This window comes from Anastrepha obliqua, chromosome 6, assembly GCF_027943255.1.
Source record: "Anastrepha obliqua isolate idAnaObli1 chromosome 6, idAnaObli1_1.0, whole genome shotgun sequence".
Lineage (NCBI taxonomy): Eukaryota > Metazoa > Arthropoda > Insecta > Diptera > Tephritidae > Anastrepha > Anastrepha obliqua.
Genome location: NC_072897.1, coordinates 50581026 through 50725204, shown reverse-complemented (window position 1 = coordinate 50725204; position 144179 = coordinate 50581026). Strand labels below are relative to the sequence as shown.

Below are 144179 nucleotides of genomic sequence, written 5' to 3'. Positions count from 1 at the left end.
ACTTTAGTAAGTAAAGATAAGTATTCAGTTTTATGTCGTGTTGCGTTGAAAGTGAAAGCGTTATTCAGTTCAACTTATTTGTGTGAATCTTCTTTTTCCAATATGAAATTTATTAAAAATAAATACCGCAATCGGCTTACAGATATACATTTGGATAACTGTATTCGAATGACTGTATCAAATTATACTGCAAATATTAAAAAAATTATCGATGAGTCAGAATGTCAACCTTCTCATTAAATGTGCTATTTTTATCTGCCCATATTTTATTTATATAATAATGTATTTTACTATTACTGTTTTGTTGTTTTTTTAAGTAGCTTGTGATTTGCCATTATGACTGCAAAAAATTTTGTTACGATTGATAGGTGTGAACGTGGATGTAGTTATGCATAAGTATAAGCAGAGAATGTTAATGCAATGAGAAGGTGCAAATGTTACTGTGAGCTTTTTCTGGTACAATTGAGATTTGAAAGATTTGAAGTAAGGAAATTTAGCACACCGAGTCAATTACATTAAAAAAAAATCGAATTTAAAAAAAAAAACAAATTAATAAAAAAAGGTTTGCGCCGGGAATTGAAATCGAGTCTAACATGTGGCGAGGAAAAATAGGCGGTGCGTTTATTTCTTCGACTGCTTATTTTTTTACCATTTTGTTTCTTTTGAAATGATAAGCGGATACATAAAATTTATTACAAATTTTTTTACGATTAGATTAAAAAAAAAAAATTTAAAAACGAAAAAAAAAGAATTTCCGCCGAGAATTGATGGCGAGTCACGTGGGGAGGATAAATACGCAGAGCGTTTATTTCTGCGCCTGCGTTGTGAACAAAAGGTTTGTGATGTCTACGTAGATATGTATGCGCGCGACGCGAATAAGTTTTAATAAATTCTGAAAGTAATTCATGAAGTTTTTCATAAATGATGGTATATGACAATATACATTATATGTATGTATGTACATGTCAATAGGAGGTATTTGCATTCAGAAAATAAAACGGCTTAAGATAAATCAACACTTATTTTATATTGTATGTCAATTTATAGTTTATGTATTCGACAGCATTTACCTACATATGTATGTATGTACATTTGTATATGAAAAATAATAATGCACAAGCGTAAGAACATCATCTTCCTTTCATACATATGTACATATGCATGTATTCCCAATAACCTTGACTTATGTACATATGTACACATGCCACAGCACATCACATTCTTACAAGAAATCAAATACACATACGCACTAGTGAACGAGTTTCTTCCTAACAAGTGCAAAAACAATTCTGCTCTATGTATGTATATATACCCACTTTATGTCCTAGCATATATACATACATATATACTTACTTGCCTTCTAAACTTCCTACAAAATAATTGTATTCATATGTTACTACATCCATGCACGTTCATACATTCAAGCATACATATATGCGCGAGCACAGCGCTCCCTTCTTGATTCCGTGTACTTTTGTCTTTCACCAGTCGATATTCCTAATATCAAAAACACAATACTTTGATAGACGCAAATGCAACAGGAAGCGCAACGCGAGGGCCGCTTTACCACCACACATTCTAAAATGTTCTAGAACACAACAAAAACACATACCTCACATGCGCATGTCGCCCGAAGCTAAAATCTAAACCTAGCGACTACAAAAACAAAATACATTCGTAGACGCAGTCGCAGCGGCAATGATTCTATCAGCGACGGCGCTGAACAATTTAGAACAAAAACAAAAAGTTCATTCATAAGTTCGAGCTCATATTTCAATTTCATTCATAAAACGAGTCGCCCATATGCCAATTTTCGCGACCATTCCAAAATAGTCAATATTGGAATATTTCGCGTGGAATTATTTGCCAATATTTGATAAATCTTGAATTTTTGTCATGTCGAGTGACCGCGGCTCCGTATGTATGTATGCACCCTTATATGTATGTAAATATGTCTTCTAACTGTTCGACAGTCGCGAGTTAATGCGACTGAGATTCCTTGAACAATTCCAGCGAATCACATATTTCTGTCCGCAAAGCCGCATATATGTACCCTATGATCAAAAAGTACCGGGAATGTTTAAACAAAACATAACAGAGTTAAATGTCAGGCAAATTTATATTATCTCCTTCAAAATGTGACCCGTCTGAAGCAACACACATGTGCATCTCTCAAAGGCTTCAAAACGGATAAATAATATTCTTTATTGACTGCCTGGACCGATGGAAGGTACTCATGGTGGACTACGCCTTGGCAATCGAAGAAAACAGTCAACATCACCTTCCCGGTTCTTTTTGCTCATAGGGTATATGTACATATCCCATCTTTTCAATGACAGGCAAGAAGACAGTCGCAGTTGTTGTTTTTTATATGCATACATTTTGTGTTCCTTGAAGGTTTGTATATTTTTATATATGTACATATGCCTGTATACGCGTTTGACTTTCTGGATGCATCCATGGATATTACAAAATTTTCTCATCAATATGTGTATGTAAGTAGTTCAGATTTGACTGAAGAGATTAAATATAGGAATGCATATTCATATGATTGCCTTTATGGCTGTTTTACATATAAATCAATTCAAAAGAAGTATGAATAATGTTATATAGAAAATAAATTTCTAAATAACAGGTACTAGAAAAACCTGAATACACTATTTTAAATCAATTCTAATTAAACCAAATACAAAAAATTAAATAAAAATATCGAACAAAGAAAAGTGTGTACAGGACTTGAACCTGAGTCAAATATGGGACGACGTACTGCATACACAACACTTTTTTCACGATTGTGCTAATCTATAAATAATAATGAAATTTTCTAAATCACTCATTTATTCGATTCGCAGTTTTATATGCATATACTCTTCGTTAGTTGAAAGTTTGTATGCGTAATTATATGAATATGTATGTGTGTATGTGCATTTGGCTTTCTGGACGGATATTAGAATGATATTTTCTCATCAATATAATTTGGATTTGATGAAAGAGATTAAATACATATTTTCTGTTTTGATTGATTTATATAAAAATCAGGTCATATCCAGTATGAACTATTTTATACCGAAAAAAAATTTCCATTTATAAAATACAAAAAAAACAGTATTTTAAAGAAATTTTAATTAAAATAAACTCAAAAATTTTACCAAATTTCATGGTTTGAATTGTAAAAAAAAATGTGCAAGAAAAAAAATATGACTTCAGGACTTGAAACTGAATTAAATACGTGCCAAAAAACAGCACGAATAATTCAGCCGACTTAAGCTTCTGCACCGCAAATTAACTGCCGAGCGGCCTTCTTAATCGCAAATTTATTGGCTTCGCTGTGGGCATGAAATAAGTCGATTCCCTTAGTAGTGTGACAAAAAATCTTATGAAATTCCTCAGTAGTTTGGTAAACGCAGAAAAAATCTGAATTCCTGTCCTAGCGTGGTAAGTAAATATAGAAACCCTCCACTCGCGTCACTCGCGTTGTAAATATCTGCAATTCCCCACTAGTGAGAAAAGTTGAATTTGAAATTACCTTAGTATGAATCTACAAATTAGTACTCGAAAAACGCTCATTTAACATATGCTCCTTCTCATTGCATTAACATTCTCTGCCTATATATTTGAATTTTTCCAAATCATCCAAAATTATATACATATGTATGTTATGTCTGTCTGTCTGGTGTCTGTAAAACTTTGTTGAATCAGAGAATGTTAATGCAATGAGAAGAAGCATATGTTAAATGAGCTTTCTTCGAGTACTAATTTGTAGATTCATACTAAGGTAATTTCAAATTCAACTTTTCTCACTAGTGGGGAATTGCAGATATTTACCCCCGAGTGGAGGGTTTCTATATTTACTTACCACGCTAGGACAGGAATTCAGATATTTTCTGCGTTTACCAAACTACTGAGGAAGTTCATAAGATTTTTCGGCACACTACTAAGCAAATCATCGACTTATTTCATGCCCACAGCGAAGTGAATAAATTTGCGATTAAGAAGGCCGCGCGGTAGTTAATTTGTGGTGCAGAAGCTAAAGTCGGCTGAATTATTCGTTTTGTTTTTTGGCACGTATTTAATTCAGGTTCAAGTCCTGAAGTCATTTTTTTTTTCATGCACATTTTTTTTTTACAATTCAAACCAGGAAAGTTTGGTAAAATTGTTGAGTTTATTTTAATTAAAATTTCTTTAAAATACTGTTTTTTTTGTATTTCATAAATGGAAATTTCTTTTCGGTATAAAATAGTTCATACTGGATATGACCTGATTTTTATATGAATCAATCAAAACAGAAAATATGTACATATGTATTTAATCTCTTTCATCAAATCCAAATTATATTGATGAGAAAATATCATTCTAATATCCGTCCAGAAAGCCAAATGCACATACACACATACATATTCATATAATTACGCATACAAACTTTCAACTAATGCAGAATATGTGCATATAAAACTGCGAATCGAATAAATGAGTGATTTAGAAAAGTTTATTACTAATTAAAGTTTAGCGCGATCGTGAAAAACGTGTTGTATATGCTCTACATCGTCCCATATTTGACTCAGGTTCAAATCCTGTACACACTTTCCTTTGTTCGATACTTTTATTTAATTTTTTGTATTTGGTTTAATTAGAATTGATTTAAAATAGTGTACTCAGGTTTTTCTAATACCTGTTATTTAGAAATTTATTTTCTATATAACATTATTCATACTTCTTTTGAATTGATTTATATGTAAAACAGCCATAAAGGCAATCATATGAATATGCATTCCTATATTTAATCTCTTCAGTCAAATCTGAACTACTTACATACACATATTGATGAGAAAATTTTGTAATATCCATGGATGCATCCAGAAAGTCAAACGCGTATACAGGCATATGTACATATATAAATATATACAAACCTTCAAGGAACACAAAATGTATGCATATAAAAAACAACAACTGCGACTGTCTTCTTGCCTGTCATTGAAAAGATGGGATATGTACATATACCCTATGAGCAAAAAGAACCGGGAAGGTGATGTTGACTGTTTTCTTCGATTGCCAAGGCGTAGTCCACCATGAGTACCTTCCATCGGTCCAGGCAGTCAATAAAGAATATTATTTATCCGTTTTGAAGCCTTTGAGAGATGCACATGTGTGTTGCTTCAGACGGGTCACATTTTGAAGGAGATAATATAAATTTGCCTGACATTTAACTCTGTTATGTTTTGTTTAAACATTCCCGGTACTTTTTGATCATAGGGTACATATATGCGGCTTTGCGGACAGAAATATGTGATTCGCTGGAATTGTTCAAGGAATCTCAGTCGCATTAACTCGCGACTGTCGAACAGTTAGAAGACATATTTACATACATATAAGGGTGCATACATACATACGGAGCCGCGGTCACTCGACATGACAAAAATTCAAGATTTATCAAATATTGGCAAATAATTCCACGCGAAATATTCCAATATTGACTATTTTGGAATGGTCGCGAAAATTGGCATATGGGCGACTCGTTTTATGAATGAAATTGAAATATGAGCTCGAACTTATGAATGAACTTTTTGTTTTTGTTCTAAATTGTTCAGCGCCGTCGCTGATAGAATCATTGCCGCTGCGACTGCGTCTACGAATGTATTTTGTTTTTGTAGTCGCTAGGTTTAGATTTTAGCTTCGGGCGACATGCGCATGTGAGGTATGTGTTTTTGTTGTGTTCTAGAACATTTTAGAATGTGTGGTGGTAAAGCGGCCCTCGCGTTGCGCTTCCTGTTGCATTTGCGTCTATCAAAGTATTGTGTTTTTGATATTAGGAATATCGACTGGTGAAAGACAAAAGTACACGGAATCAAGAAGGGAGCGCTGTGCTCGCGCATATATGTATGCTTGAATGTATGAACGTGCATGGATGTAGTAACATATGAATACAATTATTTTGTAGGAAGTTTAGAAGGCAAGTAAGTATATATGTATGTATATATGCTAGGACATAAAGTGGGTATATATACATACATAGAGCAGAATTGTTTTTGCACTTGTTAGGAAGAAACTCGTTCACTAGTGCGTATGTGTATTTGATTTCTTGTAAGAATGTGATGTGCTGTGGCATGTGTACATATGTACATAAGTCAAGGTTATTGGGAATACATGCATATGTACATATGTATGAAAGGAAGATGATGTTCTTACGCTTGTGCATTATTATTTTTCATATACAAATGTACATACATACATATGTAGGTAAATGCTGTCGAATACATAAACTATAAATTGACATACAATATAAAATAAGTGTTGATTTATCTTAAGCCGTTTTATTTTCTGAATTCAAATACCTCCTATTGACATGTACATACATACATATAATGTATATTGTCATATACCATCATTTATGTACATATAGAGTATACGTTCATTTATGAATGTATGTAATGAAAAACTTCATGAATTACTTTCAGAATTTATTAAAACTTATTCGCGTCGCGCGCATACATATCTACGTAGACATCACAAACCTTTTGTTCACAACGCAGGCGCAGGAATAAACGCTCTGCGTATTTATCCTCCCCACGTGACTCGCCATCAATTCTCGGCGGAAATTATTTTTTTTTCGTTTTTAATTTTTTTTTTTTTAATGTAATCGTAAAAAAATTTGTAATAAATTTTATGTATCCGGTTATCATTTCAAAAGAAACAAAATGGTAAAAAAATAAGCAGTCGAAGAAATAAACGCACCGCCTATTTTTCCTCGCCAGAGAATGTTAATACAATGAGAAGGAGCAAATGTTAAATGAGCTTTTTTCGAGTACTAATATGTAGATTCATACTAAGGTAATTTCAAATTCAACTTTGCTCACTAGTGGGGAAATGCAGATATTTACAACGCGAGTGACGCGAGTGGAGGGTTTCTATATTTACTTACCACGCTAGGACAGGAATTCAGATTTTTTCTGCGTTTACCAAACTACTGAGGAATTTCATAAGATTTTTCGGCACACTACTAAGGAAATCGACTTATTTCATGCCCACAGCGAAGTGAATAAATTTGCGATTAAGAAGGCCGCGCGGTAGTTAATTTGTGGTGCAGAAGCTAAAGTCGGCTGAATTATTCGTTTTGTTTTTTGGCACGTATTTAATTCAGGTTCAAGTCCTGAAGTCATATTTTTTTTCTTGCACATTTTTTTTACAATTCAAACCAGGAAGGTTTGGTAACATTTTTGAGTTTATTTTAATTAAAATTTCTTTAAAATACTGTTTTTTTGTATTTCATAAATGGAAATTTTTTTTCGGTATAAAATAGTTCATACTGGATATGACCTGATTTTTATATAAATCAATCAAAACAGAAAATATGTACATATGTATTTAATCTCTTTCATCAAATCCAAATTATATTGATGAGAAAATATCATTCTAATATCCGTCCAGAAAGCCAAACGCGCATACACACATACATATGCATATAATTACGCATACAAACTTTCAACTAACGCAGAATATGTGGATATAAAACTGCGAATCGAATAAATGAGTGATTTAGAAAATTTCATAATTATAGATTAGCGCAATCGTGAAAGACGTGTTGTGTATGCGGTGCATAGTCTCATGTTTGACTCAGGTTCAAGTCCTGTACACACTTTTCTTTGTTCGATATTTTTATTTAATTTTTTGTATTTGGTTTAATTAGAATTGATTTAAAATAGTGTATTCAGGTTTTTCTAATACCTGTTATTTAGAAATTTATTTTCTATATAACATTATTCATACTTCTTTTGAATTGATTTATATGTAAAACAACCATAAAGGCAATCATATGAATATGCATTCCTATATTTAATCTCTTCAGTCAAATCTGAACTACTTACATACACATATTCATGAGAAAATATTGTAATATCCATGGATGCATCCAGAAAGCCAAACGCGCATACACGCATATGTATATAAATATTTATAAACTAGTATGTAACCCCCGAAAATCGGATGGGCTTTTTTCCCACGGAAAGTAAACAACATATGTGACACTTTTATATATTAAAAGTTATGATGATTAGAAAAGTGTATATTTTTATTCATATGTAATACCTGTGTAAGAACTTATGCATGCCTATAACATTTTTAAAATTTTGTTCAGTTAATTGAGTAATTTTCTTTTTTAAATTACTTCATTATAAACTACATTCAACGTGAAGTTTTCGTTATTGCCCATTTGAACGCATATATTTTCCCAGGATCTAACCCGGCTTAACGCAACATAAAGTTGGCCGTGGGCAAAGCAATCCTCCTTTAAATGAAGCGCCACCCTTGATAATGTTTGCCCCTGGGCCTTATTTATAGTTATGGCGAAGGCTATTATAATTGGAAATTGGCGACGCTTCAACGTGAAGGGAAGTGTGGTTTCGCTCGGCTGCAAATTTATACGAGGCAATAGAAATCGCCTTCCCTGAGCCTCTCCGCATAACACTTCCGCGTGCAAGCAATTCGAATGCATTTCTTTTACGATAAGTCGTGTGCCATTCACCAATCCTTCTGCTGGGCTTAAATTGCGAATCAACATTATCACTGTTCCAATTTTCAATTGAAGCTTATGCGGCGGAGTTCCACTAAAATTGAGGGAGTGTAAAAATTCCACTGGGAATCTTACCTGATCTTGTGAATCTTGTGAAACAATCGTATCAGCGCTGAGATATGTGCGCTCTTGACCAGGTAGCATATCGACTATACTCGAGTTTATGATGGCACATTGATCATTTTTTGGACATAATATGGCTCGGTCTTTTAAATTATCAATTTCTATTATTCCATTATTTGGTTGGAAAACCCAGTCAATGAGGTTTCCGTTTTTTAAAAGAATTTGATCAGGAATTTTTACTCTTGATGCATTGTCTTGCCCTTCGCCGTGTCCTATGCGCAAAAGAAAATTACAATAGTCGGATTCTTGAATACGCATATTGATTGTGAGCTTAAATGATTTAAAAAATTTCCACAAAGAGCAACGTTTTAAACAATTATCAACTATGCCAGTTCGCGTACTTCTCGGTACCACAGGCAAAACTTGCCTAAAGTCTCCACCCAGAATAATAATTTTCCCACCAAAAGGCGTCTCATTTTGGTGAATATCGCGCAAAAGACGATCTAAACACAACAGAGCTCTGCCAGGTACCATGCTAGCTTCATCCCAAATAATAGCTTTTGCTGCCTTTAATGCCTGACCAACTTTAGTGTTTGGTTTTACCAAAGAAACTGACGATTCAGTCAACGGTATGGGAAATTTAAAAACGCTGTGAGCAGTTCGCCCGCCTGGCAACAAAATTGAAGCTATACCTGTCCAAGCTACGGTAATCACTGTTTCTCCAATACCACGAATATAGTGAGTAAGAGTTTTATATAGAAATGTTTTTCCAGAGCCACCAGGTCCATCAATAAAAACAGCTTTAACAGATATGCCCTCATCATTTAGCATTGTACATACTTCGTCAAAAATGTGTTTTTGTTCTCGATTAAGCTGATCTTTTAATGTTTGTGCGCATATCAAATCGACTTCAATGTCAGTTGTTAAAGTTGTAAGGTTGTCTGCAAAAGAAACTTCCGGCAAACCAAAATGTTTTAAAGAAGTATTGTGGGAAAGTAAAATTTGATTAATTTCCCGCAACGCCAATATTTCACTTTCTACTACATTATTATCTCTTACAAAATCTTCAATAAAATATTCTTTAAATGTTGTCCAAAGTTCAAGGGGCGAAGTAGGTTCTCCAAACACGCAAATCATGGCAAAAATACGTCTTAACTGTGAGGGCATTTTGAAGGTAGAAACTTCTGTTAAAACAGCAACCCATTCCGAGTTATCCACTAATAGCTTTCGTTTGACGGCCGATTCCCAAAAAGAAGAGAGGAGCTCATTACCAACTGTCAATAAATCATTGTATGATTTAGGATCCTTTATGGAAACTAACAGTAAACGTAATGCAAATCGTTCTCGATCCTTTGGATCGACCGTATAAATTCTGCCTATTGCGTTGGCTAAATTTTTTCTTCTCTGCCACGAACGTGAGCCTTGCTGAAAAGTGTAATGTTCAGGAATTTCTTGATAAGTCAATGTATTAGCAAAAGTATCTATTGTATTCAGCTTAAAGTACGCAGTAAGTGTAGTGTCTCGGAATTCCGTAATCGCTTCTGCTATAATAGCACTGTCTTCACGAAAGTAAATATTTTGTAAATTTGGAAGGTGTACCGCAAGAGGTTTTACTGTGTGTGATTTTTCCTGCATTGGAAATTCAAAAAGTCTCCAACACGCTTCTGGTGCGCTTACATACCTAGCATCTACAAAAGTCGTTATCTCATCAAAATTAATGCAGTTACTAACAGGTTGTTCAATGATCTGAATACTTGCACAATCATATCCTTTATAGATATATTTATGTAGGTACTTAACACTTTTGATTGAAGAACATATTTCAATATTGATGTGAGCGGCGTATTTTTTTGTTAAGTATTTATTATATGGTACGATCCATCGATTATCTAATTCAATTTGGTTTTGATTGACTCGAACTAAAACTTTGCTCCCGTCATCGCGGCGACGATACTGGGGATACCCATTGACATCTTGCAAAGTAACTTCTTGAAATAGTTTTGGATATTTTTTTGTGCATTCTCCAGATTCAGACATGCAAGGCGATGAAGGATTAAGTGGGCCACATGGACCATGCACCATACATTTTAAAACAATTTCATGAAGTTCAGGCTCAGTTTCTTTATTCGGAATTTCAGCACAAACAGCCAAGTCTATAATAGAAGCATCAATAATGGTATCTGCATCATGAAGAGCAACCAAAATATGTGCATGCGGTAGACCTCTTTTTTGAAGTTCTATTACGTATAGAAAATATTTCACCCTTCCAAATACATGCTTTTTTGAAATATCATTTAAAAGATCTTTTAGTTTTTGCTTAAAAACTTGCGCTATTAACTCAGGACGCATTTGGGGTACTTGATACTGTTCAATGTTTTGAGTTATCTCAGGCCATTTTGGATTAGAGGTAAAAGTTATGAAAAGTGACGGCTTTCCATGTTTTCTAACAATAGCCATGGCATCTTGGTAATGCATATTCATATTGCGAGGTGAGCCTGGAAAACTGGAAGGCAGAACGACAATGCGACCAGGGCGTGTATTTTCTAGTTCTGCTTGATGCATAGCATAATCGTGTAAGCCAGCATATGTTTCAAGTCGAAGCTGATGTTGGTGATTACGCAAAAACGCCAACCTTGCACCCTCTATTCTAACGTACTGATGAACTAAATATTGTTGCCAAAGTTTACCTGAAGCATGAAGTAAGCTGAAACCTTCTCGAATCGCCATTCGATATCCAACGAATTGCAACTGTGTGACCCTGAACCTGCGACTTGTTCTGTATTCTTGCTCATGTAGTAGTGCTTCGTCGTATCCTGGCTCACCATAGGGAAATAAAAGAGGGTAAACCAAGGGATCGCATAATCTATGTAAAGTTGAAATCGTGGTGCAATACTGTGTTTCTGAGCTGTGAGAAAATACTCTTAAATCACGGCTTGCCGGTGGTTCACCATCCTCAGTTGTGAAAACGGCTGCAATTTCTGAGCAGTTAGGCAAATTATAACGCCGATTCGCATGACTACTGAAGAAAATCATGCTCACTTTGTGCGGAACTCGATTTGCCTGTCGTGCTCTCTATTCCTCCTCGCGTTCAACTTGTGCCATAAATTTATACTGACGGGCTAAGGGATTCACGGTTGATATCATCTCGTGTAGGCATTTCATCAAGGAACTATCGCAATTTGCATTCCTTTGTAGTCGAATGTCAGTGGCTTGGTCAGTATCAAGTATATAAAGCTGTGCGTATAATGAGTTTGAATCATTATTAGCATGAAGAGGACCCACTCGATGGTAAATTGATCCATGTATCCGAAAACAATAAGGGCCACGTCCTGGTGGCTCTACAATTTTAGCTTCAAAAGATGCAAAAGCGAATGAGCTATTTATTTGTCTTATATTCTCTAAGTAATGGGACCGGAAAGAGTTCAAATTATTTTCAAAAACCCTTTCCAAAAAATCAGGTACGCGAGGTATAGGTATCTGCACTTTCCCACCGTGGCAGCATGTAAGGAATTGATTTCTTCCCTATAAAAAATTTTTCTTTATCAAGTTTACCAAAGTTTTTCAATAATGGAAAGTTACCTTTTCACATTTAAAATGTTTAGCATTGCAATGCAAACATATACTGGTTAAACCACCAAGCGTGTTATATTCTGCATTAAATGCTGGATCTAGAGCTTTTTTGTATGTACTTGTGCTTGCATGAATACGGACCTAAAAACATGAAATCGTTTAAAACATATATTATATGAAGCGGAAGCAAAGAGATGTAAGTTTTCAACAAAAACCGATTTAAGCGCACAACCACTTTGTTAAAACTCTATCTTATTTGAAGGATAGACATGTACTCTTTTCTAGTACGACACATCGCGTGCCAAATGCCAAAAGGGCGTTTACAGCAAGTAGATGGATCCATGCCAAAAGCGTATCAAATAAAAAACTAATTTGTCTCTCTCTCTTCATTTTTTAAAACTATTTAAAATTTTGAGTTTTGCAAAAAGGATCAAGCGGACACAAAATTTTTAAATACATACATACGTTTATATATTGTAGATCAATTGTACCATATATGAACGAAAACAAAAGTGGATGCTTCTACCAATCATATCCAATACGTGACGTTTCAAACATTTATCACTTACTTACCTGCTCTATTCCTCCACTTAAAGTAGGAACTCTTCTACGAACTCTTCTTGGGCGTCCTCTAGGCATATTTTAAAATTAAATATGTATGTATGTACTTTTTTCTCAAAATAAATTCTATTTTGCGTCTGCCCAAAACTCTTACTAATTTGCACTGTTACCGTTGTTTTAAGTGAACTGACAAATTTCAAGTAAATTGTCAATTTATACCACATCATGGCAATACCATCACAACAAAATTTTGAAAAAAATTCGCAGCAACCGTTGGGACTATGTCCATGAATACATATGTATTTATTAGTAAGGATAACAAAACAAAACAATAATTGAGAATCCAAATGTATACAATGCTGTGCTCATTAGAAAGAGAGCTAAACAAAGCAAACGTACTCATATATACATATGCGTTTGTGTGTCATCCCGCTTTACATAGACATCGCTGTTAATATGTAATATGAAAATTTTGATAACTTTACACGCAAATATTTCATGAACAAATTAACCAATTTTAATTTTTATAATTTTCCGGAAATATGCTCATCAAAACCTTTCTTTTGATATATAATATATTTCATATCTGTACATATTGTAGTTAAGTCAGAATAAGCGCCATGTTTTAAAATAATAAAATAATACTATAGAACAAGATAGAAGAAGAATATTATTGCGATCACAACAAAATTCTGAAAAAAATTCGCAGCAACCGTTGGGACTATGTTCATGAATACATATGTATTTATTAGTAAGGATAACAAAGCAAAACAATTATTGAGAATCCAAATGTATACAATGCTGTGCTCATTAGAAAGGGAGCTAAACAAAGCAAATGTACTCATATACATATATGCGTATATTTGTGTGTCAACCCGCTTTGCATAGACATCGCTGTTATCAATATGAAAATTTTGATAACTTTACACGCAAATATTTCATGAAGTAATTAACCAATTTTAATTTTTATAATTTTCCGGAAATATGCTCATCAAAACCTCTCTTTTGATATATATTTCATATCTGTACGTGTAGTAGTTTAGTCAGAATAAGCGCCATATTTTAAAATAATACTATAGATATATACAAAACTTCAACGAACACAAAATGTATGCATACAAAAAACAACAACTGCGACCGTCTTCTTGTCCGTCAGTGAAAAGATGGGATATGTATACCCCATGGGCAAAGAGAACCGGGAAGGTGATGTTGACTGTTTTCTTCGATTGCCAAGGCGTAGTGCACCATGAGTACCTTCCATCGGGCCAGGCAGTCAATAAAGAATATTATTCATCCGTTTTGAAACCTTTGAGAGATGCTGTATGTTGCAAACGTCCGGAAATGTGAGCAAACAATTCTTGGATTTTGCGAGATGATAACGTGCCATCGCACCGATCAAAAAGATCAAAGAGAATACGACGAAGGAGCTGAAGGCCATGTCGGCCTACCGGGGATGTTTGGAGGACTGGGTTAAACGTTGACACATGTGTGTTGCTTCAGACGCGTCATATTTTGAAGGAGATAATATAAATTTGCTGAAATTTAACTCCGTTATGTTTTATTTAAACATTCCCGGTACTTTTTGATCATAGGGTACATATATGCGGCTTTGCGAACAGAAATGTGTGATTCGCTGGATTTGTTCAAGGAATCTAATACTAAGTTTCCACCGCAGCCGGAGTTTTGGTTCTCTGCCGCTATCGTGTTCTTAGCGCAAACACGAAACAAAACACCTGTCAAATCCCATACAAAATTAAAACACAACTCCATACCTAAACCCACTTTTCAAAGCGTGTTTTGTTGGGTTTGCGTCTAATTTAATTATTAAGTGGTGGCAATGTTGCTCATTTTCCTCATTTATTATTGCATTCTTATCGAAACATGGCAACAATGATTGCAATTTGTCAATATGACATTTGATTGACGCACCGGCTATCCATTTGGTGAATCTTGCTCAAACGACTGTTATATATATCAAACAACAGGTAAAAAACCGAGTGTTAAGCGAATAGAGGCTACTGGTGATGCGCCAATTCCGCAATATGGGCCGGGAATAGTTTTACACGAACATTATTTATATACGGTTGGGGGAACAACTGGCTATGATTACTCTTGTGAAGTGCATCGCTTAAATTTGCGCACACAAGTGTGGGAATGCGTATATATCTGTCGTCCAGATATACGCGAAGATCCAGAGGGTCGTTATCGTCACGAAGTTGTCTACGATGGGCAATACATATATGTGCTGGGTGGTGGTACATCGAATTTAGTGTATGATTTACAACGCATCCCTGCATTTAATTTAATTACATACCGATGGGAATATTTCGTCACATTACCCGATCGAACATCACAAACAAATCTAACAATCGAGCGACAAAATTCCGGATATCCAAACCCACGAAAGTGCTTTTCCTGCGTACAGCACACGAAATCAAATGGTGAGGTCGAAGCATTTATTACGGGAGGCTTGCAGGTGCGTAATAATTAAATTTAGTAGGTATTATTAAATTATATTTGAAGTTGGATATCCCTTTTCCATTTGCAGGCCGATCAAGTATATTTTTCAGATATATGGAGATTAAATTTTACTACTAAGCAATGGACACTTATAAAAACAGCCTCTCTACCAAAAGCTTTGTACTTCCATGCCGCAGCGCACAGTCAAAATGGTTGTATGTATATATTCGGTGGTATTGAATATGATGAAAAACGTATACGACGGTGCAATGTGGATGACCATACCATTATTAAGTGAAATTTGCTGGGAGGCAGTGTTACATTACAGACCAAATCTCAAATTGAATGGCCACTCACAGCTGCTTAAAATGGGCATACCATTGCGCTTTGCACAGAGATTGTGGCATTCTTCAAAAGCCAAATGATTATACAATAAATGAAGAGATATATGGTATGGTATGTCATGTAACGAGCAATAAGAAGCGACAATTTTTATGTTTCATTCTAGACATAAAAGCATAATTATTGTTTGCTAACCATTTAGGAATGACATAGTTTCATATGAAAGAAATGGAACCAAAAGAATAAACATAATAAAATAAGACATTAATAATGAGTAAAAATGAAAAAATCTAATTAATATCAAAATAAGAGTAATTATTTTTATACGCTACATATGTGTACGAGCAGTAGTGGCGATTTTTTTTACAATATGTTTCATACACTGTCAATGGATGCTCAGATCACGAATTCTAGAAAATTGTATCATAAGAGTGGAAGCAGGATCAAGTGGCCAATCGGGCAACCAGATGAACACCAAATTTAAAAGGATAATAGTCTGACGTCTGATTTAAAGTTCGTATCCATGAGTCTATGCATAATTAAATTCGCTTTTTCCAGATTAACGATATAAACAAATTATTTTCAATAAAGAAAAGATACCAAGTTTTTAAATCAAGGCGGCAGTAATGTGCTAAATAGAGATTGACCTCGAATGCCTGCAGTTTTTTTCTGCTTAAAAATTAATATGTGAAATGATATTTAAGTTTTAATGAATTGTGCCTTTTAAAGTTGCACTAACTGCCTACTACTATCTTTTTTCAAAAATGAATAAAATGTTATTTTATAAAATTATGTATTACAAATTTTATTGTTCTGGTGAAAAGTTGTTTTTCAGATTTAAACCAATTGGACTCTTTGTAGGATATGGCTTCATTAAATGCTGAGAGAGACGAAAAGCAGAGTCCCCTATAATATGGACTGGTATTTTTGTGGATCCATACAGCAAGCTCAATTCATCAAGAAGTGCACAACTTTGCAACTCGCGCTTTAGCGATGATTTTTCAAAAATTCCGGAGTCGTTGCATCTTCCAGGACTGCCGCAATGTATATAAGCAAATCTATATTTTGCGTCTACCAAAGCCAATAGTACTACGGAATACCACCCTTTGTAGTCGTAGTAATCAATGGCTTCTTCCTTTCTTGGATGAATTTCAATATGACATCCATCTGTATAATAAAGATGCTTTTGATTAAACGTTATTTTTATCGCATTACTTATAAACCTACCTATTGCTCCAATACATTGTGGATAGCCCATTGCATTAAAATCTGCGACTCCATTCTCAATTTGCGCCCTTGTCAGTGGAAAATTTTTCAAATATATTGGAGCCAAAGATGTCCCAACTTCCTTGCAAAACTCGATGAGTATTTTGCAAACAGTTGCTTTGCCTACTCCAAACAAATGTCCAATTCTTATTTCACAATGTCAACAAAAGACAGTTCAAACACAGTTTCTCCCAAACTTTCGGTGGAAACAGTTGACAGTTCTCCCAAACACAACTCCTGCAAACACGGTGTTTGCTTTTGGTGGAAACGTAATATAAGTCGCATTAACTCGCGACTGTCGAACAGTTAGAAGACATATTTACATACATATAAGAGTGCATACATACATACGGAGCCGCGGTCACTCGACATGACAAAAATTCAAGATTTATCAAATATTGGCAAATAATTCCACGCGAAATATTCCAATATTGACTATTTTCGAATGGTCGCAAAATTGAAATATGAGCTCGAACTTATTGGCCTCGGGACACGGTCCAGCATGCTTGACTGAGCTTTGTGTGTGTTAGTGCAGTCGGGTGTCGTCGTGTCACACATACTTGTTGTCGCCTTTTGAATGATGAAAATCAAAAATTTTAGATATTAGTGTCAATCAGCCGACACGCACACATATAAGGTACTTGTCAAACAATGCTTGACCGTCACCAGAGGCCATATGAATGAACTTTTTGTTTTTGTTCTAAATTGTTCAGCGCCGTCGCTTATAGAATCATGGCCGCTGCGACTGCGTCTACGAATGTATTTTGTTTTTGTAGTCGCTAGGCTTAGATTTAAGCTTCGGGCGACATGCGCATGTGAGGTATGTGTTTTTGTTGTGTTCTAGAACATTTTAGAATGTGTGGTGGTAAAGCGGCCCTCGCGTTGCGCTTGCTGTTGCATTTGCGTCTATCAAAGTATTGTGTTTTTGATATTAGGAATATCGACTGGTGAAAGACAAAAGTACACGGAATCAAGAAGGGAGCGCTGTGCTCGCGCATATATGTATGCTTGAATGTATGAACGTGCATGGATGTAGTAACATATGAATACAATTATTTTGTAGGAAGTTTAGGAGGCAAGTAGGTATATGTGTATGTATGGATGTATATATGCTAGGGCATAAAGTGGGTATATATACATACATAGAGCAGAATTGTTTTTGCACTTGTTAGAAAGAAGCTCGTTCACTAGTGCGTATGTGTATTTGATTTCTTGTAAGAATGTGATGTGCTGTGACATGTGTACATATGTACATAAGTCAAGGTTATTGGGCATACATGCATATGTACTAGGGGTGGGACTATTCGAATAAAAATTATTCGAATATTAAAATCTTTTATTCGAGAGGTATTCGTAATTCGAATAATATTTATTCGAATTTTTTATTCGTTTATTCGAATACCTCACTATTCGAATACCTTACTATTCGAATACCTTACTATTCGAATACCTTACTATTCGAATACATCACTATTCGAATACCTTACTATTCGAATACCTTACTATTCGAATACATCACTATTCGAATACTTCACTATTCGAATATTTTTGGTAAATATTTATTTAGATTAGCGGACTACTAATCGGTTTATGTACAAGTGCATGCACCATGAGAAGGGCCAATGTAATTTTTATATTTTTAAAAGCATTTTCTCCCTGATGTAAATGAATATATAGTGAGGTATTCGAATAGTAAGGTATTCGAATAGTAAGGTGTTCGAATAGGGGAGGTATTCGAATAGTAAACTATTCGAATAGTGAGGTATTAGAATAGTAAGGTATTCGAATAATGAACTATTCGAATTATTTGAAACGAATAGTATTATTCGTTTTATTCGAATAATGTTTATTCGAATATTATTCGAAAATAATCCCACCCCTAATATGTACATATGTGGGTATGAAAGGAAGATGATGGTCTTACGCTTGTGCATTATTGTTTTTCATATACAAATGTGTATACATACATACATACATATGTATGTAAATGCTGTCGAATACATTAACTATAAAGTGACATACAATATAAAATAAGTGTTGATTTATCTTAAACCGTTTTATTTTCTGAATGCAAATACCTCCTATTGACATGTACATATATACATATTATGTATATTGTCATATACCATCATTTATGTACATACATATAGAGTATACGTTCATTTATGAATGTATGTAATGAAAAACTTCATGAATTACTTTCAGTATTTATTAAAACTTATTCGCGTCGCGCGCATACATATCTACGTAGACATCACAAACCTTTTGTTCACAACGCAGGCGCAGAAATAAACGCTCTGCGTATTTATCCTCCCCACGTGACTCGCCATCAATTCTCGGCGCAAATTTTTTTTTTTTCGTTTTTAAAATTTTTTTTTAATGTAATTGTAAAAAAAGTTGTAATAAATTTTATGTATCCGCTTATCATTTCAAAAGTAACAAAATGGTAAAAAAAGATGCAGTTGAAGAAATAAACGCACCGCCTATTTTTCCTCGCCACATGTTAGACTCGATTTCAATTCCCGGCGCAAACTTTTTTTTACTATTTTTTTTTTTTAATTCGTTTTTTTTTAATGTAATTGAAAAAAAAATTATGTAATAAATTTTACGTATTCGCTTATTATTTCAAAAATACGAAAATAGTAAAAATTTAATTGGTTTAATGTCGAGGTGAGAAATGTGTTGTGTGTTGAGGTGAAAGATGTGTGGTGTTTCTAATTTTTGTGTGGGCAAAAGTCAGTGAGGTGTCTATAAACTCGGTGTTCTAAATTTCCTTACTTCAAATCTTTCAAATCTCAATTGTACTAAAAAAAGCTCACAGTAACATTTGCACCTTCTCATTGCATTAACATTCTCTGCTATAAGTCATAAGTTTATTATATATAGAACGTATATTAGTAAAATAAATGCATGTATTGTAAGTCGAATATAGCTGTGTATTAAATAATATGTTGGCTTGTGCAAGTAGCTCGGTGTTTATTTCAAAATCTTGAAAGTAGCTCAACACATTGAAAAGGTTGGCGACCACTGGACTACAAGAACAAAATGCATTCATAGGAGCAGCTGTAGCGGCCATGATTATTTACCCGCGACGGCGCTGAACAGTTTCAAATATTATAAAGCACAACAAATGCAAATTCATTTAGAAGTTCGAGCTCATATTTCTACGAGCAAAGTACTTTCATTCATAAAACGAGCCAATTCTCGACCATTCGAAAATAGTCAATATTGGAATATTTCGCGTAGAATTATTTGCCAATATTTGGTAAATCTTGAATTTTTGTCCAATCGAGTGGCCGCAGCTCCATACATATGTATGCATTAATATATGTATGTAAATATGTCTTTCTAAATGCTCGACAGCCGCAGCTGCTGTGCGTCAAGTGCGCGTATGTGTATACAGTAAATTGCAGAAAACTACATAAGTCGCTTGTAAAAAAGTGCTGTGTCGGACATTTCAATACTAGGAGTAAATTTCGAAACAATTATTTTATGTTAACTGATAGTATGCAAATAGTTAATTAGTATATTCCTTTACGTACATATGTATGTATGTAGCTCTTCAATTGATAAAAAGGGCACAAAAACATATGCATATATCTGCAAGGTTAGAAACTTATTCTGAAATCAGAGTAATTGAAGGTTACTGTACATATTTGAAGGTTACTGTACATACAATTCTGTGCCTATGAATGTGCGCTGGATTTCTTGTGAAGTTTTATGGGATCGTAAATTTTTTTTTTTGCTGTGGCTAGTGCACATACATACACACATCATGTATATGTATGTACATATATGTGCATATGAATATAAATTCACATATTTGTATTTGGATATGTCATCTTCTTGTGTGCCTGAATCATTTCTCTGCGAGGATTATTAATTTGATATGCTTGAAGAATTTAAAATAAAACCAATTGTATCATCATCATCCTTACCGAATTTATAATTAGTGACTACAAGTTGTTAATAATGCCAGTTGTTTTAAGATGTTTATTATTAATTTATTATTATATTATAAATGAATGAAAAAATGTATGGTAATATTTTTTTATTTTATTTTATTATTTGTATGAGCTACGAAAAATATTTTATTTAATATTTTGCAAAAAGCTAACCGTACCACATCATCTGAAGGCGACACACTTCGAATACCCTGTCTTCAGGATTCACCAGTCTCAAATCGGTTTCATCCGTGAAATTTTTAGACCTTATCAGGGCTTCGGAATGCAATTTTAAGTCTCCTGTGTTTTCATCATAATGTGGACGCATTTGTCGCATTTTAGCTTACACGGTAATTTTTGGTAAATACCATAGCTAGTGTAATAACGCTGCACCTGTACCTCACCTATAGGTATTTGGTTCTTCGGCAAAATTCTCGTCTGATACCTCTATATTTTCTAAAACGAGTTGCTCACTTAGCGGTTCCCCTACTTCTTCCTCCAGATGATGATCCTAAGTCCCTAAATTCCAGTCTAAATTAATATCATCATCATCTTCGCAATTATTACCTTTGTTTTCGAACCGCTGTCATAAAATTTTCATAGATATCAATCGCGCTACTATGTACTACACTTCGTGTGCTGTGGGATGAGTATTAATGCCCTGACTAGCTCGGACCCGATAAAAGAAATTTTCTAGACAGTCTTGGTTTAACTTTCCAAGGAAAATAAATTTTAAATTTTGATGCTGTTGAAAAAGCTCCTCGCACAATTCCAGCATAGATTTTATTGTAGTACGGAAGCCTTGGATACATTTTCACGGAGCGGCATGAAAAATACTCTCTACTAAAGCATTCACCAACAGCTTTCATTTGATACCCATATTGTACATACACGTCGGAAGGTTACCCGGGTCCACGTTTTGACCTATATCTTGAGACCCTATCTACCAATAGGTATTCAAACTATACGGAAATCATCTTCAATACCTACTTAACAATGTGTGTAAGTTTGGTTTAATTCGGTTTAAAGACACGGCGGGTCCACGTTTTGGCATATATTTCGAGACCCTAGTCATCAATAGGTATGAAAATTAGCCCGTATTAAAGCACTTATCAACAGCTTTCATTTGATATCCATATTGTACAAACACATTCTAGGGCCCACGTTTTGGTCTCTATCTCGAGACCCTAGTCACGGAGCGGATGGAAATACTCTGAACTAAAGCATTCACCAACAGCTTTCATTTGATACCCATATTGTACATACACATCCGAAGGTTACCCGGGTCCACGTTTTGACCTATATCTCGAGACCCTGTCTACCAATAGGTATCCAAACTATACGGAAACCATCTTTAATACCTCCTTAACAATGTGTGTAAGTTTGGTTTAATTCGGTGCAAAGACACGGCGGGTCCACGTTTTGGCATATATTTCCAGACCCTAGTCATCAATAGGTATGAAAATTACCCCATATTAAAGCACTTATCAACAGCTTTCATTTGATATCCATATTGTACAAACACATTCTAGGGTCCACGTTTTGGTCTCTATCTCGAGACCCTATGTACCAATAGGTATCCAAACTATACGGAAACCATCTTCAATACCTCCTTAAAAATGTGTGTAAGTTTGGTTTAATTCGGTGCAAAGACACGGCGGGTCCACGTTTTGGCATATATTTCCAGACCCTAGTCATCAATAGGTATGAAAATTACCCCGTATTGAAGCACTTATCAACAGCTTCCATTTGATACCCATATTGTACATACACGTCCGAAGGTTACCCGGGTCCACGTTTTGACCTATACCTCGAGACCCTCGTCATCAATAGGTATGAAAATTACCCCGTATTGAAGCACTTATCAACAGCTTCCATTTGATACCCATATTGTACATACACGTCCGAAGGTTACCCGGGTCCACGTTTTGACCTATATCTCGAGACCCCAGTCACGGAGCGGCATACAAAATACTCTGTACTAAAGCATTCACGAACAGCTTCAATTTGATATCCATATTGTACAAACACATTCTAGGGTCCACGTTTTGGTCTCTATCTCGAGACCCTAGTCACGGAGCGGCATGAAAAATACTCTGGACTAAAGCATTCACCAACAGCTTCCATTTGATACCCATATTGTACATACACATCCGAAGGTTACCCGGGTCCACGTTTTGACCTATATCTCTAGCCCTATTTCCAAAATAAAATATAATCCATGTTACTCGTGGAGGATATAGCTTTCGAATGGTGAAAGAATTTTTAAAATCGGTCCAGTAGTTTTTGAGCCTCTTCATTACAAACAAACAAAGTTTTCCTCTTTATAATATTAGTATAGACAACATATCTTATAAGGTATATGGTAAATATTAATTACCATACATTTTTTCCTTCATATATAATAAAAAAATTAATAATAATAACATTAAAACAACAGGTATTATTAACAAACTTGGTTTTATTTTAAATTCTTCAAGTGAATCAAATTAATAATAATCAATAAGAAGGCATATGCAAATACAAATACGTGAATTTATATATGTACATATGCGCATATACATACATATATACGCTCACTTAAGTAGGAGAGAGCAAGATGTCGAACGTTGCCGTTCGTTTGCTTTGTCGTTCGTTCCGTGCTTTCGCTTGCAGTTCATTCAATGCAATAAGCAAGGTAACGGCAATGAGCAAGGTAACTACATATGAGCAAGGTAACACTAATAAGTAAGGTAACACTAATGAGCAAGGTAACACTAATGAGCAAGCTAACGACACATTTTTTCGTGCGTGCAGCCTGTTAAATCGAATTATAAGACGTTATCACGTCAATAATAAAATGCATATGCGTTCTGGCCGGACATTTTGCTAGCAATTTTGCTTAAATTGTTAATGGCATTGGCATCGAAACCAGGAACAACATACTTGATAGGGCGCCAACGCAAAAGAGATGATTTGTGTGGTAAACAAAAACCTAGATCGTCACGCATAAAAGAATATGCTTTAGTTGACATATACAATAGTTTAAATTTTGTGCCAATGCCTTTTCGTCCTCATTATACCAACCTTTTTTGGTACTGACGATCATTTTTGCAAAAGTTATAGCATCGCTGCTACAACTTTCTTCCGCAATTATTGCACGTTTCAACAACTCAGAATATTTATTTTTTAGGTCATTATTTTCTTTTTCAAGCTCTTCAATACGTTTATTTAATTTGACCGCGTTGCTCTGATAATAGCGAGCAGACTGAGCAAACCGTTCGCGAGTGGTTTCTAAGTCCACGCAGATCTGATTGCCATAACTAGCCTGCCTGTTTTCCTCTAATATCGAATATTTCTCAAACTCTTCCAGAGTTAAATCTTCTTCTACTTACTTAACTACCCTACTATAAGTTGCAGTAACGGGCGGGCAAACCCAATCAGAGCCAGCACTAGGCGAGCGACTTCTATGGGTTCAAAATGGCGTTGGCAAATAAAAACCCTGTCAGTGCTCCTTGCAAGCCAAGGCCCAATTCTTACGGGTCTCTTCGTACCTAGGAAACGCAAAAAGTATAGCTTTATCCTTAGGCACGCACCTCTCGATACAGCAGCTCCTTTTTTTCTTTTTTTCGGTCCACTTGTTCGGTGGAACATGATCATAGCCTAATTAAAATTTTTATTTTTTTTTTACAAAATTTAAATTGAGGTATATTTAGTGTAATCATATACAAAGATACATAAAAATAGAAACTAGAGTGTTCATGAACCACTCCCTAACATCTCAACCAAGTTTCATTAAATAAATCATTATACTTGGCCTAAAATTGCCCAAATTCAAAAGTTTTTTATAAATAAATAAAAGAATGAGAAAGTGCGCAACTTGTTTTAAATAAATAAATCCCTTCCCTGCTTTCTATTTCACGTATATTAAGCTTTTCAATAGGCACGAAGTATTGAAAACGACATCCAAGCATACGATTATCAGCTTATGTATGTACAGTGAACCAAAAAAGAAACTGGGACACTAATATTTCAAAAATTATTCACAGATTTTTAAGAAATAATAATATTGACGGTAACTGCGTTTATTTTTTCTTCACTGTACATACATACATATATGGAGACATAATAATAAATTAATTTACTTACCCAAGTTTAGAGTTGGAACCGCTCCATTCTTAAGATACTTTGGTCCCAAGGCATCTTCCTCAAAATGTTGAATGCATACAAATGAATTATGATGCATTGGTTTTTGCATTGAGGGTGAGATCCGCAAATTCTCCTTCCACAAATTTGATAATTCCCGATTTTTGGGAAATGCAAGACCTCCAACGTTTTGTTCACTCTTACACTCCCGACCATGACATTGTGAAGCTTTAGGCATTTTTTTGTTTTATTATCAGTTATTTATAATTTCAAAATGTTTACTTCACCACTCACGTGCACTCACAATTGCCTTTCTTTTCGAATTAAAATTCAAACCAAAGGTCAACTGGTTACAAGCAATCATAAGAGCTTTTCAATATTTGGCGAAATTTTCATATATGTACATACATACATTTATCTAATCAAAATCAAATCTAATGCAATCATACATTTTTTCCAATGTTTGGCGCAATTTTCATAAATATAAACCTAATATACATATGTCCTTTGCTAATATATGTATATAAGCATGCATACATAAAACTTCGCGCAATTTTCATAACCTAACTACATACATACATATGTCCTATGCTAGTATATGTATATGTAGATGAAGCGACGCTTGGAGTGTTCGAGAGAAAGATTCTGCGTAAGATTTTTGGACCTTTGCACGTTGGCAACGGCGAATATCGCAGACGATGGAATGATGGCTGTATGAGCTTTACGACGACATAGACATAGCGCAGCGAATAAAGATCCAGCGGCTACGTTGGCTGGGTCATGTCGTCCGAATGGATACAAACGCTCCGGCTTTGAAAGTATTCGATGCGGTACCAGCTGGTGGTAGCAGAAGAAGAGGGCGGCCTCCTCTGCGTTGGAAAGATCAGGTGGAGAAGGACTTGGTTTCACTTGGTGTGTCCAACTACTTAGCGCCGCACACTGGGGATTTTTGTACAGAGATGCGGAAAAAAGTATACATCCCAAAAAATATTTACATTTTTAGTACTAACGAAGTTGTATATATTTGTGTATGAAAAGAACATGTCTAAAAACTATTTTAAAAAAAAAAATTAGAAAAAAATTTTTTTTTTTTTAATTCATAAATTTTAATTTTTTTTTTTTTATTAATATAAGCCAGCAAATATTTACACACAGGATACATGTAAGTTCATAATTCTGAATTACCCTCAAAATGTCAAAACAAAATTAAAAGTGTTTCGTTATCATTATGCACACACTAGAAAGCGTTTAGTTATTATCATTGCCAAAAAATAATCAGTGGCGCCTGGTGGCGCCTGGTGGCGCCTGGTGGCACCTGCAATTGATTAAAACTGAAAGAGACGTTATTAAGCAACACGTTGATACTAGTTTCTGACCGTAGGTAAATGTAGCTCAACTTGCAGATCCAAGAATATGAAGGAATATGATTTCTTTTTTCGTAAAATTAATTATAAATAGATAATCAAATGCTTTACAGCCTTTGTTCTTCCGGCTAAAATATATAAAAATATCGTACCCTAAATGAAAAATAAAAAATTGGAAGTCGGCTCAAGCAAAAAGAAAAAAAACCATCTTGGGCTTTGAAGTTTTTTCTTGGTCAGTTCAATACTATAAAAAAATTATACTTTTGACATATCTATAAAAAAAAACTGTAAGTCGGAGTTTAGTAATTCTTTTTGATTTTATTGTTGGTTCTATTCTGAAATTTAAAAATACCATTAAACATTGCGTAGGTGGTATGTTGCAAATTTGACTTTTTTCCGCAAAATCCCCAGTGTGCGCCGGTTAGCACGAGAAAGAAACGACTGGCGCGCTTTGTTAAACTCGGCCAAAATCGCGTAAGCGGTTATAGCGCCAATTAAGAAGAAGAAGAAGTATATGTATATAAACATGCGTACATATATACATACAATTACGCGCAATTTTCATAACCTAATTACATACATATGTCCTATGCTAATATATGTATATAAACATGCATGCATACAATTACGCGCAATTTTCATAAAAAAACCAAAAAGAGCAAATCTGTAAACATGCATACAAATCATATGGACATATCAAATGAAGAAATCTATTCTGTACGCAAGCAAATGTAAGCTAATGTAAACTACATTTTTTCACACTTGCGTATCACTCTCTCCCTCTCATTTCTCTCTGCCAGCCATATTAACTAATTTCCTACTGTTAACTTATGGTGAAGTAATTTCTGAGTTTAATTTCTTACCCGTGTTTTGTTAGAGCCCAAAATGAGGAACGGGCCAGGACTGCACCTTCTCTATGAATTAACGTTCTCTGCGTTTACCGTACGCCTGCTCAGTGCTTCGACAAACACTTCACTTGCTTGTGTCACATTCTTTTTGTGTATACGAGCAAATCATCGTTGCTCACCTCTACAACCCGTCGCGATGCCCCTCCTCCACCAGCTTCCAACATCAATATGCACGTTTGCCTAAGTCTGAGTGATTGTGACTGTATCTTATTGCTAAAATTAAATTTTTGGCATCTAATACTGAAAACAGTGAACACCGTAAGCAGTCCCTTACCGCAGCCCCTAACCAGCACAAAAACTCATCCCCTGAGAACAACTGCGTTCTTTTAATTACATATTTACACAATACACGGCTTGTGTGTGTATGTGTTTGGTTGTATTTGCAAATAGTTCATTTATCTATAATTAACATAACTCAACAGTGTTTTTAAGTTATTTTAATCAAAATTATAATTTTTCTAAGTTTATTTTGTAAATGCTTCGAAATGTACTGCTTGGCAACACTGTGTGCTGAGAGAGCAATCAGCTGACAGGGTATTACGGGAACTTTTAAATATCGTGAAATAAAACGTACGATACGAAAGGAAGGAACTTTTCATTTACATGGGGTTCTCATTAGTTTGATCGTAACAGCTGACAGGGGACTGCGTTTACGGCGTTCACTGTTTTCAGCATAACTCTTTGGCAAACGGGCATATTGATGCGGTCGGTCGGGAGAAAAGAAGAGGAAGGCGAGCCGTTGTAACAATTTCGAGACTCGAGTAACATTGCCTTTGCTCGTATACACAACAAGAAATCGACTTGAAGTACATGCGAATGTGCCGATTTGTCTTTGCCTAAGAACTAGCAAGCGTACGTTAAATGTATTATGATAGATACATACATACATTTGTCTGTACGCAGTAATGCACCGTATTTGATGATATTGCAAAATTTTGATTTTCCTATTTTTTATTAATATTTGATAATATTCTATAGGGGTTTCCAATAACAGGCGCTATCAAGAGATGATTAACGATTTTTTATCGCCGGAATTGGATGGTATTGGTCTGGACAACGTTTATTTTCAACAAGACGGCGCTACGTGCCACACAAGCAACGAAACCATTGATCTTTTACGGGAAAAGTTTCCGGACCGTGTTATCTCTCGAAGAGGTAATCACAATTGGCCACCGAGATCTTATGATTTAACACCCCTTTTTTCATTGGGGCCACGTGAAAGAGAAGGTCTACGCAAACAGCCCAGGGTCGATTCAAGACCTCAAAGATGGAATTCGTGAGGCATCGAGGTCATAGAGGAAAATTTCATGAAAAGGATTTTGTCCTGTAAGCGTGGTCGTGGTGGTCATTTGCCTGATGTTATTTTCCACTATTAACGGTACAGCTTCCTCTTTATAATGAAATCAAAATCCGATCATTTATAGCATTATAAAATAGCATTTTTCTTTGAATATCAAAATAACACCTCTGTTTGGAAAACCCTGTACAAGTAGATATTCTTGGAGTATGTGAAACTTGGTGGCCAGATGAGGGCGAATTTATATAAGACAAAATGAAAATTTATTATTCAGGAAATCAGAACAGGAATCACAGAGTCGGTGTTGGAATAATTCTAAAGATTGCAACAATGTTAACAAAAAAAAAAAAATTTACCTAAAACCATTAAACATCAATATTTTACAATTTTATGCATCAACAGCCGATAAATGTGAAGCAGAAATCTTTGTACACAGAAGTAGAGGAACTACTACACCAGATAATTATGGTAGAGGGCATTATTAGCAACTTCGGTATTCGAGACATAAACGAAAGGGGCGACAGGTGAATCAAGAACATAACATTAACGTTCTCTGTTGATGCGGTCGTTCGGTTGAAAAGAAAAGAAGGGGCGAGCTATAGAGGCGAGCAACAATGCTTTGCTCGCATACACAAAAGGAATGCGGCACGAAGCAAGTGTGTTGTCCACTTGTCTTTGCCAAAGCGCTGACCAAGCGTACGGTAACGTATGTACATACATATATACATTCATGCATACATTTGTATGTAGGCACTACTGTACATATGTATCATATTTGATGCTATGGCAAAATTTTGATTTGCCTATTTTTAATTTTTGTAGGATCTTTATATAAAATATTTTATATAAACCATCAGCGTTAATATCCTATAACACTTTGTATATCTATGCACAATAAGCATGTAATCAAATATCCTTACATCAGTTATAAATACAGTAGATATTCCAAAAATTGCACTTAGAAAAACAAACTACTTTCAAAGACGCAGAAGCAGCGTTCCAAAATGTTCTTTAATACAACAAAAACATTCTAATACATCAACAGCATTCATTAACGCCAGCGCTTATTTCTAAAAGCAAACCTCGATGATTTATAAAACGAGCCCAGCACATCTTCCCTCACGCGGGGAAGACAAAACTATTTGGTGAACCGTCAATTTTTGTCGTGGCAAGTGCCGGCATCTTCGTATATACATACATACATACAACGTTAATGTATAGAGAAGTCTCACGAGCTACGAATAGTGTGAATTGTCGAAAATGAAGTCTAACCACCGACGGAGTGTGGTGAAACTTTTAACAGAGCTGATTACAGCGAATTCTCTCTTTAACATATTGGCTCTGCACAGTTTTTGGCTTCTGTAGGAAATCAAATTGACGATTAGCCGACGACATTTTACAACAAATGTGCTTGATAAACGAAAATTCATTCAATTTATGTTTTCAAACAAACTTACTAAATGATTATTAATGAATGATAGGGAGTAGTAATGCAATAATTAGGGAGTAAATACCCGGCCGCCGTAGCCGCATGGATTGGTGCGTGACTACCATTCGGAATTCACAGAGAGAACGTAGGTTCGAATCTCGGTGAAACACCAAATTAAAAAAAAAAAAAAAACTTTTTGCTAATAGCGGTCGCCCCTCGACAGGCAATGGCAAACCTTCGAGTGTATTGCTGCCATGAAACAACTCCTCATAAAAATATCTGCCGTTCGGAGTCGGCTTGAAACTGCAGGTCCCTCCATTTGTGAAACAACATCAAGACGCACACCACAAATAGGAGGAGGAGCTCGGCCAAACACCAAAAATATATATAACTAGCAAACCCGGCCCCCTTCGCTGGGCACACTAAAATAGAATAGATATGGTTTAGAACAGAAAATATATGGTTTTCATATTATTTATTTCTTTATTCTTTATTCAAACGCTTTAGCATAAACAATATTTTTTGTTTTTCTATTTGTTTTTGAGTAAATATAAAATATAAATTGAAAATCAGGAAAAAAGAAGATTGTTTTTAAATTTCAAATCAACGCATATGAATAAACAATCGTCTTTTTTCCTGATCATCCATGAATTTTTCGTTTCAATTTATATGTTTTATTAAGCATTGGAGCTTTTTTAACCATTATCCATTTATATTTAAAAAAAAAAAACGAAAAAAATTGTTTTTTCCACGAACACATAATTTCATTCGGATTTCACATTAAATTCTCAAATTTCGTAAGAAATTATTCACTGTTCCAAAATCCACTCCAAAAAAATTCACAAACAATTTTTACATGTTGCACTTACGTTTTTTCCTTATGGCATCCAAATCAGAAAGAAATATTGACACATTGTAACTAACACTGTCAATTTGACAGTTCAGTTCCGCCCCAAGCGTTAAAAAAGTAAGCGACATTATGGCTGGCTCAAAAGAACGCTGTACCCGTTGCCACTGCTCCGAATTACAACCAAACTTTACGAAACCCATTTTCAATACTTACTTAACAATGTGCATAAGTTTGGTTTAATTCGGTGCAAAGACACGGCGGGTCCACGTTTTGGCATATATTTCGAGACCCTAGTCATCAATAGGTATGAAAATTACCCCGTATTAAAGCACTTATCAACAGCTTTCATTTGATACCTATATTGTACATACACAACCAAAGGTTACCCGGGTCCACGTTTTGACCTATATCTCGAGACCCCAGTCACGTAACGGCATGAAAAATACTCTGTACTAAGGCATTCACCAACAGCTTCAATTTGATATCCATATTGTACAAACACATTCTAGGCTCCACGTTTTGGTCTCTATCTCGAGACCCTAGTCACGGAGCGGCATGAAAAATACTCTGAACTTAGGCATTCACCAACAGCTTCCATTTGATACCCATATTGTACATACACGTCCGAAGATTACCCGGGTCCACGTTTTGACCTATATCTCCAGACCCTATCTACCAATAGGTATTCAAACTATATGGAAATCATCTTCAATACCTACTTAACAATGTGTGTAAGTTTGGTTTAATTCGGTTCAAAGACACGGCGGGTCCACGTTTCGGCATATATTTCGAGACCCTAGTCATCAATAAGTATGAAAATTACCCCGTATTAAAGCACTTATCAACAGCTTTCATTTGATATCCATATTGTACAAACACATTCTAGGGTCCACGTTTTGGTCTCTATCTCGAGACCCTAGTCACGGAGCGGATGGAAATACTCTGAACTAAAGCATTCACCAACAGCTTCCATTTGATACCCATATTGTACATACACATCCGAAGGTTACCCGGGTCCACGTTTTGACCTATATCTCGAGACCCTATCTACCAATAGGTATCCAAACTATACGAAAACCATCTTCAATGCCTCCTTAACAATGTGTGTAAGTTTGGTTTAATTCGGTGCAAAGACACGGCGGGCCCACGTTTTGGCATATATTTCCAGACCCTAGTCATCAATAGGTATGAAAATTACACCATATTGAAGCACTTATCAACAGCTTCCATTTGATACCCATATTGTACATACACGTCCGAAGGTAACCCGGGTCCACGTTTTGACCTATATCTCGAGACCCTAGTCATCAATAGGTATGAAAATTACCCCGTATTAAAGCACTTATCAACAGCTTTCATTTGATATCCGTATTGTACAAACACATTCTAGGGTCCACGTTTTGGTCTCTATCTCGAGACCCTAGTCACGGAGCGGATGGAAATACTCTGAACTAAAGCATTCACCAACAGCTTCCATTTGATACCCATATTGTACATACACATCCAAAGGTTACCCGGGTCCACGTTTTGACCTATATCTCGAGACCCCAGTCACGGAGCGGCATGAAAAATACTCTGTACTAAAGCATTCACCAACAGCTTCCATTTGATACCCATATTGTACATACACATTCTAGGGTCCACGTTTTGGTCTCTATCTCGAGACCCTAGTCACGGAGCGGCATGAAAAATACTCTGAACTAAAGCATTCACCAACAGCTCCATTTGATACCCATATTGTACATACACATCCGAAGGTTACCCGGGTCCACGTTTTGACCTATATCTCGAGCCCTATCCACCAATAGGTATCCAAACTATACGGAAACCATCTTCAATACCTTCTTAACTATGTGTGTAAGTTTGGTTTAATTCGGTGCAGACACGGCCGGTTAGCGAACACACACAAAAAGTTGACTTTATCTATACTAATATTATAAAGAGGAAAACTTTGTTTGTTTGTTTGTTTGTTTGTTTGTTTGTTTGTAACGAATAGGCTCAAAAACTACTGAACCGATTTTAAAAATTCTTTCACCATTCGAAAACTACATTATCCAAGAGTAACATGGATTACATTTTATTTTGGAAAAAAATAGGGTTCCGTAAGATATTTGGATTTTTCGGACACAAACTGAAAAAAATCTTATATATAAAACTAGCAAACCCGGCCCCCTTCGCTGGGCACACTAAAATAGAATAGATATGGTTTAGAACAGAAAATATATGGTTTTCATATTATTTATTTCTTTATTCTTTATTCAAACGCTTTAGCATAAACAATATTTTTTGTTTTTCTATTTGTTTTTGAGTAAATATAAAATATAAATTGAAAATCAGGAAAAAAGAAGATTGTTTTTAAATTTCAAATCAACGCATATGAATAAACAATCGTCTTTTTTCCTGATCATCCATGAATTTTTCGTTTCAATTTATATGTTTTATTAAGCATTGGAGCTTTTTTAACCATTATCCATTTATATTTAAAAAAAAAAAACGAAAAAAATTGTTTTTTCCACGAACACATAATTTCATTCGGATTTCACATTAAATTCTCAAATTTCGTAAGAAATTATTCACTGTTCCAAAATCCACTCCAAAAAAATTCACAAACAATTTTTACATGTTGCACTTACGTTTTTTCCTTATGGCATCCAAATCAGAAAGAAATATTGACACATTGTAACTAACACTGTCAATTTGACAGTTCAGTTCCGCCCCAAGCGTTAAAAAAGTAAGCGACATTATGGCTGGCTCAAAAGAACGCTGTACCCGTTGCCACTGCTCCGAATTACAACCAAACTTTACGAAACCCATTTTCAATACTTACTTAACAATGTGCATAAGTTTGGTTTAATTCGGTGCAAAGACACGGCGGGTCCACGTTTTGGCATATATTTCGAGACCCTAGTCATCAATAGGTATGAAAATTACCCCGTATTAAAGCACTTATCAACAGCTTTCATTTGATACCTATATTGTACATACACAACCAAAGGCTACCCGGGTCCACGTTTTGACCTATATCTCGAGACCCCAGTCACGTAACGGCATGAAAAATACTCTGTACTAAGGCATTCACCAACAGCTTCAATTTGATATCCATATTGTACAAACACATTCTAGGCTCCACGTTTTGGTCTCTATCTCGAGACCCTAGTCACGGAGCGGCATGAAAAATACTCTGAACTTAAGCATTCACCAACAGCTTCCATTTGATACCCATATTGTACATACACGTCCGAAGATTACCCGGGTCCACGTTTTGACCTATATCTCCAGATCCTATCTACCAATAGGTATTCAAACTATACGGAAATCATCTTCAATACCTACTTAACAATGTGTGTAAGTTTGGTTTAATTCGGTTCAAAGACACGGCGGGTCCACGTTTCGGCATATATTTCGAGACCCTAGTCATCAATAAGTATGAAAATTACCCCGTATTAAAGCACTTATCAACAGCTTTCATTTGATACCTATATTGTACATACACAACCAAAGGTTACCCGGGTCCACGTTTTGACCTATATCTCGAGACCCTATCTACCAATAGGTATCCAAACTATACGAAAACCATCTTCAATGCCTCCTTAACAATGTGTGTAAGTTTGGTTTAATTCGGTGCAAAGACACGGCGGGCCCACGTTTTGGCATATATTTCCAGACCCTAGTCATCAATAGGTATGAAAATTACACCATATTGAAGCACTTATCAACAGCTTCCATTTGATACCCATATTGTACATACACGTCCGAAGGTAACCCGGGTCCACGTTTTGACCTATATCTCGAGACCCTAGTCATCAATAGGTATGAAAATTACCCCGTATTAAAGCACTTATCAACAGCTTTCATTTGATATCCGTATTGTACAAACACATTCTAGGGTCCACGTTTTGGTCTCTATCTCGAGACCCTAGTCACGGAGCGGATGGAAATACTCTGAACTAAAGCATTCACCAACAGCTTCCATTTGATACCCATATTGTACATACACATCCGAAGGTTACCCGGGTCCACGTTTTGACCTATATCTCGAGACCCTATCTACCAATAGGTATCCAAACTATACGAAAACCATCTTCAATGCATCCTTAACAATGTGTGTAAGTTTGGTTTAATTCGGTGCAAAGACACGGCGGGCCCACGTTTTGGCATATATTTCCAGACCCTAGTCATCAATAGGTATGAAAATTACACCATATTGAAGCACTTATCAACAGCTTCCATTTGATACCCATATTGTACATACACGTCCGAAGGTAACCCGGGTCCACGTTTTGACCTATATCTCGAGACCCTAGTCATCAATAGGTATGAAAATTACCCCGTATTAAAGCACTTATCAACAGCTTTCATTTGATATCCGTATTGTACAAACACATTCTAGGGTCCACGTTTTGGTCTCTATCTCGAGACCCTAGTCACGGAGCGGATGGAAATACTCTGAACTAAAGCATTCACCAACAGCTTCCATTTGATACCCATATTGTACATACACATCCAAAGGTTACCCGGGTCCACGTTTTGACCTATATCTCGAGACCCCAGTCACGGAGCGGCATGAAAAATACTCTGTACTAAAGCATTCACCAACAGCTTCCATTTGATACCCATATTGTACATACACATTCTAGGGTCCACGTTTTGGTCTCTATCTCGAGACCCTAGTCACGGAGCGGCATGAAAAATACTCTGAACTAAAGCATTCACCAACAGCTTCCATTTGATACCCATATTGTACATACACATCCGAAGGTTACCCGGGTCCACGTTTTGACCTATATCTCGAGCCCTATCCACCAATAGGTATCCAAACTATACGGAAACCATCTTCAATACCTTCTTAACTATGTGTGTAAGTTTGGTTTAATTCGGTGCAGACACGGCCGGTTAGCGAACACACACAAAAAGTTGACTTTATCTATACTAATATTATAAAGAGGAAAACTTTGTTTGTTTGTTTGTTTGTTTGTTTGTTTGTTTGTTTGTAACGAATAGGCTCAAAAACTACTGAACCGATTTTAAAAATTCTTTCACCATTCGAAAACTACATTATCCAAGAGTAACATGGATTACATTTTATTTTGGAAAAAAATAGGGTTCCGTAAGATATTTGGATTTTTCGGACACAAACTGAAAAAAATCTTATATCTATACTAATATTATAAAGAGGAAAACTTTGTTTGTTTGTTTGTTTGTAACGAATAGGCTCAAAAACTACTGGACCGATTTTAAAAATTCTTTCACCATTCGAAAACTACATTATCCAAGAGTAACATGGATTACATTTTATTTTGGAAAAAATTAGGGTTCCGTAAGATATTTGGATTTTTCGGACACAAACTGAAAAAAATCTTATATATAAAATAAAGTCAACTTTTTGTGTGTGTTCGCTAACCGGCCGTGTCTGCACCGAATTAAACCAAACTTACATACATAGTTAAGAAGGTATTGAAGATGGTTTCCGTATAGTTTGGATACCTATTGGTGGATAGGGCTCGAGATATAGGTCAAAACGTGGACCCGGGTAACCTTCGGATGTGTATGTACAATATCGGTATCAAATGGAAGCTGTTGGTGAATGCTTTAGTTCAGAGTATTTTTCATGCCGCTCCGTGACTAGGGTCTCGAGATAGAGACCAAAACGTGGACCCTAGCATGTGTATGTACAATATGGGTATCAAATGGAAGCTGTTGGTGAATACTTTAGTACAGAGTATTTTTCATGCCGCTCCGTGACTGGGGTCTCGAGATATAGGTCAAAAGGTGGACCCGGGTAACCTTCGGACGTGTATGTACAATATGGGTATCAAATGGAAGCTGCTGATAAGTGCTTCAATACGGTGTAATTTTCATACCTATTGATGACTAGGGTCTGGAAATATATGCCAAAACGTGGACCCGCCGTGTCTTTGCACCGAATTAAACCAAACTTACACACATTGTTAAGGAGGCATTGAAGATGGTTTGCGTATAGTTTGGATACCTATTGGTAGATAGGGTCTCGAGATATAGGTCAAAACGTGGACCCGGGTAACCTTCGGATGTGTATGTACAATATGGGTATCAAATGGAAGCTGTTGGTGAATGCTTTAGTTCAGAGTATTTCCATCCGCTCCCTGACTAGGGTCTCGAGATAGAGACCAAAACGTGGACCCTAGAATGTGTTTGTACAATATGGATATCAAATGAAAGCTGTTGATAAGTGCTTTAATACGGGGTAATTTTCATACTTATTGATGACTAGGGTCTCGAAATATATGCCGAAACGTGGACCCGCCGTGTCTTTGAACCGAATTAAACCAAACTTACACACATTGTTAAGTAGGTATTGAAGATGATTTCCGTATAGTTTGAATACCTATTGGTAGATAGGATCTGGAGATATAGGTCAAAACGTGGACCCGGGTAATCTTCGGACGTGTATGTACAATATGGGTATCAAATGGAAGCTGTTGGTGAATGCTTAAGTTCAGAGTGTTTTTCATGCCGCTCCGTGACTAGGGTCTCGAGATAGAGACCAAAACGTGGAGCCTAGAATGTGTTTGTACAATATGGATATCAAATTGAAGCTGTTGGTGAATGCCTTAGTACAGAGTATTTTTCATGCCTTTACGTGACTGGGGTCTCGAGATATAGGTCAAAACGTGGACCCGGGTAGCCTTTGGTTGTGTATGTACAATATAGGTATCAAATGAAAGCTGTTGATAAGTGCTTTAATACGGGGTAATTTTCATACCTATTGATGACTAGGGTCTCGAAATATATGCCAAAACGTGGACCCGCCGTGTCTTTGCACCGAATTAAACCAAACTTATGCACATTGTTAAGTAAGTATTGAAAATGGGTTTCGTAAAGTTTGGTTGTAATTCGGAGCAGTGGCAACGGGTACAGCGTTCTTTTGAGCCAGCCATAATGTCGCTTACTTTTTTAACGCTTGGGGCGGAACTGAACTGTCAAATTGACAGTGTTAGTTACAATGTGTCAATATTTCTTTCTGATTTGGATGCCATAAGGAAAAAACGTAAGTGCAACATGTAAAAATTGTTTGTGAATTTTTTTGGAGTGGATTTTGGAACAGTGAATAATTTCTTACGAAATTTGAGAATTTAATGTGAAATCCGAATGAAATTATGTGTTCGTGGAAAAAACAATTTTTTTCGTTTTTTTTTTTTAAATATAAATGGATAATGGTTAAAAAAGCTCCAATGCTTAATAAAACATATAAATTGAAACGAAAAATTCATGGATGATCAGGAAAAAAGACGATTGTTTATTCATATGCGTTGATTTGAAATTTAAAAACAATCTTCTTTTTTCCTGATTTTCAATTTATATTTTATATTTACTCAAAAACAAACAGAAAAACAAAAAATATTGTTTATGCTAAAGCGTTTGAATAAAGAATAAAGAAATAAATAATATGAAAACCATATATTTTCTGTTCTAAACCATATCTATTCTATTTTAGTGTGCCCAGCGAAGGGGGCCGGGTTTGCTAGTTTTATATATAAGATTTTTTTCAGTTTGTGTCCGAAAAATCCAAATATCTTACGGAACCCTATTTTTTTCCAAAATAAAATGTAATCCATGTTACTCTTGGGTAATGTAGTTTTCGAATGGTGAAAGAATTTTTAAAATCGGTTCAGTAGTTTTTGAGCCTATTCGTTACAAACAAACAAACAAACAAACAAACAAAGTTTTCCTCTTTATAATATTAGTATAGATATCCTAATGATCAAGTTCGTGCCTAACAAATGTTAAAACAATTATCTTTTGCATATGCATGTACATATTTGTATGTGCGTATGTACACTTGATGCCCTAGCCTATGTACGTACATATATGTATATGTTTTGACATATCTACATATACATACATAGAACAAATGCCTTAATGCCTTCAAACAAATCAATAAATTATTTATTCATATGCAAATTCAAATATGTGAATTTTTTGTACATATAGTATGCTATATAATGGCAACTAGAATCATGGCCTAGCCTTTGTATGTACATATTTGTGTTCTGAACTTCCAGCAAGAGAATGCTTAGTAGCATAGACATGTACATACATATAACCGGACACACATGCCACTCACTTTATTTCTCTAAATGCGTTTGTCGTTCAAAGCTAAAATGCTATGCCTAGCGACTACAAGAACAAAATGCATTCATAGGCGCAGCCGTAGCGGTCATCATTCTAGTTGCCATGGTACAGCCCAAAATAGTCGCGGCGGCGCTGAACAGTTTCAACAAATACTCATCATCAAAAAATTCATTGATAAATTCGAGCTCATGTTTCTACGAGCAAAGTACTTTCATTCATAAAACGAGCCGCCCATATGTCAATTTTCTCGACCATTCGAAAATAGTCAATATTGGCATATATCGCGTAGAAATATTTGCCAATATTTGGTAAGTCTTGAATTTTTCTCAAATCGAGTGCCCGCGGCTCCGTAAATATGTATGCATCAATATATGTATGTAAATATGTGTTCTAAATGCTCGACAACCGCAGTTGCTATGCATCAAGTGCGCGCATGAGCATAGAGTAAGTTGTAGAATACAACATAATCAGTTTATAAAAAAGTTCTGTGTCGGACATTTCAATACTAGGACAAAAATTTCGAAACAATTATTTTATGTTAACTGATAGTATGCAAATAGTTAATTAGTATATTACTTTACGTATGTAGTTCTTCAATTGATAAAAAGTGCATGAAAACATAAGCATATATCTGCAAGGTTAGAAACTTACTCTGACATGAGAGTATTTGAAGGTTACTGTACACATTTGAAGGTTACTGTATATACAATGCGGTGCCTATGAATGTGCGCTGGATTTCTTGAGAAGTCTTACCGTAATATTTTTGGCTAGTGCACATAGATATGTTACATAGCATATATGTATATATGTGCATATGTATATAAATCCAAATATTTAAATTTGCATATGCCATCTTTCTGTGTGCCTGGTAATAAATCAATTCTCTATGAAGGATTTGATTTGGTTGAAGGGCCAACAAAGTTTTACAGAAGAATCCTTAGGCAGACATAATATAGGAATATAGTTTTGGATAGTTTGCTCTTTCTAAGTCACTACTGAACTTAGCATATGTATACCTAAGATAAAGTGTCTGTAGCTAGCCCTACAGCGTTAGCATTCTTTCTTCCTTCATACAAACGAATTTTACTCAACTGCTGTTTAATTTGACCAGTTGAGTATATTTCTGTTAACTTTTGGTGAAAAATATGTCTATAGTGAACTCCGCGTGCAAAACGAGTACCCCTCAAAATTCCATGCGTTCCTGTCATTGAGACTTCTCTATACATTAACGTTCTCTGTACATATGTATGCATATCCACAGTCGTAGCGTAGAAGCATACACTAATGATGTAAACAAAAGCCGCCGTCATTCCCATGGCAGCCGGTTCTACGTTGCCGGAATGACTCGGGATTTTCCCGATCAAGGGCTGCAGTCCCAGTAAACTAACCTGGTTTAGTGAACAGTATATCACCTCCGTATGGCTATAACGTGTACCGACATGATAGAACCAAATGGGTTGAGCACCTGAAGACCTGCAGTTTCACCACTAATATGAGTAAGCTCAGGTCCACCGTTAAAGCCCTATCGACCCGACGAAACACAACGACGAGGTGGTCATCACCTTCAACGGTTGCACTTCGTCGGGCCCGAAGAGATGCGCGAGCTATTTTAGCCGACCTTTTACACTGCATCCTCCGCCCGACAGAACCAAGCGTCGTACCACCAGACGGCTGCACAAACTGACGAACGACAGTGCGCCATTTACTTTCTCCAGTGATGAGGTTCAGAGGGCCGTCAACAAATCAAAATCATCTAAAGCCCTTGGTCCTGACGGACTGAACACGCTGATGCTGAAGCACCTGGGACCATTGGGAGTAGGATTTCTCACAAGGGTCTTCAATCTGTCTTTGGTCAATCTCATTATCCCTAACAAGTGGAAAGCAGGGAGAGTGGTCCCACTACTGAAACTTGGTAAATACGCCAACCAAGGGGAATCTTATCGGCGGATAACTCTCCTTTCCCCAGTAGTGAAGACACTTGAAGCCCGTTTACTCCCTTTCTTCACGAAACACCTGACCCCAGCCCCACATCCGCATGGTTACCGACGAGTGCATAGCACCACCACTACACTCACCGTCATAAATGCCTAGATAAACTGCGGGTTTAACCAAAACCGCCATTGTGAGAGGACTGCCCTTGTAGCGTTGGACTTAAAGAAGGCTTTCGACACTGGCAGCCACGCTACTAGATGATATTTAACAGTCGACAATCCCGCCAGGGCTGAAGAGGTGGTCCGCCAATTATCTGAGCGGTCGTCACTCGTCAGTGATTTTTCGTGACCAAGCTTCTAAACAGAGGAAGATCAAGCAAGATGTTCCGCAGGGTAGTGTCCTTTCACCCTTGCTGTTCAACTTCTATATCTCGAACTTCTATTACTCGGGAGGAATTGCAGTGCACTGCAAAAAATGAAAAAATGAATAAAATTTTAATTGCATATGTTTACGATCCTAACAAAAGTATTGGTCTTGATACACCTTTTGTTGACCTGTCTGAATTTGTCTTAAATTACGAAACTATCCTGTTGTGTGGTGATTTTAATGTTAACCTTTTAAAAAATGAGCCTAGTAGTAGTAAACTATTCGACCAGTTGGCAACAGCAGGACTTTGTGTTGTTAACGGAATTACACCAACGAGATATTCAAATAACTCCCAACCTAGCCTTCTTGATTATTTTATAACATGTGATTTGTCACATTTTCTTAAATTCGACCAAGCTGACTTTATCTCTAACCATGACTTAATATTTTGTACTTTAGATGTTGTGATGAATCGTCCAAGTTTCGTTGCCACCTACGAGTATCGTGATTTTAAATCGTTGAATGTTAATTCTTTGTATTCAGACATGGGTTCTATAAATTGGAATGAATGTTGCTTTCTTATTACTGTTGATAATAAACTTGACTTCCTCAACCGTAGCCTATCCTCCTTATTTAAGATGCATGTTCCGCTTTGTTCTGTAAATGTTTTAAATAGTTTGTGTTCTTGGTACAACTCGAAAGTTTGAGCTGCCATTAGAAAGCGCAACAAGTAAAGAGTTATTTTTTTAGAGCTATAAGAAAGTTCTTCAAACAAACGCAAGCCAAATTCAGAAAAATGCATGAAATTTTTATTTAAGTCGATAATGTCGATAAAGTCGATTTAATGTTTGAAGATTATTTCATGCAAGTGTTGACCGCGATTGCGCTTCAAATGGTCCATCCGCTTAGTCCAATTTTGGCATAATCTTTCAAATGTTTCGGCCGGTATCTCACATATAAATGCTTTAATGTTGTCTTCCAATGCGTTAATTGAAGCCGGCTTATCTTAATAGACATGAGCTTTAACATAGCCCCACAAAAAATCATCTACAGGCGTTATATCGCACGATCTGGGTGGCCAATTAACAGGTCCCGAACGTGAAATAAAATGTTCACCGAACTCGCCTCTCAACAAGTCCATTGTTACGCGTGCTGAGTGGCTTTTGGTACCGTCTTGCTGAAACCACATGTAATTTAAGTCAAGCTCTTGCATTTTGGTCCAAAAAAAGTTGGATATCATTTCACGGTAGCGCTCACCATTCACAGTTACGTTACGATTCGCAGCATCTTTGAAGAAGTACGGTCAAATGATACCTCCAGCCCATAAACCGCACCAAACTGTGACCTTTTCTTAATACATTGGTAGCTCTTGCAATTCTTCTGGCTGATCTTCACTCCACAATCGACAATTCTGCTTATTTACGTACCCGTTGATCCAAAATTGAGCTTCGTCGCTAAACACAATTTTTCGATAAAAAAGTGGATCTTAAACTTTCTGAACAGAACACGCATTTTTATAATAAAATTCAATGATTTGCAAGCGTTGTTCGTTTGTAAGACGATTCATGGTTAAATTATAGACCAAACTGAAGATGTTTGACAGTGAAACAAAACACGAAACGTGCGTCAGCTGTTTAAATCTACTGTTTGAAGAGATAATAGCTAAAAAACCACCCTTTAGTATGCTAAGTGGAGAAAAAACTTGACGGATACTTCTTGGCGCCGGTACAAGGAAACCTGAAATGAAACCACTGCAATAATAAAACAAGCGAAACGTTGGTACATTTACTCAAAACTTGATAAGTCACTTCCAACAAGAGAACTGTGGCGCAACCTAAAAAAATTTAAAATTCATGGCAAGGAAAGTCCCGAATGAGAGAGTGACCTTGATGAACTTAATGACTACTTTATTAGTGTTGGTAAGAAAAAAAATTGTTCTCCTATTTTAAAAGAGTCCTCACCTTGTGCTACTCTAAGATTTATGACACTTAGTGAGGTAGATGTCCTGAAAGCTTTATCAAAGTCTAATGCTGTAGGCGATAATGTCATCTCGCTAAAGTTCGTCCGTATATTCATCCAATATAAAGGGTGGTTAAATCTTAAGGGCCGATATTGAATGCAAGCCACACCTAAACGTCACGTTCTTTTCTGTATTTCATTCGATCTTTTTCAATCTTAAACATATTCAATTTGAACCATGGAAAGGTACACAATCGAGCAACGCATTAAAGTTATTCAGTCTTATTATGAAAACGGGCGTTTAAATCAAAATGCATATCGCGCACTTCATCTTCAGTGATTACGCACATTTTCACCTCAGTAGATTCGTCAATAAGCAGAATTGCCACATTTGGGCGAATGATAATCCAAGAGTGATTGCCAGAAAACCAATGCACCCACAAAGAGTGACTGTTTGGTCCGGTTTATGGACCGGCGGCATCATTGGGCCGTATTTTTTCCAAAATGAGGCCAGACAGTTACTGTGAATAGTGTTCGCTATCGTGAGATGATATCGAACTTTTTATCACCCGAATTGGAAGATATGGATATGGACGATATGTGGTTTCAACAGGACGGTGCCACTTATCACACAGCTAACGAAACAATGGCTCTTTTTAGCGAAAAATTTGATGGCAAAATAATCTCACGTCGCGGCGATCTCAATTGGCCGCCAAGATCATGTGATTTGGCACCGTTGGACTTCTTTCTTTGGGGTTATTTGAAAGAAAAGGTGTACGTCGATAAGCTAGCAAGAATTCAAGAGCTAAAGGATGAGATAATTCGGCACATTAACGGCATATAACCTCAATTATGCTTCAGCGTCATAGAAAATTTGGACCATTGGATGGAGGTATGCCGCCGAGGCCGTGGCAGCTATTTGGCCGATATTTTGTTCCATACGTAATTGAGCCATACCAGTACTATCCTTATATAGAGATATTCGAATAATTTCCTACAAAAATTGTTTTTTATTCAAAATCAACACCGGCCCTTGAAACTTAACCACCCTTTATAATAGGGCCCCTTACCCATATAATAAACCATTGCTTGACTACTTCACGTTTCCCAGCAGTATGGAAAAAGGCTATAGTATTCGCAGTCGCAAAAAAGACAAATGCTATTTATGCTGACTATAGACCTATCAACATACTGCCCACATTTTCCAAAGTTTGCGAAAACTTGATGGCCACGCAAATTTCATCATTTTTACGGAACAATCGTGTACTATTTCCACTGCAAACTGGCTTCAAACAAAGTCACAGTTGCTCGACTGCAATGGTTAAAATACTGGACGACATTAGAATTAGTTTTGACAACGGAGACTTGAATTTACTTTGTTTACTTGACTTTTCTAAAGCATTTGACTCAGTGAATCACAAATTGTTATGTTTGAAGCTTAAACACAATTTCGGCTTCAAAGACAGTGCGGTAAAGCTCATGGCCAGCTACCTTGGTGACAGAACGCAGAAGGTCAAGACCAGTAAATTAACATCTCAGTCTAGATACGTACACACTGGTGTTTCGCAAGGGTCTATCCTTGGTCCACTTTTATTCAGTATTTTTGTCAATGATGTTTTTAACGCTTGTCAGTATGTGAATGTCCATATGTATGCTGATGATATACAATTGTAATTGTCCAGTCGTATTGGTCTCGTTGAAGATTAATGTTTCAAAATAAACAGTGATTTGTCTGCTATTTCTGTATGGGCTAATGAAAACTCTTTATGTCTGAACGCGTCAAAGTCATATGTCTTACCTATATGTAATATGTAGTGTTGTGCATGTTAACAATATCCCTAAATTGTGGATAGGTACAAGTTCCCTTGCCTTTATGGATAAGGAAAAAAAATTTGGGTTTATTCTTAACACAGAACATACCTGTGCTGACCATATAAATGGGGTTGTGGGGAATATTTATGCTACATTGCGTAAGCTGAGAGTCTCTGCAACATTCATGGCAGAGAAAACGAGGCGCAAATTAGTTCTCCAGCTAATTATGCCTCTCATTACCTACTCCGAGGCGGTATACAGCCATCTCGACTCCACATCTTGCCATAAACTTAATGTGGCATTTAATAACGTCACGCGCTATGTATGTATATGGGATTGGCAGATATGGCCATATCTCTGCCTGGCGATCAAGGTTACTGGGCTGTTGCCTTAATAGTTATTTCTCTGCTAGAAATTGCATATTTTTGTGCAAACTTACATTATTCAAGTCCCCTCTCTATCTGACAGAGAAGTAGTTGATACCAGTAAGGTCTCGCAAACACAACAAATTCATCGTTCCAAAATTTAATTTCCTAGCATCATCTAGATTTTTTTTCATTAACGCTGTTAAAGTGTGGAACTCATTACCCGACATTGTAAAGGCTGGACTTATTCAGGGCAGAAGCCTATAATTACTTTAAAAGTGTTTGATTGCATTAAATTAGGGCATTAAATTTCTCTCTACATTCTCTAATTACTACTTTGTTTTTTCTTTTATAAATCCTTCTTTTCTTTTCCTACTGCTTCTTTTCTTCTTATTATTATAGTTAGGTTAAATATATTGGATTGATTTGTAAATGAACTGGTGTAAAATTTAGATTAAGAAACTTGTATGTTACAAATATTCCAGTTGCTTATAATATTATTATTATAATATACATATTACTATTAAAAGACCTTAGTCTTACTATGTACTATTTATACAAACAAACAAAACATTTAAGGTAATTGGCCGGCCGGTTCTAAACTTTGCTGCGCCTGTCTGGTCGCCTGGGACCAGTGACACGCAGTGGATAAAGCTCCAGACATGCCAAAACACTGTCATTCGGACAGCAACGGGTTGCCTCGTGATGTTCCCAATACAACATCTTCATGACGAGGCCCATATTATTAATGTGAAGGAGCATAACAAATTGCTCAGAAAGCAGTTTCTGTTAGGGTGCTACCGCAGGTTTCACCCTTGCAGACACCTGCTTGAGCCATAGCCGCCTCCCAGGCACGAAAGGAGACATCTACTAAACTACGCCGACGCGATCCAGGACAAAACTAACAGACATCTACTGGACCAGACAGTGTTCAGACATACTTTAAACGACATTCACCGGAAGACTGTTACCTCCTTCATAAGCTCCCGTCCACCGAATGCCGTAATCGGAGTCGAATCACCCCCTTTAGCAGACGAAGAGCTCTAGCTCCCTCGTGAGACCCGCGTAACACTGGCACAATTACGTTCTGGATATTGTTAGGATATATATATATATATATTAGGGTGGTCCAAAAATTAATTATTTCATAATTGGTTGTTATTCCCTGACCAATTATGAAGAGAAACTGAGTTATGCTATTTTTTTCCCATGCAAAATACATGGGATATTTCAAAGCCCCGGCGGCACCATTAAATATGGTCTGATTAAAAAAAAAAAATACGGGTATTTTTATTTTTCATTCTTTACTATTTTGGGGGGCGGCAGCATACAAATTTTTTTTGGACCACCCCAATATATATATATGTATGTATGTACATATTTCTGTGCACCCGGCGCAGAACTTGCTTGGCTGTATCGTACAGTATTTTTTTCGCGGACACAAATAAAATATTTTATTTTGGGAAATATAGACGTATTTTGATTGTTGAAATGCATCAGAAGGAAACAATTTTTATCAAAATTCATTATTGCCCTCTGCTTATATTGAGCCTTTACTGTTTGAAATTCAAATTAAATACTATCTTTGAAATTCAAATTAAATACTATCTAATAAGAAAACATTACTTGGTCCATCGAACTTTTTCGACGGCCCAGGAGCAGTGCCTTCGCAGAAGCATTAGGACGAAAAAGCTTAATAATGGAATCCTACGTTCTTTACACTCACCAGTAAATCAGCTAGTTGTAGATAAAACACATTTATTAATTATCAGTATATATCGGTGATATTCTGAATCGTCAAATCAATATCACTCATTAACATTTCTTTTATATTTTTGCTTCTTAATGCTTTTTTGACATATATTTTCTTTATTAATTTATAAATTATATAAAAAGACAATGACACTATCAATACAGTGGTAAGTGACCACCAAATCGGTTGAATTTCCTGTTTTATTTTATTTAATACATTCGAATTTTCAAATTTTAAGTATTCATTTGTAGATTCAACATACTCAGTTATTTCAAAGTTATTAATATAATTAATTTTTACATAATTCCAAATTTTTTCATCAATATTTTCATATGTAACATTATCAATTGTCACACGAATTAAATAACCACGAGTTGCATTAACATCTGACAGCACTCTACAGACAGAAGAAAACGAAAAGTCAACGCAGCAAGTCGAAAGAGGGAGATTATTGTTCTCACGTCGCGAGTACAGCCGCTATTTCAAAGAAATGTATTATTACAAATATTAAATTTGTAAAATTTGTATTATCGTAATTTTTGTTAATTGATTCAAACTAAAAGTAAAAATAAAAGTGAATTACAGAAGTAACTTTGTATAACCTGACAGTTCAGAAGTGGAATTCGCCTATTTGCCTACACGTTCGCGGATATAGAGGTGCAGTTTTATAATCGGTTTATAATGCATGAAAATTGTGTGCATTAATGTCTGAATGCATTTGCAAACAAAATAAAAGCTGTGCTAAGCATTTTGTTGGTGAAGAAAACGTTTTCCGAAAACGTACGTTTAACTTTATGTTCATAACCTCACATTTGGTGAGACTTCTTTGAGCAACGGAGCTCCAGTTGGCAAACGTGGTGTCGCTGAGCTCAACGGCTTAAATTCAGATTTGTGGTTTTGTTGCTTGCGAAGTTCGGTTTTTTTTACTTTGTCGTTCATCGAACGCATAATAGTGTATAATCGAAACAAAAAGCAAAATGTCGCAAACACTTAAAGAACTTAAGAAGAAGTGCAAAGAAGCTGGGTTGCCTACGTCTGGCACGAAAAGCCAACTACTTAAACGGTTACAACCGAATAGCGAAGACGCAAGTGAGAGTGAAGAGGACCGAGAAGCGACAATGATACAGCGAGTAGCATTATTCGAAAAATCAATTGATTGCTTAATAAGTATGGAAGCTAGTGCAAGAACAAATACTAATGCGCCACGTACTTCGTGCCAACAGCATTTTCAGCCGACGTTGTCGTCATCGCCGGTCGGTATGGCAAATATGCAACAATATACGACAACAACAACTAGTGCGAATTTTAAGCCAGCCATTTTTAGGAGTGGTAATTACAATCTACCTAACGATCCAGTAGGAAATGCATATTCTCATTCGACATATTATAGTGTTAAAGACATAGTAGAGTTATTGCCGGAATTCAACCCAACGAGCGAAACGTCGCTCAATTCGATACAATTTGTTAAGCGTGTTGAAATGTTAAAAAGTGCCTACGAATGGCATGAAAGCGCAATTATATTTGCAGTGCAACAGAAAATGCGGGGATCTGCAAAATTGTGGATCGATTCGCAACCGTGCGCATTTGTAAACTGGGCTCAATTCGTCCAACAGTTTTTAATCGACTTTCCGTGTTTTTCTAATGAAGCTGATATACATATAAAACTTTCAAAAACAAAACGTCAACTATCCGAGTCACCGGTCGAATATTATTATAAAATGTTAGCACTCGGGAATAAAGGTGGGTTAGCAGAATCGGGTATCGCGCGACATATTGTCAACGGTATAAACGATAATGATTTAAAACGCAAAATATCAAATCAATATTCACGGTGCCAAGATTTATTAAAGGACATAATGAGCTATGGTATGTATAATGACATATATCAAAACGCGAGTAAGCCGAAGAACGCACCATCTGCTATAAAACCAAATGCGTTAAATGAAAAAAATATCTCCGTTTCGCCTAACAAACAAAATTCAACAAACGGTGTTAAGTGTTTTAACTGCGGCAAAATCGGCCATTTTGCTATTAAGTGTCCTGATCCACAGAAAAAACCCAGATGTGCAAATTGTCAACGCACAACACACAAAACCGAAGAGTGTCTTAATCAAAAGAAAGCAAACGTCAATAATATTTTAGACTCAAAAGCGCGAAAAGCTGAAAACGTAAATGATGGTATATCTAAACAAATTTGTGTAAACGGGAATGCTACAAAAGCTTTTGTTGACCCTGGTAGTACACGTACACTTGTGCGCGAATCGTTTGCTGATAAAATAGGTGCGCATAAAAATGAATTAACAGTGCTGAGAGGTTTCGGTGGTGGAGAATACGTTTCTACTCGCAAATTTAATGTTTTGTTAGTAATTGATGGTCAAAAGTTTGATGCAAATATGGTTATCGTAAGCGACGGGTTAATATGTGAAAACGTACTCCTCGGCAAGGATGTACTTTGTAATTCAAACAATCGTGTTATAATCGAAAATACTGACTGCCGCGTTGAACAAGTTCGTAAAATAAATGTACCCGAAGGTTTGAATGAAAATGAAAATAAACAATTTGAAATGTTAATGGGAAATTTTGGTGATTTGTTCGCTGATGATATCGCTAATATCGGAAAGTGCGGGGTATCGAAAATGAATATAGTTCTAAATAACGACAAACCTATACAACTAAAACCTTATCGTGTTCCTTTTTCAAAACGATCGATTATCACGCAAATAATTACCGAGTTATTACAGAATGATGTAATTCGTCCCAGTGAATCACCGTATTCCTCCACAATAGTTCTAGTCGAGAAAAAGAATAAAAAACATCGACTTTGTGTAGACTACCGTTGTCTCAATAAAATGACAGTGAAACAACCATTCCCCATGCCGAACATGGAGGAGCAATTCCCGCAACTAGCCGGAAATAAATATTTCACTACTCTTGATCTTCGTTTGGGCTATCACCAAATTGAGATTGAAGAGTCGTCAAAACATTATACCGCGTTTGTAACATCGGACGGACATTTCGAATTTAATCGAATGCCTTTCGGGCTCATAAACGCGCCAGCCACTTTTCAGTGCATAATGAACAAAATCGCGTCGGGTATGAATGCGGGTGAAGTGCTTGTATACTTGGATGATATTGTAATCCCAAGTAAAACTATTAGTGATGGACTTCTACGATTAGAACGTTTTTTCAAACTTTTGAAAGAAGCCGGACTTACTTTGCGTCCCGATAAGTGTAAATTTCTGGCAACGCGAATCGAATATCTCGGGCACACCGTAGACGAAAGAGGTGTAACACCAGGATTGCATAACGTAGCTGCTATCCGGAATTTTCAACCACCGACCACTGTAACAGAAGTAAGAAGATTTTTAGGGCTTACCGGATTTTTTAGAAAATTCGTACGTGATTATTCTATTATTTCCAAACCCCTTACCACGCTGTTAACGAAAGCTAATGAGTCAAAATTTTCATTGGGTTCTGAACAGCAACGTGCTTTTGGAAAACCTAATTAACATCCTTACCCATGAAACAGTTCTGGTTTTATACGACTACAACGCTAAACATGAAGTACACACTGATGCTAGCAGCATTGGTTTAGCAGGTGTACTTTTGCAGTCTGCAGATGGATCTGAATGGCATCCGGTTTTCTACTATAGTCGCCATTGTACAGATACAGAAAGTCGATACCATAGCTATGAGCTTGAAGTTCTTGCTATCGTAGAGACCCTAGAACGTTTCCGTATTTATTTGATTGGTAAACATTTTAGACTTATCACTGATTGTTCCGCAGTTGCTCATATAAAAGAAAACAAAGAAATGAAACCTAAGATTGCACGTTGGTGGCTGAAATTGCTTGAGTACGACTTCGAATGCATACATCGACAAGGTAGCCGCTTGCAGCACGTCGATGCTTTGAGTCGGATGCCAGATCAACCTGCGCAAGACGTTGAGCCTGCTGGCATGGTCATGAATATAACTGATAATATAAACGATTGGCTACTTACAATGCAACTGCAAGATGAAAAACTTCGACAAAATATTAACATTTTAAATGGGACTAACAACTCACCTCTAGAAAGAGCGGCAAAAGCTGAATATGAACTACGCAACCACCGCCAATACAATAAAACACCTAATGGCCCTAAATTCGTGGTACCAAAGAGTGTGCGCTGGCGTGTAATACATTTTTGTCACGATCAAGCTGGGCATACTGCTCTAGAAAAAACACTTGAGCGTATTTCCCAGACCTACTGGTTTCCGCAGATGAGGAGACATGTCAAAAGCTACATCGCAGCGTGTGTCAAATGCTGTTACCAAACACAACGAACCGGTAGGAAAGAAGGAACTCTTCATATCGATACAATTAAACCTTTGCCCTTTCATCGCATTCATTTGGATCACATGGGTCCATTTGTACGTAGCAAACGAGGAAACTGTTATGTACTTGCTATATCCGACGCTTTCAGTAAATTTTTGGTAGTAAAAGCAGTTCGAGATACAAAGACTATCCATGTTGTTAAAGCGCTAAATGAAATTACATCGTATGTTGGTCTTCCGTCTCAGATTGTAACCGACAGAGGAACGTCTTTCACTTCGAAAATTTTTGAAAATTTCTGTAATCAACATAATATCCAACACACTAAAACAGCAAATCGAACACCGCGTGCAAATGGCCAAGTTGAACGGGCAAATCAAAGTATTTTACAATATCTACGAACGGCCACCGATAATCCAAAAGATTGGGATCTCATGTTACGAGATCTTCAATGGTCAGTAAATTCCCGACGAAATACAACGACGGGTTTTAGTCCTAATGAACTCGTTTTTGATTTCAACTTGCGTGATGTAGTAACCAATCAATTGCTTGCTGCGGTTCATGATGATTTAGATGACGAAATCGCGACGTTAACTACCACAGAAAAACGAAATGAAGCTATCGTAAATATTGCTAATGAACGGGAAAAATGGAAAAAGCACTTCGATCAACGACACCAAAAACCAAGAATATATGCAGAAGAAGATCTCATAGTTATTGAGAATGAACCAGCTTCGACGGGTGAATCACGCAAACTTGAACCCAAATATCGCGGTCCATATATCGTACGAAAAGTTTTGGGAAATGACCGCTACCTAATCGAAAATATTCCCGGTCTACAAATATCAAACAAGAAGTTTTCGTCAGTATACGCTTCCGATAAAATTAAGCCTTGGTGCAGAAGCAGTCCTGAGCTTGACTTAGATGATGAAATCGAGGGCGATTTAGGTCAGGAAAGGTCGAGCTGTCACACGAATTAAATAACCACGAGTTGCATTAACATCTGGCAGCACTCTACAGACAGAAAAGACAGAAGAAAACGAAAAGTCAACGCAGCAAGTCGAAAGAGGGAGATTATTGTTCTCACGTCGCGAGTACAGCCGCTATTTCAAAGAAATGTATTATTACAAATATTAAATTTGTAAAATTTGTATTATCGTAATTTTTGTTAATTGATTCAAACTAAAAGTGAATTACAGAAGTAACTTTGTATAACCTGACTCAATTATAGTATAATTCTTAAAAACTATTAAATAAACTCCATCTAATGTGCGTTCATCAATTACATGCGTTCCAGAAACTAATATGGCCCCCTGTTTTATTTCTTCTATTTCTTTATTTTTCTCTTTTAATTTTTTGCATTTGGTTCTTGCTTTATTCAAAATTTTCGACAAACAAGATTTCCTCTCTTCAATTTTACAGTATGTATTTTTTATTTCTTCTTTACATTCTTTTACATTTACATAATCATTTCCACACTTCGCTATTTTATCCTCAATTATCAATTTACCATCTCTCTGCGCTGTAGCCCGAACTTCATAAAATTTACAATCATACAATACCTTTGGATATTTTATATATATTACAATTAATTCTTTATTTTGAATTACTTTAAACTGTGAATCATCTATTAAATCTGTAATCGATATTCGTCCGTGTTCATGTCGTGTTATATTTCTTATCTCATCAATGTGCAGAATAGCTGGATTCAAAATTCCTACCTTTGCCAAAGTTATAGTTTGTATTAAATTCTGTAATTCATTAATGATATAACTATTCCTACGCTTACTCATCATTCTGTAAATATTAAGATTTAATATTATCCTTGTGAATTATTCTGTCACGTTTCTGAATTATTATTTTATTTCCCCTATCTTCTTTTACTTTTTGTCTCCTATATTTTGGTTTTAATTTATTCCTTTCACCTATAACTTTCTCATATACTGTCGGACATGGAGTTTAATTTTTTTCTTTTCGTCTTTTATTATGTACTTTCAACATAACTTCCTGTGCCGATTTTAATTTATCTTTTATATTTTCATGTGGTTTTTTATTGTAAAGCACCTCATACGGTTTTTCTTTAATTGTCGAATGAATAGTTTTATTGTATTGCTGAGCTGCTCTAATAATGGATTCTAAATCACTTATTAAATTCAATTCCTCCTTTAAACATCTTCCTATTTCAATGAGAGTAGAATGCACTCTTTCTACCTGACCATTAGTTACTGAATGTCTTGGATCGCAATAATATATTTCAATATTACATCTATTAGCAAATGATCTAAATTCAGCCGATGCAAAACTTGGTTCATTGTCCACTGTAATTCTCTTTACTTTCGGAAATACCTATAAAGCTTCCAAAATCTTTTCGATTAAATTTGTCTTATCTTCAATATGCTTAACTATCAAGAACTTAGAATAAGAGTCAATCAAAGTTAAAAATTTGAGTTTTTGAGCGTAAAAAATGTCAATATGAACTTGTTCACCTTCTTTCTCTGGAATTGGTGCCCTTCCAATTGGTACCTTTTTGGGTTGTCTATCGTATTTATTCTTATTACATATCTGACAATTTCTAACATATTGCTTGAATTGCTTCACCATTTGGGGCCAATAGTATTGATCCCTGATCTGTGCCAAATTTTCCCTATAATTTCTATGTGCTCTACCATGTGTTTGCTCTATAATATTACCCTGGTCCTCTCTATTCGTGACATCAATTGGAAAATACTTCACACGGAAAAATTTCGTTACCGGAAAAGTATCCATCTATACGGTTTTTATTTCATATGCCACTTCCGGAGTACAAAATATTCCTGTAACCAATTTTGGATTTAATTGTTCAGAAAGAACAGGTATTATATTTTCTGGTTTATCATATTCTATTAAAAATCTAGTGTCACCGAAGATTAAAACTCTTTCTTGGGTAGTAATTTTTCCACCTTGATTTATTAATATTTGCTATTTAAAATGATTCAATGGCTTGTTAGTTTCCCTAATTGAAATTTCATCACTACTCTCGGCTGAATGCTGTGTATTCGCAAATGAATCCTCCGATTCTGAAATTTCATTATTCGATTCTGTTAAATTATTTAACTGCTGTCTCGATAGTGCATCTGCTACAACATTTGTTACTCCGGGTTTATAGATTATTCTTGGCGAAAATTCTTCAATAAATGCCCTCCATCTTTTCATTTTAACATTAGAGTTTCTTTAAGATATCGCAAATGATAGCGGTTGGTGGTCCGTATAAATCTCTAAATCTTTTACAGCATAAAGGTAATGTCGCAATGTTTTCAATGCCCAAACAATAGCATAAGGCTCCTTTTCGTTAGTTGCATAATTCTGCTCGGTTGAATTCAAAGTCCTTGAAATAAATGTTATGGGTTTTCCTCGTTGTGATAATACAGCTCCCACAGCTACATTTGAAGCGTCGGTATTTAAAATTAATTTTTCATTAAAATCAGGTTGCGTTAATTCAATGCATTGGCATAATACATCCTTTAACCTTTCACAAGCGGCTATACCTTCTTGGTCAATATCAATCCTTGTCTTTTTTGATACATGCTGCGATACTCCTCCATTTTTTCCTTTTAAGTGCTTTGTCAGTGGCTGTTTTAATAACCTTATGAGATACTACGTATCCCAGAAATTCAACTTCTGTTTCTATAAACCTTGATTTTTCAAGAGAGAGAGATTTTTCCCTTAATCTTTCAACTATTTGTTTTAACTGCTGAATATGTTCTGTCAATGTCTTCGAAAATATTATAATATCATCAATATACACTTGGCAAAATTTACCGATATATTCACGTAAAATATCATTCATTGCTCTCTGAAATATACTAGGGTCATTCCTTAGCCCAAATGGCATCCGTAAGTACTCATATTTCCCGTTATTAACTGAGAAAGCCGTTTTTTCAATATCACCTTCCTGCATTAAAATCTGATGAAATCCTGACTCTAAATCAATTGTTGAAAAATATTTGGATTCCCCCAAATTCGAAAGTATCACCTCAGGATTAGGCATGGGGTATCTATCTGATATTGTTTTTTCATTTAATTTTTTAAAATCTATGACCAACCTTAGTTTAGGACTTCCATCCTCGTTCATTCCCTTTTTCGGAACAACCCAAACAGGAGAATTATAAGGACTTTTGCTATTCCTTATTATACCCTTCCTTAGTAAATTTCCAATTTCCTCATTAACAAAATCATTTACAGACACAGGATACGGATACTGCTTCGACCATATGGGTTTGTCATCCTCAGTTCTAATTTCCGCTTTTATGTCTGTCCTAAAAGGCAAATCCATGTCAATGTTCTTATGTGTTTCCTTTATAATTCTAATAATATCCTCTCTCAATAGAGGAATATTAAAACCTTCACTTTCACCAATATCTTTTTTATATTTCTTAGAAAATTTATTCCTCATTTCCAAATTTTCAACTTCAAAATTATTTAACATATTGCTGGAATGATCTTCAGCGGGCGCTTTAGAGGTTTCTTCCTCCAAAGTTATTATAATTCTTTATTTGTTTTATGCTGGTATGACTCATCAGCTGGCGTCATAAGACAATTTTGTCCCATGATAACTTTTGTATTTCCAAAGCATTCCTTCTTTGAATTTTCATTTTTTTCTTTTATATTGCCGGTATTACCTTCGGCGGGCGCTTTAGGACTTCCGTGTCCCAAAGATTTTAATATCGTTCCTGATTTTCCTATACAACTATCCTCATTGTTACTTAAAAACCGTAATTTTTCTGAATATTCGTTCCCATAATTAATTTCCTCCTTTTCCATATCAATCTCAGCTCTAATCTTCTTCAAGAAATTAACTCCTATCAAGAAATCACTTTCTAAATTATCTATTTCATAAAATCTTTCCATACATCCCAATAGATGTACGTTATGAAACAAATCAATGACGGTCGAACCATGAATAGTCCTTACCCTCTTCTTAATTGCTAATTCCTGTCCATTGTCATACACTCCCTTTCTAATATAACAACTAGTAGCACCGGTATCTATTAGTATCCTCATTACTTTTCCGGTTTGCAGATCTGTCCGGAATATGTAGGGCAGGTGGAAGTTTGACCTAAAAAATGATTTTCACTAATATTATTGATTCTCTGAGCCTTTGCAGGTGGTTGACCACTAAAGTTTGTATTATCATTTCTTTTTATCGGTGGAGTAAACCTATTTCCAGAGAAAGCATTACCCTGTTGTGATCTTGCAAACATCCCTCGTTGCACCACAGGAGCATTACAAGATGAAATATCCGTGGGTTCTGGCTTTGGGAAATTTACATTTGTATTCTGTCTTACTTGTGGATATCTCAAATTATTTTGGAACACCATTTTATTATCACCTCTAAAATTATTTTGATAATTTCCATTAACATTATTTCCCTGGTTTCGAACTCTAGAAAAGTGCAATGCAAATTCTGATCGCATTTGGTTTGATTGAAGCTCCTGAGCTTTAGCCAAAGCGTTTGGTAAATCGACTGGAGCCAATGTGAAAAGTATCTGGTTAAGTGGAGGACGTAAACCGGTAATAAATGTCCTCAAAGCAGTTTCACGATTCTTAATATTAAGTTGGTTTGTTATTTCTGAATTAGTAGCATGCGTCATTATGGTCTTATTAATTAGTAAAGTTAATTTACGGTTTACTTCATTATAATAATCTATTAGGGACTTTGATCCTTCTCTTAAAATACTCATCTCTTGATCAATTACATGAATTGGTCGTCTGTTAGCATATGCAAAGTCCAATCTAGCAAATATGGCCTCTAAATTCAATACAGCCCCATGATTAGTCAAAATATCGTTCGCATCTCCTACAATTTTATTTCTTAATATAGTTAGTGCGCCAAAGTATCTTCTGCTACCTTCAATATACAAACTCATAGAATTTTTTGCAGCCTCTCTCCAACTAACATATGATTTACCTGAAAACACGGGCAAAGATCGAATTATATCCAAGCTTTCATTACACATTAATACATCGTCAATAGTCTGAGTCCGATACTCAGTTACCTGAGAAGCTGTGGTCAGAGCCCTAATTTGGTTATTGAGTTGACCTATTTCAATACGTAAGTTTGCGGTGTGAGTAGCTATTAATCTAGCTATATCTTCCGCAGATAAATTATTCACTGCCATTCTTGCAAATCTAACTATTATATCGTCCAGTGTATAAAAAATTTTTTTTAAGGTCCTTTCCTCACCTTTTGCACTTATTCTCTTGATAAATCTTTCACTCAATTACACTTTTTCACTATCTTCTTATTTAAATATGGGCACTTAGACTCTTTGTGATTATTGCCACAGTAACTGCAATAATACAGACGCACGTATTTAGGGGTACTTGAACTATTTCCCATTTACCTTATTTCTACGGGTTTTTTTCTTATTATTATGATAAATTAACTTACATTAATATACTCCAGATTCTGGTGTCGTCCTTTGCTGGTACTTAGATTCTTTGATTGTTGCTTTCTGTTTCTTTCACAGCTATTTCACTGCCGTTTCCTTTCTTACTGCTTTGTAGTCCTGTGAGAATTTTCTTCTGCTTTGTGGTCCTGCGAGATTTTTCTACTGCTTTGTGGTCCTGCGCGAATTTTCTTCTGCTTTGTGGTCCTGCGAGATTTTTCTACTGCTTTGTGGTCCTGCGCGAATTTTCTTCTGCTTTGTGGTCCTGCGAGATTTTTCTACTGCTTTGTGGTCCTGCGAGAATTTTCTTCTGCTTTGTGGTCCTGCGAGAATTTTCTACTGCTTCAATTTTGTTTTTAAAAAAAATTTCTCGAAAATTTTTATTTTTTTTCGGCCAATTCATGGGGTACTTTTTTTCAAAATATATCGTGTTATTTGTTTTTTCGCCCGATTCGTGGGGTACTTATTGTATTATCACCGACCGTATGCCCTCTCGCACGAGGTATTTGCTTACGGTTGATGCTCCTGGCAGGATCGCCAATTAAAGTTATAACGCGGGTGAGCGTTAAAAAAATAAAACAACACGATTGCTTCCAAAGTCAAACTTGAAGTGATTCTTTTATTCTTACGTTATTTCTTTTATACCAAATTTTTGCTTACTCTATACTTAACAAATAATTGTTTGTGTTTACAATAAATCTTTCACTACTGGATGAGCTTATTTCATCATCCTCTAATTTGTGCTTATGCTAGCTTTAAAAGTACTTGACAAATAATTGTTTATGTTTATAAATTTGTGCTTATGCTAGCTTTAAAAAGTACTTGACAAATAATTGTTTATGTTTATAAATTTGTGCTTATGCTAGCTTTAAGAAGTATTGCTTATTGTAATTCTATCCTTAACAAATAATTGTTTATATTTACAGTAAATATTTCACTATTGGATGAGCTTATTTCATCATCCAATTAGTGCTTATGCTAGCTTTAAGAAGTATTGCTTACTCTAACTTTTTGTATATATTTGCCGTTATGCGGCTTACCAGAGTAGGGTATTAACTTGCATATACATACATACATACGATATGCACCGGCGCGCACTCGCCCCAGCAAAAATATCACTACAGTAGGTTCTGTTTTTATGCGGCTTTTTTTTATGCGGTTTTGAAATAGTGCGGTTTTTTTTTAAATTACAAAATGCATGTCGACCTATGGGGAATTGTACATATAAACAAGATTCTAAACCAGTTAAGCAAAAACTCATCACAGATTGCATCAGAAATGCTAACCCTACAAGTATGGAAGATATATAAAGATATAATTTTCAAAGATACAATATTTTGTTTATGCGATTTTATTTAATTATTTCAGATTCATGCGGTCTATGGAACGTATCTATAGTAATAATATGGGACTAGTGCCCTTTTTTATGCGATTATTTCAGATTTATGCGGTTTTAGCATTTGAAACGTATCTATAGTTTTACTATAGAACTAGTAGCTTTTTTTATGCTGTTTTTTCTTTATGCTGTTTCTTGCGGAACGTATCTACCGCATAAAAACAGAACCTACTGTATTTGCCAAATTCGAAACAATTCTACAATATATGACAACGTTAGCAATATACATCTATACATGTGTGTATGTACATACATATATATATATATGTATATATTGACAGCAATAGTGTCACAGAATTAGTTGAGTTTCAGAGGGCTTTAGATTTAAGAACCGTCAACGGTCAATATAAGTGAAGATTTTATCCGCGAATCGTGCGAAAGTGTAGTGATTCGTTTGGCAAAAGTGCATAAAAACAAAAAAAAATTAAAAAGCTTAAAGGACGATTTGAAGCATTTAAAAAAATTGCCCGCGATCCACGAAACAGCTGTTTTAGTGTTCAGCAATTCAACGATCAACTTTTGTAGGTGTGTATCTAAACTACCACCCACACTAAAAGTAGGTGTATTGGCTCCGTTTGAGCGACGACCGCGTTTATCACATTCTCCTGTGCGCTCAACTTCCTTAAATACTGCGTCCGTTCTAGGTATCACAGACCCAGTGACAACTGAAGTAGTGGAAGAAAATGCTTTACTGTGCCTCGGCCAACTTATAAATGTTCTGAGGGATATCATTGGCAGTGACAAACGCTCCATAAACCAAAATCTGAGAGATTTAGTGAAGGCGATTTCGACTTCCTACGATCAGGTAGCAGAAGAGATCGGAAAAGCAAAACCTCATACTAAATATACGAAGTATTCGCAGATTACTTCCTCTCTCTGAAGAATTGCACAGCAAGCGACAAAGTGGGCCCATGTACGAGCTCCAGGAGAGGTATTTTCGAAACAAGGACTGTCTAGAAAGGAAAAGGAAGTTCCATTGTCAGTGTCTCACAAAAGACAGCCATGGCGTGGATAACGGTAAATAAACGGCAGCGCCCAAGGAGTAAGCCTCCTCGCCCCGATTCCATCATTGTCAGAAGCACGGGCGAATATTCTTACGTTGACATTTTGAAGACGGTGGAAAATGGAGATTCTCTTAAAGGGATAACGGGCTGGTTCAAAAAATCCGCAAAACTGCGAATGGTAATCTACTGTTCCAGTTGACTAAGCAATCTAAGAATCACTTCTTGAAATTCAAGACGCTGATGAAGTAACTACGCCTGAAGATGTTCGCTTAGCACTAAACTCCAAGCTCCTGAACTTCAACGTAGAGCCCTCGCAGATTCGCTCGATACAGAAGGCATATGGAGGTACGCAAACGGCAGTTATTCCACTACCGCAAAAAATCCAACCTAGACGCTGCTTTAAATGCCTAGAATTCGGGCAAATATCACGGAATTGCAACAGCGGACCCGATCTCCAAGGATGTTCTTTAAATGCGGGGGAGAAGGGCATGTAGCAAAAAATATGCAAAAGTACTCCAAAGTGCTTTTTATGTGAACAAAGACGTACCAACCGCACTGATCATGTTACCGGCGGCAATAAATGCCCGGTATTTCTAGAAGCGCTCCAAAAGATTAAACAGTTATGAGATTGCTACAACTCAATCTCAACCATTGCGAGGTCGCACAAGATCTCTTGTCGCAAACAATTGCAGAACTCAAGGTTGATATAGCCATATTGAGTACAGAGAAGGGTCAGCTAACTGGGCGCAAGACGCTTGCAAAAAGGCTGCAATATGGTCCTGCGGACGGCATCACTTACATCTAGAGAGCGTAGTAAAAGAAAGAACTTTTGTTTGCGGCAAGAGCTCAGATATATTTATATATAGTTGCTACATGCATACCTCGAAGCACCCCTTTAGACGAGTTTGAGGAGATAGTAGGGAAAATCGCCATGGATGTCAGTGTCAATACATCGATATATTATTGCAGGCGATTTCAATTCATGGCCTAGGGAGTGGGGCTCACAGCGGACTACACCAAAGGGCAGAGCACTCCTTGAGGCATTTGCATGCCTGGATATTATTTTACTGAACAACGGCAGGACAAATACTTTCTTCAGAAATGGCTTTGGTTCAATAATAGACATCACGTTCGTCAGTGCTAACATTTACGGAGAGTCTAAGTGGAAGCTTAGTGAGCGTTATACTCAAAGTGATCACTCAGCATTAATATCTGACATTGGCTTAAACGAATGTAAACTTCAAAAACAACAATCGAGTTTGAAGCAACAAGGATGGAAAACCGGCACCTTAGATCCTGGTATATTTAAAGAAATGTTGCCAACAAGCGAATATTCGGGATGCGCGAACGACATGGCAACTAAAATTATGGGTGATATTCGTAGAGCCTGCGATGCGCCAATGTCTCGCAAGACGACAACAAATAAACACGTTCCTGTTTACTGGTGGAACAAGATCTATTCCACCAACCTCTGACAACCAGTTTCGTTTCAGAAAAGGGAGGTCCACCGTTGACGCTGTGAATACCGTACAACAGGCAATTAATGGTACCCGATGGCTCGAAGGTGGCAAAGACTACTGCTAGTAACCTTGTATGTAAGAAATGCATTCAACATCGCAAACTGGGCCAAAATTTTGGAAGCACTGGACAAGATCGGAGTATCCCCGTACTTCAGTGTCCGTTCTCATATTGAGCCGGAAAAAAGTAGAAGTGGCAACTATACAAGTTGGCAATCACAGCATCACGACAGTACCAGCAGTAAAATGTCTGGGAATAATGATAGACAGGAGGTTATCTTTTAAAACACACCTGGAGTATGCGACCCAAAAAGCATCAGTAACCTTAGCAACATTATCGCGAATAATGCTAAACGCCCGCGGGCCAAAACAACGGCGACGCCAAGTTCTAGCAGGCGTGGCGAAGAACCAAATATAATATGGTACTCCTGTAAGGCCTATGGCTACGCAACATTCTTCCTATTTCCACGGTATAAAGGCAACGTATCGTTTATGAGCGCTTCGAGTCTGTTCCGCCTCTAAAACTGTTTCAGAAGAAGCAGCGCTGGTTATCGCTAGAATGCATCCAATAGAGATATTGGCAAACGAAGCTGCAGTATTGGCTTAGAGTGAAACGCAACGCATCGTAGCAAGGGAAACTAGTACCCAAATTCGGCAGCAAAAATGGAATAACACAACGAAGAGCCGCTGGACACATCGCTTCATTCCAGACTTTCGAAGCTCTCTCGAAAGAAAATACGGAGAAGTGGATTTTTATCTGACTCAATTTTTAACAAGGCATGGATGCTTCAAAGCATACCTCCATCGGTTAAAACACGAATCGGACCCCACTTGTGAATACTGTGGAGTAAACGCGATAGAAGACGTCCACCACGTATTCTTCGAATGTAAAAGTTTTTATGGGTCTGGTTTGAAGCTTCGCAGCATATTTGGAGGAAACTACGACCCAGATTCATTCGTGCAATCCATGCTACAAATCAGGTAAAAATGGACGGCAGGAAACTAAGGACCCTCGAAAGACTACGACGAAGGACCGCCGATTTATTCGCCCTTTCCCCGCCGATGTAATGCTTAATGGTTGTCCCGAGGGGTGAGGATTTCGACGAAGCAAAGATTTCAAAAGGCCACTTGAGGGTAGCGCGATACCACAACGCCCATGGACAAAAAATACATATACCTATATATCTACGTGAATGCATATATCTAATAAATTATTTAATTACACCGAATTATTCTTTTTCTTCGCAAAAATGAGTCGCGCAACATGCTTGAGTGAAAAGGGGTGCCAGTGCCAATACTGGCAATGTACTCAATGTATCAACCAAAGACGACCAATACCGGTTTTCCTCGTAAACATAAAGAGTAAACGCTCAATAATATATAAGGTTGTCAAAAAAGTCTTGCGTTATTTTTATTGAATTTTCAATTGTTCATAAAATTGGTTATAATAATGCGATTTAAGTCCAATATGCGCCGGTGGATGCAAAAGAACCTCTCACCCGAGATCCCGGAGCTTCTGGCGCGTCACCAAAGATGTGTGTGGCCTGGCGTTGTCCTGATGAAAGACAATTCGGCCTTTGTTGATCAAAGATGGCCTCTTCTGCATAAGTGCTGCATTCAAGCGGTCCAGTTGTTGGCAGTACAGGTCCGAATTGAGCGTTTGGCCATAGGGGAGCAGCTCATAGTGGATGATTCCCTGCCAATCCCACCAAACACACAGAAGAACCTTCCTGGCCGTCAATCCAGGCTTGGCCACCGTCTGGGCAGCTTCACCGCTTTTCGACCACGACCGTTTGCGCTTCACGTTGTCGTAAGTGACCCACTTTTCATCGCCAGTCACCATCCGCTTCAAAAACGGGTCGATTTTGTTGCGATTCGGAAGCGATTCGCATGCATCCATACGGGCAAAAATGTTTTTTTGCGTCAAGTCGTGTGTCACCCATACATCGAGCTTCTTTTTGAATCCAAGCTTCTTCAAATGGTTTATAACGGTTTGATAACTCATGCCCAGCTCTTGGCCGATGCTACGGCTGCTACTATGCCGGTCTCTTTCGATCAATTCAGCGATTTTATCGCAATTTTTGACGACAGGCCTTCCGGACCGTGGCGCATCTTCGATCACCTCTGTATCGGGTCCATAAACTGCACAAATTTTATTGGCAGCATGAGATGCATTTTTGCCTTTATCGTAGTAGTACTGTAAAATATGCCGTATTTTCTCTTTATTTTGCTCCATGTTTGCGACGCTATAACTCACGAGCGACTAAAAGCAAACAACAATTAATCAAACACGTGTTAGCACGTGAAAAGGGCTTTCCAAAAAGCTCTAGCGTGAACCGATGCGACGAATACAACTAGAACTACGCGCTTGCAAAGACAATCTTGCGGAAATACCGCAAAACTTTTTGGCCAGCCATATATATATATAATACATATAATTGGCGCGTACACTGGGTGTTTGGCCGAGCTCCTCCTCCTATTTGTGGTGTGCGTCTTGATGTTGTTCCACAAATGGAGGGACCTACAGTTTCAAGCCGACTCCGAACGGCAGATATTTTTATGAGGAGCTTTTTCATGGCAGAAATACACTCGGAGGTTTGCCATTGCCTGCCGAGGGGCAACCGCTACTAGAAAAAACTTTTTCTTAATTTTGGTGTTTCACCGAGATTCGAACCTACGTTCCTCTTTGAATTCCGAATGGTAGTCACGCACCAACCCATTCGGCTACAGCGGCCGCCAATATAAAAAAGGGGCAAAAATGAATTTTTATGAAAATGTTTTCCTTAGTGAGCTCGACTACGCTGAATCTATGATATTCGGTATTATTTTTTGGGTTTTCATAGCTTTTATATTTTCGATGAAATTATGTATAAAATGAGGTTTAAAAATGTTTTTCTGTTCTTCTGAAGCATTTCAACAATTAAAATACGTCTACATTTCGGGCAATTAAATATAATATTTTATTTATACCCGCGAAGAAGACACTGTACGACGCAGCCAAGCAAGTTCTGCTTCGCGCGCACAGAAAAATGTATACGTAAACATAGATACACTTCAGCAAAAAAGCAGCAGTCTGGTTGCAAATTAAATGTCTAACTCACGGCTATATTTCTTATTTCGTACAGTTTTTGTTAATTGGATAATCCTATACGTGAAAATATATCTTAATTAAGTATTTATCTTTTATAAAAGAACAAGAAGGAATGGATTTTAAATTTTCGACAGTACGAAATTTCGAAGACGTTAACTTGTGTTAAGCTAACGACGGCTTTTGTTTACATCATTAGTGTATGATTCTGCGCGAACTTGACACACATCAGCTAAAACAATCACCATTCGATATGACTGTCGCCATTTTGTCGCGCATTTAGAAAACATATTTACATACATATGGATATGCATACATATGTATATGTTACGGTGAAACACCGAAATCTGGAGAATGTCGACTTTCACCGGTGAATGTCAACATTCACATAGTCGGTTGGTGTATGTCCGAAATCTTTGCTAATACCCTTATTTATGACTTACACCAGTAAATGTTGACATTTACCATGCACTAATGGTGAATGTTAAACATGTTGGAGATTTATATTTTTTTCTTCGTAGTTCAGTCGCTATAAAACGCCACAAAGGTAACGTAACTTTTTCGCCTCTCTTTCTGAAAAGAATGACCAAGAATTTAAAATACACGGTACATTCTACATGAGAAAACAAAATAATGGTATACAAAAATACTTACTTATGTGATTCAAATCTTATTTATTGCAACAACTTAAACTATTACGACCATTTGAATTGCACAAGAGTCCCTTGCTTTTACAACTGCATTTATTTGTAGAACACCCCCGCTTCTCGAGTTAGCTGCAGCTGCTTCTCTCCGCGACATTTCTTGAAAAGAAATCTCATCTATGGAAAGTAACTTTTCTTTACAAATTGCGAACTGATTACGTGTGTAAAGCTGTTTGAAGGTACCATTTTTATTTGCCAGTTTATACAAGTCGGAGTCTTCTATTCCCACAACAACCGCTAACACATTTCGGTTATCTGTACGACCCCGGTCGACATCAGGGACTTGTATTCGTACATTATCACCAATTTGAGCAGGAGGAAATTGTTTTTGTAAGGCTCGTAACATTTTTATTGCTTGTAGTAGAAGATTTTCTTTCGTGGCCGCTCTTTTTGTAGAAATCAACTCGTGTTTTTCAGTCAGAATTTGATGTGAAGACGTTGTAAGTTGTAAGTCCTCTTCAATATTTTTCTTTGGAATATGGTTTTCAGTATGACCACCACTCAATTTTTGTATAAGCATTAACAGTTTCTTCAAGCTTTTCTTCGGTTTCAGAAGTATTGGCAAATTCTTCAAGTTGTTCTTCAGTTTCAATATTTGCGATTTGTTTTCGCCAGGCTTTGCTTTAACGCCAAGCATGGCTTCATAAGGACTTTGGCGCATTCCGTCGTGGTATGTAGTGTTCTTGGCAAATTGAACAAAGGATAAACAGTCCGACTATTTATTGGTATCGTTATCGTTCATCAATGCAGTTACCATATTTTGTATATTCTGATTGGCCCTTTCAACTGAGCCTTGTGTTCGACTGTGAAGGCTTTCCATGAACTATTTTCCACATATTTCGGATATCACTTGATTACTAAATTCTCTGCCATTATCTGATTGCAATATTGCTGGTGCACCAATCTCTGTTTGAGTGCAGATCTATCAGATCAACTTGGCATCTTGAGTTTAATTCAGAACTAACCATTGGCTTCACAACAATACCTTTCTTAGGTGCTCTGTACTGCATTTGACACTGTTTGCATAAATTTAAATACAAAATTACAACTTCATATTTAATATTTTTGTATTTAACTTGCAACTCTTTAAGCATACGTGTTCTTCCTCCGTCTACAATTCTTCATCGGCAACATAATACTGTATGTTCGTTTCCCCTGGTTTTAATGGGTTTTATTGGCGCAATTAAATTCTCTTCATCATTAATTTTTGAAAAATCAAAACGTTTTAAGCGTCTGTAATCCAAAGAGGTCTTGTATGCTCCTCCACAGCATATCTGTCATTGTCGACACACACCGGAGAGGGTCCGAATGTGCAACAATGTAATGAAATATTCCATCTTTCATCGACGTATTTGCTATCTGTTGACATTCACCGGTAAAAGTCGACATTCTCCAATTTCGGACATTCACGCTAACATAGGTATATACGAAAATGCCGGCACTTGTCACTACAAAAATGTACGGTTCACCAAATATTTGTGTCTTCCTCAAGACAAATAGGCTTATGGATAACTCAGGCGGGTGAGGGAAGATGTGGTGGACTCGTTTTATGAATGACCGAACCTTGATTTGAGAAAAATGCGCTTGCGTTTATGAACGAAATAATTTTTGTTGTATTAAGGGGCATTTTAGAATGCTGTTTCTGGGCCTATGAAGGTATTTTGTTTTTGTAAGTGCCATATTTGGAATATTGACTTTCTTTATGTAAATAACAAAGGGGATATACATACATATGTATTTTATTAACCTTTATAGATAAATTCAAATATGTATGTATGTAATTTATTGCAATTTACTTAAATTAAACCTTGGGGTTTTTATTTGGCATAATGCCTTAAGTTAATTACTTTTATTGACGAGAAATTAGAAACAACTGAAAAACTTAAAAATTATTCATAACATTTATAGTCAGAAGTCACGTTGCATAATTTCTGATAAGTTTGGTTCCCGGTTCCCATGCAAAAGTAATGCAACAACACAACGTAAGCGTAGTAGCTTCGCATGAAGCGGTAACGCTGCGTTGGCAAATTGGATTATTGAAGCATTTCTTTATTTTCGATGTCTGGCCGGATGCGCGTATTGTGTCAATTGCCCGTGCGATGGAAGCTTTTCGTTTGTTCACATGCTTATGCAAGCGATTGGGAATTGTTTGTATATGAAGTTATAAGTTTTATGGATCCGTTGTAGCTGTTTAGGAGTAGTAGGCCAGGCGTTATTTCTTTAATCGTTGGTATATGGTGGCTGTTTATGGTGGTGCAATTTGTTGAGTATCCTCTAATTAAATTTGGTATGCAACTGCTATCCGTGACTTCTTCAATATTATTTTGCTTACATAGTACTAAATTATTTATTGTCTTAGACCTACATTTAATCCTATACATTTCCTGATTACATACGATAAGGCTTTCGTATTTTATTTTAATTGTTTTATTTTCCTTTTTTATTAGTTTTATCATAATTGATTTACAAACTCCTTCTCTAGTCAAGGGAAATTTTACAATATAAATAATTTATGATGTATTTGATGCAATTTCAACATCACTAAATTCAATAGCTTCAATTAAATTTAAGTAAGGTATATTTTGCTCCTCTAAATTTTCTTTTATAACAAATAATTCTTCGTTTTAATAACAAAAATGAGTTTATAATTCCGGCTTTTGCCTTTGAATTGAGTAATCAATATTTAGTAATTCTTCTTTTATAAAATTTTATTTTCTTTCAACATTTTTTTCTATTTCTAATTACAGAGCACCGCTCTATTTCATTTCACTTAATACATTTGAAATTTTTGTTAAGTTATTAATTCTTTCTAGTAAAGAGGCTGATAGGGAGTTTATTTCGAATGGTCTGGATAGGGTATCTGCTACAATGTTGGCTATATTGGGTTTGTATCTAATTTCATAATTATACTCTTCTGGTATGGCTTTTTATCGTTTTAATTTCGCATTATTATTTTTATTACTTAGGGCATATGTTAAACGTTGGTGATCGGTATGGATAATTACTTTCGCTCTGCCGTACAAATAATTTCTAAAGGAGTTTAATGCCCAGATTATGACAAGCATTTCCTTCTCGTTTACCGCGTAGTTCTCTTCGGCTTTGGATAGCGTTCGTGATATGACATTTACTGGCTGACCATTTTTTTTCTAAAACAGCGCCTATGACATATTGTGAAGTGTCTGTAGTTAAATCAAATGGTTTTTTATAATCGGGATATTCCAAAATTACTTCTGGAGGTATTTAAGTGGATTTAATATTACTGAAAGCAGCCTTAGCCTTTTCATTTAGATTAACGAGGGTTTTTTTTAATGGTTTTCAACGTGGTGCCTTCTTCTCCACGAAGAAGAAAAGTTAGTGGTTTCGCTAATTTGGCGTAATCTTTAATGAGTCTGCGATAATATCCTGAGAGGTCTAAAAATGATCGCAAATCTTTTAATGTTTCAAGGTAAGGAAAATTTTGTATCGCTTCTACTTTGGAGGGGTTTGTACAAATTCCTTCGGCGGAGACTACTAATCCTAAAAATCCACCTGTTTTTTAAAGAATTCACATTTATCTACCTGTACTATCATATTAGATTTATTGAGTGTGTCAAAAATGTGTTCTATATGTTTGGTATGTATTTCTTCATCTTTACTAAATATAATTATATTGTATGTGTATGGGATTTAGCAATACAAGGCAACGGCCTTGACTGGGTTTAACATGGCAAACTCCAGGGACCTATCCTTGTCACTTGCTTTATCCAAGTCGACACACAGCCCCCTGGATTTGATCCTGTCTTTTCCTTGGCCATCCTGGATAGCTGCTGAGCACCCGCCGGGCAGTGAACGAATGTGTGAGACGAATGTCCCCCCAAGACATTAAATTTGGGTTGTGCGCTGGGTTTGGGACCCGCCACGGAAAACAAAACACAACCAGTGAAGACCGCAATAGCCTCGGATAATGAACCCCTCAACGTTGACGACCATCGCAAACGAAAACCGGACTACGATTTACGAATATGCACCTGGAATGTCCGAACCCGAAATAGTGAAGGTGCCTCTATCCAGTTGGCGGAAGCCCTCGAAAAAATTAAGGCTGATATCACCGCCATCCAGGAGATAAGATGGACAGGACAAGGCTGCTCTAAGCAAGCAGGCTGCGATATCTACTACAGCTGCCATGCGGAGCGGCGCGAATTAGGATGCGGATTTGTTGTAAGCGGGAGGCTTCTATCCCACGTCTCTAGGTTCACACCTGTGAGCGATAGGCTAGCCACAAACCGTATCAAGGCACGGTTCTTCAACATAAGCCTGATTTGCGCGCACGCCCCAACGGAGGAAAAGGACGATGCCATCAAAAACAATTTCTATGCGAGACTCGAGCAAGTATATGACCGCTGCCCAGCCCACGACGTGAAGATCGTACTCGGGGACTTCAACATAAAGGTTGGGGGAGAATCTGTATTCGATCCCACCGTCGGTCAGTTCAGCCTCCACGAGACCTCATCGAACAATGGTCTAAGGCTGATCGACTTCGCTGCGGCTCGAAACATGGTAGTTAGTAGCACCAGATTCCAACACCTTAACATCCATAAGGCCACCTGGCTATCCCCTGATCAAAGAACGCGCAACCAAATTGATCATGTTGTGATCGACGGAAGGCATGCTTCATGTGTGCAGGATGTGCGAACGTTCCGTGGAGTGAACATCGACTCTGACCACTATCTTGTCGCAGCCAAGATACGCATGCGGTTATGCAATGCGAAGAACGTGCGCCCCACTACGCAACGAAAGCTAGACGTCGCTAAGCTGCTATCACAACGGACTGCCGAAACTTATTCCGCTCACCTCTCGGAGTTGCTCCTCCACGATTCTCTACCTGCAGACGCAGGCGGACTTTGGGCACATATATTCCGCTCTATGCGAGCTGCCGCTTAAAAAACCATTGGGTTCCAACGCCCACCTAAACGAAACCAATGGTACGACGAAGAGTGTCGCGAAGCTACTGCAGCGAAGAATGCAGATTACAAAAGAACTCTGCAGTCAGCTGCAACGCGGGCCGTGCGAGATAACTACAGGGAAAAGAGATCGGAAGAGAGGCGCCTCTTCAGACGCAAGAAACGAGAGCAGGAGAAGCGTGAGCGTGAGCTGCTAGAGGAGTACAGGGGCAGGAATGATGCTCGAAAATTCTATCAACAAGTCAAGCGTCTGACACAAGGTTTCAAGACCGGAGCATCAGCCAGCAAAGATAAAAACGGAAATCTGGTTATGGATACACAGTCACATTACGCCAAATCCTGGAAAAGACCCATGAAAAGCAAGTCGACACCCATCATCTCTTTGTCGACTATAAAGCTGCGTTCGACAGCCCGATAAGGGATTGCCTGTACGCCACCATGTCTGAGTACGGTATACCAGCGAAGCTCATACGGCATTGCAGAATGACGTTGAGCAACACAACCAGCTCCGTCAAGGTAGGAAATAACCTCTCCGAGCCATTCAGTACCGTTCGAGGTTTCAGACAAGGCGATCTACTGTCATGCAACCTCTTCAACTTCGTGCTGGATGGGGTGCTCCGAAAAGCAAGTGTGCATCGTAATGGCACAATTTTCTACAAATGTGTCCAGCTCCTTGCGTACGCCGATGACATTGACATTATCGGCCGCTGCAAGCGAAATGTCACGACTGCGTTTTCTGCTATCGAGAAGGAATCATCACGAGTGGGTCTGGCACTGAACGAGGGTAAAACGAAGTATATGTTGTCTACAACGCGGAACACACGGCGTGTAGGAACGCACGTCATTGCGGACAACTATACTTTCGAAGTTGTGCCAGAATTTATTTATCTTGGCACCGCCGTTAACAGCAACAACGATATCAGCCTGGAGATCAAACGGAGAATCACTCTTGCTAATAGGTGCTACTATGGGCTAAGTAAGCAATTGAGTAGTCGAGCCCTCTCTCGCATGACCAAACTAACACTTTACAAGACGCTCATCATACCCGTGATGCTGTATGGCGCAGAGGCATGGGTAGTGTCACAAAGCGATGCAGCCGCTCTTGGGGTGTTCGAGAGAAAAGTTCTTCGTAAGATCTTCGGTCCTGTGCGCGTTGGCGAAGACTACCGTTCAAGAATGAACCACGAGCTGTATGAGCTCTACGCCGACACTGACGTAGTTCAACGCATCGCCATCCAACGCCTGCGTTGGCTAGGGCATGTCGTGCGTATAGATGAAGAAGCTCCAGCAAAGAAGGTGTTCGAGGGCGAAGTCCAAGGGAGCCGACGAAGAGGAAGACCATTGCTCCGGTGGAAAGACCAGGTGCAAGAAACCCTATGCTCGCTTGGTATACAGAATTGGAGAAGGCGCGCGCGGAGCAGAGGCGCCGGGAGAGAGCTAGTGAGGTCGGCCGTAACTCGGTAACGGGTTGTTATGGCCACCTAAGTAAAGTAAGTAAGTGTATATGCATACGTAGCATATTTTCCGTATGTACTGTCTTAATATGTCGTCCAATGTCCTTTGAAAAATGGCTGGGGCATTTTTTAATCCAAAAGGCAGTCTAGTGAACTTATATTTTCCGTTGTTCACTGAAAAATCTGTCTTCTCCACGTCAGCTTCCTTTAAGAGAATTTGGTGGAAACCACTTTTTAAGTCAATAACAGAAAAAAGTCGGTTATTTCTCAATTGAGAAAGCAGTTTATTTATCTCTGGTTGGGATACCTATCTACAATTGCAGATGTGTTTAATTTCGCACGGTCAATAACCATTCTAAATTTTTTTTCACGAGAAGCGTAATATTTTTGGGTACTACCCAAAAAGGTGAGTTCTATGGAGAGCGTGATTGTCCTATGATACCAGAGAATCTTAATGGAATGTGAAGGCGCAAATGTTAAATGAGCTTTTTTCAGGTACTAATTTGTAGATTCATAGTAAAGGATTTTCACATTCAACTTGCCACACTAGTAGAGGATTTTGATTTTTACCACGTTAGTAGAGAATTACACATTTTTACTTACCACGCGAGTAGAGGATTTCGGATTTTTCCTGTGTTTGCCACACTGGTAGAGGATTTCATATAATTTTTCACCACAGTAGTAGGGGATTCAACACACTAGTTAGGAATTCGTCGTATTTCATGCTCACAGCGAATCGTTCGCCATGGACAGAAATAGGTGGTAATCACTTGGTGCAAGATCCGGACTATGCGGTGGATGCAAAAGAACCTCCTATCCGAGCTCCCGGAGCTTCTGGCGCGTCACCAAAGATGTGTGTGGCCTGGCGTTGTCCTGATGGAAGACAATTCGGCCTCTGTTGATCAAAGATGGCCTCTTCTGCATGAGTGCTGCATTCAAGCGGTCCAGTTGTTGGCAGTACAAGTCCGAATCGAGCGTTTGGCCATAGGGGAGCAGCTCATAGTGGATGATTCCCTGCCAATACCACCAAACACACAGAAGAACCTTCCTGGCCGTCAATCCAGGCTTGGCCACCGTCTGGGCAGCTTCACCGCTTTTCGACCACGACCGTTTGCGCTTCACGTTGTCGTAAGTGACCCACTTTTCATCGCCAGTCACCATCCGCTTCAAAAACGGGTCGATTTTGTTGCGATTCGGAAGCGATTCGCATGCATCCATACGGCAAAAATGTTTTTTTGCGTCAAGTCGTGTGGCACCCATACATCGAGCTTCTTTTTGAATCCAAGCTTCTTCAAATGGTTTACAACGGTTTGATGACTCATGCCCAGCTCTTGGCCGATGCTACGGCTGCTACTATGCCGGTCTCTTTCGATCAATTCAGCGATTTTATCGCAATTTTTGACGACAGGCCTTCCGGACCGTGGCGCATCTTCGATCACCTCTGCACCAGAACGAAAAGGTTGAAACCATCGTTGTGTGGTGGAAATGGAAACTGTATCGGGTCCATAAACTGCACAAATTTTATTGGCAGCATGAGATCGTAGTAGTACTGTAAAATATGCCGTATTTTCTCTTTATTTTGCTCCATGTTTGCGACGCTATAACTCACGAACGACTAAAAGCAAACAACAATTATTCAAACACGTGTTAGCACGTGAAAAGAGCTTTCCAAAAAGCTCTAGCGTGAACCGATGCGACGAATACAACTAGAACTACGCGCTTGCAAAAACAATCTTGCGGAAATACCGCAAGACTTTTTGGCCAACCTTTATATTTAATTAAGGTTCAGGTCCTGAATAGTAATATTTTTTTCATTGCACAGTTTTTTTTACAATTCAAACCAGCAAAGTTTGGTAAAATTTTTGAGTTTATTTTAATTATAATTGCTTTAAAATAGTGTTTTACGTTTTTTTTGTATTTGATTAGTAGAAATTTCTTTTCGGTATAAAGTAGTTTATACTGGATACTGATTTTTTTATAAATGAATCAAAAAGGAAATTTAAATTTAAACATGCATATACATATGTATGTATTTAATCTCTTTAATCAAATCTAATCTATATTGATGAGAAAGTATCATTCTAACATCCTTCCAGAAACCCAAACGCGCATACACACATACATATGCATGTATATAAATATGCATATAACCCAGCAAGAAGAGTGCCGGTCACTTTACCGATCACGTAACCGGCACGCGTGACCGTTAAACGGTCACTAACCACACCTCTTTACAATCACGTTGTTAAGAGCGTTGGGAAAATCGTGACAAAAACTTTGTGTACGTGTGATTTTCTATCCCTTTCATACATATGGATTCGTTTCAGTGCCAGTTTCATATAAACGTAGCGACGAACAAAATAACTTTTAGGCCAGTGCCGACAGCACAGCGTGATAGCCCAGCGGCTAGCAATGTGGGCTTCCGATCCGAAATCCTGGAATTTTGAAAGAACAAGGATTTAAGGCTACTGGGACTGTTCGTGAACGGCGGACCAAAAAATGTCCTCTGAAAACGAACAAAGAACTACAAAAGAAGCAACGGTCTCCCCGTTTGATTTTATGTAAGTTTATCATAATGATTTATTTGAATAGTTGTTTTGTATCAAATTTTGTAGGTTTTCTGACTCAGGAATACTTTTTGTGACGTGGAATGACAATAGCGTTGTGGCAGTGGGAACAAACTTTGATAGAATTGAACCTTTACATACCGTCAAACGATGGTCAAGACAAGAGAGGCGCAAGGTGAATGCCCATCAGCCGAAGTTGATAGCGGAATACAACTCAGGAATGGGAGGAGTTGACCTCCACGACCAAGCTTTGAATACTTACAATATAAAGTTTAGAGGAAAGAAATGGTGGTGGCCTCTTTTCACTACAATGATAAGCTCGTGCGTAGTAAACGCATGGAAGCTTTATAAAATGGCAAGTAAGAGTCAATGCGACGTGTTGCAATACCAACGTGAAATTGTGCGATTTTATTTACGCAATTATAATATCCGGGACATATCTTCAAAACGATCGACAACGGCATCAAAAGCTGGTTCCTCATATAACCATTTTCCCAAAAGGATATCGAATCAGCTGAGGTGCAGGGAGTGTCACCAAAGAATTCGATGGATTTGCGAGTTATGCAATGTAGCCCTTTGCGTAGAGAGAGAATGTTTCAAAAACTTCCATACTGTTAACCGAACTAATAACCAAGAAAGTGTATTTTTATTTAATACTCCATATTTTCATATACAGGCAATGTATATACATATTATCCCATTATACTCGATTGGGTACAGCCCAAAAAATGCATCTCTTTGATTTTTTTTTTTCGTGTTTTTTTTTTTAAGGAGCTTAATTACACTATTTCAATGAACGTTTTATAAACGCATTTAAAAAAAATTGTTTTATATAAGGTTGGGATTTAATGGGTTAAACCAATTAAATTTTTACTATTTTCGTATTTTTGAAATAATAAGCGAATACGTAAAATTTTATACATATTTTTTTTTCAATTACATTAAAACAAAAAGGAATTAAAAAAAAAAAAAGAATTAATAAAAAAAGTTTGCGCCGGGAATTGAAATCGGGTCTAACATGTGGCGAGGAAAAATAGGCGGTGCGTTTATTTCTTCGACAGCTTATTTTTTTACCATTTTGTTACTTTTGAAATAATAAGCGGATACATAAAGTTTATTACAATTTTTTTACGATTGCATTAAAGAGATAAAAAAATTTAAAAACGAAAAAAAAAAAAATTGCGCCAAGAATTGATCGCGAGTCACGTGGGGAGGATAAATACATTAAACCAATTAAATTTTTACTATTTTCGTATTTTTTGAAATAATAAGCGAATACGTAAAATTTATTACATAATTTTTTTTTAATTACATAAAAAAAACGAATTTAAAAAAAAAAAATTAATAAAAAAAAGTTTGCACCGGGAATTGAAATCGAGTCTAACATGTGGCGAGGAAAAATAGGCGGTGCGTTTATTTCTTCGACTGCTTATTTTTTTACCATTTTGTTTCTTTTGAAATGATAAGCGGATACATAAAATTTATTACAATTTTTTTACGATTACATTAAACAAAAAAAATTTAAAATGAAAAAAAAAAAAATTTGCGCCGAGAATTGATGGCGAGTCACATGGGGAGAATAAATACGCAGAGCGTTTATTTCTGCGCCTGCGTTGTGAACAAAAGGTTTGTGATGTCTACGTAGATATGTATGCGCGCGACGCGAATAAGTTTTAATAAATTCTGAAAGTAATTCATGAAGTTTTTCATTACATACATTCATACTCTATATGTACATAAATGATGGTATATGACAATATACATAATATGTATATATGTACATGTCAATAGGAGGTATTTGCATTCAGAAAATAAAACGGTTTAAGATAAATCAACACTTATTTTATATTTTACGTCACTTTATAGTTAATGTATTCGACAGCATTTACATACATATGTATATATGTATGTACATTTGTATATGAAAAATAATAATGCGCAAGCGTAAGAACATCATCTTCCTTTCATACCTACATATGTACATATGCATGTATGCCCAATAACCTTGACTTATGTACATACATATTTACACATGTCACAGCACATCACATTCTTACAATAAATCAAATACACATACGCACTAGTGAACGAGTTTCTTTCTAAAAAGTGCAAAAACAATTCTGCTCTATGTCTGTATATATACCCACTTTATGTCCTAGCATATATACATACATATACGAGTATACCTACTTGCCTTCTAAACTTCCTACAAAATAATTGTATTCATATGTTACTACATCCATGCACGTTCATATATTCATACATATATGCGCGAGCACAGCGCTCCCTTCTTGCTTCCGTGTACTTTTGTCTTTCACCAGTCGATATTCCTAATATTGTACTTACAAAAACACAATACTTTGATAGACGCAAATCAACAGCAAGCGGAACGCGATGGCCGCTTTGCCATCACACATTCTAAAATGTTCTAGAACACAACAAAAACACATACCTCACATGCGCATGTCGCCCAAAGCTGAAATCTAAGCCTAGCGACTACAAAAACAAAATACATTCGTAGACGCAGTCGCAGCGGCCATGATTCTATCAGCGACGGCGCTGAACAATTTAGAACAAAAACAAAAAGTTCATTCATAAGTTCGAGCTCATATTTCAATTTTGCGACCATTCGAAAATAGTCAATATTGGAATATTTCGCGTGAAATTATTTGCCAATATTTGATAAATCTTGAATTTTTGTCATGTCGAGTGACCGCGGCTCCGTATGTATGTATGCACCCTTATATGTATGTAAATATGTCTTCTAACTGTTCGACAGTCGCGAGTTAATGCGACTTAGATTCCTTGAACAAATCCAGCGAATCACACATTTCTGTTCGCAAAACCGCATATATGTACCCTATGATCAAAAAGTACCGGGAATGTTTAAATAAAACATAACAGAGTTAAATTTCAGGCAAATTTATATTATCTCCTTCAAAATATGAACCGTCTGAAGCAACACATATGCCAACGTTTAACCCAGTCCTCCAAACAGCCCCGGTAGGCCGACATGGCCTTCTGCTCCTTTGTCGTACTCCCTTTGATCTCTTTGATCGGTGCGTGGTGCGTTATCATCACGCACAATTGTTTGCTCACATTTCCGGCCGTTTGCAATATACAGCATCTCTCAAAGGCTTCAAAACGGATAAATAATATTCTTTATTGACTGCCTGGCCCGATGGAAGGTACTCATGGTGGACTACGCCTTGGCAATCGAAGAAAACAGTCAACATCACCTTCCCGGTTCTTTTTGCTCATAGGGTATACATATCCCATCTTTTCACTGACGGACAAGAAGACGGTCGCAGTTGTTGTTTTTTATATGCACACATTTTGCGTTCGTTGAAGGTTTGTATATATTTATATATATTTATACACGTATGCGTGAATGGGCGTTTGGCTTTCTGGATGCATACATGGATATTAGAATATTTTCTCATCAATATGTGTATGTAAGTAGTTCAGATTTGACTGAAGAGATTAAATATAGGAATGCATATTCATATGATTGCCTTTATGGCTGTTTTACATATAAATCAATTCAAAAGAAGTATGAATAATGTTATATAGAAAATAAATTTCTAAATAACAGGTATTAGAAAAACCTGAATACACTATTTTAAATCAATTCTAATTAAACCAAATACAAAAAATTAAATAAAAATATCGAACAAAGTAAAGTGTGTACAGGATTTGAACCTGAGTCAAACATGAGATTATGTCCGCATATACAACACGTCTTTCACGATTGTGCTAAACTACAATTACTAATGAAATTTTCTAAATCACTCATTTATTCGATTCGCAGTTTTATATGCACATATTTTGCGTTAGTTGAAAGTTTGTATGCGCAATTATATGCATATGTATGTGTGTATGCGCGTTTGGCTTTCTGGACGGATATTAGAATGATATTTTCTCATCAATATAATTTGGATTTGATGAAATAGATTATAGACATATGTACATATTTTCTGTTTTGATTGATTTATATAAAAATCAGATCATATCCAGTATGAACTATTTTATACCGAAAAAAAATTTCCATTTATGAAATACAAAAAAACCAGTATTTTAAAGAAATTTTAATTAAAATAAACTCAAAAATTTTACCAAACTTTCCTGGTTTGAATTGTAAAAAAAAATGTGCAAGAAAAAGATATGACTTCAGGACTTGAACCTGAATTAAATACGTGCCAAAAAACAAAACGAATAACTCCGCCGACTTTAGCTTCTGCACCACAAATTAACTACCGCGCGGTCTTCTTAATCGCAAATTTATTCGCTTCGCTGTGGGCATGAAATAAGTCGATTTCCTTAGTAGTGTGCCGAAAAATCTTGTGAAATTCCTCAGTAGTTTGGTAAACGCAGGTAAGTAAATATAGAAACCCATAGAAAACCATGCGGATGTGAGGTATGTGTTTTTGTTGTGTTCTAGAACATTTTAGAATGTGTGGTGGCAAAGCGGCCATCGCGTTGCGCTTGCTGTTGCATTTGCGTCTATCAAAGTAATGTGTTTTTGTAAGTACAATATTAGGAATATCGACTGGTGAAAGACAAAAGTACACGGAATCAAGAAGGGAGCGCTGTGCTCGCGCATATACATATGTATGCTTGAATGTATGAACGTGCATGGATGTAGTAACATATGAATACAATTATTTTGTAGGAAGTTTAGAAGGCAAGTAGGTATATATGTATATATGTATATATGCTAGGACATAAAGTGGGTATATATACACAGATGGACAAAAGTCACCGTCATTTAGTATCTAGAAGATTATAATATCTCCCGTGTCCAGAATATAATGGAAACATAAAAAGTAGCATATTTAACCCTTTGCACTCGATTTATTTTCAAAGTTGTTGCGTGTCAACTTGTTATTATTTTTAGCTAAATGAATTAAAGTAATTTACAGTCGTAGAATTCAACGTATCATATTTATTTCATTAATTATTAATATAAAATGTTTTATTTTTTGTAATCTTTTACAGTGTGATACTTTTTAAAACAATTTCCAACGTGAAGAAAAGGATGTCTTTCGCATGTTTCGCAGAAATAAACAGTTGTCTTCCTTTCGCCCTTAGCTTTTCTGTTAGAACAGACCATACAATCATTATGTTTTTTCCCCGGATGAGGAATAAATGTGTACTGAATTATACAAAGAGAACAAATTCCGTGCACGACTTGCACTCGATTAACAAAACTTGACAAATTATAACTGTGTAAGATCTCGAATACCGTATGTATTTTACAGTTATTTAGTGCTATTGGTTACAGGCATGCATTAGTATTGTCACCTCCAGTGTGACATACGAGTTGTAGAGTAAATTAGTATTGTCACCTCCAGTGTGACATACGAGTGCAAATGGTTAACAAAAACTATGATTTATTTAATTTCTATTTCAGTTTAAATATCTTTCTCTTACTAGCCCATTTTTGGAAAAATTAAAAATAAAATATTTTTGTCACCTTTTTGGAGGACAAAATTCAGCGTCACGTCAGCTCGGTTTGCCTTTTAACAAAAATTTAAGCCAATCTGGCTCCTTTTTTCAATGAATTCGTTTAGTATGGTAGCTTTAAGACTGATCTGTATACATACTATAACGGTACTTAATTAAACAATTTTACTGACGCCGCGTGATTGTTAAAAATGAATCAAAAAAGGAAAGAAACCACAATTGAAGAGAGAAAAATTATTTTGAATGCGTATAATCAAAGCAGGACCATTCGGGAAATATGCTCATTAGTAAATCGTCCACACACCACTATTACTGGAATAAGAAAAAGATTTAAAGTTGAGCCAGAGTGCAAATATTTGGCAAGGAGTGGACGACCGCCGGCACTATCTGAACGTGAAAAGCATGAAATAATAAAAATAGTTAAAAAAGAGCCAAAAACTCCGTCAACAGAAATTGCTGCATCGATAAAGGAAAGCACTGGTACAGTTGTTCACCCACGTACTGTGCGCAGGGCGCTGAATTCCGCTGGTTATAACGCCAGAGTATGCAGAAAAAAACCACAGATCAGCAAGGTCAACCAAACGAAGCGTCTTTCCTTCGCAAAAGAGCATTTAAGCAAGGGAATAGATTTCTGGGAAAAAGTTAGCTTCTCTGATGAAAGTAAATTTTGCATATATAAATCAGACGGACGTGTTTTAACGTGGAGAAGGCAGGGCGATGCATTAGCAGAGAAGCATATACAAACAACTGTGAAACACGGTGGTGCTGGAGTCATGGTATGGGGATGCATGTCGGCGGCTGGTGTCGGAGAGCTCGTCTTTATCGATGAAATAATGGAAAAAGGACTTTATTTGAATATCCTTGAAGAAAATCTCCAAAAAAGTGCTCAAAAGCTTGGCATTGAATCAGACTATTATTTTCAACATGACAATGACCCCAAGCACACCGCAGAAATAGTTCGCTTGTGGGTCTTGTACAACACTCCCCATACCTTGAAAACTCCGCCACAGTCACCCGACCTGAATCCAATAGAACATTTATGGGACCATTTAGATCGGCGCATTCGGGAGCATCACATTACCTCAAAAACTATGCTTAAGCAAACGCTGCTACAGGAATGGCAGAAAATAAGCCCAGATGTTACCAAAAAACTGGCTCATTCGATGCAGAAACGATTGCAAGCTGTCATCAAAAATAACGGCAAACACACATCATACTAAAATAATATTAGCACTTAAATTGATTAAGTACTTTATTAAATGACGGTGACTATTGTCCACCAGAAATGCACACAGCAACCATTATATGCCATTTTTTTTATAAATACTTCTTAATTAGCCTTATGTTTAAACTGAAACAGAATTTAAATAAATAATAGTTTTCGTTAAATATACTACTTTTTATGTTTCCATTATGTTCTGGGCGCGGGCGATGTTATAATCTTCTAGATAGTAAATGACGGTGACTTTTGTCCATCAGTGTACATACATAGAGCAGAATTGCTTTTGCACTTGTTAGAAAGAAACTCGTTCACTAGTGCGTATGTGTATTTGATTTCTCGTAAGAATGTGACGTGCTGTGACATGTGTACATATGTATATAAGTCAAGGTTATTGGGCATACATGCATATGTACATATGTAGGTATGAAAGGAAGATGATGTTCTTACGCTTGTGCATTATTGTTTTTCATATACAAATGTACATACATACATACATATGTATGTAAATGCTGTCGAATACATTAACTATAAAGTGACATACAATATAAAATAAGTGTTGATTTATCTTAAACCGTTTTATTTTCTGAATGCAAATACCTCCTATTGACATGTACATATATACATATTATGTATATTGTCATATACCATCATTTATGTACATATAGAGTATGAATGTATGTAATGAAAAACTTCATGAATTACTTTCAGAATTTATTAAAACTTATTCGCGTCGCGCGCATACATATCTACGTAGACATCACAAACCTTTTGTTCACAACGCAGGCGCAGAAATAAATGCTCTGCGTATTTATTCTCACGTGACTCGCCATCAATTCTCGGCGCAAATTTTGTTTTTTTCATTTTAAATTTTTTAAGGTAATCGTAAAAAAATTGTAATAAATTTTATGTATCCGCTTATCATTTCAAAAGAAACAAAATGGTAAAAAAATAAGCAGTCGAAGAAATAAACGCACCGCCTATTTTTCCTCGCCACATGTTAGACTCGATTTCAATTCCCGGTGCAAACTTTTTTTATTAATTTTTTTTTTAAATTCGTTTTTGTTTTGTTTTTTATTCGCTTATTATTTCAAAAATACGAAAATAGTAAACATTTAATTGGTTTAATGCATTTATCCTCCCCACGTGACTCGCCATCAATTCTCGGCGCAAATTTTTTTTTTTCGTTTTTAAATTTTTTTATTTTTTTAATGTAATCGTAAAAAAATTGTAATAAATTTTATGTATCCGCTTATCATTTCAAAAGTAACAAAATGGTAAAAAAATAGGCAGTCGAAGAAATAAACGCACCGCACATGTTAGACTCGATTTCAATTCCTGGCGTAAGCTTTTTTTTATTAATTTTTTTTTTTAAATTCGTTTTTTTTAATGTAATTGAAAAAAAAATTATGTAATAAATTTTACGTATTCGCTTATTATTTCAAAAATACGAAAATAGTAAAAATTTAATTGGTTTAATGTCGAGGTGAGAAATGTGTTGTGTGTTGAGGTGAAAGATGTGTGGTGTTTCTAATTTTTGTGTGGGGAAAAGTCAGTGAGGTGTCTATAAACTCGGTGTGCTAAATTTCCTTACTTCAAATCTTTCAAATCTCAATTGTACTAAAAAAAGCTCAGAGTAACATTTGCACCTTCTCATTTCATTAACATTCTCTGGTACAAGTACATTGGCTCTGCTCAGTTTTTGGTTTCTGTATGAAATCAAATTGACGAATGCCGACGGCATTTTGCAGGGCATTTGCTTATGCATTTTTATGTTCCCTTGATAAACGAAAATTTATTCAATTTATATTTAAAGATTTAAAAACAACATTTAAAATCAAAGTAACTTTAATGTTATTATTATTATTATTAGAAGGCCATTACGCACTGCGACCAGAGCTGATCTATTGTGAAAGGCCTATTTTGTAACCCTAGAGTTTTAGGCTTTTTAGAAATTTTAGCACAGTTTTGGGTTTGTTGTTCCAAATATTGCATGGAGATACTACGATACCACCAAGGTGGTGAAGTCTTTGTCTGCCCAACGCAGGACATTCACAAAGCACATGTTCTGAGCTTTCTATGTCCATTTCGCAAAACCGGCAGACATTGGTCTCGGATAGGCCAATACTATTTAGATGGTACCTCAGGCTGCAGTGACCTGTAAGGTATCCGGTTAAAAGACGCAGATCTACTCTGTTTAGTGAGAGAAGTTTGTCAGATATTCCTTTGTTGGGACTTAGGAATAGTTTGGCTTGACGCTGACCGGCACAGTTTAGCCAGTGTGCGGCAAGTTTTCTTTCTTCCCATTTCCTAAGGAATTCATTAATGTGGCCTTTTGTCAGTCCACAGAAAGGCTCAGGACCAGTAAGTTGCATATTTGCTCCTTGTTTTGCAAGGTCATCAGCCATTTTATTTCCCTCATGTCCTTCATGTCCCGGAATCCAGCATAGTGTTACTATGTTGAGGTTTCCTAACGTGTTTAGAAGGTTTAGGCAATCATTAACCAATTTAGAGGTGATAGTTGTTAATAGAAGGGCTTTTAGAGCCACTTGGCTATCTGAAAGTATGTAGATGTGAGTACTTCTCATTTTCCTTCTAAGGCATTCTCTCACACATATTTCAATGGCATGTATTTCTGCCTGGAATAATGTTGGGTAGGATCCCATCGGAATCGATTTTTTGAATTTGGGCCCATTGATTCCTGCCCCTGTTCTACCATTTTCCAATTTGGACCCATTAGTAAACCATAGCTGGGAGCCAGGTTTGAAAGTGATAGAGTTAGTTCTCCAGTCTGTTCGTTCATTGATTATAACTTGGAAGTTCCTGAAGAGTATTGGTTTGGGTGATAGTATATCATCCCTATGAAGAATGGGACTATGTAGGAAGTCTTCTAAGATCTTTAAATGTCCTTTCATATCCCCACTTTTAAGTTCAGATATACCTTTTAGTCTTAAGGCACTCGAGCGAGCTTCCCTTTCAAATAGAATTGGAAGCGGTGGTATGTTCAGGAGCACAACCAATGCATCCGTGGGACATGTTTTCTTAGCCCCTGTAATACCAACACATACCAGGCGATGCAGTTTGCTTAATTCGTTTGCTGCCTTTCTTTGCTTGACCTTGGGCCACCATGCTAAGGATGCATAAGTGACTATGGGTTTCACAACTGTGGTGAATGTCCAGAAGGTCATTCTAGAGTTTAGTCCCCATGTCTTACCAAAAAGCCTTGTACAGGCAAAGAATGCCCTTGTGGCTTTTGAAGTAACTCTCTCAATATGGGAGTTCCACGTAAGCGTTTTGTCAAGACTAACGCCAAGATAGTTCGCTTCTGTCGAGAGTTCAAGTGTTGTTCTATTCAGGGTCGGACATTTGAGATTTATGTTCCTTCTCCTAGTAAACGGTACAAGTGTTGTTTTGGATGGGTTGATGGAGAGCCCTTTTTCCGTGCACCATTTGTTTATTATTGTAAGGGCTTGCTTCATGCGATCCGAAATGGTTTCCTCATGCCAGCCTAACACATAAACTACTGGGTCATCAGCGTAACCCTGAGTGTGAAATCCTAGGTTATTCAGTTTGTGGAGAAGTTCATCTATGACTAGAGTCCACAGAAGAGGAGAAAGTACGCCACCTTGAGGGCAACCTCTTGTGGCTTTAATAGATTTGATTGTTTCTCCTAGTTCGGTGCTGATCGTCCTAGATTTCAGCATGAATATTATCCATCTAGTGATGAGTTCAGGTACCCCCTTTAGATATAGGGCATTATAGATTGCCTCATAGGAGGTGTTATCAAAAGCTCCTGATATGTCAATAAATGCACATAGAGCTATCTGTTTGGACTCAATAGCCTTTTCAATAACTGTTACCAGGCTGTGTATTGCAGTCTCAGTGGATTTTCCCTGTTGGTAGGCAAATTGAAGTCAATGCAGTGGGAATTTAGCTAGATTGTATTCCCTAATATACTGATCAACTATCTTTTCCATTGTTTTGAGGAAAAATGAGCTGAGACTAATTGGTCTGTATGATTTAGGCAATTGTTCGGGTTTTTCCCCTACCTTTGGAATAAATACGACCTTAACCTCAGCCCATTTTGTAGGCAAATATCCTAGCAGTAAGCTTGCTTTGTATAGTCTGGTCAAATTAGGGATAATATGGTGTGCACCCTGCTGTAAAAGACAGGGGAATATCCCATCAGGACCAGGAGATTTGTATGGCCTGAATGTTGATATCGCCCATTGTACCCGTTTTTCATGAAATAGCTTGTTTGCTAGTTTTAAGTTCTCAGCACCCGCAGATGTAGTAGTTTCTGCCGGTACAGAGATCTCGTCTAGCACAAGTGATCCAGGGAAGTGAGTGTCCAGCAGAAGTTGACTGGTTTCCTCTGGATTCCTTGTGTAGCTTCCGTCTGGCTTTTTCAGGGTACTAATGCCGTTTGAGTGATCTTTTAGTAGGGCTGTTTGTTGCTTTAATTTTAATAGAAGAATTTAAACAAAATACATTATAAAACGACCTCACATTTTGGTGTGAGCGTTTTAGTAAATTTAAAACTATACAAATTTGATGAAAATGTTTAGTAATTTTTTGAGTCGAAATTAATTTTAGACAAGAATTCATAGAGCATACAAGTGTTTTGGTATATTGATATACATATATGCATATCAATATATACACTTGTTACAATTAGTTACATTTATGCAAGATTTCAATTGCATCTTCAATTCTTATAGTGTTACAAATGTATGTGCACACGCACTGCAGCAACAATGACCTATCTCACGACGCATTGCCTTATCATATTTATGTACATTTGAATATGCATTTTTTGTTCCTTTGCCAAACGAAATTTTTTTCATTTTACATACATATGTATATTACAGGGAATAATTCATATATGTATGCATTTTATAGATAGTACAAAAGTTTGAAATTTAAAATAAATAAAAGAAAACTTCAAAGAAACGTATTTGCATACATACATATTTGGGACAACTAAGTTCTATTTCATCTTTAATAAATATAGTGTTGCACGGATATGTATGCACTGAAGCAACATGACCTACCTCACGAGCATCGCCTTATCATATTTCATGCAATAATAGGGAGTAAATATTCGAATGATCGAATTCCTGTAAATGCTAAAACAACTTCTTCTGCATATGCATCGACGTACGTGCATGTGCGTATTTATATGCGTCCCTAACTATTATCACTCAAATCAATTACACTGGTCGACAAAAAATGATTATTTTTCTGATTCAACCATCGGACCCGGCCTATCTTATAGATTTTTCATCGCTGAATACGAATCTGACCTTAAAAAGTTTCCATCACGTCAAGATTTTGAAAAAAATTAGTTCAAAAAGTCAAAAAAACGTGTTTTTGACCATTTTTGACCAAATGTAGTGGATGAACCTGAGGTGATGGAAGCTTCTACCTAGCCTTAAACTGAAGCCTGAACCTTCAGTTATAAGATCCAAATCGAAAATACCCTGAATCAATTGTAAATTTTGATGTAATACAATTTTTTTAACTGCTCGCGCACGATTTTCATAGGTGCAGCCATGCAGGCTAGTTAGCCTTATCATAGTGGTGCGCTGACTTGTACCTTTTACCTATCATGTTTTTAGTTATTGGGTTTGCTTAGCACGATTCGGAATTATTAGATATATATGTTATCAGAACTGCACTTTACATATCTTTTGTGATAAAAAGTTTTGAACTAATTTTTTTCAAAATCTTGACGTGATGGAAACTTTTTAAGGTCAGATTCGTATTCAGCGATGAAAAATCTATAAGATAGGCCGGGTCCGATGCTTGAATCATTTTCAGTGTCGACCTGTGTTATAAAACTTTATTACTACTGCCAAAAATTAGTCTAATATAACTATATAAATTCATCTTTCAATAGTTGTTCGTGAAGTAAAAAGTAATTTAGATCACCATATTGGTTTTGCCTTTTTAAATTATGATGTCATATTTGTCTTCAGCGCATCATAAAACCAAACATTGAAAGAAATTTTTAGCTGGCCCAGCTAACCGTATAGCTGAATTGCGATTAGCTTGAAATTAAGGTGTAACAGTTAGAAATATGTGTCTTTGGTAGAAATATAGCTAATAGCTAGAAATATTTCTAACTGTAACAACTAAATTTCTAGACAAACGAAATTCTACATACAATTTTTGCCTTTCCTTTAATTCTAAGACAAGCTGCAAAATCAAATTTTTATTTGATTTTATTAAATTTTTATTTGCGCCATCTTGAATCCGACACTTTCAATTTTGAAATTACAACTTCCGAATCGTACTAAGCAAACCCAATAACTAAAAACATGATAGGTAAAAGGTACAAGTCAGCGCACCACTATGATAAGGCTAACTAGCCTGCATGGCTGCACCTATGAAAATCGTGCGCGAGCAGTTAAAAAAATTGTGCTACATCAAAATTTACAATTGATTCAGGGTATTTTCGATTTGGATCTTATAACTGAAGGTTCAGGCTTCAGTTTAAGGCTAGGTAGAAGCTTCCATCACCTCAGGTTCATCCACTACATTTGGTCAAAAATGGTCAAAAACACGTTTTTTGACTTTTTGAACTAATTTTTTTCAAAATCTTGACGTGATGGAAACTTTTTAAGGTCAGATTCGTATTCAGCGATGAAAAATCTATAAGATAGGCCGGGTCCGATGCTTGAATCATTTTCAGTGTCGACCTGTGTTATCAAATCAAAGAATTCTGTATACAAAACGCTTCATTACCAGGCACACAGGAAGATGGCATATGCAAATATAAATATGTGAATTTAGTCCAGTCAAAAGAGACGAAAAAAATAGCCAACTTCGTAATTTTAGGAGGATGCGAGTTTATGGTTTTATTATGTAAAGCCCATCACTGTGAACTTATGTTTGAGTTTTCGGGGTCGGGGGTTGTGTCCCGCGGCCGCCATCTTGGAAATAAGGGTGCAACTGGTTTTTTGCGATTATCTCGTGAATTTCGAAAGTTACGAAAATTTTGTCAAATACTTTTTTGTAGATAATAATATTATCTACAACTTTCATTTAAAACGTTTTATTGTAAAATTAATAATAAAAAAGTTATAAACAAAATTACGCGAAAAATTAAGGGATGCATTGTTTTAAAGCGTAATAACTTTTTTTTTATTGATTTTATGGAAAATATACTTCAGAGCTTTTTTATAGAGCATTCTTTTGTGAACATTTTTGTCTAAAAGTTTTTTCCGCTATCTTTATTTAGTCGTATGATTTTGAGCTGCTAAGCGGAGCAACCAATACATTAGCGAAGCGCGTACATTATTACACAGGCCGACAAAATTTAACCAACATTCAGACCCAGAAACCAGACTATATATTTCCAAAGGTTTATGACGCGCTAAATCAAAATCTGGCCTCAGAATTGCTCTATCAGCTCTGGTTTTCGAGATATCCTAACCTAAAAGTGCAAAAAACACCATTTTTGCCCATATTTGAGGTTATGTAGCCTTGCAGATGTTTTCTTTCACCAAAATTAAAGGATGGCATCTTTAAATACAAGCATTCTTTTTTCAAATGGCGTTTTGTTTGCTCAAATATCATATTTTTTCGCAGAGATATCGCATTTTGAAATTTTCATGTTTCGAAATTTTCCTACACCTGAAAATCGATTAAGATAACATAGACATGATATATTCGATTACTAATTTTCTTGAATTGAGTCTTATTTTTCTTAAAATTTTGTCTCACACCATAAGTGTCCTGACTCACCACATCCCTACACTATCTAACCTTTGGGTACCGAGTCACACACAGCCCTAACCCCTAGAAACCACCCCTATCATACCGCGAGCAGGCTTTCCCACAAACTCCAAATTTACATACTATTAATCCATATATTTCAGGCCCTCAAACCCAAGAAAATTAGTAAGCGACTATATCATGTCTATGTTATCTTAATCGATTTTCAGGTGTAGGAAACATGAAAATTTCAAAATGCGATATCTCTGCGAAAAAATATGATATTTGAGCAAGCAAAACGCCATTTGAAAAAAGAAGGATTGTATTTAAAGATGCCATCCTTTAATTTTGGTGAAAGAAAACATCTGCAAGGCTACATAACCTCAAATATGGCCAAAAATGGTGTTTTTTGCGCTTTTAGGTTAGGATATCTCGAAAACCAGAGCTGATAGAGCAATTCTGAGGCCAGATTTGGATTTAGCGCGTTATAAACCTTTGGAAATATATAGTCTGGTTTCTGGGTCTGAATGTTGGTTAAATTTTGTCGGCCTGTGTAATCATGTACGCGCTTCGCTAATGTATTGGTTGCTCCGCTTAGCAGCTCAAAATCATACGACTAAATAAAGATAGCGGAAAAAACTTTTAGACAAAAATGTTTACAAAAGAATGCTCTATAAAAAAGCTCTGAAGTATATTTTCCATAAAATCAATAAAAAAAAAGTTATTACGCTTTAAAACAATGCATCCCTTAATTTTTCGCGTAATTTTGTTTATAACTTTTTTATTATTAATTTTACAATAAAACGTTTTAAATGAAAGTTGTAGATAATATTATTATCTACAAAAAAGTATTTGACAAAATTTTCGTAACTTTCGAAATTCACGAGATAATCGCAAAAAACCAGTTGCACCCTTATTTCCAAGATGGCGGCCGCGGGACACAACCCCCGACCCCGAAAACTCAAACATAAGTTCACAGTGATGGGCTTTACATAATAAAACCATAAACTCGCATACTCCTAAAATTACGAAGTTAAATCCTCTTTTGACTGGACTAATTGAATTCAAACAAAACAATGCTTATTAACCGTAGAAGGGTGCTTATAGGTACCGATGAGTAAATTTTACTCACTTCAGAATTTTTACCTTATTATCTGATTTATTTTGTAAAATAGTAGTTTTAAATGAAAAAAATTTAAAGCCAGCACATAATATAAGTGTAATTTTTTATTAAAATATGTAAAATAAGCAAAAATAATACTTTATTATTGATTTTTGACGATTATGAATACATAAAAATTGATTTTCAAGCACATTCAGGGCACTTTTTTTGTGCATGTTCACCGCAAATAGCTAATCCACAATTGCAATAAGTGGTGGTGTATCTACGTTTGGTATAACTACAAAAATTACAGTACTTTCTTGGCCCCTTTTGGTCTTCTCCGGCACTATGGGCCTCTTGGCTTGCGCCTACAATGTTCTGAATGGATTTTTTCAACGCCAGGCTTATGTTTGTATTAGTTGCTAATCTTTTACTTTGAAATCCTTCCGTTAACTCCTTGTGTAGAGATAACATAAAATTAAGTCGGGATTCTGGCTTTTGCCCACGGCTACACATGTTGTGCGCGTAAATGATGTATGCGTTTATTGCAGCTATGTTCATCATATTTTGGAAAAATGCTAGAGGCCACCTTCTGGTTTTCCTGCCATGGTTAATGTTTTGGCACATCTGGCCAAAACTGTCAACTCCTCCTTTTGTTGAGTTGTACACATGCACTATTTCTGGTTTTCCAGTGGTCTCATGAATACTACCCGTACTGTGCATACTAGACGCCAATAATACAAGTTTATTATTATTGGGCTTGTATGATACAACTGTCAAATCCTAATGAAATATAAACAATGAAGTAGATGCGGCTCGAAACTTTATATCTGTAGCTTCAATAGGCAATTGTGGTTTATTTCTTTTTATTGTGCCAACAGTTGTTATTTTGTATTCATGACGGAGACGTTGAATCAGTGGTACACTCGTAAACCAATTGTCTATCGTGACATTTTGATTCGTGCCCTTTACATTTTTCAGCAGTTCAAGAACATAAAATTCCCCAGCAGCCATTGCAGGAGGAACACTTCCTTTTCCAAGGTAAGCAATGGCATCCAACATATACTTTGTTCCGCTATCACAAGACATGACAATTTTTATGCCATACTTGTTGGGTTTAGAGGGAATATACATCCTAAATGGACATTTGCCTCTAAATCCAACTAGTTGCTCATCAATGGTTATATAGCTTCCAGCCTTATAGTTCACTCTGCAATTGTTTAGAAGTTTGTCCCAGATAGAAGAAACTGGAGCTAGTTTGGTCATTTCTCTTCTAGCAGTTCTTGTTTCTTTGTCATCGAACCTTAGACAATTTAGGATAAGTTTGAACCTTCTCTCAGGCATGGTTGCCTTGTACCTTTCCCCACAGAAGGTAGTGTCAAACATCATATGTGTTGTCAAGTGATTATCCTTGAGAGCAGCGGTCAAGACTAACAAACCAAGAAATGCTTCAAGTTCGTCCATTTCCAAATTTGACAAAACCGCGTGAGATTTATCGTTATAGTTCTCCCTTTGAATGTTTATTTCTTTATTTGTATAAACCAAAATCTCTTCCAATATGTCTGCGGTAAAAAACAGTTTGAAGCAGCTGGCAGGACACAACGAATTTTTTGCATTTGCTGTTGGGCCAGGGCGAATGTGAACAATATTTTTTGAGGGAGTTTTTTGACCTGGCACAGCAACAGGTTCCTTACTCCAAATAAAATTTCCATCTTTTCCGATCAGATTGTTGGTACTAGGTGTAATAATTGTAATTACCTCTTCTGTTTCACGAATTTCTTGGGCAGCTGATCTTTCATTTCTTTTCCCCTCAATAAGTTTCTGTTTTTTACGTTTACTGCTTCCAGGTGTTTCCTCCCTTTCTTCCTTTTCAGCTTCTTCTGCATTTATGATTCCGTGTATCAAATTTTCTTCGACATCATTTAATTCTTCCGGTTCTGGTTGATACTCCGGATCTGCAACACTGCCCCAAGAATCCTCATCAAAGTTACAAAGCTCCAACTCCAAATTGTCTTCTTCCTCAGATTCTAGTTCAAGTATTGCATCCAAAATATTTTGTTCTGATAGCCCGCGACCTGCCATATGTATGCTCTGTAGTTTTCTTTACGGTAGCATAATACAAAACATAAACATAGTTGTCATAATTCAGCATAAAATATATTTTTTAGACACGTAGTAAGTTACTGAGAAATAAATCTGACTCACACAATTTAGTACGTAAAGGGTACCGATGAGTAAATTTTACTCACTAACTTTTTTTAAATTGTCCACAAGCGCGATAAATCAAACAACACCATTCAATGCTTGCGGCAGCCGACTAATGACAGAGTGGGTCAAGCACTGCTAGTGGCTTGACTTTCAGTGTGGCCAACCTGCAGATTTACGAACAAATCTATTCCTTATGTGAGTAAATTTTACTCACAGTACCTTTCTAGGGTTAATATAAACATATGCATGTGCATACAACCGTACACACAGGGCACTCACTTTATTCCTCACAATGCGTATGTCGTTCAAAGCTAAAATTCTATGCCTAGCGACTACAAGAATAAAATGCAGTCATAGACGCAAGCGTAGCGGCCATCATTCTAGTTGCCATAGCGCTGAACAGTCGCGGCGGCGCCGAAAAAATTCATTGATAAATTCGAGCTCATAGTTCTAAGAGCAAGAACTTTCATTCATAAAACGAGCCGCCCATATGCCAATTTTCTCGACAATTCGAAAATAGTCAATATTGGAATACAGTAGGTTCTGTTTTTATGCGGCTTTTTTTATGCGGTTTTGAAATAGTGCGGTTTTTTTTTAAATTACAAAATGCATGTCAACCTATCGGGAATTGTAGATATAAACAAGATTCTAAACCAGCTAAGCAAAAACTCATCACAGATTACATCAGAAATGCTAACCCTACAAGTATGGAACTGCCTGCATAACTATCTAGATCAGACGTGTACATTTCCTAAAGTGACGAAAGTGATTGTACGCCAAATCCTAAACGAACGCGCAACATGTGGGTATAGTCTGATTCTATTTCTGACTTAAATTTATTTTTCGATTCTGACGTTTCTTAAATAAAGATATAATTTTCAAAAATACAATATTTTGTTTATGCGATTTTATTTAATTATTTCAGATTCACGCGGTCTATGGAACGTATCTATAGTTATAATATTGGACTAGTGCCCTTTTTTATGCGATTTTATTACATTATTTATGCGGTTTTAGCATTTGAAACGTATCTATAGTTTTACTATAGAACTAGTAGCTTTTTTATGCTGTTTCTTGCGGAACGTATCTACCGCATAAAAACAGAACCTACTGTATTTCGCGTAGAATTATTTGCCAATATTTGATAAATCTTGAATTTTTGTCAAGTCGAGTGCCCGCGGCTTCCTACATATGTATGCATCAATATATGTACGTAAATATGTGTATATGTACAATGCTGTGCCTATGAATGTGCGCTGCGCCTATGAGTGCGCGCTGGATTTCTTGAGAAGTCTACCGTTTTATTTTGAGCTGTCACTAGTGAGCATACATACACACAGCATATACATATGCGCATATGTACATATATAAATTCACAAATTTACATTTGCATATGCCATCTTCCTGTGCGCCTGGTAATGAAGTGTTTTCTATAGAGGATTTGTATTCAGTTGAAGGGATTCAACAAAGTTTTACAGACACCAGACAGACAGACTAACTACATATGTATATAATTTTGGATGATTTGGAAAAATTCAAATATGTATATAGGTCATATTAAAAAGCTACCTAACATTCTTTGCTTCTAATCACCAAGAAATTCTTATCGACTGCTGCTAAATTTACATATGTAATTCAGCCCCTTACTGTTAATTTTTGTTGAAAAATGTGTCTGTGGTGAAATTGTCTTCGCGAGACGAGTACCCCTCGAAAACGAATACTTTCCAGTCATTGAGACTTCTCTATTCATTAACGTTCTCTGGCTATGTCTGCAATAAACCGTGTGAACGGCAACAAGCAAAATTCCGCGAATATGGTCACGCGGCATAACAGGTGAATGAGGGAATGCATAGGTTAAATTAGCTTTAAGGAATTTTGTAAAGAGCAGTTAATAATTTGGAATTGTGAAATAAAGACGGAGGTTGCTCCGGAAAAAAATATTTTTTTTAATTTACCAATGTAGTGATAATTAATTGGCGCCCAACGTGGTAAAGGATTCGGCGCGAGTATTTGGACAAGCAAGTGGAATCTTCTGAAGTACCTAAGACGACCTCAAGCAGCTCGCCGCACCACAAATGTGCCGAAACCTTCGATAAGCCACAAACAACTTCCTGGACAAGGACATCTATACTCCATCCGTCTGTAGCACCCGTTCGCAGACGCCCACACGAGTTGGACTTCGTAGACCCCCGGTAGCTGCCAAAATTACAAAAAGGACCCCCTGCGGAAGCCTGTGTTGGATTATTGCGGTATTTATATAAATTAATATAGCGAATAAGAAAAGTGAATAAGAAATAAAAGTGAAAATATTGTGAAAAAATAAATATAATTAAAAAATGAAAGGAATATTTCAAAGTGAAGTAAATTAGAGGAAAATAAAATTAATTTCCAGAGAAAGAAAAATTAACAAAGAATAATAATTATTGCGGATTTTATATAAATTAAAAAAGCGAATAAGAAAAGTGAATAAGAAATAAAAGTGAAAATATTGTAAAAAAAATATATAATTAAAAAATTAAAGGAATATTTGAAAGTAAAGTAAATTAGAGGTAAATAATATTAATTTCCAGAGAAATAAAAATTAACAAAGACTAGTAAATAAAAGCGTATACAGAGTATATTTGAAAAAAGTCTAAGAAAAGTTAAGAAACAAAAAGTAAACAGATAAATTAATTTTTTATAAAACCTTGTTAAATTTATATATAATACATATATAAAATGAGTAACCCAAACAATCTCGTTAGACCCCCAGTCCTTAACACACCAAACTTACCAATCCCTCCAAATCCCAATACTATACCCGGACTCAGTGAATTTATTACCAATATTGTAACGAACGTTCTTAGAAACACGCACAGAGAAGACATAAGGACGGACCAAATCATAAATCCTGAACATCTTAATAATTTAAACGAACTAGACAAAATACCGGACATTGTCAGGTCTATAAGGGAATATTCAGGAAAAGAAGATGAATTTAATTCATGGAAGAAATGGGGAGAAAGAATCCTTAAGATCTACGAACCATCTGTAGAAACACCCAAATTCTATGGCATTTTAAGTGTCATTCGAAACAAAATTATCGGTGAAGCTGATGCTATTTTGGAGTCATACAATACTCCATTATATTGAAAATTCATACTTAAATGTCTATCACTCCATTACGGGGATAAACGCGACATATCCACTTTAAAATATCAAATGACCACCCTAGTACAAGGCAATCAATCTATACAAGAAAACTACTACCAAACAGTTTACAAACATCTATCCCTTATACTAAATAAAATAGGATTTATGGACATATCCCATGAAGCAACCTGCCTCCTTACACAAACCTATAGGGATAAAGCCCTCGACACGTTCATACGTGGACTAAGAGGAGACCTTCCACGCCTTCTCGGTATGCGAGAACCTGTGGACTTACCACAAGCACTCCACCTGTGTTTAAAACTCGAAACAACAGTAGAAAAAGTTCTCAGAACCAAGCACCACCAGTGCCACCAAGAAGATTCAACCAGCCAACCCCACAAAAGCAACAAACATTTTACCCTCAGCTAGCGTACATCCCACAATCACAAAATAATGCTATCCATAATAATAATTTCCAAATACCCTTCTTTAACCAAAACAATAATAATAGTCCACAATTCGTACCACCTCGAAATTTTTCACCAAAACCCCAGCAAAAACAAGAGTCAATGGAAGTAGAGCAGAGTCTACAAACAAGAAGAATAAACTATATGAATCGCCCACCATCGAATCGAAATTTCCAGGAAAAAAGACCAACAACAATGCCACCACTACTACAGGATAAACGACAACGCAATTTTAATATAGAAACACATTACGAAGATGTAACCAACACACCATGCTACGAAGACACTCTAACATTACCCGAATATGTCGACCATATCAGAAAGTATAACATAGAAGAAGACGACCAACCCGATTTCAAGAACCAATTTCAGGACGTTGATTTTACAGACATTCATTTTTTATAATAGAATGAATGTCTCTTCGTTGCCATACATTGAGAGCAAAACGAGCGATATAGAGATAATAAAAATCTTGATAGATACTGGTTCTAACAAGAACTACGTTCAACCTCGTTTAGTAAAAAATAAAATTAGAAATGAAACTCCTTTTAAAGCCAATTCAGTAGGAGGATATATCGATGTTACCCACCACACATTTGCAAACCTCTTTAACTTAAAAGAATCCAATATAAAATTTTTTATCGTACCCAGTTTAAAATCATTTCACGCCATCATAGGAAACGACTCTTAAAAGAATTAGGTCCAGTAATACACACCAAGGATAATTATATGACTATTAAAAACTGCTTAAGAATAAAACTAAAGCAACAGATTTCACAAGATGTGAATTCAATCAATATAAGATCAGAGCATTTGACCCCAATCCAAAACTCAATGTTGAGAAAATTAACCGAAAATTACAAATCTTTATTTGGCGATCCAGACGAAAAACTGTAAAAGGCGAAATAAAACCAACATCAGGAACCCCAGTCTATACAAAAAACTATTCCTATCCGATGTGTCGAAAAACAAATTGAGGAATATCTCCGCGACGGTATTATTCGACCATCTAGGTCTTCATATAACTAACCTGTATGGGTAGTACAAAAAAAAATTAGATGCGTCAGGAGAGAAAAAATACCGAATGGTGATAGACTATAGGGAACTAACTCAGTAACAATAGCCGATAAATACCCAATCCCGGAAATAAATGGAGTACTTTCAGAACTCGGAAGGAATAAATTCTTTCCAGTACTCCATCTAAAGAGCGGCTCCCATCAGATTCCTTTAAAAGAATCAGATATAGAGAAGACAGCTTTTTCGGTGAATAATGGGAAATATGAATTCAGCCGATTACCTTTCGGTCCCAAGAATGCTCCTTCTATTTTCCAAAGAGCTCTTGATGACATTTTAAGGGATCACATAGGAAGAGATCGAGAGAGATGTTTACATCGATGACGTTGTTATATTCAGTAAAGAGCAAGAAACCCATTTGAATGATATTAAACAATTTTTGATACCTTGAAACAAGCAAATTTAAAAATTCAGCTTGACAAATATGAATTCTTAAAGACAGAAGTAGAATTTTTAGGTTTTAATGTTTCGGAAAACGGTCTCAAAATAAACCCCAAAGAAGTAGAGTCAATAATAAATTTTCCAGCCCCCAAAACCTTGAATAACAATAAAATGAAGTGATGGAAGGCCATTTAGCTGATTTTTTCATGTAAAGGCCAAAAATGGTGATATTTTGAAATTGGGGGACATCAGAATTCGTTTGAGAGGTATGGTTCCTTCGGCAAAGTTTCTTATTTTGATCCCTAGAATATGATTTTCACAGAGCAATGGGCGATTTTTTGCCTCCCCACAAATCGACCCAACCTAATGTACATATATAGTATGTACGTTCATTTATGGAATTATGTTATAAAAACGGCATGAATTACTTTCATAATTAAAACTTATTCGCATCGCGCGAGTTACGTTACTATCTCTCGAAGGATAGAAAAAGAAACAATATATGTAGTTCGTTCTTTCACCACTGAATTACAACTGATTTTTATTATTAAAAATGTTTAAAATGAAACTTATAAATTAATTACAAAAGTGCTTATTCTGTATTTTAATACTAAACCAATTTCTTAATAATGTTAGTATTGCTTAATTAGCATTTTACAATTTTTTGTTAATTCGGCAATCGGTAATATGAAACTTCTAAATTAATTGCAAAACTGCTTGTTCTGTATTTCATTCTGCATATTATTAATAATTCTTATGAACTCAATTTAATTACAAATTGCTTATTCTATATTTTAATAATAATTCTTATGAACTCAATTTAGTTCATTGACTTAGCTACTTTTATATTTAACCTTGGAGGTTTGGTTGGTGGTTGTGTTATGGGAGTTTCCATAACTCCTCCTCCCTTAGAGTAAAGTGAAGGCCACAAGGAAAACGTAGGGACTGGAACGTTTAGTGGAAGATCAGTCATGAATTGGGATTTAGTTTTTTCCTTGCGATGTAAACAAGGGCGGCGGTAAATATGAAGCTCAATGAACAGGTTCTTAGAATAATAATGTGGTTTTTCTTTGATGTTGTTTTGTGACTTTCTATTTGATAGCTTCTAAGTTTGTCGAGGCTCAGTTTGTTTGTTATGGTTTTTGCGCTTACTTCGGAGTAGCTCATGAGTGGTAGAAAAAATTCGTCTCTGTAAAACATGGGGTTGTCTTTGTAGATTTCGCCGTTGACATTGATTGAACAGTTGTTGTAGTAGAGGAGAGCTGTACCCTTAAGTTCGTAAGTGTCGTTGTTGCAGCTAGTTGTTACGGTAGTCTTGTTTGTATTTATGAAGAGAATATAGTTTGGTTCAGGTTGGATGATTAAGTTTATATTGCCAACATCTTCTTGGTCGCACAGAGCATATTTGTTGTTTATTATTTGTGCAATGCAGGTGGAGTTACTTGTATATTCAGTATATGGTGATTTTTTGCAATAGTAGGAGTTCTCGACTCTTGGACAAGGCTCGTTAAAAAATTGGATGTGGTTTTTATTATAAGTTAAGTATGGTTTTATTTTTATCTTTTTAGTGTTATTTAAGGGGAGTGGAAGTATATGATAAAGTTTGCAGTTTTCTTATGGTATCTGTACATTAAATATAATATTTGAATTATTATAATATGATTGTAGCCCAAGCAGCTCGTATATTTGCTCTTTAGAGCTAATTTTTTTGACTGATTTTCCATATAATTATATTATATATTTGGCCTAGTATGAACTTCGATATCACATTTATTTTTGCTAGGACAATTGATTGGGCAATGCTTTCTAGGTGATTGTTTAAAAGCTCTATATTAAAATTAATTTCTTTCAAGATATTGTTTGCTATTTTGTTAATGTATGTTTCTATTTCATCCTGTTGCTTGTTTATATGGATAGTGTTTTTGCAATCTTTTCTGCATGATTGAATTTATTTGGTTCTGGTTATTCAGTATAGTCTCGATATGGTTTGTATTAGTTTTAATATCTTGAATATTTATGGAAAGTTCGTCATTGGCGTCCATATTCCCCGTGATGAACTTCGCGGCTGTCCCTAGTCCGTTGATGAGTCTACGTTTATGTGGTGTAAGTGTCTGTACTTTATTTTCTAGTTCCTTGAGTTTTAACCTAGTTACTTTTGTCAAGCTTGTAGTTCTGTGGGTGTTCTCGAAGGCTCAGACAGTGTCCTGTATTTTATTGACAGTTTTAGTGTAATCGTTCTGTAATTATTATTACTCTATTGTTTTTCTTCACTTAATGTTTTGTAAATCTGGGTGTAATTTTATTACCTTTTGCTTCGTTTCGATAAATGGTTTGATTTTTTAAATTTTCCGGGTCTGAGCGGGTTTCGTTCAATTTGTGTATCCTATTCCTAGTTGCATTTTCCATTTTTCTTTGATTTGTAGGTATAAATGTTTTGGAATTCGTTAAGTTTGGTAATGTATTCATGTTTGTTGTTGAAAGTGACAGTATTATTAAATTTGAAACTTCTACCGAAAATAAGTTCGAATGGGGTCAAATTCGTAGTACTGTGTATTGAGTTGTTGTAAGTATGTCGTCATGGTCTTCGCTGAGGTGATTCTCTTTTCTAGTAGTTAATACAATTCTGTATATTTCCGTTAGGGTGGAATGTAGTCTTTCTACAGGAGCGTAGCTCGTGCTCTGTTGAAATGAGGTAATATGCACGTGAATTTGGAATTGCCTACAAAATTCTTTGAAAATATTGGCTGTGAAATCCAAGCCTTGGTCAGCAACTATTTTTCTTGGAATACCGTAAAGATTAATGAATTGTTTTAGAGATTTTAGTATACATACAGAATGTTTTGATGGGAGTGTGTATGCTGCTGCAAATTTTGAGAATTTGTCAAGAACTGTTAGCATTTGTTTGTGGTAAGGTTTAAGGGAGTTTCCGGTTTTTCAAACAAGGGTTTTGGGGGATTTCTGTCATATTTATGGGTTTGGCATTTGTCGCAGTTGTTGACTACCTCTGTTATTTATTGTATATACCTCTGTTTAATTCCGCGGTAGTTATTTTCATGGTAATTTTTCCGTGTATGTTATGTCGTACAATATTTCTTTACATTGTTTTAAGCGAAACACTTTATAATTTAAAAAATATTTTCAATAAACGGACTGAATAATGCGAAAAGTGTCACCGTCAGAAAATATAGCGGACAACCTATTCGGATTGAGAAATTTTTGAAAAATATATATTATTATTTCTTTTGTGTATAAAAGTTTCCTGAATATCCTACGTTGCTTGTTTTTGAATGGCATGCTAACTGACACTTCTGGAGTTTCTGATGATTTTTCGAATATGAGCTGTAGATATATATGCCGTCATTTAAATTTTCTTCTGCTGTATGCACTTTGGTACCAGACGTACCTTAATTTGAAGCAACATCATTTACGTTTATTTCTGATAATTTAGGTGTATCTATGTTTATTGGACTTAGGGCATCAGCATTTGTATTAAATTTTCCTTTCTTGTATACTATCTCATAGTCAAATTCTTTCAGTTTGAGGCCCCACCTGACCAGTTTTGCATTAGGCTCTTCTAAAGTCGTTATCCACGTGAGTGGTCTATGATCAGTGACAATAAAGAACTTACGTCCAAGCAGGTAAGGGCGGAAATATTTTGTCGCCCATACTATCGCCAAAAACTCTTTTTCTATTGTTGAATAATTGCATTCGGATTCCGAGAGGGTTCGACTAGCGCAGCATATAGGTTTATCATTTCCTATGCGACCTTGAGATAATATAGCTCCTAACGCAAAATGGCTTGCATCCGCGGTTATTATAAAGGGTTTTGTAAAATCAGGATACTGTAGAATGGGGTCGTCAGTTGAGATAAATTTACATGTTGCAAAAGGGTTCTTGTATCTCTCATTAAAGTCTATGTTTTTGCCCTTCTTGGGGCATTCCGTTAGGGGTTTGGTTAATATGGAAAATTCCATAATGAATTTTTGGTAATACCCAACGAGGCCAATGAAGCTTTGAATTTGCTTCTGAGTTCGAGGGACTGAAAAGTTTTTTATAACATCAATTTTTGTTGGATTGTGTTTTATTCCTTCTGTTGATATAATAAATATGCCCGAGAAATTTTGTTTCACTTCTTAGAAATTCGGATTTATCTGTTTGAATTTTAAGGTTGGATGATCGAAGCTTATCGAAAACTATCTGGGGGTTTTGTATGTGTTCTTGTAGGGATGTGGAATAGATGATAATATCGTCTAGATATGCTGGGCATATTTCACCTACTAGTTTACCTGAAACGTTATCCATGACCCTTTGGAAAGTGGATGATCCATTTTTGAGCCCAAAAGGCCTTCAGAGATACTCAAAATGTCCGCCTTCTACTGTGAATGCAGTTTTTGGTATGTCTTTATTATGCATCTCAATCTGGTGAGACCTACTTCCCAACTCAAGTGTGGTAAATACATTTACCTAATTTGTCTAGAATGTTGCTTATATTGGGGAGGGGATACCTATCGGATATGGTTGCTCATTCAGTTTCCTGTAATCTATTACCAGCCGCCATTTTTGTTTGACGCTGGCATCGAGTGTTTTGGGAACTATCCATACAGGAGTACTCTAGGGAGAATAACTTGGGCACATTATTCCCTGTTCTAACATATCTGCTATTTGTTTTTTTACTTCAGATTTGTGTACTTGAGGGTATCTATAAGATTTTTTATGTATAGAGATATCGTCTGTAATTGCTATTTTATGCTTGATTTCATTGGTGAAAGTCAATTTTGTATTTTCTTTAAACAAGATATCTTTATAATTTCAGCAGAGTTTTAATAGAAGTAATTTTTCTTCACTGTTTAAACGTTCTGGTTCCATGTGAAGAAGTCCACGCAAGTAGGGAAAGTTACTGATCGCCATTCACATGGGAGTGGCCAGGACGATTCTTCTGCATATGGTTCAAGCTACTCACAACGTCCGGGATTAGCCCACGTATCCTCTGGGTAGCTTCCGAACACCCGTTCGGGAGTGAGCTAATGTGAGAGGGCGAAGCATTCCAGGATAGCTGGTTGTGCGCTGGGCTTGGGACCCGCCACTTAAAAATCCTCCCCAATGAAAAGAATTACAAAGACTCGGATGAGAACTACCTTTACTGATGACGATCCCTGCAAACGAAATAAGGAATATTTGAGGGCACGCAGCCAGCTTTAAAGAACTGTGCCAGAGTGTGGACAAAAACCCGTGGGGTAATGGTTACAGACTCGTTATGGCCAAGGTCAATTGAGGTAGAGGGCAGGCAACAAATTGCCCCATTCTTTTAGAAAACATTGTACAGGCACTCTTTCCAAAGCAAGACATGCAACCAACCCAGACCCAGTTCCACGCAGCAGAAAGCAGTTTAACAATCAGTGAGGCAGAGGTGATTTTGGCAACGGAAAGTTTCGGTAAGGCTAAGGCACCAGGAGCTGACGGCATTCCGAAAAAAGCGCTGAAGATCGCTGTCAGGCGCCACGCAAAGCCGTTTGCAGAACAATTCACCAAGTGTATAAACAAAGGCATATTTCCTAAAGTTGGAAAGAAGCAACGACTAGTCCTACTTCAGAAACCAAATAAGCCAGCGGGTGACCCAAGTTCTTATCGGCCACTATGCATGATAGATACTATGGGTAAAATCTTGGAGAAATTAATCTGCACGCGCCTGGAACAGCATCTGGAGAAAGTGCCGGCTGGACTATCCGAACATCACTTTGGTTTCCGCAAAGGTCGTTCAACCATCAGGAAGGTGACAAGCACTGCAAGCAAGGCTATTGAGGGTGACAGGTGGAATACGGTGCAGTTGTCAACTTGGATGTCCAGAACACCTTCAGCTCGGCATACTGGCCCCATGTTATGAAGGCTCTGGAAGAGAAAAAAACGCCAGCATACCTTGTACGAGCTATAAACAGTTATTTGTGGGAAATAGTACTTCTATACGATACAGATGAAGATCCTAAGAGATATGCAGTGACGGGTGGAGTACCGCAGGGATCTGTACTGGGCCCGATCTTATGGAATGTACTATATGATGGGGTACTGCAACTCCCATTGCCGGGAGAAGTGCAAATAATAGGATGCGCAAACAATATTGCGTTGACCATAGTCACCAAAACAATCCCTCAGATTCAGAGCATATGCAGCGAGGCAACAACAACAGCCAAAAAATGGCTAACGGTGGTTAAACTCCGGCTAGCAGGATAAAAAATAGAAGCAGTTCTCATTACCAGTAGAAAAAAGTTAGAAACGACCACACTAAACATTGATGGGTTTAACCTCACAACACAAGCGGCACTAAGATATTTGGGTGTAATGATCGATGCTCGACTAAGCTTCAAGGAGCACATTAAAAATCATGCGGAAAGGCAGCCATTGTGACGGCGGCACTGTCAAGAATTATGGCCAACATCGGTGGTCCCACTCATAGTAAAAAAGCGCTCCTGGCTAAAGTTACATAGTCTACACTCATGTATGCAGCACCTATATGGTGTAAAGCCCTGATACAAAAAAACATACGCGAAGAAGGCGGAAATCGTTTTTAGACTAAGTGCTTTTAGAGTTGCCTGTGCTTTCAGCACAGTGTCGTATGAAGCAGTATGCGTCATATCGGGTATCATGCTACTAGATATAATGGCCTCTGAACTGGGTAGAGTCTACAACAAAGCCCAAAGGCTAAAGAGGCGACTAACGGCGCAAGAGCTGAAGGGTCTTTCTTCCTTAGCATAAATGGGAGAATAAATGAGTGGCAAAATCGCTGACACATAGCGACAAAAGGGAGGTGGACGCATAAACTCATCAGAAGCGTGCAGGCATGGGTTGAGAGAGAACATGGTGACACAGATTACTACCTGACCCAGTTCCTAACGGGACATGAATGCTACAGAGAGTATCTTCAAAGACTCGGCCACGAAGACACAGTAGACTACTCGTTCTGCGGCAACGGGATACTCATCTGAAAGAATGTCCACTGAAAAAATAATAAAAGAAAGAATAACCCCAGGCAACCTTGTGAATCTCATTCTGCAATCGAAGTTGGTGTGGACCAAGAAAGGGAATGGTTCGCAAATGCGTTAAAGGTACTGCGGAAAGAGGAATGGGAACGCAGTAAACAAATAAGACAAACTAGTAATGAAGGGTACACTGAGACAGAAACATAAATGAAGAGCCATACTGACTAGCTTGGCCCGGCGATGCAATGCTTAAACGGTGGTACCGCAGGGCAAACTAAAGCCTCAGAGGTCGGAGTTAGGGCTTAGTACTGACTGTGCGTGGTCCCGAATGAGGTGCACCTTTAGCGATCAATATGAATCGAGCATGCCGTCTATATTGACGATATCTATGTAGGATTCCCCCTTTCCGTAATACAAAAAAAGATAAAAACAAAAAAAATGCTATATGCAAAAGGAGAATTGTTTTAGCATTTGTTAGGCAGGAATTTGATCATTAGGATATTTACTCCCTAATTACTGCCTGTAAATATGATAAGGCGGTGTTCGTGAGGTAGGTCATGGTTGCTGCATGCGTATGCACATATGTATGTAACACTATAATAATTGAAGATGCAATTGAACTTTTGCACAAATAGAACTAACATAATATATGTATATATTGATATACATATACATATATCAATATACCAAAACACTTCTATGCTCTATGAATTCTCGTCGAAATTTGTATAGTTTTAAATATACTAAAACGCTCACACCAAAATGTGTGACCTTTGTTCAAATTCTTCTTTTTATATTAAATCAACAAACATTAAAGTTACTTTGATTTTAAATGTTGGCACAGATAAATCATTTATGTTTGTTTGAAAATATAAATTGAATAAAATTTCGTTTATCAAGGGAACATAGAAATGCACAAGCAAATTTAAAATTTCGTCAGAGCAAATATACTAAAGAGAGGATTCGCTGTAAGCAGCTCTGTTAAAAGTTTTACCACACCCCGGCGGTGGTTAGACTTAATTTTTGACAATTCACACTACTCGTATTCGTAGCCCGTGAGACTTCTGTATACATTAACCAGAGAACGTAAATTCATAGAGAAGGCGCAGTAAGAAATTAAACTCAGAAATTACTCAGAATTATTTGCTTGCGCACAGAATAGATTGGTTCATTTGATGTGTCCATATAATTTGTATGCATGGTTACATATTAGATTTGTTCTTTTTGGTTTTTTATGACAATTGCGCGAAATTGTATGTATGCATGTCATATAAATATATTAGCATATGACATACATATGTATATTAGGTATATGGTAAATAATACTATACATTTTTTCATTCATATATAATAACGGAGCCGCGACCATTCGACATGACAAAAATTCAAGATTTACCAAATATTGGCAAATAATTCTACGCGAAATTTTCAATATTGACTATTTTCGAATGGTTGAGAAAATTTGCATATGGGCGGCTCGTTTTATGAATGAAAGTACTTTGCTCGTAGAAACATGAGCTCGAACTTATCAATGAATTTGTTTTTGTTGTGCTTTTTAATATTTCAAACTGTTCAGCGCCGTCGCGGGTAAATAATCATGGCCGCTATGAATGCATTTTGTTCTTGTAGTCGCTGGCTTAGAATTTTGGTTTTGGAAACATAAGCCTATAGAGGCATAAAGTGCGGTTATAACGGGTGATTTTTTAAGAGCTGTAGGAAAGCTTTTCAAAAAAACACACGTAAAATTCAGAAAAATGTATGAAATTTTTATTTAAATCAACAGTACAGCCCATATAATTTAATGTTTGAAGATTATTTCATGCAGATGTTGACCGCGATTGCGCTTCAAATGGTCCATCCGCTTAGTCCAATTTCGGCATACTCTTTCCAATGTTTCGGCCGGTATCTCACATATAAATGCTTTAATGTTGTCTTATAATGCGTTAATTGAAGCAGGCTTGTCTGAATAGAAATGAGCTTTAACATAGCCCCACAAAAAATAGTCTAACAGCGTTATATCGCACGATCTGGGTGGCCAATTGACAGGTCCCGAACGTGAAATCAAATGTTCACCGAACTCGCCTCTCAATAAGTCCATTGTTACGCGTGCTGTGTGGCATGTGGTACCGTCTTGCTGAAACCACATGTCATGCTAGACAAGCTTTTGCATTTTAGGCAAAAAAAAGTTGGATATCATTTCACGGTAGCGCTCATCATTCACAGTTACGTTACGATTCGCAGCATCTTTGAAGAAGTACGGTCCAATTATACCTCCAGCCCATAAAGCGCTCCAAACTGTGACCTTTTCTGGATACATTGGTAGCTCTTGCAATTCTTCTGGCTGATCTTCACTCTAAAATCAACAATTCTGCTTATTTACGTACCCATTGATCCAAAAATGATCTTCGTCGCTGAACACAATTTTTCGATAAAAAAGTGGATCTTCGCCCAACTTTCCAAGAGCCCATTCACCAAAAATTTTGCGTTGCGGTAGGTCGTTCGGCTTCAATTCTTGTACCAGCTGTATTTTGAAAAGCTTCACACCTAAATCCTTTCGCAAAATTTTCCACGTTGTTGAGTAACAGAGGCCCAATTGCTGCGATCGGCGACGAATCGATAATTGATGGTCATCATTAATACTGGCCGATAGAGCTGCGATATATTCTTCAGTTCGCACTCTACGTAAGCGTGTTGGTGGTTTGATGTCCAATAATGTAAATTTGGTTCTAAATTTAGTCACAATAGCTCGAATAGCCGCTTCAGTGGGTCGTTTAAACTGACCATAAAATGGAAGATAAACTTTCGTAACCGAACACGCATTTTTATAATAAAATTCAACTAGTATGTAACCCCCGAAAATCGGGTGGGCTTTTTTCCCACGGAAAGTAAAGAGCATATGTGACACTTTTATATATTAAAAGTTATGACGATTAGAAAAGTGTATATTTTTATTCGTATGTAATATGTAAGAACTTATGCATATAACATTTTTAAAATTTTTTTCAGTTAAATTAATTATTTTTTTTTTTTAAATTACTTCATTATAAACTACATTCAACGTCAAGTTTTCGTTATTGCCCATTTGAACGCGTATATTTTCCCAGGATCTAACCCGGCTTAATGCAACATAAAGTTGGCCGTGGGCAAAGCAATCCTCCTTTAAATGAAGCCCCTCCCTTGATAATGTTTTCCCCTGGACCTTATTTATTTTTATGACGAAGGCTATTTTAATGGGAAATTGGCGGCGCTTCAACGTGAGAGGAAGTGTGGTTTCGCTCGGCTGCAACTTTATACGAGGCAATAGAAATCGCCTTCCCTGAGCCTCTCCGCATAACACTTCCGCGTGCAAGCAATTCGGGATGCATTTGTTTTATGATAATTCGTGTGCCATTCACCAACACAATTATACAATTTTTTTTTTGCCATTCGTAAAATTTCTTGGATTTGCAAAAGTAAACATTTTTTTTTTCACAGATCTTTACGTTTCAAAAAATTTTAAGAAGAATGGTAAAAAAAAAATTTGAAAGTTCATATTCATATATGATTTGATAAAGTCTGCATACATAAAAATATACATGTACACACATAGAATACAATACGAAGAAAAAAAAAACACTTAAAAATGTATATCTGTGCCAAAAAGTAAAAAATTTGTCTGAGAATAGCCCAAATACAGTTTACCTTTGAAATAGTATCAAATAATTACTAACTAATTTGCCTCTCTCTCCTCATTTTTTAAAACTATTTAAAATTTTGAGTTTTGCAAAAAGGATCAAACGCACACAAAATTTTTAAATACATACATACGTTTATATATTGTAGATCAATTTTACCATATGTGAACGAAAACAAAAGTGGATGCTTCTACCAGTCATATGCAATACGTGACGTTTCAAACATTTAACACTTACTTACCTGCTCTATTCCTCCACTTAAAGTAGGAACTCTTCTACGAACTCATCTTGGTCGTCCTCTAGGCATATTTTAAAATTAAATATGTATGTACTTTTTTCTTAAAATAAATTCTATTTTGCGTCTGTCCAAAACTCTTTCTAATTTGCACTGTTACCGTTGTTTTAAGTGAATTGACAAATTTCAAGTCAATTGTCAATTCATACCAATTATTGCCATCACAACAAAATTTTGAAAAAAATTCGCAGCAACCGTTGGGACTATGTTCATGAATACATATGTATTTATTAGTAAGGATAACAAAACAAAACAAATATTGAGAATCCAAATGTATACAATGCTGTGCTCATTAGAAAGAGAGCTAAACAAAGCAAATGTACTCATATATACATATGCGTTTGTGTGTCATCCCGCTTTGCATAGACATCGCTGTTAACAATATGAAAATTTTGATAACTTTACACGCAAATATTTCATGAACAAATTAACCAATTTTAATTTTTATAATTTTCCGAAAATATGCTCATCAAAACCTTTCTTTTGATATATAATATATTTCATATCTGCACATATTGTAGTTAAGTCAGAATAAGCGCCATGTTTTAAAATAATAAAATAATACTATAAAAGAAGATAGAAGAAGAAGATTATTGCGATCACAACAAAATTCTGAAAAAAATTCGCAGCAACCGTTGGGACTATGTTCATGAATACATATGTATTTATTAGTAAGGATAACAAAGCAAAACAATTATTGAGAATCCAAATGTATACAATGCTGTGCTCATTAGAAAGGGAGCTAAACAAAGCAAACGTACTCATATATTTATGCGTATATTTGTGTGTCATCCCGCTTTGCATAGACATCGCTGTTATCAATATGAAAATTTTGATAACTTTACACGCAAATATTTCATGAACAATTTAACCAATTTTAATTTTTATATTGTAATTTTCCGGAAATATGCTCATCAAAACCTTTCTTTTGATATATATTTCATATCTGTACATATTGTAGTTTAGTCAGAATAAGCGCCATGTTTTAAAATAATACTATAGACTAGTATGTAACCCCCGAAAATCGGGTGGGCTTTTTTCCCACGGAAAGTAAACAGCATATGTGACACTTTTATATATTAAAAGTTATGATGATTAGAAAAGTGTATATTTTTATTCATATGTAATACCTATGTAAGAACTTATGCATGCCTATAACATTTTTAAAATTTTGTTCAGTTAAATGAGTGATTTTCTTTTTTAAATTACTTCATTATAAACTACATTCAACGTGAAGTTTTCGTTATTGCCCATTTGAACGCGTATATTTTCCCAGGATCTAACCCGGCTTAATGCAACATAAAGTTGGCCGAGGGCAAAGCAATCCTCCTTTAAATGAAGCCCCTCCCTTGATAATGTTTGCCCCTGGGCCTTATTTATAGTTATGGCGAAGGCTATTATAATTGGAAATTGGCGACGCTTCAACGTAAAGGGAAGTGTGGTTTCGCTCGGCTGCAAATTTATACGAGGCAATAGAAATCGCCTTCCCTGAGCCTCTCTGCATAACACTTCCGCGTGCAAGCAATTCGAATGCATTTCTTTTACGATAAGTCGTGTGCCATTCACCAATCCTTCTGCTGGGCTTAAATTGCGAATCAACATTATCACTGTTCCAATTTTCAATTGAAGCTTATGCGGCGGAGTTCCACTAAAATTGAGGGAGTGTAAAAATTCCACTGGGAATCTTACCTGATCTTGTGAATCTTGTGAAACAATCGTATCAGCGCTGAGATATGTGCGCTCTTGACCAGGTAGCATATCGACTATACTCGAGTTTATGATGGCACATTGATCATTTTTTGGACATAATATGGCTCGGTCTTTTAAATTATCAATTTCTATTATTCCATTATTTGGTTGGAAAACCCAGTCAATGAGGTTTCCGTTTTTTAAAAGAATTTGATCAGGAATTTTTACTCTTGATGCATTGTCTTGCCCTTCGCCATGTCCTATGCGCAAACGAAAATTACAATAGTCGGATTTTTGAGTACGCATATTGATTGTGAGCTTAAATGATTTAAAAAATTTCCACAAAGAGCAACGTTTTAAACAATTATCAACTATGCCAGTTCGCGTACTTCTCGGTACCACAGGCAAAACTTGCCTAAAGTCTCCACCCAGAATAATAATTTTCCCACCAAAAGGCGTCTCATTTTGGTGAATATCGCGCAAAAGACGATCTAAACACAACAGAGCTCTGCCAGGTACCATGCTTGATTCATCCCAAATAATAGCTTTTGCTGCCTTTAATGCCTGACCAACTTTAGTGTTTGGTTTTACCAAAGAAACTGACGATTCAGTCAACGGTATGGGAAATTTAAAAACGCTGTGAGCAGTTCGCCCGCCTGGCAACAAAATTGAAGCTATACCTGTCCAAGCTACGGTAATCACTGTTTCTCCAATACCACGAATATAGTGAGTAAGAGTTTTATACAGAAATGTTTTTCCAGAGCCACCAGGTCCATCAATAAAAACAGCTTTAACAGATATTCCCTCATCATTAAGCATTGTACATACTTCGTCAAAAATGTGTTTTTGTTCTCGATTAAGGGGGGACTCTACTGTAAAACTAAAAAAAAAATCGATTTTTTACTTTTTGTTGAAACATACTCAGAAACAACTCCAGAATGTTCCATGAAAATCTTAAAAAGAAATCTTGAATAGTTTTCAAGTTATAAAAGTTTTAGCAAACCAGGTATAAACTGAGCGCTCGAGCGGTTTACGGTCATATGCGCTTGATAATGCGCTTGTTTAAGCGTGTTTTTCTCGAAACCACGTTTTCAAAATTGCCCACATCACAGCTCCGTGAAAAATTAACATATCAAGCTCAAACTTTGATAGTATATTTTTAACAATATTTACTAGTTTTTAAGGCTATGGTGGGAAAAAATTTATTATTTATAACCCCTTTTTTAATAACAAAATGACAACAAAAATATGTCGATTTTTAAAAAACTTCAAAAATTTTACCAAAAAATTTTTTTTTTGAAAGTAATAGGCTTAACAACTAAAAATAATGATATATAATAAAAAAAAAATGGTTTTTTTCATTTCAGATTTTTTTTAAATGCGCGACAGTGTGGGCAGATTTCAAAAGGCGTTTCGGGGGAGCGGCTGTACAGCTGCCATTTTGAAATGAAAATAAATTTAAAAAATTTTTTTGTACACTCAAGACCTGTGTTTATGTAACCCTAAACGTTTTTTTACTAATTAAATTAATACAAGTATGAAAACAAAATCCATGAAAATTTGATTTTTACAGGAGAATCCCCCCTTAAGCTGATCTTTTAATGTTTGTGCGCATATCAAATCGACTTCAATGTCAGTTGTTAAAGTTGTAAGGTTGTCTGCAAAAGAAACTTCCGGCAAACCAAAATGTTTTAAAGATGTATTGTGGGAAAGTAAAATTTGATTAATTTCCCGCAACGCCAATATTTCACTTTCTACTACATTATTATCTCTTACAAAATCTTCAATAAAATATTCTTTAAATGTTGTCCAAAGTTCAAGGGGCGAAGTAGGTTCTCCAAACACGCAAATCATGGCAAAAATACGTCTTAACTGTGAGGGCATTTTGAAGGTAGAAACTTCTGTCAAAACAGCAACCCATTCCGAGTTATCCACTAATAGCTTTCGTTTGACGGCGGAAGTCGTTATCTCATCAAAATTAATGCAGTTACTAACAGGTTGTTCAATGATCTGAATACTTGCACAATCATATCCTTTATAGATATATTTATGTATGTAGGTACTTAACACTTTTGATTGAAGAACATATTTCAACATTGATGTGAGCGGCGTATTTTTTTGTTAAGTATTTATTATATGGTACGATCCATCGATTATCTAATTCAATTTGGTTTTGATTGACTCGAACTAAAACTTTGCTCCCGTCATCGCGGCGACGATACTGGGGATACCCATTGACATATTGCAAAATAAACTTCTTGAAATAGTTTTGGATATTTTTTTCTGCATTCTCCAGATTCAGACATGCAAGGCGATGAAGGATTAAGTGGGCCACATGGGCCATGCACCATACATTTTAAAACAATTTCATGAAGTTCAGGCTCAGTTTCTTTATTCGGAATTTCAGCACAAACAGCCAAGTCTATAATAGAAGCATCAATAATGGCATCTGCATCATGAAGAGCAACCAAAATATGTGCATGCGGTAGACCTCTTTTTTGAAATTCTATTACGTATAGAAAATATTTCGCCCTTCCAAATAATTGCTTTTTTGAAATATCATTTAAAAGATCTTTTAGTTTTTGCTTAAAAACTCGCGCTATTAACTCAGGACGCATTTGGGGTACTTGATACTGTTCAATGTTTTGAGTTATCTCAGGCCATTTTGGATTAGAGGTAAAAGTTATGAAAAGTGACGGCTTTCCATGTTTTCTAACAATAGCCATGGCATCTTGGTAATGCATATTCATATTGCGAGGTGAACCTGGAAAACTGGAAGGCAGAACGACAATGCGACCAGGGCGTGCATTTTCTAGTTCTGCTTGACGCATAACATAATCGTGTAAGCCAGCATATGTTTCAACTCGAAGCTGATGTTGGTGATTACGCAAAAACACCAACCTTGCACCCTCTATTCTAACGTACTGATCAACTAAATATTGTTGCCAAAGTTTACCTGAAGCATGAAGTAAGCTGAAACCTTCTCGAATCGCCATTCGATATCCAACGAATTGCAACTGTGTGACCCTGAACCTGCGACTTGTTCTGTTCTGTTCTGAGCAAGAGCTCATGTAGTAGTGCTTCGTCGTATCCTGGCTCACCATAGGGAAATAAAAGAGGGTAAACCAAGGGATCGCATAATCTATGTAAAGTTGAAATCGTGGTGCAATACTGTGTTTCTGAGCTGTGAGAAAATACTCTTAAATCACGGCTTGCCGGTGGTTCACCATCCTCAGTTGTGAAAACGGCTGCAATTTCTGAGCAGTTAGGCAAATTATAACGCCGATTCGCATGACTACTGAAGAAAATCATGCTCACTTTGTGCGGAACTCGATTTGCCTGTCGTGCCCTCTGTTCCTCCTCGCGTTCAACTTGTGCCATAAATTTATACTGACGGGCTAAGGGATTCACGGTTGATATCATCTCGTGTAGGCATTTCATCAAGGAACTATCGCAATTTGCATTCCTTTGTAGTCGAATGTCAGTGGCTTGGTCAGTATCAAGTATATAAAGCTGTGCGTATAATGAGTTTGAATCATTATTAGCATGAAGAGGATCCACTCGATGGTAAATTGATCCATGTATCCGAAAACAATAAGGGCCACGTCCTGGTGGCTCTACAATTTAAGCTTCAAAAGATGCAAAAGCGAATGAGCTATTTATTTGTCTTATATTCTCTAAGTAATGGGACCGGAAAGAGTTCAAATTATTTTCAAAAACGCTTTCCAAAAAATCAGGTATGCGAGGTATCGGTATCTGCACTTTCCCACCGTGGCAGCATGTAAGGAATTGATTTCTTCCCTATAAAAAATTTTTCTTTATCAAGTTTACCAAAGTTTTTCAATAATGGAAAGTTACCTTTTCACATTTAAAATGTTTAGCATTGCAATGCAAACATATACTGGTTAAACCACCAAACGTGTTATATTCTGCATTAAATGCTGGATCTAGAGCTTTTTTGTATGTACTTGTGCTTGCATGAATACGGACCTAAAAAACATGAAATCGTTTAAAACATATATTATATGTAGCGGAAGCAAAGAGATGTAAGTTTTCAACAAAAACCGATTTAAGCGCACAACCACTTTGTTAAAACTCTATCTTATTTGAAGGATAGACATGTACTCTTTTCTAGTACGACACATCGCGTGCCAAATGACAAAAGGGCGTTTACAGCAAGTAGATGGATCCATGCCAAAAGCGTATCAAATAAAAAACTAATTTGTCTCTCTCTCTTCATTTTTTAAAACTATTTAAAATTTTGAGTTTTGCAAAAAGGATCAAGCGAACACAAAATTTTTAAATACATACATACGTTTATATATTGTAGATCAATTGTACCATATATGAACGAAAAAAAAGTGGATGCTTCTACCAATCATATGCAATACGTGACGTTTCAAACATTTAACACTTACTTACCTGCTCTATTCCTCCACTCAAAGTAGGAACTCTTCTACGAACTCTTCTTGGGCGTCCTCTAGGCATATTTTAAAATTAAATATGTATGTATGTACTTTTTTCTCAAAATAAATTCTATTTTGCGTCTGCCCAAAACTCTTACTAATTTGCACTGTTACCGTTGTTTTAAGTGAACTGACAAATTTCAAGTAAATTGTCAATTTATACCACATCATGGCAATACCATCACAACAAAATTTTGAAAAAAAATCGCAGCAACCGTTGGGACTATGTTCATAAATACATATGTATTTATTAGTAAGGATAACAAAGCAAAACAATTATTGAGAATCCAAATGTATACAATGCTGTGCTCATTAGAAAGAGAGCTAAACAAAGCAAACGTACTCATATATACATATGCGTTTGTGTGTCAACGCGCTTTGCATAGACATCGCTGTTAACAATATGAAAATTTTGATAACTTTACACGCAAATATTTCATGAACAAATTAACCAATTTTAATTTTTATAATTTTCCGGAAATATGCTCATCAAAACCTTTCTTTTGATATATAATATATTTCATATCTGCACATATTGTAGTTAAGTCAGAATAAGCGCCATGTTTTAAAATAATAAAATAATACTATAGCAGAAGATAGAAGAAGATTATTGCGATCACAACAAAATTCTGAAAAAAATTCGCAGCAACCGTTGGGACTATGTTCATGAATACATATGTATTTATTAGTAAGGATAACAAAGCAAAACAATTATTGAGAATCCAAATGTATACAATGCTGTGCTCATTAGAAAGAGAGCTAAACAAAGCAAACGTACTCATATATACATATGCGTATATTTGTGTGTCAACCCGCTTTGCATAGACATCGCTGTTAACAATATGAAAATTTTGATAACTTTACACGCAAATATTTCATGAACAAATTAACCAATTTTAATTTTTATAATTTTCCGGAAATATGCTCATCAAAACCTTTCTTTTGATATATATTTCATATCTGTACGTGTTGTAGTTTAGTCAGAATAAGCGCCATATTTTAAAATAATACTATAGAAGACTAGTATGTAACCCCCGAAAATCGGGTGGGCTTTTTTCCCACGGAAAGTAAACAGCATATGTGACACTTTTATATATTAAAAGTTATGATGATTAGAAAAGTGTATATTTTTATTCATATGTAATACCTATGTAAGAACTTATGCATGCCTATAACATTTTTAAAATTTTGTTCAGTTAAATGAGTAATTTTCTTTTTTAAATTACTTCATTATAAACTACATTCAACGTGAAGTTTTCGTTATTGCCCATTTGAACGCGTATATTTTCCCAGGATCTAACCCGGCTTAACGCAACATAAAGTTGACCGTGGGCAAAGCAATCCTCCTTTAAATGAAGCGCCACCCTTGATAATGTTTGCCCCTGGGCCTTATTTATAGTTATGGCGAAGGCTATTATAATTGGAAATTGGCGACGCTTCAACGTAAAGGGAAGTGTGGTATCGCTCGGCTGCAAATTTATACGAGGCAATAGAAATCGCCTTCCCTGAGCCTCTCCGCATAACACTTCCGCGTGCAAGCAATTCGGATGCATTTCTTTTACGATAAGTCGTGTGCCATTCACCAATCCTTCTGCTGGGCTTAAATTGCGAATCAACATTATCACTGTTCCAATTTTCAATTGAAGCTTATGCGGCGGAGTTCCACTAAAATTGAGGGAGTGTAAAAATTCCACTGGGAATCTTACCTGATCTTGTGAATCTTGTGAAACAATCGTATCAGCGCTGAGATATGTGCGCTCTTGACCAGGTAGCATATCGACTATACTCGAGTTTATGATGGCACATTGATCATTTTTTGGACATAATATGGCTCGGTCTTTTAAATTATCAATTTCTATTATTCCATTATTTGGTTGGAAAACCCAGTCAATGAGGTTTCCGTTTTTTAAAAGAATTTGATCAGGAATTTTTACTCTTGATGCATTGTCTTGCCCTTCGCCGTGTCCTATGCGCAAAAGAAAATTACAATAGTCGGATTTTTGAGTACGCATATTGATTGTGAGCTTAAATGATTTAAAAAATTTCCACAAAGAGCAACGTTTTAAACAATTATCAACTATGCCAGTTCGCGTACTTCTCGGTACCACAGGCAAAACTTGCCTAAAGTCTCCACCCAGAATAATAATTTTCCCACCAAAAGGCGTCTCATTTTGGTGAATATCGCGCAAAAGACGATCTAAACACAACAGAGCTCTGCCAGGTACCATGCTAGCTTCATCCCAAATAATAGCTTTTGCTGCCTTTAATGCCTGACCAACTTTAGTGTTTGGTTTTACCAAAGAAACTGACGATTCAGTCAACGGTATGGGAAATTTAAAAACGCTGTGAGCAGTTCGCCCGCCTGGCAACAAAATTGAAGCTATACCTGTCCAAGCTACGGTAATCACTGTTTCTCCAATACCACGAATATAGTGAGTAAGAGTTTTATACAGAAATGTTTTTCCAGAGCCACCAGGTCCATCAATAAAAACAGCTTTAACAGATATGCCCTCATCATTAAGCATTGTACATACTTCGTCAAAAATGTGTTTTTGTTCTCGATTAAGCTGATCTTTTAATGTTTGTGCGCATATCAAATCGACTTCAATGTCAGTTGTTAAAGTTGTAAGGTTGTCTGCAAAAGAAACTTCCGGCAAACCAAAATGTTTTAAAGATGTATTGTGGGAAAGTAAAATTTGATTAATTTCCCGCAACGCCAATATTTCACTTTCTACTACATTATTATCTCTTACAAAATCTTCAATAAAATATTCTTTAAATGTTGTCCAAAGTTCAAGGGGCGAAGTAGGTTCTCCAAACACGCAAATCATGGCAAAAATACGTCTTAACTGTGAGGGCATTTTGAAGGTAGAAACTTCTGTCAAAACAGCAACCCATTCCGAGTTATCCACTAATAGCTTTCGTTTGACGGCCGATTCCCAAAAAGAAGGGAGGAGCTCATTACCAACTGTCAATAAATCATTGTATGATTTAGGATCCTTTATGGAAACTAACAGTAAACGTAATGCAAATCGTTCTCGATCCTTTGGATCGACCGTATAAATTCTGCCTATTGCGTTGGCTAAATTTTTTCTTCTCTGCCACGAACGTGAGCCTTGCTGCCAAGTGTAATGTTCAGGAATTTCTTGGTAAGTCAATGTATTAGCAAAAGTATCTATTGTATTCAGCTTAAAGTACGCAGTAAGTGTAGTGTCTCGGAATTCCGTAATCGCTTCTGCTATAATAGCACTGTCTTCACGAAAGTAAATATTTTGTAAATTTGGAAGGTGTACCGCAAGACGTTTTACTGTGTGTGATTTTTCCTGCGTTGGAAATTCAAAAAGTCTCCAACACGCTTCTGGTGCGCTTACATACCTAGCATCTACAAAAGTCGTTATCTCATCAAAATTAATGCAGTTACTAACAGGTTGTTCAATGATCTGAATACTTGCACAATCATATCCTTTATAGATATATTTATGTATGTAGGTACTTAACACTTTTGATTGAAGAACATATTTCAACATTGATGTGAGCGGCGCATTTTTTTGTTAAGTATTTATTATATGGTACGATCCATCAATTATCTAATTCAATTTGGTTTTGATTGACTCGAACTAAAACTTTGCTCCCGTCATCGCGGCGACGATACTGGGGATACCCATTGACATCTTGCAAAGTAACTTCTTGAAATAGTTTTGGATATTTTTTTGTGCATTATCCAGATTTAGACATGCAAGGCGATGAAGGATTAAGTGGGCCACATGGACCATGCACCATACATTTTAAAACAATTTCATGAAGTTCAGGCTCAGTTTATTTATTCGGAATTTCAGCACAAACAGCCAAGTCTATAATAGAAGCATCAATAATGGTATCTGCATCATGAAGAGCAACCAAAATATGTGCATGCGGTAGATCTCTTTTTTGAAATTCTATTACGTATAGAAAATATTTCACCCTTCCAAATACATGCTTTTTTGAAATATCATTTAAAAGATCTTTTAGTTTTTGCTTAAAAACTCGCGCTATTAACTCAGGACGCATTTGGGGTACTTGATACTGTTCAATGTTTTGAGTTATCTCAGGCCATTTTGGATTAGAGGTAAAAGTTATGAAAAGTGACGGCTTTCCATGTTTTCTAACAATAGCCATGGCATCTTGGTAATGCATATTCATATTGCGAGGTGAACCTGGAAAACTGGAAGGCAGAACGACAATGCGACCAGGGCGTGCATTTTCTAGTTCTGCTTGACGCATAGCATAATCGTGTAAGCCAGCATATGTTTCAACTCGAAGCTGATGTTGGTGATTACGCAAAAACGCCAACCTCTATTCTAACGTACTGATCAACTAAATATTGTTGCCAAAGTTTACCTGAAGCATGAAGTAAGCTGAAACCTCCTCGAATCGCCATTCGATATCCAACGAATTGCAACTGTGTGACCCTGAACCTGCGACTTGTTCTGTATTCTTGCTCATGTAGTAGTGCTTCGTCGTATCCTGGCTCACCATAGGGAATAAAAGAGGGTAAACCAAGGGATCGCATAATCTATGTAAAGTTGAAATCGTGGTGCAATACCAGAGAATGTTAATGCAATGAGAAGGAGCAAATGTTAAAAGAGCTTTTTTCGAGTTCTAATTTATAGATTCATAATAAGGTCATTTCAAATTCAACTTTCCTGAAGAGGTCGGAATTGCAGATATTTACCACGCGAGTGACGCGAGTGGAGGGTTTCTATATTTACTTACCACGCTAGGCCAAGAATTCAGATATTTTCTGCGTTTACCATACTACTGAGGACGTTCATAAGATTTTTCGGCACACTACTAAGGAAATCGAAGCGAATAAATTTGCGATTAAGAAGGCCGCGCGGTAGTTAGTTTGTGGTGCAGAAGCTAAAGTCGGCGGAATTATTCGTTTTGTGTTTTTGCACGTATTTAATTCAGGTTCAAGTCCTGAAGTCATATTTTTTTTCTTGCACATTTTTTTTTTTTACAATTCAAACCAGGAAAGTTTGGTAAAATTTTTGAGTTTATTTTAATTAAAATTTCTTTAAAATACTGTTTTTTGTATTTTATAAATGGAAATTTCTTTTCGGTATAAAATAGTTCATACTGGATATGACCTGATTTTTATATAAATCAATCAAAACAGAAAATATGTACATATGTCTATAATCTATTTCATCAAATCCAAATTATATTGATGAGAAAATATCATTCTAATATCCGTCCAGAAAGCCAAACGCGCATACACAGATGCATATGCATATAATTACGCATACAAACTTTCAACTAACGCAGAATATGTGCATATAAAACTGCGAATCGAATAAATGAGTGATTTAGAAAATATCATTAATAATTATAGATTAGCGCAATCGTGAAAGACGTGTTGTATATGCAATACATCGTCTCATATTTGACTCAGGTTCAAATCCTGTGCACAGTTTTTTATTCGATATTTTTATTTCATTTTTTATATTTGGATTAATTGAAATTGATTTAAAATAGTGTATTCAGGTTTTTCTAATACCAGTTATTTAGAAATTTATTTTCTATATAACATTATTCATTTGAATTGATTTATATGTAAAACAGCCATAAAGTCAATCATATGAATATGCATTCCTATATTTAATTTCTTCAGTCAAATCTGAACTACTTACATACACATATTGATGAGAAAATATTCTAATATCCATCCAGGAAGCCTAACGCGCATACTCACATATGTGTTTAAATATATGTACAAACTACCACCATTCTAACAAGCCCAGAACACAAGCTTCTGCGCACACTTGACACATGGGATATGTATACCCTATGAGCAAAAAGAACCGGGAAGGTGATGTTGACTGCTTCCTTCGATTGCCAAGGCATAGTCCACCATGAGTACCTTCCATCGGGCCAGACAGTCAATAGAGAATATTATTTATTCGTTTTGAAACCTTAGAGAGATGCTGTGTGTTGGAAACCGCCGGAAATGTGAGCAAACAATTCTCAGATTTTGCATGGTGATAACGCACTGATCAAAGAGAATACAAATCGGCCTGCCGGGAGTGTTTGGAGGAGTGGGTTAAGCGTTGGCACATGTGTGTTCCTTCAGACGGGTCATATTTTGAAGGAGATAATATAAATTTTCCTTAAATTTAACTCTGTTTTGTTTAATTTAAACATTCCCGGTACTTTCTGATCATAAGGTACATATATGCGGCTTTGCGGAAAGCAATGTGTGATTCGCTGGAAGTCGCATTAACTCGCGACTGTCGCACAGTTAGAAGACATATTTACATACATATAAGGGTGCATACATACATACGGAGCCGCGGCCACTCGACATGACAAAAATTTAAGATTTATCAAATATTGGCAAATAATTCCACGCGAAATATTCCAATATTGACTATTTTCGAATGGTCGCGAAAATTGGCATATGGGCGGCTCGTTTTATGAATGAAATTGAAATATGAGCTCTAACTTATGAATGAACTTTTTGTTTTGTTTTAAATTGTTCAGCGCCGTCGCTGATAGAATCATGGCCGCTGCGACTGCGTCTACGAATGTATTTTGTTTTTGTAGTCGCTAGGCTTAGATTTTAGCTTTGGGCGACATGCGCATGTGAGGTATGTGTTTTTGTTGTGTTCTAGAACATTTTAGAATGTGCGGTGGCAAAGCGGCCATGGCGTTGCGCTTGCTGTTGCTTTTGCGTCTATCAAAGTACATATCGTGTTTTTGTAAGTACAATATTAGGAATATCGACTGGGGAAAGACAAAAGTACACGGAAGCAAGAAGGGAGCGCTGTGCTCGCGCATATACATATGCATGAATGTATGAACGTGCATGGATGTAGTAACATATGAATACAATTATTTTGTAGGAAGTTTAGAAGGCAAGTAGGTATATATGTATGTATGTATATAGGCTAGGACATAATACATACATAGAGCAGAATTGTTTTTGCACTTGTTAGGAAGAAACTCGCTAGTGCGTATGTGTATTTGTCTTGTAAGAATGTGATGTGCTGTGACTTGTGTACATACATAAGTCAAGGTTATTTGGGCATACATGCATATGTACATATGTATGAAAGGAAGATGATGTTCTTGCGCTTGTGCATTATTGTTTTTCATATACAAATGTACATACCTACATATGTATGTAAATGCTGTCGAATACATAAACTATAAATTGACATACAATATAAAATAAACGTTGATTTATCTTAAACCGTTTTTTTTTTCTTAATGCAAATACCTCCTATTGACATGTACATACATATTATGTATGTATATTGTCATATACCATCATTTATGTACATATAGAGTATACGTTCATTTATGAATGTATGTAATGAAAAACTTCATGAATTACTTTCAGAATTTTATTAAAATTAATTCGCGTCGCGCGCATGCACAAAACCTTGGTTCACAACGCAGGCGCAGAAATATACGCACTGCGTATTTATCCTCCCCATGTGACTCGGCATCAATTCTCGGCGCCAATTTTTTTTTTTTTTTTTAAATGTGTTTTTTTTAATGTAATCGTAAAAAATTTTTAATAAATTTTATGTATCCGCTTATCATTTCAAAAGTAACAAAATGGTAAAAAAATAAGCAGTCGAAGAAATAAATGCACCGCCTATTTTTCCTCGCCACATATTAGACTCGATTTCAATTCCCAGTGCAAACCTTGTTTTATTAATGGTCTATGAATAAGTTCGTGCGGTTTTTTTTCGAAATTTGAATTTCGGATCATTCCCATGGCTTTTAAACGTTTGGAAATGGTTGATTGATCAACTCCCAAAGTTTTTGCAACCTCTTCTTGCGTTTGAGCCGGATCTTGATCGAGCAATTCCTCCAATTCGGTATCCATGAACTTTGGCGGCGCGGCCAAAATCACCACTTTTAAAGCGTGCAAACCACTTCTGGCACGTTCGCTCAGCTAGAGCATGCTCACCATAAACTTCCACCAAGATACGATGACTTTCGGCTGCTTTTTTCTTCATATTAAAAAATTCCCCGCAAAAACACATTATTTGGCACGAAATTCGACATTTTCAAGTGTGGTAAAAATATTGTTGTTTACGCTTCAAATAAAAAACTTATACTGACGTTTGTGCCTTACCACAGTAGCTCTCCAATGAATGTTTGGAAATGTGGATCGATGGAATAATAATCAAGTTACGCCATCTGTTGTAAAACCGCACGAACTTATCCATAGACCATTAATTTTTTTTTTTTTAAATTCGTTTTTTTTTTATGTAATTAAAAAAAATTATGTAATAAATTTTACGTATTCGCTTATTATTTCAAAAAATACGAAAATAGTAAAAATTTAATTAGTTTAATGTATTTATCCTCCCCACGTGACTCGCCATCAATTCTCGGTGTAAATTTTTTTTTTTTCGTTTTTCAATTTTTTTTTTTAATGTAATCGTAAAAAAATTTGTAATAAATTTTATGTATCCGCTTATCATTTCAAAAGTAACAAAATGGTAAAAAATAAGCAGTCGAAGAAATAAACGCACCGCCTATTTTTCCTCGCCACATGTTAGACGCGAGTTCAATTCCCGGTGCAAACTTTTTTTTTATAAATTTTATTTTTTAAAATCGTTTTTTTTTTTTTAATGTAATTGAAAAAAAAAAATTATGTAATAAATTTTACGTATTCGCTTATTATTTCAAAAATACGAAAATAGTACAAATTTAATTGGTTTAATGTCGAGGTGAGAAATGTGCTGTGTGTTGAGGTGAAATATGTGTGCTGTTTCTAATTTTTGTGTGGGCAAAAGTCAGTGAGGTGTCTATAAACTCGGTGTGCTAAATGACGTTATTACAAATCTTTCAGATCTCAATTGTACTAAAAAAAGCTTACAGTAACATTTGCACCTTCTCATAGCATTAACATTCTCTGGCAATACTGTGTTTCTGAGCTGTGAGAAAATACTCTTAAATCACGGCTTGCCGGTGGTTCACCATCCTCAGTTGTGAAAACGGCTGCAATTTCTGAGCAGTTAGGCAAATTATAACGCCGATTCGCATGACTACTGAAGAAAATCATGCTCACTTTGTGCGGAACTCGATTTGCCTGTCGTGCCCTCTGTTCCTCCTCGCGTTCAACTTGTGCCATAAATTTATACTGACGGGCTAAGGGATTCACGGTTGATATCATCTCGTGTAGGCATTTCATCAAGGAACTATCGCAATTTGCATTCCTTTGTAGTCGAATGTCAGTGGCTTGGTCAGTATCAAGTATATGTATAAAGCTGTGCGTATAATGAGTTTGAATCATTATTAGCATGAAGAGGACCCACTCGATGGTAAATTGATCCATGTATCCGAAAACAATAAGGGCCACGTCCTGGTGGCTCTACAATTTAAGCTTCAAAAGATGCAAAAGCGAATGAGCTATTTATTTGTCTTATATTCTCTAAGTAATGGGACCGGAAAGAGTTCAAATTATTTTCAAAAACGCTTTCCAAAAAATCAGGTATGCGAGGTATCGGTATCTGCACTTTCCCACCGTGGCAGCATGTAAGGAATTGATTTCTTCCCTATAAAAAATTTTTCTTTATCAAGTTTACCAAAGTTTTTCAATAATGGAAAGTTACCTTTTCACATTTAAAATGTTTAGCATTGCAATGCAAACATATACTGGTTAAACCACCAAACGTGTTATATTCTGCATTAAATGCTGGATCTAAAGCTTTTTTGTATGTACTTGTGCTTGCATGAATACGGACCTAAAAAACATGAAATCATTTAAAACATATATTATATGTAGCGGAAGCAAAGAGATGTAAGTTTTCAACAAAAACCGATTTAAGCGCACAACCACTTTGTTAAAACTCTATCTTGTTTGAAGGATAGACATGTACTCTTTTCTAGTACGACACATCGCGTGCCAAATGACAAAAGGGCGTTTACAGCAAGTAGATGGATCCATGCCAAAAGCGTATCAAATAAAAAACTAATTTGTCTCTCTCTCTTCATTTTTTAAAACTATTTAAAATTTTGAGTTTTGCAAAAAGGATCAAGCGAACACAAAATTTTTAAATACATACATACGTTTATATATTGTAGATCAATTGTACCATATATGAACGAAAAAAAAGTGGATGATTCTACCAATCATATGCAATACGTGACGTTTCAAACATTTAACACTTACTTACCTGCTCTATTCCTCCACTTAAAGTAGGAACTCTTCTACGAACTCTTCTTGGGCGTCCTCTAGGCATATTTTAAAATTAAATATGTATGTATGTACTTTTTTCTCAAAATAAATTCTATTTTGCGTCTGCCCAAAACTCTTACTAATTTGCACTGTTACCGTTGTTTTAAGTGAACTGACAAATTTCAAGTAAATTGTCAATTTATACCACATCATGGCAATACCATCACAACAAAATTTTGAAAAAAATTCGCAGCAACCGTTGGGACTATGTTCATGAATACATATGTATTTATTAGTAAGGATAACAAAGCAAAACAATTATTGAGAATCCAAATGTATACAATGCTGTGCTCATTAGAAAGAGAGCTAAACAAAGCAAACGTACTCATATATACATATGCGTTTGTGTGTCAACGCGCTTTGCATAGACATCGCTGTTAACAATATGAAAATTTTGATAACTTTACACGCAAATATTTCATGAACAAATTAACCAATTTTAATTTTTATAATTTTCCGGAAATATGCTCATCAAAACCTTTCTTTTGATATATATTTCATATCTGTACGTGTTGTAGTTTAGTCAGAATAAGCGCCATATTTTAAAATAATACTATAGAAGACTAGTATGTAACCCCCGAAAATCGGGTGGGCTTTTTTCCCACGGAAAGTAAACAGCATATGTGACACTTTTATATATTAAAAGTTATGATGATTAGAAAAGTGTATATTTTTATTCATATGTAATACCTATGTAAGAACTTATGCATGCCTATAACATTTTTAAAATTTTGTTCAGTTAAATGAGTAATTTTCTTTTTTAAATTACTTCATTATAAACTACATTCAACGTGAAGTTTTCGTTATTGCCCATTTGAACGCGTATATTTTCCCAGGATCTAACCCGGCTTAACGCAACATAAAGTTGACCGTGGGCAAAGCAATCCTCCTTTAAATGAAGCGCCACCCTTGATAATGTTTGCCCCTGGGCCTTATTTATAGTTATGGCGAAGGCTATTATAATTGGAAATTGGCGACGCTTCAACGTAAAGGGAAGTGTGGTATCGCTCGGCTGCAAATTTATACGAGGCAATAGAAATCGCCTTCCCTGAGCCTCTCCGCATAACACTTCCGCGTGCAAGCAATTCGGATGCATTTCTTTTACGATAAGTCGTGTGCCATTCACCAATCCTTCTGCTGGGCTTAAATTGCGAATCAACATTATCACTGTTCCAATTTTCAATTGAAGCTTATGCGGCGGAGTTCCACTAAAATTGAGGGAGTGTAAAAATTCCACTGGGAATCTTACCTGATCTTGTGAATCTTGTGAAACAATCGTATCAGCGCTGAGATATGTGCGCTCTTGACCAGGTAGCATATCGACTATACTCGAGTTTATGATGGCACATTGATCATTTTTTGGACATAATATGGCTCGGTCTTTTAAATTATCAATTTCTATTATTCCATTATTTGGTTGGAAAACCCAGTCAATGAGGTTTCCGTTTTTTAAAAGAATTTGATCAGGAATTTTTACTCTTGATGCATTGTCTTGCCCTTCGCCGTGTCCTATGCGCAAAAGAAAATTACAATAGTCGGATTTTTGAGTACGCATATTGATTGTGAGCTTAAATGATTTAAAAAATTTCCACAAAGAGCAACGTTTTAAACAATTATCAACTATGCCAGTTCGCGTACTTCTCGGTACCACAGGCAAAACTTGCCTAAAGTCTCCACCCAGAATAATAATTTTCCCACCAAAAGGCGTCTCATTTTGGTGAATATCGCGCAAAAGACGATCTAAACACAACAGAGCTCTGCCAGGTACCATGCTAGCTTCATCCCAAATAATAGCTTTTGCTGCCTTTAATGCCTGACCAACTTTAGTGTTTGGTTTTACCAAAGAAACTGACGATTCAGTCAACGGTATGGGAAATTTAAAAACGCTGTGAGCAGTTCGCCCGCCTGGCAACAAAATTGAAGCTATACCTGTCCAAGCTACGGTAATCACTGTTTCTCCAATACCACGAATATAGTGAGTAAGAGTTTTATACAGAAATGTTTTTCCAGAGCCACCAGGTCCATCAATAAAAACAGCTTTAACAGATATGCCCTCATCATTAAGCATTGTACATACTTCGTCAAAAATGTGTTTTTGTTCTCGATTAAGCTGATCTTTTAATGTTTGTGCGCATATCAAATCGACTTCAATGTCAGTTGTTAAAGTTGTAAGGTTGTCTGCAAAAGAAACTTCCGGCAAACCAAAATGTTTTAAAGATGTATTGTGGGAAAGTAAAATTTGATTAATTTCCCGCAACGCCAATATTTCACTTTCTACTACATTATTATCTCTTACAAAATCTTCAATAAAATATTCTTTAAATGTTGTCCAAAGTTCAAGGGGCGAAGTAGGTTCTCCAAACACGCAAATCATGGCAAAAATACGTCTTAACTGTGAGGGCATTTTGAAGGTAGAAACTTCTGTCAAAACAGCAACCCATTCCGAGTTATCCACTAATAGCTTTCGTTTGACGGCCGATTCCCAAAAAGAAGGGAGGAGCTCATTACCAACTGTCAATAAATCATTGTATGATTTAGGATCCTTTATGGAAACTAACAGTAAACGTAATGCAAATCGTTCTCGATCCTTTGGATCGACCGTATAAATTCTGCCTATTGCGTTGGCTAAATTTTTTCTTCTCTGCCACGAACGTGAGCCTTGCTGCCAAGTGTAATGTTCAGGAATTTCTTGGTAAGTCAATGTATTAGCAAAAGTATCTATTGTATTCAGCTTAAAGTACGCAGTAAGTGTAGTGTCTCGGAATTCCGTAATCGCTTCTGCTATAATAGCACTGTCTTCACGAAAGTAAATATTTTGTAAATTTGGAAGGTGTACCGCAAGACGTTTTACTGTGTGTGATTTTTCCTGCGTTGGAAATTCAAAAAGTCTCCAACACGCTTCTGGTGCGCTTACATACCTAGCATCTACAAAAGTCGTTATCTCATCAAAATTAATGCAGTTACTAACAGGTTGTTCAATGATCTGAATACTTGCACAATCATATCCTTTATAGATATATTTATGTATGTAGGTACTTAACACTTTTGATTGAAGAACATATTTCAACATTGATGTGAGCGGCGCATTTTTTTGTTAAGTATTTATTATATGGTACGATCCATCAATTATCTAATTCAATTTGGTTTTGATTGACTCGAACTAAAACTTTGCTCCCGTCATCGCGGCGACGATACTGGGGATACCCATTGACATCTTGCAAAGTAACTTCTTGAAATAGTTTTGGATATTTTTTTGTGCATTATCCAGATTTAGACATGCAAGGCGATGAAGGATTAAGTGGGCCACATGGACCATGCACCATACATTTTAAAACAATTTCATGAAGTTCAGGCTCAGTTTATTTATTCGGAATTTCAGCACAAACAGCCAAGTCTATAATAGAAGCATCAATAATGGTATCTGCATCATGAAGAGCAACCAAAATATGTGCATGCGGTAGATCTCTTTTTTGAAATTCTATTACGTATAGAAAATATTTCACCCTTCCAAATACATGCTTTTTTGAAATATAATTTAAAAGATCTTTTAGTTTTTGCTTAAAAACTCGCGCTATTAACTCAGGACGCATTTGGGGTACTTGATACTGTTCAATGTTTTGAGTTATCTCAGGCCATTTTGGATTAGAGGTAAAAGTTATGAAAAGTGACGGCTTTCCATGTTTTCTAACAATAGCCATGGCATCTTGGTAATGCATATTCATATTGCGAGGTGAACCTGGAAAACTGGAAGGCAGAACGACAATGCGACCAGGGCGTGCATTTTCTAGTTCTGCTTGACGCATAGCATAATCGTGTAAGCCAGCATATGTTTCAACTCGAAGCTGATGTTGGTGATTACGCAAAAACGCCAACCTCTATTCTAACGTACTGATCAACTAAATATTGTTGCCAAAGTTTACCTGAAGCATGAAGTAAGCTGAAACCTTCTCGAATCGCCATTCGATATCCAACGAATTGCAACTGTGTGACCCTGAACCTGCGACTTGTTCTGTATTCTTGCTCATGTAGTAGTGCTTCGTCGTATCCTGGCTCACCATAGGGAATAAAAGAGGGTAAACCAAGGGATCGCATAATCTATGTAAAGTTGAAATCGTGGTGCAATACCAGAGAATGTTAATGCAATGAGAAGGAGCAAATGTTAAAAGAGCTTTTTTCGAGTTCTAATTTATAGATTCATAATAAGGTCATTTCAAATTCAACTTTCCTGAAGAGGTCGGAATTGCAGATATTTACCACGCGAGTGACGCGAGTGGAGGGTTTCTATATTTACTTACCACGCTAGGCCAAGAATTCAGATATTTTCTGCGTTTACCATACTACTGAGGACGTTCATAAGATTTTTCGGCACACTACTAAGGAAATCGAAGCGAATAAATTTGCGATTAAGAAGGCCGCGCGGTAGTTAGTTTGTGGTGCAGAAGCTAAAGTCGGCGGAATTATTCGTTTTGTGTTTTTGCACGTATTTAATTCAGGTTCAAGTCCTGAAGTCATATTTTTTTTTCTTGCACATTTTTTTTTTTTACAATTCAAACCAGGAAAGTTTGGTAAAATTTTTGAGTTTATTTTAATTAAAATTTCTTTAAAATACTGTTTTTTGTATTTTATAAATGGAAATTTCTTTTCGGTATAAAATAGTTCATACTGGATATGACCTGATTTTTATATAAATCAATCAAAACAGAAAATATGTACATATGTCTATAATCTATTTCATCAAATCCAAATTATATTGATGAGAAAATATCATTCTAATATCCGTCCAGAAAGCCAAACGCGCATACACAGATGCATATGCATATAATTACGCATACAAACTTTCAACTAACGCAGAATATGTGCATATAAAACTGCGAATCGAATAAATGAGTGATTTAGAAAATATCATTAATAATTATAGATTAGCGCAATCGTGAAAGACGTGTTGTATATGCAATACATCGTCTCATATTTGACTCAGGTTCAAATCCTGTGCACAGTTTTTTATTCGATATTTTTATTTCATTTTTTATATTTGGATTAATTGAAATTGATTTAAAATAGTGTATTCAGGTTTTTCTAATACCAGTTATTTAGAAATTTATTTTCTATATAACATTATTCATTTGAATTGATTTATATGTATGTAAAACAGCCATAAAGTCAATCATATGAATATGCATTCCTATATTTAATTTCTTCAGTCAAATCTGAACTACTTACATACACATATTGATGAGAAAATATTCTAATATCCATCCAGGAAGCCTAACGCGCATACTCACATATGAGTTTAAATATATGTACAAACTACCACCATTCTAACAAGCCCAGAACACAAGCTTCTGCGCACACTTGACACATGGGATATGTATACCCTATGAGCAAAAAGAACCGGGAAGGTGATGTTGACTGCTTCCTTCGATTGCCAAGGCATAGTCCACCATGAGTACCTTCCATCGGGCCAGACAGTCAATAGAGAATATTATTTATTCGTTTTGAAACCTTAGAGAGATGCTGTGTGTTGGAAACCGCCGGAAATGTGAGCAAACAATTCTCAGATTTTGCATGGTGATAACGCACTGATCAAAGAGAATACAAATCGGCCTGCCGGGAGTGTTTGGAGGACTGGGTTAAGCGTTGGCACATGTGTGTTCCTTCAGACGGGTCATATTTTGAAGGAGATAATATAAATTTTCCTTAAATTTAACTCTGTTTTGTTTAATTTAAACATTCCCGGTACTTTCTGATCATAAGGTACATATATGCGGCTTTGCGGAAAGCAATGTGTGATTCGCTGGAAGTCGCATTAACTCGCGACTGTCGCACAGTTAGAAGACATATTTACATACATATAAGGGTGCATACATACATACGGAGCCGCGGCCACTCGACATGACAAAAATTTAAGATTTATCAAATATTGGCAAATAATTCCACGCGAAATATTCCAATATTGACTATTTTCGAATGGTCGCGAAAATTGGCATATGGGCGGCTCGTTTTATGAATGAAATTGAAATATGAGCTCTAACTTATGAATGAACTTTTTGTTTTGTTCTAAATTGTTCAGCGCCGTCGCTGATAGAATCATGGCCGCTGCGACTGCGTCTACGAATGTATTTTGTTTTTGTAGTCGCTAGGCTTAGATTTTAGCTTTGGGCGACATGCGCATGTGAGGTATGTGTTTTTGTTGTGTTCTAGAACATTTTAGAATGTGCGGTGGCAAAGCGGCCATGGCGTTGCGCTTGCTGTTGCTTTTGCGTCTATCAAAGTACATATCGTGTTTTTGTAAGTACAATATTAGGAATATCGACTGGGGAAAGACAAAAGTACACGGAAGCAAGAAGGGAGCGCTGTGCTCGCGCATATACATATGCATGAATGTATGAACGTGCATGGATGTAGTAACATATGAATACAATTATTTTGTAGGAAGTTTAGAAGGCAAGTAGGTATATATGTATGTATGTATATAGGCTAGGACATAATACATACATAGAGCAGAATTGTTTTTGCACTTGTTAGGAAGAAACTCGCTAGTGCGTATGTGTATTTGTCTTGTAAGAATGTGATGTGCTGTGACTTGTGTACATACATAAGTCAAGGTTATTTGGGCATACATGCATATGTACATATGTATGAAAGGAAGATGATGTTCTTGCGCTTGTGCATTATTGTTTTTCATATACAAATGTACATACCTACATATGTATGTAAATGCTGTCGAATACATAAACTATAAATTGACATACAATATAAAATAAACGTTGATTTATCTTAAACCGTTTTTTTTTTCTTAATGCAAATACCTCCTATTGACATGTACATACATATTATGTATGTATATTGTCATATACCATCATTTATGTACATATAGAGTATACGTTCATTTATGAATGTATGTAATGAAAAACTTCATGAATTACTTTCAGAATTTTATTAAAATTAATTCGCGTCGCGCGCATGCACAAAACCTTGGTTCACAACGCAGGCGCAGAAATATACGCACTGCGTATTTATCCTCCCCATGTGACTCGGCATCAATTCTCGGCGCCAATTTTTTTTTTTTTTTTTAAATGTGTTTTTTTTAATGTAATCGTAAAAAATTTTTAATAAATTTTATGTATCCGCTTATCATTTCAAAAGTAACAAAATGGTAAAAAAATAAGCAGTCGAAGAAATAAATGCACCGCCTATTTTTCCTCGCCACATATTAGACTCGATTTCAATTCCCAGTGCAAACCTTTTTTTATTAATGGTCTATGAATAAGTTCGTGCGGTTTTTTTTTGAAATTTGAATTTCGGATCATTCCCATGGCTTTTAAACGTTTGGAAATGGTTGATTGATCAACTCCCAAAGTTTTTGCAACCTCTTCTTGCGTTTGAGCCGGATCTTGATCGAGCAATTCCTCCAATTCGGTATCCATGAACTTTGGCGGCGCGGCCAAAATCACCACTTTTAAAGCGTGCAAACCACTTCTGGCACGTTCGCTCAGCTAGAGCATGCTCACCATAAACTTCCACCAAGATACGATGACTTTCGGCTGCTTTTTTCTTCATATTAAAAAATTCCCCGCAAAAACACATTATTTGGCACGAAATTCGACATTTTCAAGTGTGGTAAAAATATTGTTGTTTACGCTTCAAATAAAAAACTTATACTGACGTTTGTGCCTTACCACAGTAGCTCTCCAATGAATGTTTGGAAATGTGGATCGATGGAATAATAATCAAGTTACGCCATCTGTTGTAAAACCGCACGAACTTATCCATAGACCATTAATTTTTTTTTTTTTAAATTCGTTTTTTTTTATGTAATTAAAAAAAATTATGTAATAAATTTTACGTATTCGCTTATTATTTCAAAAAATACGAAAATAGTAAAAATTTAATTAGTTTAATGTATTTATCCTCCCCACGTGACTCGCCATCAATTCTCGGTGTAAATTTTTTTTTTTTCGTTTTTCAATTTTTTTTTTTAATGTAATCGTAAAAAAATTTGTAATAAATTTTATGTATCCGCTTATCATTTCAAAAGTAACAAAATGGTAAAAAATAAGCAGTCGAAGAAATAAACGCACCGCCTATTTTTCCTCGCCACATGTTAGACGCGAGTTCAATTCCCGGTGCAAACTTTTTTTTTATAAATTTTATTTTTTAAAATCGTTTTTTTTTTTTTAATGTAATTGAAAAAAAAAAATTATGTAATAAATTTTACGTATTCGCTTATTATTTCAAAAATACGAAAATAGTACAAATTTAATTGGTTTAATGTCGAGGTGAGAAATGTGCTGTGTGTTGAGGTGAAATATGTGTGCTGTTTCTAATTTTTGTGTGGGCAAAAGTCAGTGAGGTGTCTATAAACTCGGTGTGCTAAATGACCTTATTACAAATCTTTCAGATCTCAATTGTACTAAAAAAAGCTTACAGTAACATTTGCACCTTCTCATAGCATTAACATTCTCTGGCAATACTGTGTTTCTGAGCTGTGAGAAAATACTCTTAAATCACGGCTTGCCGGTGGTTCACCATCCTCAGTTGTGAAAACGGCTGCAATTTCTGAGCAGTTAGGCAAATTATAACGCCGATTCGCATGACTACTGAAGAAAATCATGCTCACTTTGTGCGGAACTCGATTTGCCTGTCGTGCCCTCTGTTCCTCCTCGCGTTCAACTTGTGCCATAAATTTATACTGACGGGCTAAGGGATTCACGGTTGATATCATCTCGTGTAGGCATTTCATCAAGGAACTATCGCAATTTGCATTCCTTTGTAGTCGAATGTCAGTGGCTTGGTCAGTATCAAGTATATGTATAAAGCTGTGCGTATAATGAGTTTGAATCATTATTAGCATGAAGAGGACCCACTCGATGGTAAATTGATCCATGTATCCGAAAACAATAAGGGCCACGTCCTGGTGGCTCTACAATTTAAGCTTCAAAAGATGCAAAAGCGAATGAGCTATTTATTTGTCTTATATTCTCTAAGTAATGGGACCGGAAAGAGTTCAAATTATTTTCAAAAACGCTTTCCAAAAAATCAGGTATGCGAGGTATCGGTATCTGCACTTTCCCACCGTGGCAGCATGTAAGGAATTGATTTCTTCCCTATAAAAAATTTTTCTTTATCAAGTTTACCAAAGTTTTTCAATAATGGAAAGTTACCTTTTCACATTTAAAATGTTTAGCATTGCAATGCAAACATATACTGGTTAAACCACCAAACGTGTTATATTCTGCATTAAATGCTGGATCTAGAGCTTTTTTGTATGTACTTGTGCTTGCATGAATACGGACCTAAAAAACATGAAATCGTTTAAAACATATATTATATGTAGCGGAAGCAAAGAGATGTAAGTTTTCAACAAAAACCGATTTAAGCGCACAACCACTTTGTTAAAACTCTATCTTATTTGAAGGGTAGACATGTACTCTTTTCTAGTACGACACATCGCGTGCCAAATGACAAAAGGGCGTTTACAGCAAGTAGATGGATCCATGCCAAAAGCGTATCAAATAAAAAACTAATTTGTCTCTCTCTCTTCATTTTTTAAAACTATTTAAAATTTTGAGTTTTGCAAAAAGGATCAAGCGAACACAAAATTTTTAAATACATACATACGTTTATATATTGTAGATCAATTGTACCATATATGAACGAAAAAAAAGTGGATGATTCTACCAATCATATGCAATACGTGACGTTTCAAACATTTAACACTTACTTACCTGCTCTATTCCTCCACTTAAAGTAGGAACTCTTCTACGAACTCTTCTTGGGCGTCCTCTAGGCATATTTTAAAATTAAATATGTATGTATGTACTTTTTTCTCAAAATAAATTCTATTTTGCGTCTGCCCAAAACTCTTACTAATTTGCACTGTTACCGTTGTTTTAAGTGAACTGACAAATTTCAAGTAAATTGTCAATTTATACCACATCATGGCAATACCATCACAACAAAATTTTGAAAAAAATTCGCAGCAACCGTTGGGACTATGTTCATGAATACATATGTATTTATTAGTAAGGATAACAAAGCAAAACAATTATTGAGAATCCAAATGTATACAATGCTGTGCTCATTAGAAAGAGAGCTAAACAAAGCAAACGTACTCATATATACATATGCGTTTGTGTGTCAACGCGCTTTGCATAGACATCGCTGTTAACAATATGAAAATTTCGATAACTTTACACGCAAATATTTCATGAACAAATTAACCAATTTTAATTTTTATAATTTTCCGGAAATATGCTCATCAAAACCTTTCTTTTGATATATATTTCATATCTTTACGTGTTGTAGTTTAGTCAGAATAAGCGCCATATTTTAAAATAATACTATAGAAGACTAGTATGTAACCCCCGAAAATCGGGTGGGCTTTTTTCCCACGGAAAGTAAACAGCATATGTGACACTTTTATATATTAAAAGTTATGATGATTAGAAAAGTGTATATTTTTATTCATATGTAATACCTATGTAAGAACTTATGCATGCCTATAACATTTTTAAAATTTTGTTCAGTTAAATGAGTAATTTTCTTTTTTAAATTACTTCATTATAAACTACATTCAACGTGAAGTTTTCGTTATTGCCCATTTGAACGCGTATATTTTCCCAGGATCTAACCCGGCTTAACGCAACATAAAGTTGACCGTGGGCAAAGCAATCCTCCTTTAAATGAAGCGCCACCCTTGATAATGTTTGCCCCTGGGCCTTATTTATAGTTATGGCGAAGGCTATTATAATTGGAAATTGGCGACGCTTCAACGTAAAGGGAAGTGTGGTATCGCTCGGCTGCAAATTTATACGAGGCAATAGAAATCGCCTTCCCTGAGCCTCTCCGCATAACACTTCCGCGTGCAAGCAATTCGGATGCATTTCTTTTACGATAAGTCGTGTGCCATTCACCAATCCTTCTGCTGGGCTTAAATTGCGAATCAACATTATCACTGTTCCAATTTTCAATTGAAGCTTATGCGGCGGAGTTCCACTAAAATTGAGGGAGTGTAAAAATTCCACTGGGAATCTTACCTGATCTTGTGAATCTTGTGAAACAATCGTATCAGCGCTGAGATATGTGCGCTCTTGACCAGGTAGCATATCGACTATACTCGAGTTTATGATGGCACATTGATCATTTTTTGGACATAATATGGCTCGGTCTTTTAAATTATCAATTTCTATTATTCCATTATTTGGTTGGAAAACCCAGTCAATGAGGTTTCCGTTTTTTAAAAGAATTTGATCAGGAATTTTTACTCTTGATGCATTGTCTTGCCCTTCGCCGTGTCCTATGCGCAAAAGAAAATTACAATAGTCGGATTTTTGAGTACGCATATTGATTGTGAGCTTAAATGATTTAAAAAATTTCCACAAAGAGCAACGTTTTAAACAATTATCAACTATGCCAGTTCGCGTACTTCTCGGTACCACAGGCAAAACTTGCCTAAAGTCTCCACCCAGAATAATAATTTTCCCACCAAAAGGCGTCTCATTTTGGTGAATATCGCGCAAAAGACGATCTAAACACAACAGAGCTCTGCCAGGTACCATGCTAGCTTCATCCCAAATAATAGCTTTTGCTGCCTTTAATGCCTGACCAACTTTAGTGTTTGGTTTTACCAAAGAAACTGACGATTCAGTCAACGGTATGGGAAATTTAAAAACGCTGTGAGCAGTTCGCCCGCCTGGCAACAAAATTGAAGCTATACCTGTCCAAGCTACGGTAATCACTGTTTCTCCAATACCACGAATATAGTGAGTAAGAGTTTTATACAGAAATGTTTTTCCAGAGCCACCAGGTCCATCAATAAAAACAGCTTTAACAGATATGCCCTCATCATTAAGCATTGTACATACTTCGTCAAAAATGTGTTTTTGTTCTCGATTAAGCTGATCTTTTAATGTTTGTGCGCATATCAAATCGACTTCAATGTCAGTTGTTAAAGTTGTAAGGTTGTCTGCAAAAGAAACTTCCGGCAAACCAAAATGTTTTAAAGATGTATTGTGGGAAAGTAAAATTTGATTAATTTCCCGCAACGCCAATATTTCACTTTCTACTACATTATTATCTCTTACAAAATCTTCAATAAAATATTCTTTAAATGTTGTCCAAAGTTCAAGGGGCGAAGTAGGTTCTCCAAACACGCAAATCATGGCAAAAATACGTCTTAACTGTGAGGGCATTTTGAAGGTAGAAACTTCTGTCAAAACAGCAACCCATTCCGAGTTATCCACTAATAGCTTTCGTTTGACGGCCGATTCCCAAAAAGAAGGGAGGAGCTCATTACCAACTGTCAATAAATCATTGTATGATTTAGGATCCTTTATGGAAACTAACAGTAAACGTAATGCAAATCGTTCTCGATCCTTTGGATCGACCGTATAAATTCTGCCTATTGCGTTGGCTAAATTTTTTCTTCTCTGCCACGAACGTGAGCCTTGCTGCCAAGTGTAATGTTCAGGAATTTCTTGGTAAGTCAATGTATTAGCAAAAGTATCTATTGTATTCAGCTTAAAGTACGCAGTAAGTGTAGTGTCTCGGAATTCCGTAATCGCTTCTGCTATAATAGCACTGTCTTCACGAAAGTAAATATTTTGTAAATTTGGAAGGTGTACCGCAAGACGTTTTACTGTGTGTGATTTTTCCTGCGTTGGAAATTCAAAAAGTCTCCAACACGCTTCTGGTGCGCTTACATACCTAGCATCTACAAAAGTCGTTATCTCATCAAAATTAATGCAGTTACTAACAGGTTGTTCAATGATCTGAATACTTGCACAATCATATCCTTTATAGATATATTTATGTATGTAGGTACTTAACACTTTTGATTGAAGAACATATTTCAACATTGATGTGAGCGGCGCATTTTTTTGTTAAGTACAGGGTGGCTGATGAATTTTGCTACATTAAGAAACTCAAATAACTTTTTTTTTAGTGTATGGAATTCATTTTTTTTTTTTTCAAGTTGAAGGTCATTAAATTTTATTAAATGTAGCTTAACTAGTTTTAAAAATAATTGAATTTAAATGCCCCCCATGCTCGTTGACACAAGTGCGGCATCTTAGTAAAAAGTTGTTCATTGCTGCTTTGAGAGTTGCGACAGGAATAGCCGCAATTGTTGCCCGAATGGATTGTTTTAGTTCATCCAAATTTGTTGGCTTTGTTTTATAAACTTCTTGTTTACATAAACCCCACAAGAAAAAGTCAGGTGCAGTAAGGTCAGGCGACCTGGGGGGCCAACGAAATTCGGAGTTTCTTGAAATCAGTTTATTGGGAAATTTTCGTCGCAACTCTGTCATAACAGTCTGGGCTATGTGAGACGTTGCCCCATCTTGTTGAAACCACACAGAGTTGAAAGGAATTCTATTTCGGCGTAGTTCTGGATAGAAAAATTCTTTCAGCATTTTCAAATAACGGTCTCCAGTAACCGTAACGGTGTGACCATTTTCTTCAAAAAAATAAGGCCCGACAATACAGCGTGAAGAAACCGCACACAACACTGTCACGCGAAGAGGATGCAATTCCGTCTCGTGGAGTATCTGTGGGTTAGAAGTACTCCATATTCGACAATTTTGTTTGTTCACATTGCCGTTTAAATCGAAATGGGCCTCATCAGACATGAAAAGGTAGTTTAACAAGTTTTGGTCTTCTTGCACCATTTGCAGGATCTTCTGGCAAAATTCCAAGCGAATCGGCAAGTCTGCTGTATTCAGTTTGTTAACCATTTGAATTTTGTAGGGAAATAAGTCTAAATCTTTGTGCATTATTGTTTGCAAAGACTGTCGGCTGACACCAAGTTGAGCAGATAAGCTTCTTGTTGAAACCCTTGGATTGCTTTGTATAGCTGCAGCTACAGCAGCGATCGTTTCCTCCGTCCGAACTGGTGGGTTTCGATGATAAGGCCTTCTTGTGACTGTTCCTTGCTCAGCAAAATTATTCACCAGTCTCATTATGGTCCATCTGCTCGGGGGATCACCGCCAAACATCCGCCTGTACTCTCTCTGTACCAAAACTACGGACTCCAGTGCGTGATAGCGTGTTTGCGTGTCCCAGTTATCCATTTTAATAAATTTTAAAGATCAATCTGCAAATTAAAATAAAAATGGAACAGATAACTTAAAAAGAAAAAAAGTTATTCAATTTTTTTTTGGTAGCGGCTTTCATCAGCCACCCTGTATTTATTATATGGTACGATCCATCAATTATCTAATTCAATTTGGTTTTGATTGACTCGAACTAAAACTTTGCTCCCGTCATCGCGGCGACGATACTGGGGATACCCATTGACATCTTGCGAAGTAACTTCTTGAAATAGTTTTGGATATTTTTTTGTGCATTATCCAGATTTAGACATGCAAGGCGATGAAGGATTAAGTGGGCCACATGGACCATGCACCATACATTTTAAAACAATTTCATGAAGTTCAGGCTCAGTTTATTTATTCGGAATTTCAGCACAAACAGCCAAGTCTATAATAGAAGCATCAATAATGGTATCTGCATCATGAAGAGCAACCAAAATATGTGCATGCGGTAGATCTCTTTTTTGAAATTCTATTACGTATAGAAAATATTTCACCCTTCCAAATACATGCTTTTTTGAAATATCATTTAAAAGATCTTTTAGTTTTTGCTTAAAAACTCGCGCTATTAACTCAGGACGCATTTGGGGTACTTGATACTGTTCAATGTTTTGAGTTATCTCAGGCCATTTTGGATTAGAGGTAAAAGTTATGAAAAGTGACGGCTTTCCATGTTTTCTAACAATAGCCATGGCATCTTGGTAATGCATATTCATATTGCGAGGTGAACCTGGAAAACTGGAAGGCAGAACGACAATGCGACCAGGGCGTGCATTTTCTAGTTCTGCTTGACGCATAGCATAATCGTGTAAGCCAGCATATGTTTCAACTCGAAGCTGATGTTGGTGATTACGCAAAAACGCCAACCTCTATTCTAACGTACTGATCAACTAAATATTGTTGCCAAAGTTTACCTGAAGCATGAAGTAAGCTGAAACCTTCTCGAATCGCCATTCGATATCCAACGAATTGCAACTGTGTGACCCTGAACCTGCGACTTGTTCTGTATTCTTGCTCATGTAGTAGTGCTTCGTCGTATCCTGGCTCACCATAGGGAATAAAAGAGGGTAAACCAAGGGATCGCATAATCTATGTAAAGTTGAAATCGTGGTGCAATACCAGAGAATGTTAATGCAATGAGAAGGAGCAAATGTTAAAAGAGCTTTTTTCGAGTTCTAATTTATAGATTCATAATAAGGTCATTTCAAATTCAACTTTCCTGAAGAGGTCGGAATTGCAGATATTTACCACGCGAGTGACGCGAGTGGAGGGTTTCTATATTTACTTACCACGCTAGGCCAAGAATTCAGATATTTTCTGCGTTTACCATACTACTGAGGACGTTCATAAGATTTTTCGGCACACTACTAAGGAAATCGAAGCGAATAAATTTGCGATTAAGAAGGCCGCGCGGTAGTTAGTTTGTGGTGCAGAAGCTAAAGTCGGCGGAATTATTCGTTTTGTGTTTTTGCACGTATTTAATTCAGGTTCAAGTCCTGAAGTCATATTTTTTTTCTTGCACATTTTTTTTTTTACAATTCAAACCAGGAAAGTTTGGTAAAATTTTTGAGTTTATTTTAATTAAAATTTCTTTAAAATACTGTTTTTTGTATTTTATAAATGGAAATTTCTTTTCGGTATAAAATAGTTCATACTGGATATGACCTGATTTTTATATAAATCAATCAAAACAGAAAATATGTACATATGTCTATAATCTATTTCATCAAATCCAAATTATATTGATGAGAAAATATCATTCTAATATCCGTCCAGAAAGCCAAACGCGCATACACAGATGCATATGCATATAATTACGCATACAAACTTTCAACTAACGCAGAATATGTGCATATAAAACTGCGAATCGAATAAATGAGTGATTTAGAAAATATCATTAATAATTATAGATTAGCGCAATCGTGAAAGACGTGTTGTATATGCAATACATCGTCTCATATTTGACTCAGGTTCAAATCCTGTGCACAGTTTTTTATTCGATATTTTTATTTCATTTTTTATATTTGGATTAATTGAAATTGATTTAAAATAGTGTATTCAGGTTTTTCTAATACCAGTTATTTAGAAATTTATTTTCTATATAACATTATTCATTTGAATTGATTTATATGTAAAACAGCCATAAAGTCAATCATATGAATATGCATTCCTATATTTAATTTCTTCAGTCAAATCTGAACTACTTACATACACATATTGATGAGAAAATATTCTAATATCCATCCAGGAAGCCTAACGCGCATACTCACATATGAGTTTAAATATATGTACAAACTACCACCATTCTAACAAGCCCAGAACACAAGCTTCTGCGCACACTTGACACATGGGATATGTATACCCTATGAGCAAAAAGAACCGGGAAGGTGATGTTGACTGCTTCCTTCGATTGCCAAGGCATAGTCCACCATGAGTACCTTCCATCGGGCCAGACAGTCAATAGAGAATATTATTTATTCGTTTTGAAACCTTAGAGAGATGCTGTGTGTTGGAAACCGCCGGAAATGTGAGCAAACAATTCTCAGATTTTGCATGGTGATAACGCACTGATCAAAGAGAATACAAATCGGCCTGCCGGGAGTGTTTGGAGGACTGGGTTAAGCGTTGGCACATGTGTGTTCCTTCAGACGGGTCATATTTTGAAGGAGATAATATAAATTTTCCTTAAATTTAACTCTGTTTTGTTTAATTTAAACATTCCCGGTACTTTCTGATCATAAGGTACATATATGCGGCTTTGCGGAAAGCAATGTGTGATTCGCTGGAAGTCGCATTAACTCGCGACTGTCGCACAGTTAGAAGACATATTTACATACATATAAGGGTGCATACATACATACGGAGCCGCGGCCACTCGACATGACAAAAATTTAAGATTTATCAAATATTGGCAAATAATTCCACGCGAAATATTCCAATATTGACTATTTTCGAATGGTCGCGAAAATTGGCATATGGGCGGCTCGTTTTATGAATGAAATTGAAATATGAGCTCTAACTTATGAATGAACTTTTTGTTTTGTTCTAAATTGTTCAGCGCCGTCGCTGATAGAATCATGGCCGCTGCGACTGCGTCTACGAATGTATTTTGTTTTTGTAGTCGCTAGGCTTAGATTTTAGCTTTGGGCGACATGCGCATGTGAGGTATGTGTTTTTGTTGTGTTCTAGAACATTTTAGAATGTGCGGTGGCAAAGCGGCCATGGCGTTGCGCTTGCTGTTGCTTTTGCGTCTATCAAAGTACATATCGTGTTTTTGTAAGTACAATATTAGGAATATCGACTGGGGAAAGACAAAAGTACACGGAAGCAAGAAGGGAGCGCTGTGCTCGCGCATATACATATGCATGAATGTATGAACGTGCATGGATGTAGTAACATATGAATACAATTATTTTGTAGGAAGTTTAGAAGGCAAGTAGGTATATATGTATGTATGTATATAGGCTAGGACATAATACATACATAGAGCAGAATTGTTTTTGCACTTGTTAGGAAGAAACTCGCTAGTGCGTATGTGTATTTGTCTTGTAAGAATGTGATGTGCTGTGACTTGTGTACATACATAAGTCAAGGTTATTTGGGCATACATGCATATGTACATATGTATGAAAGGAAGATGATGTTCTTGCGCTTGTGCATTATTGTTTTTCATATACAAATGTACATACCTACATATGTATGTAAATGCTGTCGAATACATAAACTATAAATTGACATACAATATAAAATAAACGTTGATTTATCTTAAACCGTTTTTTTTTTCTTAATGCAAATACCTCCTATTGACATGTACATACATATTATGTATGTATATTGTCATATACCATCATTTATGTACATATAGAGTATACGTTCATTTATGAATGTATGTAATGAAAAACTTCATGAATTACTTTCAGAATTTTATTAAAATTAATTCGCGTCGCGCGCATGCACAAAACCTTGGTTCACAACGCAGGCGCAGAAATATACGCACTGCGTATTTATCCTCCCCATGTGACTCGGCATCAATTCTCGGCGCCAATTTTTTTTTTTTTTTTTAAATGTGTTTTTTTTAATGTAATCGTAAAAAATTTTTAATAAATTTTATGTATCCGCTTATCATTTCAAAAGTAACAAAATGGTAAAAAAATAAGCAGTCGAAGAAATAAATGCACCGCCTATTTTTCCTCGCCACATATTAGACTCGATTTCAATTCCCAGTGCAAACCTTGTTTTATTAATGGTCTATGAATAAGTTCGTGCGGTTTTTTTTCGAAATTTGAATTTCGGATCATTCCCATGGCTTTTAAACGTTTGGAAATGGTTGATTGATCAACTCCCAAAGTTTTTGCAACCTCTTCTTGCGTTTGAGCCGGATCTTGATCGAGCAATTCCTCCAATTCGGTATCCATGAACTTTGGCGGCGCGGCCAAAATCACCACTTTTAAAGCGTGCAAACCACTTCTGGCACGTTCGCTCAGCTAGAGCATGCTCACCATAAACTTCCACCAAGATACGATGACTTTCGGCTGCTTTTTTCTTCATATTAAAAAATTCCCTGCAAAAACACATTATTTGGCACGAAATTCGACATTTTCAAGTGTGGTAAAAATATTGTTGTTTACGCTTCAAATAAAAAACTTATACTGACGTTTGTGCCTTACCACAGTAGCTCTCCAATGAATGTTTGGAAATGTGGATCGATGGAATAATAATCAAGTTACGCCATCTGTTGTAAAACCGCACGAACTTATCCATAGACCATTAATTTTTTTTTTTTTAAATTCGTTTTTTTTTTATGTAATTAAAAAAAATTATGTAATAAATTTTACGTATTCGCTTATTATTTCAAAAAATACGAAAATAGTAAAAATTTAATTAGTTTAATGTATTTATCCTCCCCACGTGACTCGCCATCAATTCTCGGTGTAAATTTTTTTTTTTTCGTTTTTCAATTTTTTTTTTAATGTAATCGTAAAAAAATTTGTAATAAATTTTATGTATCCGCTTATCATTTCAAAAGTAACAAAATGGTAAAAAATAAGCAGTCGAAGAAATAAACGCACCGCCTATTTTTCCTCGCCACATGTTAGACGCGAGTTCAATTCCCGGTGCAAACTTTTTTTTTATAAATTTTATTTTTTAAAATCGTTTTTTTTTTTAATGTAATTGAAAAAAAAAAAATTATGTAATAAATTTTACGTATTCGCTTATTATTTCAAAAATACGAAAATAGTACAAATTTAATTGGTTTAATGTCGAGGTGAGAAATGTGCTGTGTGTTGAGGTGAAATATGTGTGCTGTTTCTAATTTTTGTGTGGGCAAAAGTCAGTGAGGTGTCTATAAACTCGGTGTGCTAAATGACCTTATTACAAATCTTTCAGATCTCAATTGTACTAAAAAAAGCTTACAGTAACATTTGCACCTTCTCATAGCATTAACATTCTCTGGCAATACTGTGTTTCTGAGCTGTGAGAAAATACTCTTAAATCACGGCTTGCCGGTGGTTCACCATCCTCAGT

General features: G+C 36.2%; 1 protein-coding gene and 2 pseudogenes across 1 annotated transcript; 1 reads left to right on the top strand and 2 right to left on the bottom strand.

Annotated features, from left to right (window-relative positions):
* Positions 1–8579: 8579 nt before the first annotated feature.
* LOC129250516 (uncharacterized) lies at positions 8580–12981 on the bottom strand (annotated as a pseudogene).
* Positions 12982–13920: 939 nt separating this feature from the next.
* LOC129250515 (kelch domain-containing protein 10 homolog) lies at positions 13921–15774 on the top strand. Its single transcript, XM_054890136.1, has 3 exons — positions 13921–13960; positions 14743–15233; positions 15306–15774. The coding sequence occupies exons 1-3, from the start codon at positions 13921–13923 to the stop codon at positions 15513–15515; spliced, it is 741 nt and encodes a 246-aa protein (XP_054746111.1). The 3' UTR covers positions 15516–15774.
* A 37364-nt stretch (positions 15775–53138) lies between these two features.
* Positions 53139–123495, bottom strand: LOC129250514 (uncharacterized; annotated as a pseudogene).
* Positions 123496–144179: the final 20684 nt, after the last annotated feature.

Excerpts from the sequence above, each read along its gene's own strand:
- LOC129250515 (XM_054890136.1), top strand. The coding sequence starts at position 13,921 with ATGGGATATGTATACCCCATGGGCAAAGAGAACCGGGAAG. Across the intron at positions 13,961-14,742 it reads GGGCAAAGAGAACCGGGAAG|GTAAAAAACCGAGTGTTAAG; the intron begins GTGATGTTGACT and ends ATCAAACAACAG. Across the intron at positions 15,234-15,305 it reads TTATTACGGGAGGCTTGCAG|GCCGATCAAGTATATTTTTC; the intron begins GTGCGTAATAAT and ends TTCCATTTGCAG.